General features: G+C 41.3%; 4 protein-coding genes across 4 annotated transcripts; all 4 read right to left on the bottom strand.

Moving 5' to 3' along the window:
• Positions 1 to 7,722: 7,722 nt before the first annotated feature.
• LOC134577444 (olfactory receptor 6N1-like) lies at positions 7,723 to 11,051 on the bottom strand. Its single transcript, XM_063436220.1, has 2 exons — positions 10,995 to 11,051; positions 7,723 to 8,676 (listed from the first exon to the last, which is right to left on the bottom strand). The coding sequence occupies exons 1-2, from the start codon at positions 11,049 to 11,051 to the stop codon at positions 7,723 to 7,725; spliced, it is 1,011 nt and encodes a 336-aa protein (XP_063292290.1).
• Positions 11,052 to 20,769: 9,718 nt separating this feature from the next.
• LOC134577521 (olfactory receptor 6N1-like) lies at positions 20,770 to 28,626 on the bottom strand. The gene is made up of 3 exons (XM_063436330.1): positions 28,485 to 28,626; positions 21,926 to 22,874; positions 20,770 to 21,104 (listed from the first exon to the last, which is right to left on the bottom strand). Exons 1-3 carry the CDS (start codon positions 28,503 to 28,505, stop codon positions 20,770 to 20,772), a joined length of 1,305 nt encoding a protein of 434 aa, XP_063292400.1. The 5' UTR covers positions 28,506 to 28,626.
• Positions 28,627 to 47,176: 18,550 nt separating this feature from the next.
• LOC134577585 (olfactory receptor 6N1-like) lies at positions 47,177 to 69,715 on the bottom strand. The gene is made up of 2 exons (XM_063436449.1): positions 69,257 to 69,715; positions 47,177 to 48,130 (listed from the first exon to the last, which is right to left on the bottom strand). Exons 1-2 carry the CDS (start codon positions 69,713 to 69,715, stop codon positions 47,177 to 47,179), a joined length of 1,413 nt encoding a protein of 470 aa, XP_063292519.1.
• Positions 69,716 to 71,820: 2,105 nt separating this feature from the next.
• LOC134577662 (olfactory receptor 6N1-like) lies at positions 71,821 to 74,092 on the bottom strand. The gene is made up of 2 exons (XM_063436549.1): positions 74,081 to 74,092; positions 71,821 to 72,774 (listed from the first exon to the last, which is right to left on the bottom strand). Exons 1-2 carry the CDS (start codon positions 74,090 to 74,092, stop codon positions 71,821 to 71,823), a joined length of 966 nt encoding a protein of 321 aa, XP_063292619.1.
• Between the last annotated feature and the right edge of the window lie 70,087 nt (positions 74,093 to 144,179).

The raw sequence follows: 144,179 nt of genomic DNA on the forward strand, positions 1-144,179 counted from the left end.
TGTTGTCTGTTGTTACTTTAATTAGCGTTTTGCCTGACATGCACATATCTACTATGTTTAAAGAAATAAAAAATGTGCGGTACTCTCGTTACTTCATGTTTCCCTATATGTCAATCATTCTGTCAGAGGCTAATACATGCCTCTATGTTTAACCCTGCACCACAAAAATAAAGAATTATAACATATAACATTTCGGCAAAAAATATTTCGGCTGAAACAGGAGCTTTTTTCAAGCTTGACAGAGGCTCCTGTGTGAGCCAAAATGTTGCTGCTTCTGTGCTTCCTACTAGCTACTGAATTAAACAACGCTACATAACGTGTGGAGAGTGTTGGGCCATACTTAGAATGGTTTGACTTATCTTTGGTCCACCAGGGTCCGTTCTCTGCCTTGTGTACTGCCTAGAGCTGGAACCTCTCTTCACTGAGCTAAACCTGGTAGTAGAGGTCTTAATTCATTGACTAAGAATGATCGACTGACACTCTCAGCCAATGCGCTAACCCTGTACTGCAGGCCTTAGCTCAGGAATGCTAACAGAAACTTATGAACTGGAGATTTCACCTCCTATTTAGCTGTGGTGGAGGAGGGGAATATTGCCTGGTGAACCCCACGAAAGACAAAGAGGTGCTAGTGCACTACTGGCACTATAGATACTACAGTGTGTTTTCTGAAAACTGTTTATCTTTTGTTTTTGCTTTTTAAACCTAATAATACCTGATAAATACAGGTTTATTCAGTAACTTGCCAATTGGTGATTCAAAATCCCTTTTTTTTTTTTTTTACCAATCACTTTTTTATTGAAACAGTAGAGTGTATGGGGTACAGAATTTAAAAAGGTAAACATTAGAATTTACACACATCAGGTGTGGCCTTGTGCGATATATCTCTTCATATAACTTCTGCTGGCCACCTTTTTTAGTGAACATAGGGAACTAATAATGAGTAACCAGGTATAACATGAAGTACATTGAAGCCCTTGTTTGAGAAGTCCTTTAGCTGTGAGTTGGCTTCCTAGTGGTCCGCTAACCTTGAGTCATGTCATCCTCAGGTTAAACATGTTCGTAGGCTGCGTGTATGGTTGTAGGATGTTTGGTCGGTGTAGTAGTGTATGTCAGGGGTTAGGTCAGTGTCGTAGAGAAGGTTATCTCTACTTCGTCGGGTCGGAGAGGTGTTTCCCAAGTTGTAGCATGCCTAGGGGTCATTGGTTGTTGTGGTCTTGGGGAGCTATCTAAGACATGTTGCTGTTGGGTGGAGCAACCCAGGGCCAGCCCCCCAGATCGGTCCCCGGTTGGGTGTGCGTACGTCCGGGCTGGCCAGGATACCTGGTCAGGTGCGTCCGTCCGTCCCATCTGTCAGTTATAGCTTTGTTCCCGACCCAGGGGTCCGACCCCAGAGGCCGCCCCCCCTGACCGTCCCTTCCTGGTGAGCTCCTCCTCCCCTATGTTCCCCATAGGTACGCCTAATTGGACCGTGGGTTCTCTTCTCCCTCTGTGTCCCTGTTCTGTCCCCGTAGGGCCTGTGACCTCCCGACTGAGGGGGGGAGGGGGAGGGGGTTGGAGAGGGGAGGGAGGGGGATGGGGGAATGGGGGAATGGGGATAGGGGAAGAAAGAGGGAAGAGGGATGGAGAGGAGAAGAAGAAGAGAAAGGAAAAAAAAGGGGGGGAGGGAGTGTGAGGGTGAGGGTGCCTTTTGTGGTCTCTGTGGGAGGGGGGGGGTCAAGTGCCTCCCTAGTTCTCCGCTGCTGGGTGGCGTCCGTCCCCGGCCGCTGCGGTTTGTCTCCGAGCTATATAGGTGCACCAGGGGAACCAGGTGATAGCGCATTTGTCTCCCATGCCGTGCAGCGACGCCGAGAGGGATTCCATGCTATATATGTCCTTCCATTGCTCCACGGTCAGTGGCTCCGCTGCGTGCCATTTGGTAGGGATGAGAGATTTTTCTGCATTAAGCAAGTGTTTTTTTAGAGAGCGTTTGTAGGTGGCTATGGGGCGTGTGGTGTGGTGGAGTAGCATCGGTAGAGGCTGGAACGGTAGGCGCCTTTTGGGCTTTGGCAATCTTGAGTGCTTGTTTGAGTTCCTCCAGGGAGATAGGTTCTTCCATTGCAGCCCTTTGTTCATCTGTGAGGGTCCGGGACACATGCTGTTCCAGGTAGGTCGCGATTTCGTTCTAGTGCCTCATCCGGGCAGCCGCTCCCCGTGGTATGTTATAGAGTTCCGTGTAGTAGTGGTGAAAGGCCTTCGCTATTCCGTCAGGCAGTTGAGTGAGCTTGCCGGTCTGATCGCGGACCTTAGTTATGTGTGAGAGTCTCTGTTCCCATTGCAAACGCCTGGCCAGGAGTCTCCCGCATTTATCTGAGTATTCGTATAAGTGTCTACGAGATTTACGGATGGTTCTGAGGAGGCCTTGTGAGAGTAGCTGTCTGAGGTTTCTTCGTGCTTCCAGGAGTTCCGTGTAGGTATCTTCCGAGAGTCTTATGGAGGGTTTCAAGTGTTACCACTTGTTGTGCCAGCCTCGTGACTTCTTGCCATTGGGTCTTCTTCCTATGGGTACAATAACGTATGAGATGGCCTCGGATCATGCATTTGTGTGCCTCCCATATCGTCTGAGGCTCCACTTCTGGGGTGGATTTCTCCTCGAAGTACTTCTGCAGTGCGTCTCTCATCTCTGTAGTCGCCTCCAGCTCTTCCAAGACTTGCTCATTGAGCCTCCACTGCCTTTCCCTTGGTTTGTATAGAGGGGAGGCAATGCTAGTCCAGACCGGTGCGTGGTCGGACCAGGTGGCCGCACTGATCCCACTGGATTGCAGGAGCGAGAGATACTCTATGGGGAGGAAGATATAGTCCAACCGACTGTAGCGGTTGTGAATCGTGGAGTAATAGGAATAGTCTCTGTCCATCGGGTGGGCCATCCGCCAAGAGTCTGCCAACCTTGAGTTCTTGAGGGCCAGGAGGGCTTTGCGTTGGTAGGAAGCCGAGAGGGAGCTAGTTCCCAGGGACGTGTCTAGGCGCGGGTCTAATGCTAGGTTGAGATCCCCCGCTAGGATTAACATGCCCTCCCTAAAGTGTTCCAGGGTGTGCAGTGTGTGTATCAGGAATTTATGTTTCCCTGTGTTGGGTGCATAAACACACGCTAATGTGTAGAGGTGTCCAGCGATCGTGCCCTTCACGAATATATAATGCCCCTCCGGGTCTGCTAACTCAGCGTGGCTCTGAAAGGGTACCCTGTGGGCTATGAGGACCACCACGCCAGCCTTTTTAGCATGCGGGTGATTAGCGAAGTATCCAGTAGGGAAGCTGGTGTCTCGCAGTGCCGGTGCATTACATTCCTGGAAATTAGTTTCCTGGATGAATGCGATCGACGTGCGTGCCGCCCACAGGGTGCGTTCCGGCACGTTCAGGCCTCTGACGTTGTTTGACCACAGGCAGTGGTCGGTTTAAAGTTACAGGACATTTTCTGCGAGTGTGAGATGCGGAGGGAAGGGGTAGGCGGATAGAGCGGGCAAGGGGGAATGAGCGAGAGAGAGAGAGAGGAGAGAGAGAGAGAAGAAGAGAGGAAAAAAAAGGGGGGGTCTGTAAAAGGGGGCCAGTCAGGGGTCAGACCCCAGTGGACACCAGGTCCCGCAGCCAGGTGTCATCCCACAGGTCCCGACCCCACCAACCCCCTGTCCTCACGCCTCCTCCGAGTTGTGAGGTGCCGGTAGTGACTCAACGCACCTGGTGTGCCCAGAGGAATAAGTCCAACTAACGTCGGTCGTCCCTAGGTCACACCTTGTGTACCTGTACAGGTGTGCGTCTGTCAGTAGAGCGTGACTGCTGTCTAGGATCCGTCACACTGTGTCCAGGTTAGTATCTGTCGTGTGTGGTATTGAAGTCCTACTGGAGTGTCGTCAGCATCCCATGGCCGTCACCGTCCTTCCAGAGAGTGTATTCCCCTCTAAGTTACACTATTGGAGTGTGGTCAGTGGGTAAGGATATGGATGTGGGAGCATTGGGGGCGGGCAAGGATCCCAGGTGGAATCCAGTCTCTGCATCTCAGGTGTACCCCACGTGTCCCCCGCTGCTATGCATTTCCGCTGTGGGTGCTCCATGCGTGCCAGGCCCCCCTCCCCCATGGCAAAGCTGTCAGTGTCTAGGCCCATGCCAGCACCCCTGAGTCAGGACGGAGAAGAGGGGGCCCAGTCCTGTTCCGCCCAAATCTACCCTCAGTGGTCCCCATGAGGGTTATGCATGCGTCTGTCTCAGAGATTCAGTGTTGGGGACCCCCCACCAACCCCACCCCCACCCCCGGGTACCGGGCATTTACTTCAGTGTTCAATTGTCCGCACATGGTGCCCCAGCCCCCAAGCAGGCCCCGGGTGTAAGTCCCACGGTCCGTCCCCTCTAGACCAACAACACCTCAGTTCAAGAATGCCTCTGGTCCAATATCTCCCACCGGGGGGGGGGGGGGGGAGAAAAAGGGGGGGAGAAAAAGGGGGGGGAAAGGGGAGGGTGACCAACCAGAAGCTGCAGTTCATGCAGAGGGGTCATAGGGTGTCCGCTCTGATGCAGTCAGCAAAGTCCCAGTTGACTCCTCCGCTCCCGCTGGTCCTCCCCAGCGGCATGGCGGTGACATCCGGCCCAGGTTAGTAGCGGAAGGCTGCAGGCCTGCATCTTCTCCTCTTCTCGGGCTCAGGGGTTCTTCTAACAGCCAGTTGCGGATTCGGGTGGGTGGAAGGTGGAGCGCTCTGAGGAATCTCGGGGCGTCATCTGGCATCTTGAGCATGTGCCAGGAGGTTCCCTGCCTTGCTTGCAGGCTGAAGGGGAACCCCCATTTGTAGGGGATCCCCTTATCGCGGAGGGCCATGGTGATTGGCCGCAGCGCCCTTCTGGCATCCAGCGTGAGGCCGGAGAGGTCTTGGAAGAGTGCCAGTTCTGCTCCCCGGAATTTGATGGTCGATAGGTTCCTGGCTGCCGTCATAATCTGCTATTTCTGCGGGAAGGAGTGGATACAGCATCCCTGGGTCTGCCGTCCGGTCTGGCCTGTCCCAGTGCACAGTGAGCCCGGTCTATGCGAATGTCGGGCGGTGCGTCGGGTCCCAGGAGCTGACAGAAGAGATGCTTCAGAGAGACCGCCAGGGGTTCCGTGTCTGGCTCCGGTAGGCCCCTGATCCGGATGTTGTGCCTCAGGCTACGGTTCTCCAGGTCCTCGACCTGGCATCTTAAAGTCAGCAGCATGTTTCCTTGTTGAGTGGCCGCAGTCTCTGCTGCTCTATGTTGCTGGCAGCAGATTCGCGCCTCTGCCTCCACTGCGTCCACTCTTTCTGTTAAGGCCGTGAGGTCTGTGCCGTGGCCTTGCAGGTCCTCCCGGACTGCCTCCCTTATTTCCCAGACCAGGGCTCCGGTGTCTGCTTTGGTGAGCATGTTGCTCCCAATCCTGGTGAGTTCAGCCCTGATGGAGTGGAGGGCATCGTCCGGGCTAAAGTCCGGTAGGGAGTCTCCGCCGCTGGTTGCGCTGGGGGAGACCGCCGCCATATTGTCGGATGGCGCGCTGCCTTGGAGCCCCGCCGGGGTGCTGATGAAGTCATCCAGGGTGCCTGTGCAGTGTCTCGGTAATCCCGTGATCGTGCCCCCGGCTCCGGTATGCTTCTTGGTCCGCACCATTGCTGTGGATATGGGGTAGTTTGCTGATTATGGCGGTTCAGGCCTTGGAGCTCGCCTAGTGTGCGACCGTCTCCATTAACTGCCAGGCCACGCCCCTTCAAAATCAATTTAAACACTTCCAGGGTTATTAAAAAAAAAGTAATTTGCTAATTCAAAGTGAATTTAACGTGTGTTTCAAATTTAAAAAATAGATGGAATAGGAAAACCATCTAAGTTAGCTATATTTTCAGTTTGCTATTTTAGTCTAAATTTTAATTTATTTAGAATTCACAGTTCTCAATTCAGTAAATAATAGGTAAAAAGGTATCTGCCCTAGACTGCAAATATCACATTACGCATGTACACTGATCAGCCACAACATTAAAACCACCTGCCTAATATCGTGTAGGTCCTCCTCGTACTGCCAAAACAGCTCTATTATGTCAAGGTGTGGACTCCACAAGTCCTTTGAATGTGTCCGGTAGTATCCGGTGCCAAGACATTCTTTAAGTCCTGCAAGGGGAGTGTCTCCATGGTCTTGGATTTGTTGTTCCAGTACATCTCACAGATGCTCAATCGGATTGATATGTACGGAATTTGGAGGGCAAGACGACATCTTGAATTCTATGTCATGTTCCTCAAACCATTCCTGAAAAATGTTTGCAATGTGGTAAGTTGCATAGTCTTGCTGAAAGAGGCCACTGCTGTCATGGAACACTATTGTCATGAAGAGGTGTACGTGTTCTGCAACAATTTCTAAGTAGGTGATATGTGTCAAAATAACATCTATATGAATGCCAAGACCCAAGGTTTCCCAGCAGAACATTGATTAAAGCATAACACTGCCTCTGTCAACCTGCCTTCTTCCTATAGTGCATCCTTGTGCCATCTCTTCCCCAGGTAAATGATGCACATCTACCTGGTCTAAAAATAAATGTGAGTCATCAGACCAAGCAACCTTCTTCCATTGCTCCATGGTTAAGATCTAGCACTCACATTCCTTTAAGGCACTTTCAGAGGTGGACAGGGGTCATCATGGGCACTCTGACAGGTCTGCATCCCCATATACAGCACGCTGCAATGTTCTGTGTTCTGACACCTTGTCATCATGGCCAGAATTACGTTTTTCAACCATTTGAGCTACAGTAGCTCTTCTGTATGACTGGACCAGACAGTCTAGGCTTCAATTCCAACGTACATTAATGAGCCTTGGACACCCATGACCCTGACACAGGTTGAACGGCTGTCCTTTCTTGCACCACTTTTGAAAGGTTTGAACATACCAGGATAGCTCCACAAGACTTGCTGTTTTGCAGATGCTCTGACCCAGTATTTTAGCCATCATTATTTGGCCCTTGTCAAACTCACTCAGATCATTTTGCATGCCCATTTTTTTTTGCACCCAACACATGAAATTGAAAAGAACTCACTGTTCACTTGCTGCCCAATATATCCCACCGTTTGACAGGTATTCACTTCACCTGTCAGTGCTTTTAATGTCATGGTTGATCAGTGTAAGATAAATGAAACATGGACAAGAATAAGTAAGAATTTAAATCCCAGCTTACACAGTCTGCAGGTGTTTCTTGGAGGACTCTAGCTGGTTAGCAGTGTTTAAAACACTAAAAGTGTTATAACCAAGAGCCAGTTCTATAGGTTCCTAAACATGTGAGTGGCATACTAGCAGTTTCAGTTTAAATTAATCATATTACAAGCTGCAATAGTAGTTTTTTTCATTTTATGTGAAGTATAACCTAACTTCCGAGATTACTATGTAAGTATGTAAAAATTTCAACCAAAATTATACATAATGAGCACAGTGATAAATATTTTCTGTAACCCTTTCTAACATTTAACCACATATAACAGATTTTACATTTATTTAAAATGTAAACAGTTAAAGTGAAGTGAGTGAGACAAAAAAAATAGACAATTAACTTGAATACAATAGACTTTAATATCACAATCGGCGTTTTGTGCCATTTATTTGCAATTATGCAGTTATTTATTTTAAAAAAACAGAATACCGGTTTGAAGCATTAAAATAAAAATAAAAAATATAAATAAAATGACAAAAGATTGGGGGACCTTATAATAATTTCTGTTTGATTAACATTTTATTGTCTTTCTGAATGCATCTTTTATATCCTTGTTTCTAAAACTGTATATTATTGGGTTCATCATGGGTGTTAACACTGTGTAAAACATGGCTACAAGCGAGTCCACATCTGAAGAATACGATGGAGTTGGACGTACGTACATGAAGATTAGAGGTAGGAAGAAGATGTTGACCACTGCAAAGTGGGACCCACATGTGGAAAAGGTCTTGAGGCGTCCACTGCTGGAGGATATTTTGAGGACAGCAATGATAATTTTAATGTATGACACAACAACTAGAGTGAAAGATACTGAAAGAACAAAAGCACTAATAGAGGATCCCACCATCACGTTTAAAGAAGTGTCTGTGCAAGCCAGTTGGAGTAAAGGTGGATGATCACAATAGTAGTGGTGGATAACATTTGGGCCACAAAAAGGCAACCTCAGAGCTAAGACTAATGAAGTCAGTGGAGATAAAAATCCACCAATCCATGCTACGAGAGTAAGAAAGATACATAATTGCCTGGTCATGGTAACATGATAATGAAGTGGATTGCAGATAGCTATATAACGATCATAGGCCATCACAGAAAGAAGTAGACATTCAACAGCAGCAAAAGAGATGAATAAATACATCTGTGTAAAGCAACCGGGGTAGGAAATAATTTCAAAACCGATCGAGAACTTAACTAACATCCTGGGTATGGTAACTGAGGTGTAACTCATGTCCAAGAAAGATAAATTTCTGACAAAAAAATACATAGGGGTCTGTAACTTTCGGTCCAAATTAATAAGGAAGAATATAAGGCCATTGCCAGTTATTGTGAAAAGATAAATAACTATAAATATGAAAAATAGCAAAAGCGAAAATTTTTGAAGTCTTGGAAATCCAGAGATGATAAACTCTTTCACACTATTGTCAGAATAATTTGTCAAATCCAGGATATCAAAGTATTCTTTATTTGCCTGCACATAAAGATAATGACATTGTGTGAAATTGTGTCTTTTATATCAGAACATTAACACAAGTTATATTTAGGAATAAAGGGAAATTTCCATTGATTAGCAAATTAAAACAAATTACACTTTCCTCAGTAGAACAATTGTACTTGAAATTTCCCTCTCAAGTACATTTTATCTACACTTTCTACATCTGCACTTTTATATACACACAAACACACACACACACACACTCTCTCTCACACACACACACACACACACACACACAAACTCTCACACACACACACACACACACACACACTCACACACATACTTACATTATACCCACATTAAGCTTTATCACAAAGCAAATCTCAATAACCCCTACACAACCTGATAGGTGGTGATATTCCATAACATACCCCTGCTCTCTATGTTATATCACCTCCTCTCTACCTATGAGCAGTGTGCTGCTTATGCTCTCACAATATCAATTAAATCATAGCTGGAAAGAAGCACATGCTGCACAGCAAGGTATTCAGTGTGATCTTGCCAGGCATCCTAACTAATAGAGGGGTGTGCAGCAAAGTTTTATTCCTCAGCTCTCTTCCGGACAGTCACCTTAGGAGCACCACCCCTCTGAGTAACCTTGACAAGCACTATAGTACTAGTGATCTTTAATTTAAAATCATGCAGCTTTGAGTAAAATTAAAAAGGGGTTCCTTCCCCCTCCACTTGCAGTAGGAATTTTTGGTCTGTAGTGTCCCACATCCGGGACTTCAGCATCCAATACACTCTACCCCCAGCAACACCGATGGTGACAAATCATACTCTCTGGGGAAGGGGTTAAAATGGATGGCATGCAAGGACAGCAACCGCAGTTTGGAAGCATCTTGGAGAGCCAAGGTGGAGGTAAATTTCCTCCTTTGATGAGAGTGGAAGTTGAAGTGATGTTTGCAAATATGAGTTATAAACCACTGTGTGCTGAGACAAAGTGACAGGGAACTCTATGCACTGCAGGCTATGAAATAAGCATACTTTGATAAAGTGCCGCGTAAGTTCTTCACTAAACTCACTGAACTGTAATGAATAAAATGTAAATGGCAACATTCACGCTAAAATAGGCATTACTGAATAATATCATTTTTCAAGGTTAGCTAGTTTGGCCCAATTAGGTATGTGATTAGGTATGCAAAACATTGATACATTTATTTCAGATTATTTCATGAGTGCATGGGATTGGTGCAGGCCACTCCTAAACAATCATCACGTGAAAGTGTGATCAATTCCATCATGTTAAAAGTAATATTAAACAATTTATTAAAATAACTATTACATAAAATGAATAGTAACAAAAAAACAAACTTATTAAGTCAGCTCCACTGTATCGTTCACTATATCACATTGACTAAAATGGTCAGTTTGTTTTGTAATAAAGTCCTCCCATGCTTTTCATAAAGAGGCAGATAATCAAAGGGAGGTGTAGTTCTCCAAACTTGTACCACTCACTTTTGTCTGCCCCGGCGAGGGGACCATAACAAATTATAACCATGAGCATTTCATTCATGAAGTGGGTGTGTTTTAAGTTAATGAGCAAATAAATAGGTTACTACCATATATATTATACAAATATAATCTTATTAATGTTTGCAGGTGTTAGTGCATGCATGTCATTCATGACATTTCCTGTTGCTTGTTAAACTTAGATTGTAAACTCGTTTGGGCAGGGCCTTCTTCATGCACTGTTTCTGTATGTCAAACATGTTTTGTCAGAATAAATTGTCTTTGTTTATCTATTGTGCAACACAGTGGTATATTTTAGCACTGTATACATAATTGTAATTGTAATACAAACTCCCAATGACCTTAAGGTACAAATCAATATTTAAAGGTGATGGGAAACTGAAACATGAAATATCTGGAAAGTTAATATAATACCATGTACATAACCGACTCAGCTAATTAGCATATCAATCTAACAGTGAACTAAGTCTTTCATAAGCAAGTTTATTTGCAGCATCTGTGAGATCTACTGATTGGGCAGAGTCCTCGGGGGTGGGTTCTAGGCAATGGTCTACAGTCTATTATCATTCAAGCAACGGACTGGATAGAAGTGGCTGTCTCAGAAGATATTATGATTCATGGACTGCAGTCAGTGGAAACCTGGCATAAAGTCTATAGCTGGTGTTAGTGGGCAAAGTCCTGAACACTGCTGACTAGTTGTGGTGCTGGTCCCAAAATTTGTTCTTTTTACCAGGTTCCTTTCTTTGAGAGGCTAGCTGGTATGAAAGTGCTGCCATTTCATATGTTTCTAATATTTGAAATGATCTTCTGAGTGAATTTACATGCCTCTTCTGCTCGCAAATCAGCTGGTCCAGATGTCTATTGGAGAAGGAGGTCATTACTGATGGTAAAGTGTCTTGATCTTGACTGTCTCTCCCACTGCCTCAACCCTATTACATTTTCTATGCTTCTATACTATTCTACAGTCATACTCACTCACTCACTCACTCACTCACTTTCAGGCACGAGCACTCCCACACACTCTCTCAACTCTGTGTCTCAGTCTGAGCACTAGCTTTCCCTAATAAAGCACAGAAAGATTATAGTGACAATGCTATGATTTATAGAGTGTTTTGTACTGAACTGGTCAAATGAATTGAACTTGATTGGTCATTTGATTTTTTTGACAATTATATTTTTCAGTTGATATTATAGGATGACCAAAACAACTTCACCTTATATTATATGCACTATTTTGTATGTTAAATTATTATGCCAATAGCAATGGACTATTGACATATTGGATCACGTAATAGGATCGTGGTATAATGTTTGGGGAATCTATACTTCAAGCAAGAAAATAATTTTTCTTGATTTTATTGCTTCTCATAGAACTGCATCCATAATTGAAACTAATTATAAGATCTCCTAACATTTCACTGAACTTTAAAAACGAAACCACCAGAGCTTCCCGTATTCATCATTAATTGATCCAAATAAATGTATAAAGCAATTTTGATTATTAATATCATCTATAAATGTATTTGGCTTCTTCAAATACATAGTGACATAGTTACATAGTTACTAGTGATGTCCCGAACAGTTCACTGGCGAATAGTTCCTGGCGAACTTCGCTTGTTCGCGTTCGCCACGGATGGCGAACATATGCGATGTTCGGTTCGCCCCCTATTCGTAATCATTGAGTAAACTTTGACCCTGTACCTCACAGTGAGCAGAAACATTCCAGCCAATCAGCAGCAGACCCTCCCTCCCAGACCCTCTCACCTCCTAGACAGCATACAATTTAGATTAATTCTGAAGCTGCATTCTTTTTTTTTGTATTATTTTTTTTTAGACAGAAGTGTGTTATATTTGAGCAGAAGTGTGTTATATTTGCTAGGCTGAACGTGCGTATATCATGGCTAGTTGCACTGAGGGCATGAGTATATAGCAGTACACTGTTGTGAAAGATGGCTGTCATGTTTAGGTTGTAGCTTGCACGTTATCAACTGTGTATTTATATCAGCAGTTCCACCACTAGTTATAAATCAAGTGTGAGTCGTCCCATGAGATGAGACTAGTGAATAACATAATACATGAACGGTTAAGGTAAAGGCATGTAAGGAACTACGAAAATAAACTCTTTAGGAGGTGAAATAATGACATGTTTAAACACTTGCTACTTTACGATTAGTTAATGTGCAGAGAGCAGTTCATGTGATCAAAGGCATGGTGTGGAGGATCGGCTATAGTGGGACATGCTTGGCAGGCTGCTGTTTACTGCTTGTGCTCATCCAATCCCTTCTGGGCACCAGGTGCAGACCCTGGGAGTCCCTGATACCTGGAACAACAAAGGCAAGTCTCTGGCTGAGTGCCGGGTTCGCGGCTTGAGGTGGTGGAAGCTTGTTTTGTCGGGTGGTCGGATCTGTCCCGGTGGTGCTTCACGTCCGGTGCAGGATTGTGGTGGCTTAAGGTGGAGGCGAGTGCTTGACGTGGGGCAGGCTCTGCATTTCTGTTTGTGCCTCCGGTCCCATCTTCGACGCCTTTTGCGTTGGTGGATTTTAATGGGGACTGCTTTGCTTAGCTGTGGTGGAGCTTGTTGGGGCTGTGGTGGATCTTGTTGGGGCTTCCTGCTTGTTATTTGCTTCCAAAATTGATTAAAGAGTCTGTCCTTCTTAGACTCAATATCCTGCCATGCTTTGCTGGTACCAGGAGGACACGCGGCTGCCGCCATATTGGGAGAGCCGCAGATGAGTATGTTAGCCTGGGCAGCTGTGCTCTGTGCGTCCATTAGCTCCAGACAACCTTTCAGGGGTGGACCGGGATAATCCCCACCGGTCCGAGGTGGGGGGTAACGGAGCTCCTGCCGGAAAGTAGCTGCTCCTCGGCATCCCAGGATCGGGAGATCGGCCTCTCCCGCCCGGTGAGCACCAGGCCACACTTGCCACGCGGAGGTAAGTAAGACTCTGTCGAGTTGCTGACCGCTATTAAGCATGTCGAGTCGGTCAGGTAGGAGCAACATTGCTGGGTCATCCCCTTCTGGGGTGAAATTTGCTTGTTGATAGCTGCTTAAAGTGAGATATTGAGGGAGCTCACACGAAGTGCGTCTTTCCTCCATGACAGCTAGGCCCCGCCCCCGGAAGCTGCATTCTTATTGAGAGGAGGGACAGTGTAGCTGCTGCTGGTTTAATAGGGAAATCGATAGCTAGGCTAGTGTATTCAGTGTCCACTACAGTCCTGAAGGACTTATCTGATCTCTGCTGTAAGGGCAGCACCCAAAAAAGCCCTTTTTAGGGCTAGAACATCAGTCTGCTTTTTTTTTTTTCCTGTGTAATCTAATTGCAGTTGCCTGCCTGACAGCATGTGTGTCAGGCTCACAGCGTATACTGTGCCCACTTGCCCAGTGCCACCACTCATATATGGTGTCACAATAGCTTGCATTTAAAAAAAATATAAAAAACTTTTTTGACTGTAATATAATAGCAGTCAGTTTCCTTCACACCTGTGCGTTTCAGGGCCTGCCAGGGCACAGTGTCACACCAGTGCAACTCATATCTGGTGTAACAGTAGTGTAAAAAAAAAAAAAAATACAGGGGGCTTGTTGTCACCTTTTGGTGACCCTAGGTGTTGTACATGGCTGGGTGGAGGAAGAGACCTTCAATGACATCAGTGAGGACAAGGAACGGGACATGGCTAGCTTGGTATCCAACCTTGTGCAAATGGGGAGTTTGCGGTTGTGCAAATGGACTGTTTTGGGGTTGTTTGGGGTGCGTTAAACGGGGAGTTTGGTCTGTCACTGTGAAGCGGGCGTAACCCTTACACTACCTGATCGATACAACATCATACCTGATGTTTTTAAGCACGTTATTGCAAACAATTTAGGAATGTTAGGTGATTTATGCCCTTTATGGATTAAAACCAGACTCTGCATCAACTATGTAATTTTCCATGGGAGTTTTGCCATGGATCCCCCTCCGGCATGCCACAGTCCAGGTGTTAGTCCCCTTGAAACAACTTTTCCATCACTATTGTGGCCAGAAAGAGTCCCTGTGGTTGTTAAAATTCGCCTGCCTATTGAAGTCTATGGCGGTTCGCCCGTTAGCGAACATTTGCGGAAGTTCGCGTTCGCCGTTTGTGAACGGAAAATTTTATGTTCGCGACTTCACTAATAGTTACATAGCTGAAAAGAGACCTGCGTCCATCAAGTTCAGCCTTCCTCACATTTGTTTTTTGCTGTTGATCCAAAAGAAGGCAAAAAAAAATGTTTGAAGCACAATTTTGCAACAAGCTAGGAAACAAATACAAAACGTTTCAGATGGCAAAAGTATGACAAAAGATATTCTTACTTAATAGTAGCATACATTTTTCACAGATTTACTCAGTAATTTCCAAACAAGGCCGGATGTTTATCTAGCAAATCAAACCACACATTCAATAAAAACAATTAAATCCAATTTAGGTTTTGTTAATCACAGAAAAAAAACAAAACATATTGTCTTTAGAGTTGAGAAGGATTCCCTTGATCTGACTAATTATCTCTTGAATTATGTCCCTGGAGCCTGTCTTCTATTTTTAATTACATGACTGATTGTTTCATGAAACAATGATTTTACACAACAAAGTTTTTCATCCCCTAACTTGAACATTACAATCAAATCTTCTTAAGATTTGTGAGTACACATATTACAAAAACTGTACCATGTGCTGCTCCCATTCCACAGATAATTATTGTGTTTTCTCGGTCCATCACCCATACTTCCAACTTTTAACTTCAGACCTACTTTATGGTAGCCATATCTGTAACAAATGTCCTTCCTCATACTATCATGCATTCCCCTAGTCCCCAGTTCATTAACACAATATGGGGCTAGTGAAACCAATCACTTAAGAATTTAAGTGCCTTTTGGGCCTTCTACACCCAACAGAGCGTTTTGCATTTCAGTCTTTTTTTGGTATTTGTTTTTGACCTTATTGTCCTCAGACTTCCCTTGACTGGGGTTTGTCTCTCGTTTATGTGGTATTCTATAACCACTGACCTCGGCCTGTTCTTTGACCATCCTCTTTCAAATTTTGCATATCTTTAGGCATAGTGTAAAGCCGGGTCACCCTAAAAGCTGGTCATGCACATCTATTCTGTATCTTGATTCAGGTACTACATGCTGGAATGCTTCTCCATCCTGATATTTTCATCTTGAATAATATTTAAGGATATCGTTGTCCTTTATTTCCGCCTGTCTAATGGAATTTGTCATAATTACATCGATGTATTAGATGCCTGCTGTATAACAATGCAATAAATGTTCCATGTCGATATCCGTTTTCAAAATTATTTTTGCCAAATGTTAAATTCTCCAAACTAGTATGCCTCAACGTAGTTATTTTGACCTTTATTTTGTTATTCAGTTGTGATGATGACATCTCTCTATTCAGTACATAACATTCACTTTCTTTAAGAGATTATAAGTAAGAAAACTACAATTACATTTATTTATAAAAGGCTAACATATTTTCAGCACTAACAAACTAAATATGACTGGCATAATAGACTAGCAGGTGAAGAGGGCCCTGTCCAAACAAGCTTACAATATAAAATAAAATAAAATAATAACATTAAACCACATATGCCCTTTGTCATAACTGTTCTAAAATATTAGTGATAAATATGGAACGATTTTGGGGATAATAGTAAAGATCAATTTGCGCTTCATCTCCCATTCCTTGCTTACCTTTTGGAAAAGAACTCCCATAGCCATAGACTTTGCACGTTAAAAAGGGAAACTGATTATTATTATTATTTAGATAGCAAGATTTATATAGCAAACAGACAGAAGCCAACTGCAGTTATTTTTTCTACATAGGAATGGGATTAAAAAATTAAATGCAACATGGTTGCTTTGTACAATCTACAAGAACGAAGATGTGACTCCATGTCCGAGCCTCTTTTATCTCTCTCTATTCTACTTTATTGCTTATAATGAATATCTTAGTTCCCAGGAGGCTGATTAAAACAAGTGTACACACTTTACGCACATCTGAGCCTTGTGTAAGTGTTTGTTGCATGTTTTACAAAAATAGTAAAAAAAAAATAACAAAATGGTCCTTTTGGGAAAAAGATATATATTTAGAGATGATTTGATCAAAATTAAATAATTATAAAAATTTCATATTAATTTACTAACCATTGTAGAGTGGTTCGTACCACTTATCATTTATCAAGAAATACAATATTAAAATCTTCTTAAATATTAAAAATACTCATATAAATACAGCTGTATCCAAAAGGCAAGTTAATAAGGTTTTTTCCATTCTCGGTGTGTCTCTTGTTTCATGTGGATGCGGATTCCTTGCCCACTGTGCCTAACAAGCCATCAGGTCTATTCATTGACTGCTCAATCAAGACCAAATGGTGTTCTGGTGTAATTCTATGTCTTAAGACCATGCTATTTTTTTTACACAAGTGCATGGGCCTAGACTGATATGCATATAGTAAGCATTCTCTCTGTAATGGCATTAGAAAGCAAAAATTAGTTTTCAACATCTGTGCATACTGATCATATGGCTTTTCTCTTTGTTATGATGATATGTACATGGTATAGATTCCCTCGGTAATGGCATAAGTAAGCTTAAACTCATGTGAGACCAAAGTGCAGAGTCACATTAACATTGTCCAAGCCCCTAGGCAGGATGCAGGATTGGGGCTCTCTCCTAGAGCTTTGTGCTCTGTTATTTGAATCTAGTGAATTAGTGTTTTATGTATGTGTGTGAGAGGCAGTTGCTGAGTGTTGTGTGTGTGATGCCTAAGGCTGAGTATTGTGTAATGACTCCTGGTAGTGATGGGGTAAAATTGTGCAATAAATAGTGGAGACAATCATAAAAGCCGTAGATTAAATTACTTTTCTTTACTCTTGTCATAGACTGTGACACTTGAGCCTATACACAATGGAGTTTACTTGCTTAGCCACAACGTAGAAAGTAAGAGAACAATAATGGCAGATAGATAGAGCATTTACAAGAGATTGCCTCCTTTAACAGATAGGCACAGAAGTGAAGAGTCTCCTTTTAGTAATTTATTATGGCTTGGTACAGATACATGTGTAGTTGAGGTGGCCAGGAGACCTATGTGGTGCAGAGAGAGATAGGAGGTCAAGTTCGGACAGACTTGACCTGCATGGAAGTTCCAGAGAGTAGTAATTATGGAAACAAGGCTATGGATGGTTTTAATATAGAGAAACAATTGAGGCAAAGTCCATGAGACAGAACAGAGACCTTGGATTGAGTTATTATAATAATAAGGCAACAATGGAGTTTACAGTGAGTTCAGAAAAAAAAGACAATGGTTGGACATATGATTTGAGATTGTGGTCGTGACTTGAGGTCTGATATCAGAGATGGAAAAAGTGACATTGGGGACACACCAGGAACATGCATTTCTTAGCAGTGCTGCTGCTGTAAAATGTATGCAAAATACATATTAAGAAACAGTGCTTGGGGGTGGAGCCAACTGAGGAACGGAGAAGTCGCACTCTTGTGAGTCCCGGGCCATAAGTTAATGAAACTGATGATTTTGGCATGGAAAATCTACCCACTGCTTACCTGCTCCACTCTCTGTTGCCCAGAGAATACTATGGATGCAAACACAAAAAGACAAAAGCCGATAAAGGCCCTACATCCCGAGATATCTGGGAACACTGCAGAAATCACAACTGGGACAAAATGGCAATGAGTGATGAGGGCTCTTCCTACTCTTCAGAGGATATCCCCTTTGATATGGGAATGGATGCTTCAACAGCACCACTGCCAGGCCCCAAGCCCATGCAACCCACTGCCGACGAACCAGTCACTGCCAACCAGCTCAAGACCCTGTTTGCTGAACAGAGGGCCAACATCGCGGCCCTTTTAACCCCTTCAGCCCAGCAGAAGGGCCATGAGGGTGGGGGGGGGACTCCATAGTGCCAGAAAAACTAGTTTGTTTTCCTAGCTCCTTTTCTTATATATATTGAATGCCCCGTTGGCAGGCAGGCATTCCCTCCAATGGCCATTGGAGCAACTAAATGACCTCCATTTGCCTAAATATACATAGGGATTAAGGAGAGAGCGCAGGTAACTTTTTTCTTTTCTTTGGTTTTTACTATATATTGGGGCTGACGTGTACTGTAGTCCTTGCTGCTGGCCCAGATGTGATGGGAGTGAGCGCAGGACTTCTCTTTTTGTATTTGTATTTACTTTGTATCACACAGCCTGGTTACAATGCTGCCGCCCATCCCATGTGTTCCCTATTAAGGGTTAATAAGTATATAGGGGTGTATATAAAAAATACCCCTCTCTGTCTCATTAGAGATATCTTTGCCAGAAGCTCAAGGAAGCAGGCTGAAGGGTCAGTGTTAGGACCCGCTTAGGGGGGTCTGCCTTGACGTTGGCAGGCGGGCATTCCCTCCAATGGCCATTGGAGCAACTAAATGACCTCCATTTGTCTAAATATACATAGGGATTAAGGAGAGAGGACAGGTAACGTTTTTCTTTTCTTTGGTTTTTACTGTATATATATATATATCTATGTATATATAAATAAATAAAAATAATCTGAAATATAGTTACATAGTTACATAGCTGAAAAGAGACTTGCGTCCATCAAGTTCAGCCTTCCTCACATATGTTGTTGCTGTTGATCCAAAAGAAGGCAAAAAACCTAGTCTGAAGCGCTTCCAAATTTGCCACAAACTAGGAAAAAACCCCTTCTTGACCCCAAAATAGCAGTCAGATGTCTCCTTGGATCAAGCAGCTATTACCCCACTAATTAGAAATGATATCCCGGTATATTATGTTTTTGTAAGTATTTATCTAATTGCAGTTTAAACATCTGTATGGACTCTGACAAAACCACCTCTTCAGGCAGAGAATTCCATATCCTTATTGCTCTTACTGTAAAAAAAACTTTTCTTTATCTTAGATTAAATCTCCTTTCTTCCAGCCTATATGTGTGACATCGTGTCCTATGTATAGCCCTGTTTATGAATAGATGTCCAGATGAAGGTTTGTACTGGCCCCGAATATATTTGTATAAAGTTATCATATCCCCTCTCAGGAGCCGTTTTTCCAGACTAAACAGATTTAATTTTTTTAACCTTTCTTCATAATCAAAATGCTCCATTCCTTTTATCAATTTTGTAGCTCGTCTCTGGACTTTTTCTAGTGCCATACCTTTCTTTAGAACAGGCGCCCAAAATTGCACAGCATATTCAAGGTGTGGCCTTACCAGTGATTTATAAAGAGGCAAAATTATATTTTCATCCCGAGAATTTATGCCCCTATTTATACATGACAAAACCTTACTGGCCTTAGCAACTGCAGATTGACATTGCATATTGCTGCCTATTTTATTATCTATAACAATTCCCAAATCCTTCTTGTGTGTGGTTATCCCTAATTCACTACCATTTAGTATGTAAGTTGCTTGTGCATTCTTAAGCCCGAAGTGCATAACTTTGCATTTCTCTATGTTAAATTTCATCTGCCATTTTAGTGCCCAGTCCCCCAATCTATCCAAATCCCTCTGCAGCAAAACAATATCCTGCTCACATTTTATTACTTTACAATGTTTTGTGTCATCTGCAAACACTGATACATGGCTTTCAATGCCTATTTCAAGATCATTTATAAATATGTTAAATAGAATTGGTCCCAAAACAGAACCCTGAGGGACACCACTTACCACTTTAGTCCAGCCTGAAAATTTACCATTAATTACAACTCGTTGTACTCTATCCTTAAGCCAATGCTCTACCCAAGGACAAGAATATTCATCTAGACCAATTTCTTCTAGTTTGAAGACTAACCTATTGTGAGGAACCGTATCAAATGCCTTGGCAAAATACAAGTAGATCACATCCACTGCAACGCCCTGATCTATACTTCTACTTATACGTCTACTTTTGCAAATAGCATGCTGTGATGGGGTAAGTTTTCCCCCAATTTTTTAAAATGTATGGGCTGCCAATCAGTGTCAAATGCAACATAGGCCCAGCAAACCAAAATGGCAAATTTAATGTGTAAAAACTCAAAGGGGGAAAGTCCTATATTTGACCCTGCAACTTTCCAAAACACCATAAAGGCTGGACATGGGCACAGTTGTACTTACGAGACATTGCTGAACACAAATATGTGTATTTTATTCCAATAAAAGCTAACAGTATTATGACATTCACTGTTAAAATGGCATGCAAACCTGTGAATTTTTACACTACATGGATTAAAGCTCAATCCTCAATGGAGAGGGATTTCCATCAATCCCCTTCACAGGTTTTTGGCAGAGCAGGTCAAAAGTTGGGCCGTGCCCCCAACATCTTCTGGCCTTCTTCCTGAGCTACTCTGCACATTTGTTTACATCCCAGAGGTCGTTTAGAAGTAGAGAAAGCCAGGTGAGAGCAAATGCTAGATTGCCCACAGGTGAGACTTATTTTTCTTTGCCCTTTAGTTCTGTTGCATACAGGCAGATTGTTTTATTTCCTCGACAGGTGTAGAAGTTTATCAACAAACAATTGGATTCTTCAGACAGTTCAGGGCTACATTCTTGAATTTAATTTATTCACAATTCAGGTGTTCCTGTCTCTGACCCAAGTATCAGCAGTGGGGCATCGGAAGCTCATCGACGGCATGGTAGAGGCCCTTATCGAGAAGGGTGAGGTGCAATTCATGCTGCATGACGGGGAAGATATCTAGGAGGTTTCGCTGGTCATAAACCTTTGCATCCTGAATGCCTTTGTGATGTAAAGGCACTTCAAAATGGAAGGCATCCATCTCCTTCGAGACCATCTTCGTCTCTGGCAATGGTTCGCCCATCTGGACCTGAAAGTTGCATATCTGTTGGTATCTGCATGGTTTCTGGATCTTCTGGAAATGTGTCAGGGCCCTCTTCTCCTCCACTAGTTCCGGAGTGCCTCTTGGATTTGTTCCCCCTGGTGGGGGAAAGACATCTGAAATTGGTGGCTTAGACTCTTTCCCGGGTACCTGGAACTTTGGCAGCCTATTACAGATGGCTACGGACCTTCTTTGGGATTGTTCGGCTCCTGGAACTTAGAGATGCTACTTGTTGGCATGGAATGCGTGGTGTAGTTGGTGCCTGGAAAAGGATTCTGAACTGGGGAGATCTTACCGATCCATTAAAGGGGCACCATAGTCACCAAAGCAACTTTAGCAATATGAAGCAGTCATGATGTACAGATCATGCTCCTGCAGTCTCACTGCTCAATTCTCTGCCATTTGTTGAATACAAATATGTGTATTTTATTGCAGTAAAAGCTAAAAGTATTATGACATTCACAATTAAAATGCAGAACTAAGAAAATAAAATAATTCTTAAATTCTCACACTTATTAGATTTTATGTTAAATAAATTGTTTCATATATATATATATATATATATATATATATATATATATATATATATATATATATTTAATGTGAAATAAAAGCCCTGTTTGACATATAGCCCAAATTCCAGGTATTGTTTTGATTAGAATTTGTACAATTGCATGTGTTTTTAAGGGGTTAAATAGTAAACAGTCATATTTTACAAGCAAATGGAAATAAAAGTGAAGTGAAATAAAATAAACTTTAATACAGTAGCCTTTAATATTACTATAAGTATTTTGTGGCATTTATTAGCAATAATGATCTTGTTTGTTCAAAAAACAGAACACCGGTTTGAAGCATTAAAATACAATTAATATAATAACAAATCGTTGGGGAACTGTATAATAATTTCTGCTTGATTAACATTTCATTGTGTTTTTGAAAGTATCTTTTATATCCTTGTTTCTAAAACTGTATATTATAGGATTCATCATAGGTGTTAACACTGTGTAAAACATGGCTATAAGTGAGTCCACATCGGAAGAATATGATGGAGTTGGACGCACATACATGAAGATTAGAGGTAGGTAAAAGATGTTGACCACTGCAAAGTGGGATCCACATGTGGAGAAGGTCTTGAAGCGTCCACTGGTGGAGGATATTTTGAGGACAGCAGTGATAATTTTAATGTATGATACAACAACTAGAGTGAAAGATATTAAAAGTACAAAAGCGCCAACAGAGGATCCCACCATCACGTTTAAGGAAGTGTCTGTGCAAGCCAGTTGGAGTAAAGGTGGATGATCACAATAGTAGTGGTGGATAACATTTGGGCCACAAAAAGGCAACCTCAGAGCTAAGATTAATGAAGCCAATGGAGATAAAAATCCACCAATCCATGATACGAGAGCAAGTAAGGTACATAATTGCCTGGTCATGGTAACATGATAATGAAGTGGATTGCAGATAGCTATATAACGATCATAGGCCATCACAGAAAGAAGTAGACATTCAACAGCAACAAAAGAAATGAAAAAATACATCTGTGTAAAGCAACCGGGGTAGGAAATAATTTCAAAGCCAATCGAGAACTTAACTAACATCCTTGGTATGGTAACTGAGGTGTAACTCATATCCAAGAAAGATAAATTGCTGACAAAAAAATACATAGGGGTCTGTAACTTTCGATCCAGATTAATAAAGAAGAATATAAGGCCATTGCCAGTTATTGTGAAAAGATAAATAACTATAAATATGAAAAAGAGTAAAAGCGAAAATCTTTGAAGCCTTGGGAATCCAGAGATGATAAACTCTTTCACACTGTTGTCAGAATAATTTGTCAAATCCAGGATATCAAAGTATTCTTTATTTACCTGCACATAAAGATAATGACATTGTGTGAAATTGTGTCTTTTATATTGAAACATTAACACAAATGCTATATAAGAATAAAGTGGAATTTCCAGCATTCTCAGTAGACCCATGAGCAGTGTGCTGCTTATGCTCTCAGGATATCAATTAAGTCATAGCTGGAAACAAGCACACGCTGCACAGCAAGGTTTCTAGTGTGGTCTTGCCGTACTGCCTAACTAATAGAGGGGCGTGCAGCAAAGTTGTATTCCTCAGCACCCCCTCCCTTGGTAGCCTAGCACTATGGCACTAGCTATAACTGCTTTGAGCAAAATTTAAAAATGGGTTCTTTGACACTCCCCTACCTGTAGAGATCTGAGGCTGTAGAGTCCCACATCCAGGGCCTCAGCCCTCAATACCCCCTAACTCCATGTCTATGGTCACTGTTCACGCTCTCTGGGGAGAGGATTGAAATGCATGGCATGCAAAGACTGCAAACATCTTGGAAGGCCAACGTGGAGGTACATTTCCCCCTTTGATGTGAGTAGGATTTGAAGTGATGTTTGCAAATATGAGTTATAAACTACTGCGCGCTGAGACAAAGTGTCAGGGAACTCTAAGCACTGCAGGCTATGGAATGAGTATACTTTGATAAAGTACTTACAGGGTTGTTCACTAAGCTCACTGAACTGTAGTGAATAAAATGTGGATGGCAACATTCAAGCTAACACAGCTGAGGTGTGACAATTACTGAATAATATAATTTTACCTAAGTTTATCTAATTTGGCCAAAATCTTGTGGCTCAGATTTTCACTCAGTACAATTTGAAGAAAAGTAGCTGATTCACAAAATTCCTATAAGTCAACCATAGTCATATAATTATTACCTACATTTTAGCATTTAATTGGCTATAGTTTATTGTTAAGTGAATAAACCCACAAGTTTACTTGACTGAATGTAACATAATATACTCTAAAGAATGTAACTAAATGTTATTTCCTACACTTAAATCCTTGTTGACATAAAATAATTATTTGTTAATCAATATTTCTTTTCATCCTAGCTATTGTATGCAGAAAAAGATGAAAAAAAATGTTGCCACTGAGATGTCTGCTATAAGGTATGCGGAAAATAAATGCATTTGGTCCAGATTATTACATAAGTGCATGGGATTGGTGCAGTCCATTCTTAAATAATCATCACGTGAAAATGTCATCAATTTCACCATGTTAAAAGTAATATTTAAAAAAAATTTATTAAAACACTCATTACATAAATTGCATAGTAACTTATTAAGTCAGCTTCACTGTATCGGTCACTATACCACATGGACTAAAGTGGTCAGCTCTTTTTTTTTGTCAAACGGGCCTTCCATTATGCTTTTCAAAGCATTTAGACAAGCAGAGAATCATGAGAGGTGTAGTTTTACAAAACATGGATCATTACCCTTTGCCTGCCCTAAGCCGTGGGCCCTAACAAATGAAACCCATGAGTATTTATTTCAGGAAATGGATGTGTGTAATATTAATGATGGAAAACCATGTGTTATTACCAAAATGGATAATAACATTATATCATAAAAAATATAATCTTATTAATGTCTGCATGCATGTTATTTATGACAACTACCTTTCCTGTTGCTTGTTACGCTCTTTTAGGCAGGGCTCTCTTCATCTACTGGTCCCGTATGTGAAACCTGTCAGAATGAATTGTCTTGGTTTATGTATTGAGCAGCACAGTGGAATTTTTTTGCGCTCTATAAACAATTGTAATACAAACTCCCACTGTCTACAAAAGCACAAAAAAGGTGCTCGCTATAATAATATAGTGACCTTAAGGATCACATCAATATTTGAGGGTTATGTGAGATTGAAGCAAGAAAAATCTAAAAAAGCAAATATAATACCATGTGCATAACTGATTAAGCTAATAAGTATATCAATCACACAGAGAATTAAGTCTTTAATAAACAATATTATTTGGAGCATCTGTGAGATATACTGCTTTGGCAGAGTCTTACGCAGAAGGGGAAGGGATAGGTTTTAGGCCATGGCCTACAGTCTATCGTCTTTCAAACTACAGACTGGATATTAGTGGCTGTCTCAGAATATGTTATGATTGATGGACTGCAGTAAGTGGAACCCTGTCATAAAGTCTGTAGCTTGTGTTAGTGGATGAAGTCCTGAACAGTGCTGGCTAGGTGTGTCAGTAAATATCATGCTGGTCACATCATTTATTCTTCTCACCAGGTTTCCTTATTGAGTAATTGAGGCCTGTGGCAGAACCAACCTCGCCACTGTCCACTGGAGAGGCCTGGTTGCTCGCCTGCTCCCTTTAGACTATGGTCCTGCATTTTAAACTTTTATTTTAACAGCAGAAAGGTTTATTTGTGCCTTTCTGCGGACTGTTAAAGCCATGCTACCCCAGATAGCTATGCCATGGAGCCCAGTCGTATACTGAAAGACTGTATGAAAGACTTTGGCTCCATGGCGATTGAACTGGATGTATGTGATCTGAGCACCATTTGGTAATAATGTGTGCTCAGATCTAAGCTATCTGGGGATATGTGGAATGTATATGTTTTATGTACTAAATGTACCAGTATGTATTTTTATGTCTTTTATTGTCCTTTGTCTGCCATGTGTGTAATGGAGTTTGCCTCTGTCCTTGGATATAATTGGATTCCTTCCCAATTATCTCCAGGCCAGAGGGGAGGGATTGTCTGTTTGTGCTGGGTGTGTTTTACGGTTCTCCTGTAAATGATTGGTTGTACTGTGCCCCACCCTGTGGGATGTCCCCTTGCATGTGGACTTGCATAAAAGCCAGTGTGTGGCCATTACAGGAGAGTTCCTGCTTAACCCTCAAAGTGAAGTGTTGTCTCATTCTTGGGGGGAATTTGACTGTATGCCAATTGCCAGGAGTGTAAGCTATTCGCATTGCTTTTCCTGTTCGGCTGCTTCCAGGGTTCGTGTGTCTCTTGTTCGGGAGTAGCTGCTGGTCTATCGGGAAAGGGGATTATCGCCTAAACGTTTTTTATCCTCTTGTGAGCGAAACGGTCCGCAACAAGGCCTGCTGGTGTATTTTCAAATATGCATTGACAATCATCCTCTGCTTCTGAACCAGTTGGTCCAGATGTCTGTTGGAGAAGGAGATAACCACTGGTGGTAAAGTGTCTTGAGTGTCTTGAGCTGGACTGTCTCTCCCACTCCCTCATTCCCACCTCCTCTCCCTATCAAATTTTCTGATCAACAGAGCATTGCAATTTAATCCTATATGAGAGTCCCATTTTTGAAGGTAGATTCACTGTAAAGGTTCCTAAATATTTTATGTCCTTTGAGCATCCTTATACTCTTGTGTTAATTCTACAAGTTATATTCCAGATAATGAAAAAACTGAGACAATAAAATATCCAAAAAAATAAAAATGAAAAATAAGAAAGCTGTGGTAACAAGCAATAGATATTGCCAGCTTGCAAAAACAAGTCACATGCTTCATAATAATTGCAGCATTATATGAAGTCACTAGCATTTAAGACGAATATGAATTTGTCCAAAAAAAAAGAGTTAAATACAAAATTAAATTAAATCTTATTTAGAGAATGTATCAAGAGAACTTCTTGAAAAGTTCTAAAGTCACAAATATAGTCCTTTAGTTATAAACAAAAACAACATAGAGAACTGTGATAGCATAGATCCCACCCCATATGTGGGAATCATGACTGTTTTAGAGTTGAGATGAATACGTTATCCTCCTAGATTCAGCAGATCTCTGAAATTGTTTTAAGACGTGCTTTTCTTCCAGAGGTTTCTTGTGAGGGTCCAGACCGAGGCTGGGTGCTCGGGATGTCTCTATCTTTTCAAAGGCCCTGGCATAATGGAGAGATGCATTCAAATTTATATCGTTCCTCCAGCGTAATCACGTACAAGCACGATGATGCAATCTTGATACAGTGGGTTAATGGCCTATGACAATATAGGAAGGAGCACCCACCCTGTTTCCATGTGGCATGCCCTCCAGCATCATCACGTCTTGCAAATGACGCACACAAGCTTGTAGTTTCTCACTCCATCCCCTAACTTACCTTCAGAACTACTTTATGGTAGCCATATCCATAACAAATGTCCTTTCTCACCCTATCATGAATTCCCCTTGTCTCTAGTTCATTAAGAGAATATAGGGTCATGAAAACTAAATTTTCTTCAGTGAAGCCAATCACTTAAGAATGTATTTCATTTATTTTGCACCTTGGGCAACTTGTCCTTCCACTATGTTTCCTAGTCATGTTTAACCTACTCAGTCATTTGCTTTTGAATGTCATGCATTTAATTAGTATTACACTATAATATTGGAATCCCTGAAATCATTCTCACCTCTGTACAGATTATATTCTCACTGTAACAGTATCCGTTTAGTTCTGTGCCATCCGTCTGACCCAGCATCATTGTTGAGTCAATTTTGATGCTGGTCGCTGCCATACACTATAAATACCTGTATTTTTCTGCAATGTCCATCAGACTCCGCATCATTCTTGGATCAGAAGCTGGGTGCTATACTGAAACACCCATGAGCTGAAGATCCATGCACCAAAAAGATTATGCATTTTTCGTGCCATCCTCCCAATATCAATGCGCATGTACGTTCTGGTATGTGCCTTTGGCTTTTCTCTCCTCAGACTGTATAACAATACAATAAACGTATTTTCTTTTTGGAATCCGTGGAAGGCTTATATGAAAAATGGGATAAGAGTGAAGGCATATATATATATAAGCCATGGTAAAATGTATTTACCTATTTATGTTGTGTTTATAATTATTATAAAAAAAAAATTCTGTCTGTGTGGTGTTTTATTTAAGGAAAATCTCGAGGACTGCTGGATGATAAAGCTCTCGGGTACTAGAGAATATGCATACATATGTCATTTTAATGTTTTTTTCATTCTTGAATGTATATTTTGTTGGTTCCTCAAAATAAATAAAGAATTGAAAAATAATGCTTTTCTATAAGTGATTATACACTACACACAACCCTCTTCGCCTTAAATCTGAGACCTCGGGACGGGGGCCCGGGACGGGGGGAAGGGAATGGGAGAGATGCACCTTCAACGGACATTCTGAGGCTGGATTCATCAATCCCTACAGATACAATGAGAAGCGGAGCCCCAATAGTAGCCCCGTAGTCTGCCAGCGAGTATCATACGGGATATGGTACGCTAGAACAGAAGGGGAGCCCCCCCAACAGTTCCCATAAGTTAACCCTTTAGCACACCAGACGCGGACATTAACAAAATATTGTTACTCTGAAGTATGTATGTTGGTTAAATTGTTTTCTACTGACAAAAACCTAAATAAAGAATGTCAAAAAAAAAGTGATTATAAATAAGAAAATTACAATTATTTATATAGCGCCAAACCAAGACAAACACTTAATTTTAACTAAACGTGACTGACATAATAGATTAGTAGATAGAGAGTACAAACAAGCTTACAATCTAAAAGAAAAAAAAGAACAATATTAACCCACATATTCCCTTTGCCGTGCCTCTACCAACATATCTAAAATAGATATGGAAAGAATTTAGTTATAATGGATAATTAAAGATTGATTTGCTCGTAATTTCCCATTCCTCACTTACCTTTTGGAAATGAACTCCCATAGTCGTAGACTTTGAAAATTAAAAAAGTGAAACTGAAACATGTAATATTTACATGCCAAGATTTATTTAGCACACTGACTGAAGCCAACTGCAGTTTTTGTTTCTATAATGGGATCAGATAAAAAAAAACTGAAATGCAACAGGCTTTTTTTTTTTTCAAGAATGGAGGTGTGATTGTTTGCCTGAACCTCTTTTATGTCTCTCTAATCTGCTTTAGGGCTTATAAATAATATCTTAGTTCCCAGGGGGCTGATTAAAACAAGTTTACACACTTTATGCACATCTGAGGCTTGTTTAAGTGTTTGTTGGATGTTTTACGAAAATAGTAGAAAAAAAATAAAGAAATGGTCCTTTCGTGAATAAGATACATAATTAGAGATGATTTGATCAAATTTGAATATTTATTAAAAAAGAAATACAATATTTTTTTATTTAAATAAGTTAATACTCCATAAATGCAGCTATATCCAAAAGGCAAGTTAATAAGGTTTTCTCCATTCACGGTGTGTCTCTTGTTTCATGAGGATGCGGATCCCTTGCTCACTATGCCTAAAGAGCCATTAGGCCTACTCACTGATGAGGCTCAATCAAGACCAAAATTATTTCCTGGTGTAATTCAATCGCTTAGAACCCAGGTGGCGTTTTGATTCTGGACTGCACAAGTGCCTAGACTGATATTCATATAGTATGCGACCTCTCTGCAATGGCACAAAAAAGCTAAAATTTGTTTACTCCTTTGTGCATACTGATCATATGGCTTTTCACTTTGTTATGATGATGTGTACATGGTATAGATTCCCTCGGAAATGGCACAAGTGAGCTTAAACTTATTTGAGACAAAAGTGCAGAGTCACATTAAAATAGCCCAAGCCCCTAGGCAGGATGCGGGATTGAGGCTCTCTCCTAGAGTTCTATACTCTGTTCTTTGAATCTATCACATTAGTGTTTTGTGTATGTGTGTGAGGTAGCAGCTGCTGAGTGTTTTGTGTCTGGGGTTCAGTATTGTGTGTCATCGATCCAGGTATTGATTAATATTGTAATATTGTGCAATAACTGGAGGGGACACTAGTTAAAACAGTCGATGAAATCACTTTTCTTTACTCTTGCCATAGACTGTGGCACTTGAGCCCATACACAATGGAGTTGACTTGGTTAGACAAAACTTAGAAAGTAAGAGAACAATAATGGCGGATATATACAGAATTTACAATATATCGCCTCCTTTAACAGATAGACACAGACGAGTAGGATCTCCTTGTAGTGGTTTAATATTATGTACAGATAAATGCATAGTTAAGGTGGCCAGGAGACCTATGTGGTGCAAAGATAGATAGGAGGTCAAGTGGGAGCAAATTTGAGCACCACGGAAGCTCCAGATTAGTAACTATGGCAATAAAGCAATGGAGGGCTTTAACATTGAGAAACAATTGAAGAAAAGTCCATATATATTGATAAACTATATATTGATAAAGCAATAGTTGAAAGGATGATCTGAGATTGTGGTTGTGAGTTGAGGTCTGACAGCAGAGATGGAACAAGGGAAATTGGGAGCACACCTGGAACATGCATTTATTAGCAGTGGTGCTGCTGTAAAGTCAATAATCTATACTGTGGCGAAACCAACCTTGCCACTGGGCATTGGAGAAGCCTGTTTGCCCGCCTCCTGCCTGCTGACTATGGCCCCTGGGAGATTTGGCCCTTTAAATACAGTATTTGGGAATATTATATTTTATTATGCTGCTGCTGGCCCTTTAAGAACCATCTGGGGACATACTGTGAGACTTTTGGGAACAATGCCCCTTTAAGACAGTGTCCCCAGTGTCCCCAGACCTATTTAGAACAATGCTCCTTTAAGACTTTGTCCCCAGACTGTTAATATACTGTGTTCCTGGCTTTCTTCCACTTGGTTCAGTAAATGGGGCTTACTGAACCAGGTACCACACAGGCGGACCACCCAGAAGTGGAAGTGTGCAGGCAATTTACCTCCCAGGCTGGAAAGCCTGCTGTAGGTATATTGCCGACCACTGAGGGGCCGCCGTTCGCGCAAACGAACACGTGGTGGCGGGCATTTTAATTTAGCTGAAGTTTTACCTTCTCCAGACTTCAATGCATTTGACAGTTCGAACGCCGTTCGACAGTTCATTCGACAGTTCATTCGACAGTTCATTCGACAGTTCATTCAACAGTTCGACAATTCAAATGGTTGTCGTTCGTATGTTTGAACTGACTTTAACATGGGAAATAGACCGACCGCACAGCCTGATTCTCTGGAACTGTTTTGGGCATGAAAATGTGCTTGCGGTCGGTCAAAAAGGGACCCCCAGCTAACGTTTTAACCCCTGGATGGAATTGGCTGAATTTTGACTATGTTTATAACTAAAGTGTGCTGAGTTCGAATATGTGATTTTATGTTTGTGGCATGTATATTTTGGAAGTTATTAATATTTTTTAAAAACTGAATTTCTCTGCCTGTGATAATTATATTACCCATTGTGTTCAGTAATCATATCACAGGCAGAGGGGAGGATTTTGGGTGGGAGTGTCTGTGTGTATTGTACGGATTGAACTGGTTGTATTTCAAAACCCTGTGGGCAGTACTATATTTGTGGATTGTGAATAAAAGAGGCTGTATGCGCCAGTACAGTCAGTTCTGTTTGACCTCAAAACAAAGTGTTGTCTCGTTATTGGGGGAGTTGGATTGTATGCTGATTGCCAGGAGTGTAAGCTGATTGTATGCTTTAGATAAGATAAGAGGAGTGTGTCAGACACCTCATACACATATGAGGGTGAGTGACAAACAATGGTCAGTTCGGTGGTTCCAGTTCCACCATATAGGGCTTGTACCCAGGTTAGAGTATTAAACAAAAAGTAAATAGATAATGTAGAGACTCACCGAAGTGAGGCTCATGAGCTGGTTTTAATACAATAGATACTGAATAGTTTAACATATATATAAATGACTTAACCAGACGCACTGTATATTATCTATATTATCCTGATGTGTAACTCCAAATAAAGGGCATAGATTCTAATAAAAATACTTTATAATGTTCTTTGACAGAACAGAAATCCATAAGAACACATAATGCCACTGGGGAGTACCAACAGGGAAAGATACGATATACTTAGAAATGGAATGCACAGGCTATGAAAATAGTGGTAGATTCTTTAAACAATGAACATAATAGAGAATCGCCCAAAGTCAGATTGGTATACTGCACATGATGCCAACGGAAGCATAGTCCTAGATTCCTAGATAATGCGCCTCCAAAGTATATGAGGCTAATCACTGTTAAATCTGAGAAGTTCTAGAGGTAGAAATCCAACTAAAAAGTGGTCAAAAGAGCAGTTATCCATGCAACTCCTAAAAAACACCTTCAAGGGTGTTCTATACTTTCCCTGAAAGCGGAAAGAAGGAGAGATAGCACCTCCGATTAGCATCAAACAGTACCAACTATAACAGGGGAGTAAAAGCAAAGGAGCAATAATATGTATCCCTATAACTCCTAAGGAAACACCTTCAAGGGTGTTCTATGCTGACCCTAGGAGCTCCAAGAAGGCAGGGACATAGCTACTCCAAATGCTTGTGGCGTTCCAATTCTTAATATAAGCGGTGCTGTCTGGACAGAAAACTTAGGTGACCCAAATAAAGTTAATTAAACACCTAGTGTTCCCATAGTGCTAAGTGAACAAAATAATAAATAAAATAAAAGGACCCGACGCGCGTTTCGGTGCGTTCTAATGCACCTTCGTCAGGGGATAACCATTATCCCCTGACGAAGGTGCATTAGAACGCACCGAAACGCGCGTCGGGTCCTTTTATTTTATTTATTATTTTGTTCACTTAGCACTATGGGAACACTAGGTGTTTAATTAACTTTATTTGGGTCACCTAAGTTTTCTGTCCAGACAGCACCGCTTATATTAAGAATTGGAACGCCACAAGCATTTGGAGTAGCTATGTCCCTGCCTTCTTGGAGCTCCTAGGGTCAGCATAGAACACCCTTGAAGGTGTTTCCTTAGGAGTTATAGGGATACATATTATTGCTCCTTTGCTTTTACTCCCCTGTTATAGTTGGTACTGTTTGATGCTAATCGGAGGTGCTATCTCTCCTTCTTTCCGCTTTCAGGGAAAGTATAGAACACCCTTGAAGGTGTTTTTTAGGAGTTGCATGGATAACTGCTCTTTTGACCACTTTTTAGTTGGATTTCTACCTCTAGAACTTCTCAGATTTACCAGTGATTAGCCTCATATACTTTGGAGGCGCATTATCTAGGAATCTAGGACTATGCTTCCGTTGGCATCATGTGCAGTATACCAATCTGACTTTGGGCGATTCTCTATTATGTTCATTGTTTAAAGAATCTACCACTATTTTCATAGCCTGTGCATTCCATTTCTAAGTATATCGTATCTTTCCCTGTTGGTACTCCCCAGTGGCATTATGTGTTCTTATGGATTTCTGTTCTGTCAAAGAACATTATAAAGTATTTTTATTAGAATCTATGCCCTTTATTTGGAGTTACACATCAGGATAATATAGATAATATACAGTGCGTCTGGTTAAGTCATTTATATATATGTTAAACTATTCAGTATCTATTGTATTAAAACCAGCTCATGAGCCTCACTTCGGTGAGTCTCTACATTATCTATTTACTTTTTGATTGTATGCTTTTCCTGCTCAGCTGTTTACAGCATTCATATGCTTGAGAGCATTCGTATGCTTCTCCGGTTCGGTGGTTGTGGTGTCTGCTGCAGTGCTTGGAGTCCTCAGGAAGCGCTAGGAGCATCCTTCAACAGAGGTACCCAGTCGGGGTGCCCATCGATCCGTTACATATACAAAATACATATTAAGGAACAGTGCTTACACTAAAATACAGATTTACATTTTACAAGGCTATTTAAAATTACCTATCTCAGCAAACAAATATGGGGATTTGGTTCCACCATATGGCCATATTGTGTTAAGTCCACAGCTATATCAAAGTACCCCAATATTGGTAGACCCTACACTAATACTAACATAGGAGACAAACACGATTACTACCATACTTACGATGCAAATAGTGCCAATGCTAAATTAATATAACTTAAACTGAAGTGCATTCAATTAATCCATTGTAAGTGCACTGCAAATACATAAAATTTTAAAGAAATTTGAGCAAAAACAATTTAAAAAATATAATGCCATAAATAGATAATGAAAGTGAAAGTGCTTCTATGTAAATAATAACAATGCATATGATAAATCTGTTCTATATCAAATACATTTTGTTAAGGTGATATAAACCTACTCAAATTTAGACTTTCCTGTGGTCACTTCCAAATGGAAATCTGAAATAGAGGCACGGGGCAGGGTGCTCAACCCAAAAGGAATCTTTTCTGCACTACAAACATACATAGAAATAGAGGAATTGGGAGCACACCCAGAACATGCAATTTTTAGAGTGATTCCAGAGTTGGAACCAGGGTCACCTAAGGGCTAAGTAGTTGAGTAGTCAAGAATGAGAGACAGGAGCCAACTTCAGAGAACAATGAGTGATGCAATCTGAGTCATCGAGAAGTGCCAGGACCAGTGGTTTACCTAGGGTAAGGCATGTAGAGCGCATGTCCTGGCCGCCAGATAAGGAGGTGCTACAGAGAATTAGTTTTTTTTCAAATATTTTTTATTGTAATTTTACAGAAAATTAAGCATATATGTTCAACAGCATTTTTACATTATTTCATACAATACGGTAAATTGAATTATTCCATTGCGTAATCATTCAGGTCCATTCTTAAATGGATAGTCATTAGATTTGAGTATCTAAAAGTTAATATTGTCTAGGAATAAATTACTTATCCAAAATACTGCCTTCAACGAGGTATATCTTACACAACATATAATATAAATATCACATACAACATACAGCGTAAGGACACCTGTGGAGAGTAAAGAGGATGGGGGGCTCCAATATAGCTTCTTTAATAATATTGAATCAATCAAGAACCATTTTAGGGATAATATTGATAGTAATTTTCTAAGTGAATATATATAATTATATTCTTACCAGGGTTTTATTTATTTAGAGAATCTATTCTTTATAATAATCAAACCAGTTTTTCCATTTTTGGTTATAGGTATCAGTATTGTTATCTTTAAAATAGACATCCTTTTCCATTACACCATGATATTGTATTTGGGCTTTGATCTCTATTAAAGATGGAGATTCAGTATGTCTCCAATTTCTAGTCATACACAGTTTAACTGCCATTAAAACGTGGATAATTAGATATAAAGATAGTTTAGCCATTTTTGGCATATCTAGATGAAATAAAACATTTTCTGGGGACAAAGTGATATCTACTTTAAAGTCGGAGATTGTCCAGGCCAGTGCAGTCTCACCAAATATGTTTAAGTGAACCTAGTTCACTATTACATCTCCAACATACGTTGGAGGAATTTGTTTGAAATTTGCATAATTTAGTGGGGACCATATACCATCTGTGGATGATTTTAAGGAACATTTCTTGTATATTTATACAATGAATCGTTTTCCTTATTAATTCAAATTAGTTTAACCAATCTTGCCAGGAAAAAGATTTATCTAGGTCAAGTTTCCACTTGATAACTGTGTTCAGTTTAACTTCTTGATTAAGTGTATCCAAGGCCCTTCTAGTTCTTGAAGGTTTATTATTGAACTCCCCATAGAGGATCTTATCGAGGGGCAAATCTCTGATTATAGAAGTTTTATGAAGGAAATCGAATATTCTTAGGTAAGTAAAATATTCGTTATTCGATAAGCCTAGTCTTCCTTGTAGGTTCAGAAAACTAAAAATCCCTGAAATACCATATAAATCTTGGATTTTTTACCAAGTTTCCAAGTGTCCAACCAGACAGATTAAGGTCTTGGATAAAAAAAATTTAAGATTTCCAAAGGAGCATTTATGGAAATTTCTTTATCGGCTCAATAGATTGAAAAATATGGGAGATAAGTCAATTATCTATATGTAGATTTTTAAACAATTTCTTACCTACCCAGAAAAGACCAAAGGGTTCAAAAGTACCACACATTTTATTTTCATATATATATACCATGCTTTTGTTGTTGAATTTCTGTTTCCCCATTCTAAAAAACGGGAGAACATTACAGTGTCATGAGTATAAAATAAAATATATTCAGAAAGGATAATCCTCCTTCAGCTAATCTGGTTGACATAACTTTAATCGCGATCCATGGTTTCTTATTACCCCAGACATAAGATACAAGTGTCATCTTTGGGACTCTAAGGGCAATTGTGCGAAAAAGATATTCCAATTTTGGAAGTAAGTATGCTCTAATAATATTAATTCTTCCAAGCCCTGATGCTACAGCGAAATTTTAGAGATGGTGAATATGTATAAACTGACACCTGGGACATGTTGTTTCGGGCACCAGGCAGTTTTTTTGGGGGGGGCTTTTAACCCTGGCACGGGCAAGTGACAGGTCTGCTCTAATGGCAGACTATAGCTGTCAGCTTTGTAAGAAATAATATGGAGATATGACTATATGTCATATTTCCCCACTGCTATCTGCTGCAATCCTGGGAGCCAAAGTGGCTGAGGAGTTGGAAAGATAATATAGAAGACAGCTTCTGTAGGTTTCCATTCCCACCTTGCACCTTTTTCCCTCCTCTGGCCAATGGATGACTATTAAATAAGCATGGCTGTAAGATGGAACTTATGATGATATGGGTCATGCTTGGGAGGGTAAAGGGTGGTAAAGGGAATGGTTGGTGAAGAAAGGGAAAATAGTGATATTGGAGCACATGGCTGTATTTGGGAAGGGAGGATGGAGGGGATTTTTAATGGGCATTTGATTATCTTTTAAACATGGCAGGAAAGACAGATGTTGAAGTAATATGCGATTGGTCAGGAAAATACATCTGGTAAAGGACATGGTAAGAAGGGCAGAGGTTAAAATTGGACATAACATTGAGGGCAGAGTCTGGTATGGGACATGAGAGAGAGGGCAGTGCAGTGGCGGATCCAGAGCCTGATCTCGGGAGGGGCACTTGTAGATTATTTAAAGAAATAATCCAGACACAATAACCACTACAGCTCAGTGTAGTGGTTATGGTGTCTATAGTGCCGGGACCCCCTCCCAGAGTAAGTAGTCAAACCGTTTAAGAACAGTTTGACAACTTACCTGAAGTCTGCTGGGAAATGGGGCTGTAGTAGTGCATTGGAGCAGTAGTGTGTGTGAGTGGTGCAATGTGTAAGGGGTGCAGTGTGTGTGTGAGGGGGACAGTGTGTGAGCGTGTGTGAGAGCGGCAGTGTATGTCAGGGATGCAGTGTATGTGTGGGACAGTATGTGTGTGTAACAGTTGCAGTGTGTGTGTGTGAGTATTGCAGTGTATGTGTGAGTGTGGGCAATGTGTGTATATGGGGCGGCAGTGTGTGTGTATGAGGGGGCAGTATGGGGGGCAGTACAGGTCTATGGGGGTCAGTGTGTGTGTATGAGGGGGCAGTATGGGGGCAGTACAGGTCTATGGGGGTCAGTGTGTGTGTATGGGGGCCAGTGTGTGTGTATGGGGGCAGTATGGGGGGCAGTGTGTGTGTATGGGGGGCAGTATGGGTGTATGGGGGGCAGTGTGGGTGTATGGGGGGCAGTGTGGGTGTATGGGGGGCAGTGTGGGTGTATGGGGGGCAGTGTGGGTGTATGGGGGCAGTGTGGGTGTATGGGGGCAGTGTGGGTGTATGGGGGCAGTGTGGGGGGCAGTGTGTGTGTGTATGGGGGGCAGTATGGGTGTATGGGGGGCAGTGTGGGTGTATGGGGGCAGTGTGGGTGTATGGGGGCAGTGTGGGTGTATGGGGGGCAGTGTGGGTGTATGGGGGGCAGTGTGGGTGTATGGGGGGCAGTGTGTGTGTATGGGGGCAGTATGGGGGGCAGTGTGTGTATGGGGGGCAGTATGGGTGTATGGGGGGCAGTATGGGTGTATGGGGCAGTGTGGGTGTATGGGGGGCAGTATGGGTGTATGGGGCAGTGTGGGTGTATGGGGCAGTGTGGGTGTATGGGGCAGTGTGGGTGTATGGGGCAGTGTGGGTGTATGGGGGGCAGTGTGGGTGTATGGGGCAGTATGGGTGTATGGGGCAGTATGGGTGTATGGGGCAATATGGGTGTATGGGGCAATATGGGTTATGGGGGGCAGTATGGGTGTATGGGGGCAGTGTGGGTGTATGGGGGGCAGTGTGGGTGTATGGGGGGCAGTGTGGGTGTATGGGGGGCAGTGTGGGTGTATGGGGGGCAGTGTGGGTGTATGGGGGGCAGTGTGGGTGTATGGGGCAGTATGGGTGTATGGGGCAGTATGGGTGTATGGGGGGCAGTATGGGTGTATGGGGGCAGTGTGGGTGTATGGGGGCAGTGTGGGTGTATGGGGGGCAGTGTGGGTGTATGGGGGGCAGTGTGGGTGTATGGGGGGCAGTATGTGTGTAATGGGGGGCAGTGTGTGTGATATAAGGGTATGGGGTCTTTTTTTTTATATTTTTTTTTTATTTTATTTAAATAAATATTCTATGTCCCCCCTCCCTTCTTACCTTTACTGGGGGAGGGGGGACATTTCCCTGGTGGTCCGGTGGGCGATTCATTGATGGTCCCAGTGGGGAGAGTTCACTCTCGCGAGATTTGGAGCGTTTCCGTGGTAACCGCGGCAACGCTCCAAATCTCGCGAGAGGAGGACCCGGAGGAGCTGCAGCCTGACCTCCGGGTCCTCCCTCTAACTCCCTCCCTCCCCCGCCGGCCGCCAGCACAGTGCCTGCGGACCGGGGAGGGAGATCTGTGATCTCCGGTCCGCACGCACATTTAAGGGCTGGCAGGGGAGGGAGAGGGAGAGGGAGACCGTCGGTATTCTCGGGGGGGGCAATTGCCCCGTTGCCCCCCCCCTGGATCCGCCACTGGGGCAGTGGCTTGTATAGGATAATGCACATTACATACAGCCAGCACACACATTACACACAGTTTGTATTTTTTAACTGATTTTATGGTGAAAGTATCTAAAAGATGGCTGTCAGATGCAATTTCAGTGCTTGCCAAAGGTTGCTATTTTCAGTAGATAAGCCTCTGATAAGAACCACAAGGAAGGTCTTAATTTTAAACTGCACCTGATTGAGATACATATCATGATGCTCCATCAATTTAATGATATGTGCAGGGAGGGCCTCCCTCACAGTCAGTGCTGGCAATCCAGACAGAGGATATCTGAGCCAAGGTCCTAGGCAGCTGCGTATGTTTCCTAATCTTCCTAATGGGTGATCCGGCTCTGCTGGAGGGAGAACAAAACTACAGACAAACTATTAAAAGCCCATTTTCAATCTTAGTCTGATGAATATACCGGTAATTCATGTTATGGATACAAAAAAATAATATATCAGATTATTGTAATATCAGGAAGAAGAAGAATGCCCTTTTTCTTTTTGTAACTTTGACATACCAGTGCAATAAAAGTGGCCAGTGGTTCCAAATCTTATGAATAGAGTAGAGCGAACCCGAACTGAAAAGTTCGGGTTCGTACCGAACATTACGTATTTGGACCCCGAACACGAACACGGACATATCACTGTATGTTCAGGTTTGAGTTCGGTGTTCGGCGATTTAATGACACGTTTTAAAAGGCTGCAGGGCAGTCAATCAACAAGCGTTTGACTTATGTGCCCTTAGAAGCCATCACAGCCATTCCTACTAATGGTATTGCTGTGATTGGCCAGTGCAGCATGTGACCCAGCTAGTAGGGGCATGTCTATTAAACAGTGAGCAGTCCCTCTTGAGCCCCCACCCGCGACGCGCGAGTGGGGGCTTTTAAACTAAAGGGGGGACCTATTGCCCCCCCCGGCCCCCACCCCTGAGCGGCTGGTGGGGGCCCTAAATACCAATAAGGGGGGGACCTATTGGGGTGGGGGCCGGGTGGAGGACATTAGGTCCCCCCCTTATTGTTATTCAGGGCCCCCACCCGCCGCGCAGGGGTGGGGGCCGGGGGGAGGACATTTGGTCCCCCCCTTATTGTTATTCAGGGCCCCCACCCACCGTGCAGGGGTGGGGGCTGGGGGGAAGGACAATAGGTCCCCCCCCAAATTCATATTTATGGCCCCCACCCACCGCTCAGGGGTGGGGGCCGGGGGGGAGGATAGTAGGCCACCCCTTATTGTTATTTAGGGCCCGCACCCGCCGCACAGGGGTGGGGGTGGGGGGAGGACAGTAGGTCTCCCCCCTTATTGTTATTTAGGGACGCCCACCCACCGCTCAGGGTTGGGGGCCGGGGGGGGGAGGACAGTAGGTCTCCCCCCTTATTGTTATTTAGGGATGCCACCAGCCGCTATGGGGTGGGGGCTGGGGGGAGGACAGTAGGACCCCCCCTCCACATTCTTATTTAGGGCCCCCACCCGTCGCACAGGGGTGGGGGCAATAGGTTTTTTTTTTTTTTTACAGTGAGCCACTGGCTGCTCACTGTTTACTAGACACGCCCCTACTCGCGGTATTGCGAGTAGGGGCTAAATTTACTAATACTAAGTAATCTTTACTTAGTATTAGTAAATGTGGCTGAAAGACCAATTTAGGTGACCAGTTTAGGTCTTTCAGCCTTTTGGTAGATAGCTCCCTAATACCGTGTGAATTCAGGAGTTATCTACTAAGCGGCTGCTGTTATTTTTAAGTGATTTCCCTATCCACATTTGTTTGCAGGGCACTTGTCCTACTCTTACCCCCATTTTACTTCCTTTTGCAGCCCTCTAGCCCTTTCCAGGAGTTTTTTTAGAGCCATTTTTGTGGTCAAAAGTTCGGGTCCCCATTGACTTCAATGGGGTTCGGGTTCAGGGTCAAGTTCGGGGTCAAGTTCGAGCCCGAACCCGGACTTTTTTTCAAAGTTCGGCCGAACCCGCCGGACCGGAACATCCAGGTGTCCGCTCAACTCTTATATTGATCCTATCTTACACAGTGAAAGATTCCAGCTGGTTAGTGTTGATTAAAACACTGAAAGCGTTAAAACTAAGAGCCAGTCCTTAAGTGAATCATATTTCAAGCTGCATGATATATTTTTCTTTTTTATGTGAAGTATGATCTAATAGGAGGAAGAAAGGGAGGGTACTATCCTTTTAAATTCTTTATTTTTCCATTGACAAAGACTGCAGCACATCAATAATATGAAACTTGTGAATAAGCCGCTGCGTCAAACATATAGTGTTGCATAAATGATTCGTAAGTAAGGCAAAAATCTTTAACAACATGTAATGCCTCAAACATAAGTGACTGGCTTGTTCAGTCTGTCAATGATTTTCAATGGCATTATAATTAATACCTATTATCGTGGTCGTGTTATGCATTATAACTTTTATTAGTGACTTCTCGTAATGAGAGAAAAATGATCTGGCTTTTGTTAATACCCTCTTTTTGGGACCCTAGGGTCTCCAAAGTCAGAGGAGTCTCGGTTGGTCCTAATTCCGTGGTGAGACATTAATACAGGCTGCATTCGAAGCATGTGGACCATTATTGGTGAATGCTTCACCTGAGTAGTAGGTACCTGTCCCTTGCATGGGTTATTGTTTGGCTTGTAGGTAAGCTATGTATAGGAAGGTCCTATACAAGAGATAGGACAGGAAGAGTAGATGAAGAAAGAATAGAGAGCAAAAAAGAGAGAGAGGGTCGCTCCTGGAAGGGAATGAAGAGGGAGGAGATCAAAGAGGAGGGAAACGGTGAGAACCGGGGGATGGGGGGAGAGGTGGGAGCGGCCGGAGCTCCAAATTCTTTGTACGGGGGCACAAGCATCTCCCTGACCCCCGCTTATCCTAATCCGCAAGTCGGCTGTCCCCCCACAGACCCTGTATTTTTTCAAATTTCCTAGAGGAACCCCGTACCCTGGCAGTCAGTTCATCCATTAAGTGATTGTCTTTTATCTTTACAATCACCGCTGGCATGAGTGGGGGGGGGCATTTTTAGCCAGTTTTGTGCCACCGTTCTCAGTGCCGCCAGCGTGATATTATGTAATAGCTTTAGTTAATTTTTGGGCCATCCATCAATTGATCTATTTAGTAAGTGTATCCATGGGTCAAGATCTGGTGCTCTATGAAGTACCTGCCTCACTCTGCCTTACCTCCTCCCAGAAAGCCCTAATTTTGGGGCAGTACCACCACATATGGAGGAAGGTACCTCTGAAGCCACAGTTCCTCCAGCACAAGTCAGTCGGCATTTTGTTCGTGCGTGCGGTGCAGCTTAACTGGGGTGGTGTTTTTAACTGGGGTGGTATTCCACCTAAATAATGTTTTGAAGGACTGTTCTTGCATGTGCACACATACAGAGGAGGATCCGCTGGCCTCCCATATCTCCTGCCACTCTATGCCTTCCAGTACTTCGCCCCAGTCTCTTTCCCATTGATCTGCGTGCGTCAGCTTGCCCCAGTCTTTTGTCTCTGAACAATATTGGGTGTATAATAAGGTGATCAGTCCCTTAGGTGACTGTTCTTTAACCCCTTAAGGACCAAACTTCTGGAATAAAAGGGAATCATGACATGTCACACATGTCATGTGTCCTTAAGGGGTTAAGGCACATTTTCTCAAATAAGATCATGGTCGTAGGTGCTGCTTTCCTAATGGTAGTTTAGCAAAATCTGTGATCTTTAGGTACCTAAAGAAGTCAGCAGGGGTGAGGTGTCTACTTTGTTTAAGGGCATCGAAGGGGATGATAGTCCCGTCTATGAACAGATGGCAGATTCTCTGTAACCCTGCCTGTTCAATATGTTTGAAGTCTTGCGCTATCAGTCCCAGTGTAAAAGCTTTGTTCCTTAGGCAGGGCATTAGGGGCGATGGGGAAGACGACAGACCATATTTCTGAGCAGATGTGTCCCAAAGGCACAGGGAGTTAAGGATTGCCAGGCATCCAGTCCATGTCAAGGGCCTGAACGCATTTGGTACCCACATGGCATATTGTGGGAGGTCTGCGTCCATAAGGAGCGGCTCAAGGTCGACCCATTTTCTCACCTCCAGTGGGACTTGCTACATGGCTACTTGGGCAAGTTGCGCTGCCAAATAATAGTGGTAAAGGTTGGGTAAGCTCAAGCGTCCCAGTCATTTTGGATGGTATTATATCTTTCGCAGCACTCTGTGTCTTTTATTTTGCCATATGAACATGTCAATCGCCTTTTGAAGGTGTGCTAGGCTGGCTTTTGTTACTGATAGTGGTAGGGCTTGGAAGAGGAAGAGTATTCTCGGGAGAATGTTCATTTTGATGGAATGGATTCTTTCTATCCAAGAGATAGGCTTATCCATCCAATGCTCCATGTCCCTGATGAGTGATTTAGTTAAAGGGGGGTAATTACATTCATGCAATTTAGAGGGGTCTGTCGTCATTTGTATTCCTAAATACGCGATCGAACACCCCGCTATCCGGAATCCAAAGTCCCTATGTATGAGTGCCATGTCCTCCATGGACAGTCCTATCGGGAGAGCGCTAGATTTGTTCATATTTGTTTTGTAGCCCGAGATGTGGTCAGATTGCTTGAGTATCTCCTTTACCACCCCCATAGAGGCGACGGGTGTCGTTAGGGTCAACAGAACATCATCTGCATATGCCGAGACTAGGAATTCACGGCCCGGTACAAAACCAACTTGGTCTGCATCTATTAATGTATCTAATATGGGGTTCAACCTGTCTGCTAGGATCTTCGCGAATATTTTAGTATCATGGTTGATGAGCGATATGGGTCTATAACTTTCAGGAAGTAATGGGTCCTTGTAGAGCTTTGGCAGCAACACTATGTTAGCCAATGACATGTCCCTGTCTGGGAAGCGTCCTGTCCGAAAGTAATTGAAAAGGGTCATTAACTGTGGTGCGAGTTCTTCCTGGAAGATTTTATAATAGCTGCTGTCCGTCCGGACCTGGGGCTTTATTCCCCTTAAGGCTCAAAATTGCTCTGTTCACTTCAGTTATGTGCGAGTTCAGTAGTCCCGTCGCCTCAAGAGACAGCCTGTGCCATCGCCAGTTCTCTAGGATGGCTTCTTCTCTCTGTAGGGTTGCGTCCGTAGTGGAGTGGCTATATAAGGACTTGTAAAAGTTTGTGAAAAGCAAGGCTATGTCTACTGGGTTAATTTTCAAGAAACCATCCGGGTGTCTCAGTGATGTAATGTGTTGTCATGTTTGTCTGGGTAGTAATGTGTGGGCCAGTTGTGTCCATTCTATTTGCTTTTTCGTAGAAGGTCCGTTTTGACCATAAGATGTTGCAAGCGGCATCATCAAGGAGCATTTCCTTTACTGATCATCCCACTGCCTCCAACTGTGCATGGTTGTATCGTCTGGGGCTGTTTTATGTTTTTGTTCTAGGGACCTTAGGGAGTCCAGACGATGGGTCAACTTCTGGGTCTTCTGCTTCTTGGTATGGGATGATAGTATGATGAGTGTGCCTCTGATCACAGCCTTATGAGCTGACCAGATTGTGCTCGGAGATAGGTCCGGGGTGTCATTAGTGGAGAAGTAAGAAGTGATGTCCCTTTTAACAGTGTCAGTCACCACTGGGTCCCTGAGAAGGGAGGCTTTCAGTCTCCATGTCCATGGAGATGCCACCCCCAGGTTTCCAAGAGTCAAATGAATGTCTGTGTGCTTGGACCATGTGATAGATCCAGTGATAGAACTTAGGATTTTGGTTGCACTGACATGGTTTACCAGGAAAAGGTCTATTTGTGCGTATGTGCGATGAGGTGCCGAATAAAACATGTAGTCCGTGTCTCCTGGGTGTTGTGCTCTCCATATGTCTATGAGGTCTGTTGAATTTATGAATTTACACAGAACCTTTTCTTGGACCCCCTTCCCTGGGACCTCACCTGTCCCTTATAAGCGCTCCTATCTACGGCAGGACACAGCACAGTGTTAAAATCCACCCATGATCAACATTGTGTGCGGGAGTGTGTAAATTTTTTTTCCATGCTACTCCAGAAGATGACCTTCAGGGTATTTGGTGCGTACACATTAATTAAGTTCACGAGATGTGTGTGCAGTGTGCCCGAGAGGATCACGTACCGTTTGTCCGGGTCAACGATATATGAAGGGGACAGCTATGGTGTATTAATGTAGCCACTCCGTTCCGTTTGTTGTGAGCCCTGGTCTCGACAGTAGTGCTATAGGTATGACCCCCTTTTGGTGAATTTAACGTGTTTGGGTATATGTGTCTCTTGTAGGAAGACGACATTGGGGAGTAGGCGCTTTAGCTCCCGAAACATGAAACGTCGCTTTTTGGGGTTCAGGCCCTCGACATTCAAGGAGGTAATTTTGAGTGCCATGGTCTTATTGTCATTGCGTCGCTATCTTCATCATCAGTCCCCAACCCAGGTGCGATGCCCCCCCGCCCCCTCCCCCGCCCCCACAGCCCAACCCATAGAAGAAGATAGAAAGGAAAGGAATCTACTAGAAAAGTGTGAGGAATGTGATGAAGGATAGTGAAAAAGGAAATGTATTTATCTGGTCTTACCAGTTGCCAGACTCTTGTGGGGGTCGTGCACCAGCTCCTCCAGCCTCGAACTTGAGTGCAGGGCGATACTCATCCACTGACCTACTACCACTCCCACCACCTTCACATGTCTATATACATAAACCCTTCTATAACATTACAATAAAACATGGTGTAACCTTAATTCATGCTCATCCCATACCGCATGTGGTGAGTGGGTGTCCAACTGGTCAGGCCCTGCATGTGTGAGGGGGGGTCTGTGTCCCATGCCCTATGAAACTCCGGATCCATGACTCTTTGCCTGGGTAGGTGTCGACCTCTCCCAGCCCCCAACCCGGGGCAGTGGATGTGCCACTAGTTGGGGTATTTGTGCCTAATACCCAGGGCGACCAGTGTGGTGCGTAGCCCTCCGAATTTGTAGGTGTGTCTAAACCTGTGTGTCAATAGCCATTCAGGGGTCGGGGACCATTCACTAAGCTAAAAGCACGTATGTCAAGTGTTCCTATGCTTCGTCAGTTTCGCCAGTCTCTGCCCTGTTATTAGGCTAGTTTCACATCAATCCCTCTCAGGGTACCATAGTGTTGGGCAAGGAGTCAAATGCAAGTGTGTTCAACCTTGTGCTTTTGTCCCAGAGGCCCGCTTAAAATACTGTGTGGGGTGTTGTCTTCTCAGGAGCCTTAATATATAGCAATAGTCCCCTCCAGGTCCCCAGTGGACCCTAGCTATTGTCATGCCGAACTTACCTTTCCCCAATGACTTCCACTTCTCTCCCTCTTTCAGGATCTGTTCTTCTTTTCTTCCTGTCTGCTCTAGTTATCTTTAAAAAATAAGACAAAGTAGGAGGTTCCCTACGCTTGACCAGCTTTGACCCACTTCTCGCAGTCAAAGGAATTTTCCTGCAATTCTCACCTGATCTCGCGATGCCTCCTTTCACTATTCCCCAGCGTCCTGTCATGTAGATAGGACGCCGGCAAAACTACCGAATGTACAGTTTGTTAATTCATGTTAGAATGGCATTCGGTAGTTTCTGTTTGGATCAGAATTTCATTCCATTCCATTTGAATAAATGAAATTGCGATCCTATTCGTGCTGCAGCAAATTTTTATTATTAGGGAGCTATCTACTACAAGGCTGAAAAAACAAAATTTTCCCACGCAGTGTAATTTGACTTATAACAACACTCTGATTGGTTGGCTTGGAATCCAACCAATCAGAGTGTTCTGAGTCCTTTTACGTAGCGTGGGAAAATTCCAAAGAACTTTCCCACGTTGTGTAAAATTACTCAGTGCACTCTGAGTTTTATGGTTTTTAATTTGGCCTTTTTTAGGGCTGAAAAAAGATGATTTTAGAAATTAGATATTAGATTTGGTAGGGGAATAGAAATAAAACGGATGCGACTATGAGAACTCTACACTATGGATCTGTTATTTTTTTCTCCTACATGTATTTGAGTTATCTGTAGGAATGTATCTATTTTATTATAAATGATACACCTTCAATTAAAATAAGTTTGTGAGTGTAATCATTCACATATATAGTCATGTGTGTGTGAGGGTGCTGTGTGTGTGTGGGGGGGCATTGTGTGTGTGTGAAGGCACTGTGTGTGTGTGTAGGCGCTGTGTGTTTGTGAAGGCGCTGTGTGTGTGTAGGCGCTGTGTGTGGGTGAAGGTGCTGTGTGTGTGTAGGCACTGTGTGTGTGTGCCACGGCAATGCTCAGATCTCGCGAGAGGAACCCGGGTCCTCTACTGCCTCCCTCCTGCCTTTGATCTCCCTCACCGGTCCACGGAGGGAGGTACATAGTGCAGGCAGCGGGGATTAGGGTGTGCCCAGGCACACCCGGCACACCCCGTGCGCACGCCTATGGTTTACGCTGTTCACTATTTATTGTTGTTTGTATAGCAAAAAAACCTACCTAGATTATTATGTAACTATGTAACAATAACCAGTCAGGAACATTACTGCCAAAATTTCATATAAAATGCACATAGCAATAAATATTATCTGTTTTGTTAATAACTCTTTCTAACATTTAACAACTTCTAACAGAATCTGTTTAAATTATTATTGAGATAAAAAAAATAAAAAAATTATACAATAGACTTTAATATTACAAAAAAAACATTTTGTGGCATTTATTAGCATTTATGGTATGTGTTCAAAAAACAGAATAGTGTTTTGAAGCATTAAAATGCAATTAATAAAATTACATAATTTGGAGACTGTTTGATTAACATTTCATTGTGTTTCTGAAAGCATATTTTATATCCTTGTTTCTCAAACTGTATATTACAGGGTTCATCATGGGTGTTAATACTGTGTAAAACATGGCTACAAGTGAGTCCACATCAGAAGAATACGATGGAGTTGGACGTACGTACATGAAGATTAGAGGTAGGAAAAAGATGTTGACCACTGCAAAGTGGGATCCACATGTGGAAAAGGCCTTGAAACGTCCACTACTAGAGGATATTTTGAGGACAGCAGTGATAATTTTAATGTATGACACAACAACTAGAGTGAAACATATTGAAAGTACTAAAGCACTAAGTGAGGAACCCACCATCACGTTTAAGGAAGTGTCTGCGCAAGCCAGTTGGAGTATTGGTGGATGATCACAATAGTAGTGGTGGATAACATTTGGGCCACAAAAAGGCAACCTCAGAGCTAAGACTAACATAGTCACAGGACATGCAAATCCTCCAATCCATGCTACAAGAGCAAGTAAGATACATAATTGTCTGGTCATGGTAATATGATAATGAAGTGGGTTACAGATAGCTATATAACGATCATAGGCCATCACAGAAAGAAGTAGGCATTCAACAGCCCCAAGAGAAACAGATAAATACATCTGTGTGAAACAAGTGGTGAAGGAAATAATTTCAAAGCCGATCGAGAATTTAACTAACATCTTGGGTATGGTAACTGAGGTGTAACTCATGTCCAAGAAAGATAAATTGCTGACAAAAAAATACATAGGGGTCTGTAACTTTCGGTCCAGATTAATAAGGAAGAATATGACGCCATTGCCAGTTATTGTGAAAAGATAAATAACCATAAATATGAAAAAGAGTAAAAGTGAAAATCTTTGAAGCCTTGGAAATCCAGAAATGATAAACTCTGTCACACTGTTGTCAGAATAATTTGTCAAATCTAAAATCTTAAAGTAGTCTTTATTCACCTGCACATAAAAATAACAACATTGTGTGAAATTGTGTCTTTTATATCAAAACATTGACACAAATGTTATTTAAAATAAAGAAAGAAAGAAAGTCGAATTTCCAAGAATAGCAAATTAAAGCAGATTACATTTACTTTAGTTAAACAATTGTGCTCGATGCTTCCATCTTATATGCATTTTATCTGCAGTCTTCATGTGAGTTATAAAATAAATTACATATTTACTGTGTGTGTATTTATACCTACCACCTCCAACATAAAAAAAAATATATAACATTCACATACACATTCACAAACACACACAAATACACATTCTCACACACTCTTTCTGTTTTCACAAACAAATGATTTTTTTAATATTTTTGTGAGTTCCACCCAGCATCTCTACCGTTCCCAAGGAGAATTGGAGTGGATCCTTTCATTGGTGACTATTGTGGCCTGCTAGGATCACTATGCTCTGCTTGCACAGCTCCCAAGTGCGCCTTGTACTGAAATTATATAAAATCCTGGTACTACAGGGTGTAAGAGGGAGCTGAGCAGGCAGAGCACAGCATGATCACAGCTCCCTGGCTCCATGTTATCTGCTGCCAAATAGATCTAATATATTCACATTGCCACCAGATGTGCTCCATATTCCACAGTTCTGTTTCATATCTCCAGCATCACCAATAGCTGGCTAGTATTTATGTAGTTGGGCTGGGGTTCTATACCATCTAGTAAGTCTTTTAAAAAAAAAAAAAAAAAATGATTCCTTTCTTGAGATACTCACTGGGGTATTCATACCGATTTTAGCTATATATGACAAATCTCCCTCAGTCAGATGGATATGAAGTCCCTGCATCCACTTCCATGGAAAAGAAGGCACTTGCCCCTCCGTAACACCTCTCTGAATTATACCATATATATTAGACAAATAACGTTTGTGTGTTCGCCCTTGGCCACACAACAACTCAAATTGTGTTATAGCCCTCCAGTGCTAATGTGGTATTACTAAGTGATTTTAAAAAAAATTAGTTTGGAAATTCCCATTATATCTATGTGTCACCTTACTATCTGGTTGGGAAAATTATTTAATCTTAAAAGGAACTTCCTCCGTCAGTACCATCGCTATATTCGGGTCTGGTGTCCCCAATATTCTTCTTAGTAAGTTACTACCCTGTCTGTTCTGGAACTCTGGATTGAACGCTATGGGATACAATACCCAGGAGTCTTTGAGGCGTCTCTAGTAAGAAAATGTTTTTTCTCTGTTGGTTCCCTTTTTAATCTGGAGCCCCACTTAATTAATATACCCTGGATAACTCCCTTAGGACAGGGGTGGGAAACTTTCGGCCCTCCAGATGTTTTGTACTACATCTCCCTTGATGCTTTGCCAGCATTATGGCTGTAAGAGCATTATGGGAGATGTAGTCCAAAACATCTGGAGGGCCGAAGGTTCCCCACCCCTGCCTTAGGAGATTCCCATATCCATGAATCATTTATATCAGATGTACAATTCACCTCAAAATAATGAGATAGAGTCTTATTTAAATCCTCAATCACCCGTGAGTCATCAAGGAGAGTTTCATTTAAGCACCAATTAGGGCTTTCCTAGAGACAACTTGTAGTTCTAAATTTAAAAAAAAAGGGGCATGATCTGACCATGTGATATTTTTAAATGGAGGCTCCTTTGACCAAATGCAGATGTCTGTGATGTATTAAAAACATATCTATCCTTGAGTAGCTATTGGCTGCTGGAGAATAGAAATTGTAATCTCAATCTTTTGGATAGGTAATACGCCAGTAGTGATGCACCGAACTGTTCGCTGGCGAATAGTTCCCGGCGAACATAGCGTGTTCGCGTTCGCCACGGTGGGCGAACACATGCGCAGTTCGATCCGCCCCCTATTCGTCATCATTGACTAAACTTTGACCCTGTGCCTCACAGTCAGCAGAAACATTCCAGCCAATCAGCAGCAGACCCTCCCTTCCAGACCCTGCCACCTCCTGTACAGCATCCATTTTAGATTCATTCTGAAGCTGCATTCTTAGAAAGAGGAGGGAAAGTGTAGCTGCTGCTCATTTGATAGGGAAATTGATAGCTAGGCTAGTGTATTCAGTGTCCACTACAGTCCTAAAGGACTCATCTGATCTCTGCTGTAAGGACAGCACCCCAAAAAGCCCTTTTTAGGGCTAGAACATCAGTCTGCTTTTTTGTGTGTAATCTAATTGCAGTTGCCTGCCTGCCTGACAGCTTCTGTGTCAGGCTCACAGTGGATACTGTGCCCACTTGCCCAGTGCCACCATTCATATCTGGTGTCACAATAGCTTGCATTTAAAAACAAAAAATGTTTTTTTCACTGTACTAGATTAATTAGCAGTTAGTTGTCTGCAAGCATCTGTGTGTCAGGCCAACAGCGTGTACTCTGCCAGTGTGCACAGTGCCACTCATATCTGGTGGCACAATAGCGCGCATTTAAAAACCCACAAACTTTTTTTTCACTGTAATAGATTGAATAGCAGTTAGTTCTCTGCAAGCATCTGTGTGTCAGGCTCACAGTGGATACTGTGCCCACTTGCCCAGTGCCACCACTCATATCTGGTGTCACAATAGCTTGCATTTAAAAACAAAATTTTTTTTTCACTGTAATAGATTAATTAGCAGTTAGTTGTCTGCAAGCGTCTGTGTGTCAGGCCAACAGCGTGTTCTCTGCCAGTGTGCACAGTGCCACTCATACCTGGTGGCACAATAGCGCGCATTTAAAAACCCACAAACTTTTTTTCACTGTAATAGATTGAATAGCAGTTAGTTGTCTGCAAGTGTCTGTGTGTCAGGCTTACAGTGGATACTGTGCCCACTTGCCCAGTGCCACCACTCATATCTGGTGTCACAATAGCTTGCATTTAAAAACCCCAAAATAATTTTCACTGTAATAGATTAATTAGCAGTTAGTTGTCTGCAAGCGTCTGTGTGTCAGGCCAACAGCGTGTACTCTGCCAGTGTGCACAGTGCCACTCATATCTGGTGGCACAATAGCGTGCATTTAAAAACCCACAAACTTTTTTTCACTGTAATAGATTGAATAGCAGTTAGTTGTCTGCAAGCGTCTGTGTGTCAGGGTCACAGTGGATACTGTGCCCACTTGCCCAGTGCCACCACTCATATCTGGTGTCACAATAGCATGTATTTAAAAACAGAAAACTTTTTCACTGTTATAGATTGAATAGCAGTTAGTTGTCTGCAAGCGTCTGTGTGTCAGTGTAACGAGTATATACCCCTACACGCAGGATCCAGCCAAACAGAAGACAGCACAGAGGAGAGATACGTCTACCGGACCTTAGAGTGGCCGGACTCGACGTAATAGGAGAAGACAGAGTCAGGAACGATCCGAGGTCAAGGGCACAGAGAGACAGCGTAAACGAAAACTACCCGGGGTCTGGTACACAGGAATCAGCAAGCCGGCAAACAGTACAGACAAGGATAAAGCGAAGACGAAGTCAGAATACAAAGCCAAGGTCAAATACGGAGAAACACAACTGAACACAACAAGCACTAAAGGGAACTGTAGCAGAAACCACGATAGGGCAAGGAACTAAGGGAAAAGGGTAAGTATAAGTAGCCTTCAAACTAATGTGATTGGCTCCTGTCACTTCCACACCCCCAACAGGTAAGTGTATGGGGTGATTGGCATGACAGGAGCCAATGGGAGCCTTTTTGCAATTTAGGCTCCCACTGTCTCTTTAAGAGCACGCCCGAGACTCGCGGCGCGCTCTTAGCTGCAGGCGGGACACGTGACCGCATCTCGCGGTCACTGCCCGTCCTCCTGTTAGGAGAGTCGGATGAGCCGCGCGCGGCTCGTGCAGCCGCAGGACCGCGCGCGGCTTGAAGAGAGGACCGCGGCCGGCCCCCGGATAAGGTAAGTACCGCTACAGTCAGGCCAACAGCGTGTACTCTGCCAGTGTGTACAGTGCCACTTATTTCCGGTGTCACAATAGCGTGCATTTAAAAACCCACAAACCTTTTTTTCACTGTAATAGATTGAATAGCAGTTAGTTGTCTGCAAGCGTCTGTGTGTCAGGCTCACAGTGGATACTGTGCCCACTTGCCCAGTGCCACCACTCATATCTGGTGTCACAATAGCGTGCATTTAAAAAAAAACTTTTTTCACTGTTATAGATTAATTAGCAGTTAGTTGTCTGCAAGCGTCTGTGTGTCAGGCCAACAGCGTGTACTCTGCCAGTGCACAGTGCCACTCATATCTGGTGGCACAATAGCGTGCATTTAAAAACCCACAAACCTTTTTTTCACTGTAATAGATTGAATACCAGTTAGTTGTCTGCAAGCGTCTGTGTGTCAGGCTCACAGTGGATACTGTGCCCACTTGCCCAGTGCCACCACTCATATCTGGTGTCACAATAGCGTGCATTTAAAAAAAAACTTTTTTCACTGTTATAGATTAATTAGCAGTTAGTTGTCTGCAAGCGTCTGTGTGTCAGGCCAACAGCGTGTACTCTGCCAACCTCTGCCAGTGCACATTGCCACTCATATCTGGTGTCACAATAGCGTCCATTTAAAAACAAAAAACTTTTTTCACTGTTATAGATTGAATAGCAGTTAGTTGTCTGCAAGCGTCTGTGTGTCAGGCCAACAGCGTGTACTCTGCCAACCTCTGCCACTGCACAGTGCCACTCATATCTGGTCTCACAGTAGCTTGCACGCATAGTACCACTAATCCAAAAAAAATGACAGGTAGAGGCAGGCAACCCCGCAGGGGCCATCGTGGTGCTGTGATTCCCTTTTGCCCTAGAATAATGCCCAGTTTTCAGAGGCCACGTACTCTGAACTTGAAAAGTTCTGAGGACATAGTTGACTGGCTAACACAGGACAACCAATCTTCTACAGCTTCCGCTCGGAACCTTGACGCACCATCCTCCTCCAGCTTAGCTTCGGGCACCTCTCAAGATACCATTCACCCGCCTGCCGCCACCACCAACACTAGCACCACAGCCGCTTCACTTTATCTGTCAGAGGAGTTATTTACACATCCGTTTGAAGAAATGAGTGATGCGCAACCATTATAAGTGATGCGCAACCATCATAAAACAAAACATGGCAACGAAGAAAAAAAATAAATAGCCCTGCATAACCTTAGTTTTTAATACTAAGGCTAATGCCCCCTTTAGCATCAATGACAGCGTGAAGTCTTTTGTAATAGTTTTCTATAAGGCCCATAATTCTTGCAGGTGGTATAGCTGCCCATTCGTCTTGGCAAAATGCCTGCGGTCATGTTTGAGATCTCCCTAGAGTGGCTCAATGATATTAAGGTCAGGAGACTGTGATGGCTACTCCAAAACCTTCACCCTTTTTATGTTAGAGGGTCAGTTTGGCCTTGTGCTTAGAGTCATTGTCATGCTGGAAAGTCCAAGAGCATCCCATGCGCAGCCTTCGCTCAGAAGAATGCAAATTGTCTGCCAGTGTTTTCTGATAACATGCTGCATTCATCTTGCCATTAATTTTTCACAAGATTCCCTGTGCCTTTAGAGCTCACCCCCCCCCCCCCCCCCCCCCCCAAAAAAAAAACATCAGTGAGCCAACACCATGGTTCAAATTGGGGATGGCATACTTTTCAATATAGGCCTTGTTGACCCCTCTCCAAACATAGCGCTTATAGTTGTGATCATAAAGCTCTCTTTTGGTCTCGTCACTCCAAATTATAGTGTGCCAGAAGCTGTGAGGCGTGTTAAGGTGTTGTTGGGCATATTCTAACGAGGCTTTTTTTGTGGTATTGGGGCAGTAAATGCTTCTTTCTGGCAACTCGACCATGCAGCTAATTTTTGCTCAAGTATTGTCATGTTGTGCTCCTTGAAACAACCACACCATCTTTTTCCAGAGCAGCCTGTATTTCTCCTGAAGTTACCTGTGGGTTTTTCTTTGTATCCCGAACAATTCTTCTTGAAGTTGTAACTGAAATCTTTCTTGGTCTACCTAACCATGGCTTGGTATCAAGAGATCCCAGAATTTTCCACTTCTTAATACGTGCCTTAATAGTACTGACTAGCATTTTCAAGGCTTTGGATACCTTTTTATATCCTCTCCCATCTTTATAAATCCATTACCTTGTTCCGCAGGTCTTTTGACAGTTCTTTTTTGCTCTCCGTGGCTCTAACCTGCTCAGTGCATCCATGTGAGAGCTAACAAGCTCATTGACTATTTTTACACAGACACTAATTGCAATTTAAAAAGCCACAGGTCTGGGAAATTAACCTTTAATTGCCATTTTAACCTGTGTGTGTAACCTTGTTTGTAACAAGGCCAAACATTCAAGGGTATGTAAACTTTTTATCAGGGCCATTTGCAAGATTTCTGTTATCACTATGATTTCAAATGGAGCCAAACAACTATGTGATAATAAATGGCTTCATATGATCACTATCCTTCAATATATATATAGTGCCTTGCAAAAGTATTCACTCCCCTTGGCATTTTTAATGTGTTGTTGCCTCACAACCTGGAATTAACATGGATTGTTTGAGGATTTGCATAATTTAATTTACATAACATGTCCACAACTTTGAAGATGTTATTTTTTTTTTTATTGTGAAGCAAACAACAAATAGGACAAAATAACAGAAAAAGTCAATGTGCATAACTATTCACCCCCCTTAAGTCAATACTGTAGAGCCACCTTTTGCGGCAATCAAAGCTCCAAGTCGCTTTGGCTAAGTCTCTATGAGCTTGCCACATCTTACCACTGGGATTTGTGCCCATTCCTCCTTGCAAAACTGCTCCAGCTACTTCAATTTGGATGGTTGCGCTTGTGAACAGCAATCTTTAAGTCTGACCACAGATTTTCTATTGGATTGAGGTCTGGGCTTTGACTAGGCCATTCCAACACATTACATGTTTCCCCTTAAACCACTCAAGTGTTGCTTTAGCATTGTGTTTGGGGTCATTGTCCTGCTGGAAGGTGAACCTCCCTGCTAGCCTCAAATGACGCACAGAGTGGTACAGGTTTTGCTCAAGAATATCCCTGTATTTAGCATCATCCATCTTTCCCTCAACTCTGACCAGTTTCCCAGTCCCGGCTGCTGAAAAACATCCCCAGAGTATGATGCTGCCACCACCATGCTTCACTGTGGGGATTGTGTTCTTTGGGTGATGTGATGTGTTGGGTTTGCACCAGACATAGTTTTCTTTGATGGCTAAAAAAAAGTTTAATTTTAATCTCATCAGACCAGAGCACCTTCCTCCATACATTTTGGGAGTCTCCCACATGCCTTTTCACAAGATCAAAACTTGCCATTTAGTTTTTTTGCTGAAAGTAATGGCTTTCTTCTGTCCATAAAGCCCAACTCTATGGAGCGTACGACTTATTGTTGTCCTATGTACAGATACTCCAGTCTCTGCTGTGGAACTCTGCAGCTCTTCCAGGGTTACCTTAGGTCTCTGTGCTGCCTCTCTGATTAATGCCCTCCTTGCCCAGTCTGTGAGTTTTGGTGGGCGGGTTGCTGTTGTGCCAGGTTCTTTCCATTTGGTTATGATAGATTTAATGGTGCTCCTGGGAATCATCAAAGATTTGGATATTTTTTTATAAGCTAACCCTGACTTGTACTTCTCAACAACATTGTCCCTTACTTGTTTGGAGAGATCCTTGGTCTACATGGCAGTGTTTGGTTAGTGGTGCATCTTGCTTAGGTGTTGCAGCCTCAGGGGCCTTTCAAAAAAGGTGTGCATATGTAATGACAGATCATGTGACAGATTGCACACAGGTGGACATCATTTCACTAATTATGTGACTTCTGAAGGTAATTGGTTGCACCAGAGGTTTTTATGGGCTTCATAACAAAGGGAGTGAATACATACGGGTTTCCAGGCAGGTCCTTCATATTGTAATTTCAAAATTACTTAATTAGGTAATTACATAAATATACATGTTGAATAATAATACCCACAATGTACAGGTTTAATGGTGTTTTCAAAAGTTACAGGGTGAAACATAAGTCTTGCTCATTTTAGTATTTCACATTAAAATTATCCAGATTGGTTATGTTGCCTTTGAGAATGTATGGTAGCCCAGGGATTACCCACATGATGGCATACCATTTTCAAAAGTAGACAACCCAAGGTATTGGGATATATGGGATATATCCAGCTTCTTTTTTTCTTCTTTTTAGTAGGGTACTGTTGTACTCGTGAGACATCACTGAATACAAATATGTGTATTTTGTTGCAGTAAAAGCTAACAGTATCATAACATTCGCAGTTAAAATGCCATGCATAACTAATAAAAATTTTAAAAAATCTTAATTTCTCACACTTTTTTAGATTTTTTTTCATATTAAACTATGTTTCATATTTTATGTGAAATGAAAGCCCTGTTTTCTCTGAAAAAAAGATATATAATAGAAAGAAACAGGGGAATTATGGTTGAACAGACATATAGTTAAATTCCAGGTTTTGTTTTGATCAGAACGTTTACAATTGCCTCCGTCCTTAAGGAGGTAAAGTTGTGTGTGCTGCACAAAACAAATACAGTGCCTTTTTTTCAAACTCCTCAGTGTGGCTCTGTGCATGGTTTGCCCTGGAAGAGCATTGAATCAACATGCTCAAGCTGTCTTGGCGTCATACTTGACTCTGGTCTCACCTTTGAGTCTCACATCCAGTTTGTTGCCAAGTCCTGTAGGTTCCAACTCAAAAACATAGCCCGCATCCGCCCCTTTCTTACGCAAGATGCTACCAAGGAGCTTGTCCATGCTCTAGTAATTTCCCGCATGGATTACTGTAACCCTCTCCTGATTGGTCTCCCCAAAAGCCGTATTGCCCCGCTACAGTCTGTAATGAATGCTGCAGCTAGACTGATTTTCCTCTCCAGTCGGTCCTCTCACACCTCACCCCTCTGCCAGTCCTTACATTGTCTCCCTGTATCCTATAGGAGTCAATTCAAAGTGCTAACCCATACATTCAAAGCACTGAACAATTGCAGCCCCTCTTATATCTCTTCACTGATCCAGAAGTATGCCCCTCCTCGTACCCTCCGCTCTGCCCGCAACCACCTCCTGACCGCTGCTTGCACCCGTACGGCCAACTCGCGCTTGCAGGACCTCTCACGGGCGGCTCCTCTCCTATGGAATAACTTGCCTACTGCCATCAGACTCTCCCCTAGTCTTCAATCATTTAAGAAGGGCATTAAAACCCATCTCTTCAGGAAAGAGTATGGCCTCCCAGAGTAATCTCTCCCTTACATACCTGTCTCTTGCTCTCTCCTATGGGACAGTGCTTTGCTCTCTCCTCCAGCTCTGCTTCACTCCTACTTGATATTTCCTATCCTAATGTTTCTAATACCCCACCTCCTATAGACTGTAAGCTCATTTGAGCAGGGTCCTCTTTAACCTATTGTTCCTGTAAATTTTCTTGTAATTGTCCTATTTATTGTTACATCCCCCCCTCAAAATATTGTAAAGGGCTACGGAATCTGTTGGCGCTATATAAATGGCAATAATAATAATAATAATAATAATATGAGAGGGGGGCATGCTTGTCATTGGTGATGACAAAACACCCCCTCTTTTGCCCAGTCTGGCCCTGAACATGTAGTACAACAATCAGCCACAGTTCTATTCATCAGAACAGATAAGTCGACCTACTCAATAAGCGTGTTTATATACAGTTGGTGCCCAGTGTTGTGAATGGGGATTTTACACAGAATACCTGAGCCACCAACACACATGCTTATAGTCCCAGCTCAGGCACTCTGGGGAGGGGATTAAAATGCATGTCATTCAAACATTGCACATATAGCTTGGGCATATGCTGGAGGGCCAAGTTGGAGATAAATGTCCTCCTTTGGCGTGAGTGGGAGTTGCAGTGGTGTTTGCAAATTCCAGTTATAATTCACTGTGTTCTCTTATACAGTGACAGGGGAACTTAATGAGCATACTTTGATACAGTGCTTAGAATGTCTCTTTAACCTCATAAAAATGTTCACACAGGGTTGTTAATTCAATTAAGAACTGTAGTAAATAGAATGTAAACAGCAGCAATCTAAAATAGCCAAGTTGTATCAGTTACTGAACTGGATAATTAGGTAACTAGATTAACTAGTTTAGCATACATTTTGCTGCTTGGATTTTCATTCACTATGATAAGAAGAAAGCTTCTAGCTAGCTGATTAGCAAAAATCCTATTATTCAGCTATAATCATAGCATTGCTACTATTCTCTAAATTTCACTATGCAGAGAGAGAGAGTCCCTGTGTATGTAGGGGGCATAGTGTGTACAGTGGATGTAGTGAGTGTGTGCATAGGGGCTATAGTTTATGTGTGTATAGGGGCATAGTGTGCATAGGGGGTGTAGCGAGTGTGTGCTTAAGGGGCTATAGTTTATGTGTGTATAGGTGATCTAGTGTGTGTAGGGGTTGCAGTTTCTGTGCGGGGGGCAGTGTTTCTGTGTGTGTGTGTGTGTGTAGTGTGCAGTGTGTGAATGTGTTTGGAGGTATTGTGTGTGGGTGGAGGGCAGATTAAGACAATATATGTTTTGGGGTTTTTATATTAAAAAAGTAAACTTTATATCACCTCCCTTCTTACCTTCGCTCAGGGAGGGGGGCATAGCCTTGGTTGTCCTAGTGGTGAGTGAACTCTACTCTGCAGCCCCTGGAGCTAGAGTTCACCCTTGCAAGATTGGAGATGGCAGTGCTCCAACCTCGTTGAGAGGAAGAATCCGGCGGAGCTGCTGGCTAGAGCCCCTGAGTCCTCTAACTTCTCCCTTTTCCCCCGGTTGCTGCAGTGAAGTGCCAGTGGGCCAGTGAGGAAGATCTTTGGTCAAACCACCGGCCTGTCATGGCACACAGCACAGCATTAGGATAGCACTGGCTCTGCATGGGCCAGCAGGGGAGATTCTGTAATCTCCCCTGTCGACCTCGGCCCATGGCCATTGCGGTGCACTGGGCATTTGCCCAGTTTGCTCGTTGACCAAATCAGTGCCTGCCTGCGCGTCAAAAACACATGCCCGTAATCTCACTGACTCTATAAACGCTACTTATGCTTGACTCCAGTGTTCTGTTTTGGTTTCTTCTAAATCATATAGCAGGTTTAGTGATTTTTTTTTTTTTATCTTTAGTTTCAACTTTTCTGTTCTTGTTTACGTGGCATTCTATAATCCTTCATCTTGGTATGTTCTTTGACCATTTTTTTGTGCTATTTTGCCTATCTTCAGGTAGTGCTCAGCCTATCTAGGGACTGGGTAATATGCATCTCTATTATCTTAGGACAGATATTGATTCAGGTACTGCGTGCTGGGTTGCTTCTGCATCCTGATAATCACCCCTTGAATAATATTTAAGTAAGCCTATCATTGCCCTTTATTTCTGCTTGTCTAACTGATTTTGTCATAATTATATGCATGTATCAGTTCCCTGCTATTTTGAAATTCAGTTTTAGGTGAGTACCGCTCCATGTTCAGTGCATAAAAGAATAATATTAGGCCACATATTGTTTTTATTGTACCTCTCCTAAAATATCAGTGATAGATAGATATGGAAAGAATTTGGTGATAATGAATATTAAAGATCGATTTGATCTTCATCTCCCATTTCTCACTTACCTTTTGGAAAAGAACTCCCATAGCTGTAGACTCTCCACGTTATAAAAAGTGAAATTGATTATACTATTATATTTTTTATAGCAAGCTGACTTATGCCAGCTGCAGTTATATTTTTATAAGGGGATGGTATTAAAAAAAGAAAAGCAACATGGCTACTTTATTTAATTTTCAAGACTGGAGGTGTGATCGCTGGACTGAACCTCTTTTATATATTTCTAATCTTCTTTGGGGCCTATAATGAATAATAAAGTAATATTGAAAGTTCCCAGAAGGCTGATTAAAACAATCAGTGATTCCCACTTAACGCACCTGATCCATGTTTAATTGTTTGTTGTATGTTTACAAAAATAGTACAATAACAAAAAAAAAAAAACCTTTTGGGAACAGCGAAATAAATAATTATGCAATGATATTATTTGAACCAAATTAAATATTTACTAAAATTGTATTGTAGGTAATGTAAATGATCCATAATGTATATAAAAAAATATTTTATTAAATGTGTTAATATTCTAAAAATACAGCTATATCCAAAAAGTAAGTTATTACAGTTTTCTGCATTTGTCTCTTGTGCAGTTTTGTCTTATTTGCATATTGTTATAGTCTCCTAAAATGTAAATAGTAAGCCACATATGGATTCCTTGCTCACTATGTCTAGGGAGGCATTAGGTCTACTCATTGATGAGGCTTAAAGGGACGTTCAAATGCAAGGAAAACATATCTGTTTTCCTGGCACTGCAGGACCCTGCAGTGCCCCTCTCCCATGCGACTTACCTGAATCTGCCCATACTCGTCCCCTGTCGATGTCAGCCGGCAGGGGAGACCTAATGCGCTTGCGCAGCAATGGCTTTTGGCGCGCATTAGACCTCCCCATAGGAAAGCATTATTTAATGAGAGACAGCCACTAGAGGAGGACTTAACCCTGCACGGTAATTATTGCAGTTTATAAAAGGGTTATAGGGTGTTGGCACCCAGACCACTCCAATGGGCAGAAGTAGTCTGGGTGCCTGGAGTGTCCCTTTAATAAAGGCCAAAATAGTTTCCTGGGGTCACTTTATCTAGTTATTATGTGAAATAAAGTATTGCACTCAAGGTAATGGCCAAAAGGCAGCTTTATTTGAGCAAAATCAGCTACGTTTCGACACTATGGGTCTTTGTCAAGCTATACGGTTGAAACATTGCAGAATTTTCTCCAATAAAGCTGCCTTTTGACTATTACCTTGAATGCCTGGACCAATACTTTATTTCATATATCTACTTGGGATCTGGCCGACTTTGGATCCGGTCGATCTTGGTTGCCTGGTGAGTGCGGTTTCCTCCATTTATCTACTCTATCTGTTGGGACCCTCCTGGCACTTTGATTCTAGACTAAACAAGTGCATAGGACTATGAGACTGATATGCATATAATATGGGTTCTCTCTGCAAAAGAGATAAGATTTATTTGATATGATGATGTGTACATGGTATAGATTCCCTCCATAATGGCACAAGTGAGCTTAAAGTGCAGAGCCCTATTAAAATTGTCAGGGCCCTAAACAGGATGTCATTTTAGAGCTCTCTCCTAGAGCGGAAGGCCAAGTGTGCCTGTTTATGGTGGTTTCATTTGTTGTAGGTAATTGTGGCTCCTCTCCTTTTCACCATGATAGACCTGCAGTGTACAGCAGTCAATGCCTATTTTATTGTGTTGTATGCAGTGGTGTATCTTGGTTTTGTGCTGCCCTAGGCAGGACAAAACTCAGACACCCCCCCCCCCGCGCGCGCGTGCGCCACCCCCACCCAACCCTTCCCCCCTGCCCCGCTTTCTAAATACACACACATTCACTGACAGATACGCATACACTAGCTAACAGACACACACAGTCGGACACACACACACACTAACAAACACACACAGTCGGACACACACACACACTAACAGACACACACAGTGAGACACAAACACTAACAAACACAAACAGTCGGACACACACACTAACAAACACACACAGTCGGACACACACACACTAACAAACACACACAGTCAGACACACACACTAACAAACACACACAGTCGGACACACACACACTAACAGACACACACAGTGAGACACACACACTAACAAACACACAGTCGGACACCCACACTAACAAACACACACAGTCGGACACACACACTAACAAACACACACAGTCAGACACACACACTAACAAACACACACAGTCGGACACACGCACACTAACAGACACACACAGTGAGACACACACACTAACAAACACACACAGTCTGACACACACACTAACAAACACACACAGTCGGACACACACACTAACAAACACACACAGTCGGACACACACACACACTAACAGACACACACAGTGAGACACACACACTAATAAACACACAGTCGGACACACACACACTAACAGACACACACTGTCGGACACACAGTCAGACACACACACACTAACAGACACACACACACACACACTAACAGACACACACACACACACACTAACACACACAGTCACAGACACACACTAACAGACACACACACACACTAACAGACACACACACACACACACACACACACACACACACACTAACAGAAACACACACACACTATCAGACACACACAGTCAGACACACACACACACTCACATTAACACATTTTTTTTTTATTATTTACTCCCCCCCCCCTCCCTACCTTTGGGAATGGTGGTCCAGTGGCTGCAGGACGGCACTGGCGGGCAGGCTGGGCGGCCGGCGAGGGAGCTCTTCCCCTGAGCTCTCTGCTCAGCCCGCAGAGTGAGGCTGGGAGGCGGAGCCGGAATATGACGTCATATTCCGGCTCCCAGTCTCACTCTGCGGGCGGCGCGCGAGGGAGCTGAGCAGAGAGCTCAGGGGAAGAGCTCCCTCGCCGGCCGCCCAGCAACCAGCAACCCGCCCAGCATGTCTGTTAGCCGCAAGGCTAACAAGACATTTGCCTTGGGCATTTGGGGGCGGCGTTTTTTGCCGCCCCCTGGAAAATGCCGCCCAAGGCAAATGCCTTGTTTGCCTCGCGGCTAATACGCCCCTGGTTGTATGTAAACTTAATTTTTTTGAGGAATTTGCAACAGGTTATCACACACTGTGTCCCCAAGTCTCCCAGTCCTTTTCACCATGATAGACCTGCAGTGTACAGCAGTCAAGGCCTATTTTATTGTGTTGTATGTAAACTTAATTTTTTTGAGGAATTTGCAACAGGTTATCACACACTGTGTCCCCAAGTCTCCCAGTGTTCCTAAGTGTCTCTGTGTCCCCAAGTGTCTGTGTAATAATGTCTCCCAATGTCCCTTAGTGTCTCAATGTCCCCATATCTCCCAGTGCCCCCATGTCTCCTTGCAGCCTTCCCCCCCATCCCTCACTTCCCTGAGCTGTAGGCTGTCTCTGCAAGCTCGGAATTGCTGTCTGGATTCTCTGTAGCTACTCCCCTGCAGATCAGTGAGTAGAGATAGGCAGGGAGGGATATGCTGGAACTTCCTATCCCTGCCTCTCTCCACACACACCCCTACTGGCCAGTGCTGTTATTGCATCATAATCTCTGTTTATACTGAGAAAAATACCAGCATTTGTATTGCAAGTATGACTGCAATATCGGCAACGGCCAGGCAGCCTCAAATACTGGCTGTGCCAATAAAATACCACCCAGGTAGAAACCCTAAGAGTAGTGTGTTAAAAAAAAGAAAAAGAAAAAGAAAAGTAAAACTGTGGTCCTTCTTCCCTCCATCAACCCTTACAGATTATTCTGTTCAGTTAAAATCACTACACCTGCTCACTTTCAGCTGCGAACTCTACACCATCTGCTTTGACCCACCTGCCATGGATGATGACAAGAGAGTGCTCTGGTGCTTCTCTGCCTCGCTGATAAAAGTCTGGCCAAGATTAGTCTTTTGGTTTTCTCAGAATACCTGTGAGCAATGAGTTACATGCCTTTAATTGTTTTCTACATTGGTTGATGGTCTCATTACATTCACACACTAACCAATCCATGCCCAAGAGGGTGACCTTATCTGTTAAGAGTGTTCTGTTATTATTAGTATCACAATTTTATTAAATATTACTACTATTTTATTAGTATCACAATAATTGTTTCCATGCCTGTTGGACTAGCACTCATTTCTTTTGTTTGCAAAAAAAAAAGAGTAAAATGCACACTAAAAAGGGGGGAATGCCTTCTGCATGGAGCTCCAGAAACGGAGGCCCAATCCCTGACAACATCAAATGGAAAAAAATAAATATCCAGGCACACTTGAGGTTTCTTCTAAAAGGCAGTCTTTATTTAAAACAGGGAAGTGTAGATGTTTCCGCTCCTCTCTGTTATATTATCAAGTTTTGATAAAGGCTCAGAGAGGAGCCAAAACGTTGTCTCCACTCACCTGTTTTTTTGTGTTTTTTTTTTAATTCTTCTTCCACAACAGCAAAGGCAGGATCAGTAAAACACATATGAAAATAGTATGGCAGTCGAAATATTAGCACAATTTTGGGTATTTAGACAAAAGGTAACACAATAATGCATATGTCAGTGAACTTCATAACTGTATCAGGTTAAGCTTTAAGTACTTAAGCTGACATCTTGAGATTTATCAGTGGTGTAAACATGCTAGATTAATTTGCTTGAGATAAGACTAGTAAATCAAAGGAAAATAAAGCAGTGACTTGTAGCTGATAAAGCCACTGGGCCTGTTTAGTGTATTAGCATGTTATATATTTACAAATGGCTCTCAGACATTGTAGTAAAACAGAACTTCTCTTTACTTCAGTACACACACATAATAACATAACACCAAAGAGACTAAACACAACAGAACAAGTGCATAACTTCACTATGCTGCCATCTACTGGAAGGTGGACTGCATAAACCTCAATACATAACACTCCTCCCCCCTAGACCTCAAAGTCTTTGAGATAACTGGGAGGTTTAATATTTCGTCTTGGGCGCCCCAAAACCATGTTTGGAACTGCTTCACCTGAACCTTCAGTTGTGCCCATCCCTTCTTCCTGTGCTCTGTCAGATGGACCACACAGAACTGGTTCTTCAATAACAACTCCTGGAGAACTGAGACCTGTATCATCCAGTGGTTCCACATCATCTGGTATCACAGAAAACCCAGTATGACTGGGACCGGCAGCAGGCACAATCTCATCACTCCGTTCCCGAATCTGATCGACATGCCTTCGTAATATTCTACCATCAGGAATTTGTACTTTGTATGACAAAGGTCCTGTGGCCATAAGTACTTTTGCAGGTATCCATTTAGGCCCAGAAACATAGTTCCTGACATATACATCACTGTCAGGTGCAAATACTCTGACAGTAGAAGCATTATAGTTCTTATTGAATTGCAATTCTTGCTTCTCTTGTAACTCTGTTGTCAAATCAGGATGTAAACGATCCAAACAAGTTTTAAGACGCCGGTTCATAAGGAGCTCTGCTGGACTACTACCGGTGCTTGAGCAAGGTGTCACATGTTGTTGCAGAAGGAAATTTGCAAGTCTACGATTCCAATCTCCTTCAATAATTCTCTTTAATGAGTCTTTGGTAGTCTGAACCATACGCTCAGCTTGACCATTTGATGATGGGTGAAATGGTGCAATAGTAACATGTCGAATAAGATTACTTGCCATGAACATTTTGAATTCTGATGAGGTAAATTGTGTTCCATTATCAGACACAATTGTATCTGGCAACCCATGTGTAGCAAACAGCCTCCTTAGAATCTTTATGACTGTGACTGAGGTAGCAGATGTAACTGGAACAACTTCTAACCATTTTGAAAAGGAGTCAACAACTAAAAAAAACATCTGTCCGTGAAAAGGGCCAGCAAAATCTATATGTAAACGGGACCAAGGTGACCTAGTCACTTCCCAAGGATGTACTGAGGCTTTAGGTGGAGCATGACGAGTAGATTGGCATGGTACACAGTTCTTCACCCACTTTTCAATAACTTCATCCATTTTAGGCCACCAAACATAACTTCTGGCTAAAGCTTTCATGCGAACTATTCCAGGATGTCCTTCATGAAGAGCATGCAATACTCGAGCTTGTCCTGCATTTGGAATTACCACTCTGTTTCCCCATAATAGGCACCCTTTATAGGCAGATAGTTCATGTTGGCGCACTACAAATGGTTTGAACTTGTCTTCCACTTTTGATTTTGGCCACCCCCTCCAAACCCAGTTGAGCACACGGGACAGCAAAGGATCCTTGGCAGACATACAAGCAATGTCACTTGCATGTAACGGAGGGTTTGGAATGGATTCCAACATGAGGACCTCAGACATAGGAGGAACAAGGAAGTCAGGAGAAGGCAAAGGTAATCGGCTTAATCCATCAGCATGTGTGATATCCTTGCCAGGACGATACTTGAACTCACAATCATAGGCATTCAGCAGAAGGGACCACCTGAGCATGCGTGGTGAAATTATTTGAGGAGTGGGAGTATTGCTGGTGAACAGACCCAGTAAAGGTTTATGATCTGTTATAATAGTAAACCTCCGCCCATACAAATAGTCATGAAACTTTTTTACACCGGACACAATAGCTAAAGCCTCCTTGTCAATTTGGGCGTAATTCCTCTCTGTAGTAGATAAAGTCCGTGAATAAAACGCAATAGGAGCCTCAACCCCATTTCTCAAAGTGTGGCTTAATACAGCCCCTATGCCATACGGAGAAGCATTGCAGGTGAGGTTGAGCGGTTTCTCCAAATCATAGTGTACAAGCAAACTGTCAGAAGACAACAGTTTTTTAGCAGCGCTGAAAGCAGTAGTATGAACGTCAGTCCACTTCCATGGAGCATCTTTATCTAGTAGACGATGCAGAGGTTCAGCAACAGTGGCTTTATCAGGCAGAAAAGAATGGTAAAAATTAAGCAACCCTAGGAAAGCGTGCAGTTCTTGTTTGTTTGTTGGAACCGGAGCTCTATGGATAGCTTCAACCTTAGAATCAGTTGGATGAATGCCCTGTGCGTCAACTCGGTAACCAAGGAAATCTACGCTGCTTACACCAAAAACACACTTTTCTTTTTTAAGTTTTAGACCAGCATCAAGAAAACGTTGTAAAACAAGTTGCAGCTGTGCAGCCAATGACTGTATAGAATCTGCTCCAATAAGAACGTCATCAAAATAAGGCACTACACCTGGAAGTCCAGATAAGAGGTCCTCCATTAAATTCTGGAATATGCCAGGAGCAATGGAAACTCCAAACTGCAAACGTCTTGCTCGGAAAGCTCCTTTGTGTGTTATTATCGTTTGTGCATCAGCAGCCTCATCATCCACAGGTAACTGCTGGTAGGCTTGAGCCATATCCAACTTGGCAAATACTTTTCCTTTTGCCAAAGTAGTAAGAATTTGATTAACAGCTGGAATTTGATAGGGATGCTCTTGCAACGCTTTATTTATTGTACATTTGTAGTCAGCACAGATTCTGACATCCCCATTTGGTTTCATGACCGGAACTATGGGTGTACACCACTTTGGGTGTGTTATGGATTCAAGTATGCCTTGTTCCACAAGACGTGTAATCTCAGCATCTATTTTTGGTCTGAGAGCTAATGCAATTTTGCGAGGCTTCATACGAATTGGGGGTACTTTTGAATCTAATACAAAATAAACAGGAGGGCCTTTAAACATGCCAAGACCTTCTTCAAAAACTGCACTAAATTTATCAATCACATTCTGTAGAATATCTGTGGATACATTATTAACTCCAGTTAATGAAATTCCTAAGGGTTCAAACCACTCTCTACCTAGCAAACTTGCTCTTTGTCCCTTAGTAATTATTAAACGTAAATGTCCTCTGAATTTACCATATTTTACTGGTATAAAACAAGCCCCTTTAACATCCACAGCCTGTTTGTTGTAGTCCACGAGATGAATATCACAAGGTACTATTGAAGGAGAATTATGAGGCCATAACAATGTAAATGTCTCTTCTGAAATCAAAGAATATGCGCACCCAGAATCTACTTCCATTTTGCACGGAACATCTTGAAGCACAATTTCAGTGTAAACCTTCAGTCCTGATGGTGAATTTTCCACTTTATTCACATAGTCATTTGAGTAAACACCTGTAGTCATTTCACTATCTGAAACGGTTTGTGGAGTATTAAAAGAGTGCGCTGTGGTTTGTATTTTATTCACATTCTTATATTTGGTCTGAATTCCACTGGCTTGACTTTGGCAAACTGTCTGTATGTGACCTGTACGTTTACATGTGTGGCAAACTGCATTTCGAAAACGACATGTATTACGCCTGTGTTTTCCACCGCAACTATAACAAGTTCCTTTAAATGGAGCTGTGACATCAGTGTGTGGTGAACAGTGTATTGATTTAACATCAGTCTTCTTCACTAGATTTACTTCAGGTGAGTTATCTTTGCTGGAGGATTGTATCTCTTTTGAATGGACATATGCAGCCTCATTTGCAGGCGCTTCCTCTTGTGCAATAATAAAAGTTAAATTCTGTCTTGCAAGCAGTCTCCTCTGCAGTGCTTCATCTTGCACCCCACACACAAGCCTGTCCCTTAACAAGGATTCTAAGCTGGTACCAAAATTGCAATTTTCAGACAGCCTGCGCAGTTCTGCAATGTATGCTGCAATGCTTTCACCTGGTTTCTGATTTCTTCTATTGAAATGGAAACGCCTCACTGTTTCAGATGGGGTGGGTGCTAAATGATTTTTTAACAGTGCCAGTATTTCTTCAAATGAGTAGTCTTGTGGTTTAGCAGGAGATATCAGTGAGCGGACAATATCAAATGTTTTGGACCCAATAACACTCAGTAACACAGCTCTCTTCTGAATAGCATCCACCACCTTATTAGCTTCCAGGAAAAACACTAACCTGTCAGCATATGAGTCCCATGAGGCTGGATTAGCCAGATCAAATTCCTCCATGTGTCCCAGAGAAGCCATGCTGGAAATATTTGTAGATAAAAGAATTCCCAAAAAAAGTTTTTCTTCCTCACTCAGGCTGATTTCATTTCCTTTATATATATTCTGCAGTGTCCATTTATTATAATCCCATCCTCGTCGCCAGTTTAGTGTATTAGCATGTTATATATTTACAAATGGCTCTCAGACATTGTAGTAAAACAGAACTTCTCTTTACTTCAGTACACACACATAATAACATAACACCAAAGAGACTAAACACAACAGAACAAGTGCATAACTTCACTATGCTGCCATCTACTGGAAGGTGGACTGCATAAACCTCAATACATAACAGCCTGGCAATGCTGCCAGATCGCTGCATCACACTACCTGTGCATATAAAGTGGAAAGAGTAGAGAAAAAAAATGATCAACAAACAATAGCATAGGTGACAGCAACTATATACAAATCATAGAGAGCTAGTATGTGGTGTCTGCTGATGTTAGGTGAGGGCCAGATGGGGCAAGAGGCCAGAAAGCAGTGTCAGCCAACTCCCCGAAGTAGCAGGGTTGATGTGCAGCTACGGAAGTCACTATGCCAGCGTGGGACCCCCCTCCAGGTCTGGGCTTGTACAGGGGCCGGCATTTCATTTCTATTTACCTTTATGCTCCATAATACCATGACTATCCCCTTCCTTGGGTGGTCGGAAAGCCGAGGTGATGGTCGCCGCTTGGTGCGGGTACGCTTCCGTCTGAGCGGTCGATGTGTGGGAGCCAGGCCTTGAGTTGCCCTCAGCCCAAATAGGCTGGCAAGAGACTGAATTGGAACAGTCATATGTAGAGTGCGTTGTTTGGGCTGCTCCACCTCCAGTGACTTGCTTCTCTCATCTCTGTCTTGTGCTACTGGCAGTTTGGTGTGCTCACGCTCCTGGAGTGTCGGCCAGAAGCGCCTGAAAATGTAATTGAGCCGCAGCATGAGTTGTTCCGTGGAGCCACAGTGTGCCCTCTGAGATGGGCTTACACCATGTGGTTCAGAGCAGGGGACATCCACTATCTTGGTGTGACTGCAACCAGAAAAGCTGCAACTCAGTGTATAAGGCGAGTACAGCAGTGACAGCATGTGGCAGCCCAATGGGGAATGGGAGCTTCTGATCCCCGTCTGTGGATATATTGGTGCAGCACAATGTTTCCAGGAAGTATGTCAGTATCCAGATAAACTGTGTGGGAATCCCAGCGTGGGTAGTAGCAGTTCACCAATGGAGGTGTGGCATAAAAGAAATATAAAAATAGCCAATAGTGCTCACTGATAAAAACAGTATTAAAATAAAGTAAAAGAGAGAGTTACTCACTAAAGGAGAGCAACATTTTTTTTTCTCAATCCAGATAGCGTAGGTGGTATAATCCCCACCAAGGATATTTCTAGAGTCCTCTTGAATAACATCTTCTAAAAGCAATTAGGAGGGTCAAAAGTAGATAAAAAGTATATCACTGGCTTTCTTAAAGTGTTTACAGACAAAGGGACCATCCTGTTTATATACCATTTCAAATAAAAAAAACCCGGTTGTGTGATGTCACAATGATGTGACCAATAAAATTAACTAACTAAAAATCCAAATTAGGATAGCAGCATATAGAAACAGTACATGGTTAACCATACAAATAATATGTAAAACATTTAAAAAAAAAAAATTTTGTAATTAAAAAATATGAAAGAATTAATATGGTATAGGTCCCATTAAGAGACATCATTGGATCGGTGAAATGAACATATGAGACTGTGTAAAAGATGACTGCTAACTGTGTGTATGTCTGTATGTCTGTGTGGTTGTCTGTATGTGTATCTCTTTGTCTGTGTATTTGTTTGTTTGCATTGTTTTGTATTGGTCTGTATGTGTATCCCTTTGTCTGCATGTGTGTCTGTATGTGTATCTCTTTGTCTGTGTATTTGTTTGTTTGCATTGTTTTGTATCTGTTTGTCTGTATGTGTATTTGAATGTTTGTCATTAAGTGTGTCTGTGTATCGGCATGCATGTCTATATGTGTACCTCTCTGTATGTGTCTGTATGTGTATCTGTTTGTCTGCATATGTTTCTGTATATGTATCCGTATGTCTCTATGTGTATCTGTGTCTGCATGTGTGTCTGTATGTGTATCTGTTTGTCTGCATGTGTATCTGCATGTGTGTCAGTGTGTACTCCTATGTATCTGTGTGCCACTGTTTATATGTGTATGAGTGCCATTCTGTGTATGTGCATCTTCATGTGTGTCTATATGCAAGTCTGTCTGTATGTGTGTTTGTGTAACTGCATGTATGTCAGTGTGTGTCTGTGTATCTGTATGTGTGTCAATGTTTGTATCTGTAGAAGTGTCATTCTGTGTATCTGAATGTGTGTCATTTTGTGTGTCTGTGTATTAGCATGTGTGTCCGTGTATGTATCTGTATGTGTTATACAAATGGAGGGGTGGGAGGTAGGAGGGAAATGCATGGGGAGGAGGGGGGCCAGGGCACTTTTCGCAACAGGGCCCTGTGGTTTCTAGTTACGCCTCTATTACAAGCTGCATTAAATATTTTGATTCTCTCTATGTGAACTATTATCACATATGAAGACAAGAAGGGTAATATCCCTTTACATACACCAGTGCTATATGAACTAGAAGTAGGACAAATAGACCCAGTTCTAGTTCATATGAGCAGAACACATTACTACCTCACTAAAAAGCCACCATCACTAACATATTTCCATAATCTCTTCCTTGATATGATTTATATGTATGGTTAAAGGTTGTTGTTACAAGGATAAATCTGACATTTTGCCATTGCATCAAATTGGGATTATCACCTTCTTTTGTATCAATAGCATTAAAAAAAATATACCTAGATAATTATGTAACTATGTAACAATTACTGACTAATTATATATAAATTGAGCACAACAATAAATGTTTCCAGTTTTGTTAATAAGCCATTCCAACATTTAACCAATTATAATAAAATCTGTTTAAATAGTAGATTGTTTTTTATTTATACCAGTAGACATAAACAAAAGTGAAGTGAGATACAATAAACTTAATTATAATACAATTTAATATTACAATAAACATTTTGTGGTATTTATTAGCAATGATGCTGTTGTTTGTTCAAAAAACAGAATGCCAGTTTGAAGCATTAAAAAGCAATTAATAAAATGATGAATCATTAGAGGCTGCATAATGATTTCTTTTTGATTAACATTTCATTGTCTTTCTGAAAGCATATTTTATATCCTTGTTTATAAAACTGTATATTATAGGGTTCATCATGGGTGTTAACACTGTGTAAAACATGGCTACAAGCGAGTCCACATCAGAAGAATATGATGGAGTTGGACGGACGTACATGAATATTAGAGGTAGGTAAAAGATGTTGACCACTGCAAAGTGAGATCCACATGTGGAAAAGGTCTTGAGGCGTCCACTGCTGGAGGATATTTTGAAGACAGTAATGATGATTTTAATGTATGATAGAACAACTAAAGTGAAACATATTAAAAGTACAAAAGCACTAAGTGAGGAACCGATCATCACATTTAAGGAAGTGTCTGCACAAGCCAGTTGGAGTATTGGTGGATGATCACAATAGTAGTGGTGGATAACATTTGGGCCACAAAAAGGCAACCTCAGAGCTAAGACTAACATAGTCACGGGACATGCAAATCCTCCAATCCATGCTACGAGAGCAAGTAAGATACATAATTGTCTGGTCATGGTAATATGATAATGAAGTGGGTTACAGATAGCTATATAACGATCAAAGGCCATCACAGAAAGAAGTAGGCATTCAACAGCAACAAAAGAGACAAATAGGTACATCTGTGCAAAGCAACCGGCATAGGAAATAATTTCAAAGCCAATTGAGAACTTAACTAACATCCTGGGTATGGTAACTGAGGTGTAACTCATGTCCAAGAAAGATAAATTGCTGACAAAAAAATACATTGGGGTCTGTAACTTTCGGTCCAGATTAATAAGGAAGAATATGAGGCCATTGCCAGTTATTGTAAAAAGATAAATAATCATAAATATGAAAAAGAGCAAAAGTGAAAATCTTTGAAGCCTTGGGAATCCAGAAATTATAAATTCTGTAACAATGTTGCCAGAAAAATTTGTAAAATCAAAGACATTGAAGTATTCTTTATTCACCTGAACATAAACATAATGATATTGTGTGAAATTGTGTCTTTTATAATACCATAAAATGTATTTTAGAAAAAAAGAGGAATTTCCATTGAATAGCAAATTAAACAGGATTACACTTTCTCCAGTAGAACAACTGTACTCAGAGTTTACCTATCTAATACATTTCATCTGCACTTATACACTAACTTATGAAGTGCCCCCTAGCTTGTTAAACAATATTTAGATATACAGACACCGATACATTCTCACAAACACTATCCCCACAATATGGAATATGTAGTTTAGCCATCAGCCACAGTCCCACCCATTGGAACAGATAAATAGAGCTTGGTTCTCAATGTAGTGAATAGGGCAATTTTATAACATGACAGGAGGCTTCGTATTTGCTTAAGACTTTCTTTACTTAAGCTTCACAGCAGCACTTTTTACTTAGTAACAGGGTAACCAATCAGAAAAAAGATAACATGGCATAAAAGTCCCTCCCTGTGACGTCACTTCCTCTTTCTTTGCTGCTTCACACCAGTACAGGTCAGAGTGCCACTGTCTCCTACTTTCTGTGGGTTTTTCTGTGGTTCACTTACTAATTTTCTGTCATCTGTTTTACATCATTCATTATTATTATATACTGTTATATTTGTTCTAATTTTTCTTATCCTTGGTCTTTTATTTATCCACCTTATTTATCCTTTGCCTATACTTTCCTAAAACACTATTGAGATTTTTATGTTTTCACTACATCTAAATTCTATCTTTTGTATTCCGATTCTTTATAACTGTTTTTTTCCGTTTTCTAATATCTGTTTGCTACCTCTTTTAGTCCGGTTTACGAGCGGCATTCTGTGCCCCGTTTTTCCCGGGCTTTTGGGCTGTGGAGAACGCCTCCATCAGCTCTCAGTGCGCACGGCGGCCATCTTGGATCTCGCACTCATCCGCGAGATCCAAGCGGCCTCCTCGTTCGCTTGTGCGCATGCGCGAGATCGCGGCGGCCATTTTCTTGGTTCCGCGATCTGCAATCTCTCCGGCCGTGCGGCGGCCATTTTTTGCCGCATTTCGCGGCGTTTTCATATTTAACTTACCTATATGATTAAACGCAAACATTCAAGTATACCTGCTCAGTACTATATATAACTTAAAATTACAGGTTTAAGTGTTCTCTACTTCCCTCTACTCACCATAGGAGGGATTTTAAAATACCATTAGAACAACCACAATCTATTTCAGACTATCACCCCCTGGTGAAAATTTGTTTATACTACATTAACCTATACTCTCATTGAATAAAACAATCCTTGTTTATATTACTGAATACCTTGGAATACATATAGGGTAAATTCCCTGTCTATACCTTTGACTAAATACAACCCATACTTATACTGTGGATGGGTATAGGGAAAAATCCCTACACAAGATTTATGATTGCTGTTTACTTATACAGCCCATGATTGGCCCGCTTTGTCTGTGCCTCCATACCTCTATACGGGTCTGTATAATTATTCCCAGAGGTTATTTATGCTGGGTGACCCCCAGTTTCAGCTTGCACTGCGGATTTATAACATATTGTGATATATGGTGACGGCCTTAAGATACATTCTAATGCTGGCCTATTCTGCCCCATAGGTCTCAACACTGTTGCTATGGAGGCTTCAAATCAAGATCAAAACCTGCAAGCAATTATTAATGCGGCTGTAGCCGTTTCACTAGAAAAGGCCCTGGCTCGGGTGCTGCCCATTGAGCCAAAGGATCCACAAATATCTGAACCCCCGCTTTCTGACGAAGAAGCGGTGGAGTCCGATTCCACAAAAATAAACCCTTCCAAACCCAATAAGAGATATTGGAAAGGGAATGGGCCAGAACCTCTCAAACGCAAGGGGAAAGAACCGGCGAAACGCCCCAAACAGTCAGACACTAAAGAGAAGCACTCAGTCCAACCCACTCTATCGGAAGAGGAGGAAGATTCTTTCGACCTACACCCCTTAGCCATCCTAGATGAATGGCAAGCCGACCACTCCTCTGAAGATGAGGAAGACTGGCCCGAGACATCGTTTAAAGGAGCACCTCTCCTTCAAACTGCTATGGGAGATCTCACAACTGAAGATATGGTACCCAGTTCCAATCCTTCTGGGGACGCTGAATCCTTTCTGGATTCGTTTGGTCAACCTCTTTTCGACCCAAGACAGATCAGATACCCTCGATCATCTGAATGGTCACTCCCAGACCATCTTTCCAAGTATATACATTTTTGGATCAGGAGACCCCTAGATCGGGAAGTCCGCAAGCGCCTAAGAGCCGAATGTCCCAGACCTTCTCTACCGGACAAGGTCGCTGTCACCCCAGAGTTTGACACACTGCTCTACACATATATGGCCAGATCCGGCCGTGACCCTAAAAAGGGCATTGAGCGCAGCTTGCGCCTCACGCAAGACAAAATGCTAGATATCCTGGGTCCCCTGGCCAAAATTCTTCTACTGGCTGATGAAGCCCTTTCTAATGAAGATCCTTTAGACCCATCCGTGATAAGAGAATGGGCACTACGCTCAATTTGCCTGCTGGGCAATGCAAATACATCTCTCTGTACCGAGCGTAGAAAAGCAGTGCTGCTGCGCATGGATGCCAAGTTAGCTGACTTGGGAACAAAAGAATTGGGTCCCAAGGCCAAAGGCTTGTTGTTTGGAGAACCCTACATTAAAGAATTACATAAACATGTAAACTTATACGCCACACTAAACAAGGCGCAGTCATCCATGAAAAGGGTATTCCATCATCAACCCTCACGGGTTTTTGGCAGGGCTGGCCGTACAAGGGGTCGTACAGTCAGCCGCTTCTGGTCCACAAATCAACGCCAGAGAACCCCCACTTCACCATTCTTCCCCAACTATCAATCAAGGGGCTCCTACACCCAAAAGGCGGATAGGGGAAGAGGATACAGAGCCCGCGGACGCAACAGATACCCAACAGGTGAGATTCCCTATCTTTCACCTTTCTACTGTTTATCATGCGGGCAGGTTGTCACTTTGTGTAGACATGTGGAAGACGCTGTCTTCAGATACCTGGGTTCTAAACACAGTTCAAGGTTATTCCATAGAGTTTCATTCTCTCCCTTCTCAAACAGGTTATCCTCTCTATCCAACGATGTCAAAATCTCAGAATCGTCTTCTCGATTCAGAACTACGTTCTCTTCTAACAAAAGGAGCGATTCAACCTGCTCCCCTCGACGAAGGCTTCCTCAGCTCCGTCTTCTTGGTCAAAAAGAAATCTGGGGAATACCGCCCAGTAATCAACCTTCGCCAACTGAATACTTTCGTGGTTTACAGACACTTCAAAATGGAAGGAATACATCTCCTCAGAGACATTCTCCGACCAGGCGATTGGTTCACCCGACTCGATCTCAAGGATGCTTACCTCTCTGTATCAGTACATCCATCCAGTCGGCGTTTTCTCCGCTTTCCTTGGCACCACCGGATTTTTCAATTCACCTGCCTTCCATTCGGCCTGAGTTCCGCCCCGTGGTGCTTCACCAAACTACTCAAACCAGTCACCGCACATCTTCGAGAAAGGGGCATTCGTTGCCTAATCTACCTCGACGACCTCTTGCTACTCTGCGAAGACGTATCCAGGCTGCGTTCACAGACGAACTATACATCTTTATTGATCGAATCTTTGGGATTCGTCATCAACCAAGAGAAATCATCACTGGCCCCATCCAGAGTCATTCAATTTCTCGGCTTCGAGATCGACTCTTCAACCTGTGTTCTTCGCCTGCCTCAATCCAAGTTAACTGCGATCAGGAAAGAACTACGCAAAACGCTTCGTCAAGCAGATCTACCCCTCCGAGGCTTGGCTCGGATCGTAGGCCTACTTTCAGCCTCCATTCAGGCAATCTACCCGGGTCCACTACACTATCGGGCCATGCAACGCTTGAAAGCTCAATTCCTCCGGACCCACCCATCATACGATCAGAGGGTCCCGATCACCACCGAAGTGAGGGAGGAACTTTACTGGTGGCTCCGCCACATGTCTGCCTGGAACGGCAAGGCAATTTTCGGTCCCACTCCGGACTTCGTGGTGGAATCAGACGCGAGCCTTCTAGGCTGGGGCGCAACCTGCCATACATCATCCACCGGAGGACCATGGACCAACACAGAACATTCTCTCCACATCAATTGCCTGGAATTAATAGCCGGCTCTTTCGCAATTCGCAGTTTGACCAATCATCTCTCAAACTGCTGTATTCTCCTTCGGATGGACAATATCTCAGCCGTCCAATACATCAACAAATTAGGCGGAGCCAGATCTCACATCCTCTCCGAAGTGACAAAGGACATCTACGAATTTTGCTTCCAACGCAACATCACACTTCAAGCAGAATATCTGCCAGGGGAGACGAACGTTACCGCGGATTGGTTCTCCCGACATTGGAGAGACGCCAGCGACTGGCGCCTACACAGGACAATCTTCCTTCGCATCTCCAAACTCAGGGGCCCGTTTGTTCTAGATCTATTCGCCTCCCGGACGAATTTTCAAGTCCCTCGTTTCTTCAGCTGGCTCCCAGACCCAGAATGCTCGGCAGTGGATGCCTTCCTTCAGAGGTGGCCGACAACGGGAGCCTATGCCTTCCCTCCATTTGCGATGATCTCCAGAATCCTTCTTCAGGTTCGCAGACAACAGGTCATGCTGGTTCTACTCACCCCACTCTGGCGGGGCCAAGCCTGGTTTCCAGATCTCCTGGACCTCTCCTGTCGACATCCCCTACTGCTACCTCCATGGCCCAATCTCCTAGAGGACCCTCAAGGGAATCCTCATCCAATGATACTGCAAGACCACCTCCACCTAGTAGCTTGGACTCTTTCAGGGGAACCTGGCATTTCGGAGAACTATCGCAGAGAACTAAGGAACTCCTCTGGGATTCATGGGCCCCTGGCACCAGAAGATGCTACCTTTCCTCCTGGAACACTTGGTGCAATTGGTGCCTGGAACGGCATACCGATCCCCTTACTGCCCCTAGACAGTTCATATTGAATTTCCTCTCTCATCTATTCGACCTGGGCCGATCCTACCGATCCATCAACGTTGCCCGGTCAGCCATCTCGGCAGCCCACGTTCCCCTAGGAGGAACTCCAGTGGGCCAGGACCCGCTGGTTTGTAGGCTTTTGCGGGGCATTAAACTGGCTCGCCCTCCAACACCGAAATACTCCCATCTCTGGGACGTCAATGTCATGATTCACTTCCTGGAAACTTGGCCAAACAACGAAGATCTATCCCTCCGTCAACTCTCTGCAAAATTCACCCTGTTACTTTGCCTAGTGTCCTTCCGACGGGTATCGGATGTTCGAGCATTTGACCATGACGCTGTCAATTTTTCTCCAGAAGGTGTCACCTTTTTAATATCCAGACGGACAAAATCAAACTCTTCTTCAGTGTTTTACCCGTACTTCCCTAACCATCCGAAATTATGTGTGGTTTCACTTCTCTCCCGTTATTTACTACTCACCTCCTCTCTCCGTTCAAACTCCTCCAGCCAACTATTGGTCTCGTATGTTCGACCTCACCATCCGGTATCAACCACAACCCTTGCCCGATGGGTTAGATGGTTACTCTCCCTGGCCGGGATTGAAGCATCCTTCGGAGCCCACTCCATCAGGGGAGCGGCGGCATCGGGAGCATTCAACGCGGGAGCCTCTCTTCGAGACATTCTTCAATCGGCAGACTGGTCACGGGAGCAGACGTTCCGCAACTTCTATTTTCGTCCGGCTGTGCACGCTTCTTTACCCCTTCTCGGGGAGCGTTAAAACAGCAAATACGAAGCCTCCTGTCATGTTATAAAATTGTAGATTATGCTAGCTTTAGTGTACCTATAATCTTAATTTTATTAATGACAGGAGGCGAGTATTTCCCACCCATTCACTATCGTTTTCCCCCCCTTTAGAGTCGCCTCATTAGGTAAGTTCATCTAAGATAAGAGTAATACACGATGTATCTTCTCCCAGGGGGGGGGCTAAGGGTTACACTCTATGGTAAATAGTTTAACACTTTGTTGGAGGTGGGCTATGATATATAATTTCTAATTACTGGATGTCATAATTTTAGAAATCCAATTCACGGATTAATCCTTGGTTTCGACTCTGCTCTCTCGTTTCAGCGTAAAGCTCCCTCAAGAGGACAAGCCTAGGTGCCGTATCATCAAGCATTATCTCAGCTCTCCAAGAAGACTTCTTTGTTTACGTTCCTGTTCCCTCTCAAGCATCAACTTTCTCACCTGGCATTCTGGATTTCGCATCTGGACTTCTTTATCAGTTTCCTGTTCCTATTTGTTCGCAGCCAGAAAGAGGAAGTGACGTCACAGGGAGGGACTTTTATGCCATGTTATCTTTTTTCTGATTGGTTACCCTGTTACTAAGTAAAAAGTGCTGCTGTGAAGCTTAAGTAAAGAAAGTCTTAAGCAAATACTCGCCTCCTGTCATTAATAAAATTAAGATTATAGGTACACTAAAGCTAGCATAATCTACAATTTTCAGAGATCATCTGAGCTTCCAACCACAGCTCAGACTCTCTGGGGAGGGGATTGAAATGCAAGGCACGCAAACACATAGCTGGAACACATAGTGGAGGGCCAAGGTAGAGGTAAATTCCTCCTTTGATGTGAGTGGGAGTTGAAGGGATGTTTGCAAATCTTAGTTTTAAAGCAGTGTGTGCTGAGACAAAGTCATAAGTAAAAAGCTCTATGCGAGGCAAGCTATGTAATAAGCATACTTTGATTTGGTGCTTACAGGTTTGTTCACTAAACACTTAACTGTAGTGAATGAAATGGGAATGGCAACAGGCTAAAATAGTCATTCTGGGACAATTACTGAATTGGAGAATATTTCAAGAATAGCTGGTGTGGCCAACATAGAATGTGACGGCAGATAAGAACCATTCGGCCCATCTAGTCTGCCCAATTTTCTAAATACTTTCATTAGTCCCTGGCCTTATCTTATAGTTAGGATAGCCCTATGCCTATCCCACGCATGCTTAAACTCCTTTACTGTGTTAACCTCTACCACTTCAGCTGGAAGGCTATTCCATGCATCCACTACCCTCTCAGTAAAGTAATACTTCCTGATATTATTTTTAAACCTTTGTCCCTCTAATTTAAGACTATGTCCTCTTGTTGTGGTAGTTTTTCTTCTTTTAAATATAGTCTCCTCCTTTACTGTGTTGATTCCCTTTATGTATTTAAATGTTTCTATCGTATCCCCCTTGTCTCATCTTTCCAACAAGCTATACATGTTAAGATCCTTTAACCTTTCCTGGTAAGTTTTATCCTGCAATCCATGAACCAGTTTAGTAGCCTATATTTTCTTGTTTAGTAAATAAAACCCATTAGTTGCATAATAATTTCAACTAATTTCAACTAAAGAATATAATATGAATATTGTGACTGCAACACGAAGAGGGACAAGAGTCTCGCCGCCAAGGATGCTCTTTCCCCTTCTCTGAATCTCCGTCAGCACCGCCTTCAGTGATTATAGCTGTGTAGTGTGATATAGCTTTTCCCCCCAGACATTAGCCGAGACTTAATGCTGAGAGTAGACTGGTTTATTCAGAGCAAGGTACACTTAGTTTATACACAGACCCCCAGCATGGGGTCTCCATACATTTTCAATACAAACTCCTCCCCGGCGTCCCTGTGTCTGGGAGATAATTGAGTCAAGGAGATGTAACTCAATTATCTCTCAGTTACAGTGACCCACACAGAAAATACCTCAAAACACATTACATTTCTACAGGAAGTCTCAAATCCCTAGATAGCTTGGATCCGAGCGCCCAAGTTGTCCAAATAGTGCTCGGATCCATATGGTAGAACAGAATCACCATCCAGGTAAAGTTTTGACTGACCGGCCACAAGGTTGTAGCCCAAAATAGTTCCAGGATGACATAGGCTGTGGCCGGTCTGCGTTTTGGAGTTCCTGCGTGCATAAAAACAAATGTTCCTTCCTGGCTCTAGGCAGAAAATGTTCTGTTTGTGTGAACCTTTTGCCCGAAAAGCGCTCTCCTGGCTTACTTGGAACAGAAGCAGGAGGCGGTACAAATTCAGCAGAGTTCCCGGGATAGCATGTCTGATTTTAGTTCCATGTATTTTAAGTCTGAGTACCGCTGCCTGCATTCGCAAGACAAAATTGCCATCCCATATACCACGTGTGATCGCTCACACAAATGTCGGCCACCCAGGGGAACACTTGAGTCAATAAGATCAAAAAGGTTAACGAGCCAGGTGGTGGTCTGGATACTAGGGGTATAAAAAGGGAAAACAGGACTTTGTTCTTTAACTAAACGACAGGGGGAAAAATGAATGGAAAGAATATAACTAGTGACAGGGTTATCGGTCACAAATATGTACTTCCCTTTTCTATTCCAATGGAGATGCTGACAAAACCTCAACTGCTGGGCCCTGAGCACTGGTTTGGGAACCACTGGTCTACCTTCCCTCATCCTTGAAGCAAGCTACTGGACAGTATTGACTGCCACAGCAGATGGTATGATTTATGGCGGATCCAGTCAATGGAACCCTTTGACAAAATATCTGCACCTGTTTAGTGGGTGATGTACACAAAGTGGCTGACTAAATGTGTCATTAAATCTCATGCTGGTCACATGCTCATATGTCTCATATGTTTCCAATATCTGAGACAATCTTCTGAGTGCATTGATGCTCCATCTCTGGACCAGCTGGTCCAGATGCCTGTTGAAGCCTGGGAACTGGTGTTCTAGTGATCCTTCCACACTAGGCAGAAAAATCATAGTCCGGTGAGAGTCCCATAGTACTAAGATCCCCCCGGAGATGTGGATGGCAGGTTGGATATAACTCCATTTGGGTTCCTGTTCCAGAATAAGAATCTTGGGTTGAGACAGCACTTGATGCTGTGCAATGTCGGTGACTGTAAGGGTGTGAGTATGGCTGTGTATAAGATTCCAAAGGTTTTGGCAAATGGCTTCACATTTTGTTTGGAAAGTTAACTTTTTACCACTGGCCTTCTAGGTCTGGGAGATGAAGAGGCAGCCATCTTGTTCAAACCATGCTGTCTCAATGCGCCTGTACTTTTGAACGGGTGGAGCAGTTTTGTAGGCTTCCCCAGTAGGGGATTGGGATAGCCCCCACCAATCCAAAGGAATGGGGGTTTTGGGAATGCCTCACTCAGTGTACAGCTCACCTTGAGCCAGGAGATTGGTTACTGCCGGTTGCACTAGACTGCAAAAACATAGTAGGTAAGTACCCTTCAGGGCAGAGAAAACTGGGCTATTTTAAAGTTTGTCTGTCACTGTCTGAAGATTGTTTGTGAGGAGATTTTGGGCTGAAATCGTCGAGGTAGATCTGGGATGGAGGAGCCATAGAACAATGCATCCAACCATCTTGATTGTCAGTCCCTGTCCCCTATCCAGGGCCGGACTGGCCCACCGGGATACCGGGAAATTTCCCGGTGGGCCGTCGGCACCTGGGGCCGGGGAGACATGTGGATGTCCTGCGGCCGCATGGAGAGCTTGGATGGTGGCCGCAGGGGAAGCTCTTCTGGCGGCCGCTGGGGGAGCAGGCTGTTCTGTCTCTGCTCCCCCTCCCTCGCGCGCTAGAAAGAGACCGGCGACGGAATATGACGTCATATTCCGGCCCCGGTCTCATTAAGCTGCGCGCGAGGGAGGGGGAGCAGAGACAGAACAGCCTGCTCCCCCAGCGGCCGCCAGAAGAGCTTCCCCTGCGGCCGCGAGAAGAGCTTCAGGAAGGCTGGCTGGGCTGGAAGGTGAGCACAGGAGGGGAGGGGGGGGAGGGGGGGGAGGGGGAAGTAACAAAGGTCACAGGAAGGGGAGGGTGGGGGGTAACAAAGGGCACAGGAAGGGGAGGGTGGGGGGTAACAAAGAGCACAGGAGGGGAGGGGGGGTAACAAAGGGCACAGGAAGGGGAGGGTGGGGGGTAACAAAGAGCACAGGAGGGGAGGGGGGGTAACAAAGAGCACAGGAGGGGAGGGGGGGGTAACAAATGGAACAGGAGGGGAGGGGGCTAAGAGGTCACAGGAAGGGGAGGGTGGGGGGTAACAAAGGGCACAGGAGGGGAGGGGGTAACAAATGGCACAGGAGGGGAGGGGGGGTAACAAATGGCACAGGAGGGGAGGGGGCTAAGAGGTCACAGGAAGGGGAGGGTGGGGGGTAACAAAGGGCACAGGAGGGAAGGGGGGGTAACAAAGGGCACAGGAGGGAAGGGGGGGTAACAAAGGGCACAGGAGGGGAGGGGGCTAAGAGGTCACAGGAAGGGGAGGGTGGGGGGTAACAAAGGGCACAGGAGGGGAGGGGGGTAACAAAGGGCACAGGAGGGGAGGGGGCTAAGAGGTCACAGGAAGGGGAGGGGGGGTAACAAATGGCACAGGAGGGGAGGGGGCTAAGAGGTCACAGGAAGGGGAGGGGGGTAACAAAGGGCACAGGAGGGGAGGGGGCTAAGAGGTCACAGGAAGGGGAGGGGGGTAACAAAGGGCACAGGAGGGGAGGGGGGGTAACAAAGGGCACAGGAGGGGAGGGGGCTAAGAGGTCACAGGAAGGGGAGAGGGGCCAAAAGATGAGCACAAAAGGGGCTGAAGAGGGTACAAGTCGGAAGGGGGGGCTAAAGAGGGCACAGGAAGGAAGGTGGCTAAAGAGGGCACGGGAGGGGGCTAAAGAGGGCACAGGAAGGGAGGGTGCTACATAAGGGCACAGGAGGGGAAGGGGCTAAAAAGCACACAGGGGGCAAAAGAGGGCACAGAAGGGGAGGGGCACCTATCAGTCTGCCCACCCACCCACACAGATAGCAACAAGTATGTATGTCAGTGGGAGTGTGTCTGTCTGTGTCATGCTGTGTGTGTGTCTGTCTGTGTCACGCTGTGTGTGTTTCTGTGTCATGCTGTGTGTGTGTGTCATGCTGTGTCTGTGTCATGCTGTGTGTGTGTCTGTGTCATGCTGTGTGTGTCATGCTGTGTGTGTGTGTGTGTCTCTGTGTCACTGTGTGTCTGTATCATGGTGTGTGTGTGTGTGTGTCTGTCTGTGTCATGGTGTGTGTATGTCTGTCATGGTGTGTGTGTGTCAGTCGTAGTGTCTGTGTGTGTTTGTAAAAATAGTGTTTTACTCACTTTTTTTTTTCCAACGTCATGCTGGTCTCTGCCTCTATGACTGAGATCATCAAGCTTGATGATCTCAGCCAATCCGCACTGACACAGGAAGCGCCTCTAGTGACCGTCTGAGTGTCTGTCACTAGAGGTGTCACTAGGAAGCAATGTAAACACTGCCTTTTCTCTGAAAAGTCAGTGTTTACATTCAAAAGCCTGCAGGGACAGGCTATAGACACAAGAACCACTACATTAAGCTGTGTGTGTGTGTGCGCCTGCTAGTGAGTTTGCTTGCTTGCATGTGTGTGTGTGTCTGCTAGTGAGTGAGCTTGTATTTTTATGTCAATGAGCTTATGTATATTAGTGAAATTGTTTGTCTATGAGGCTGTGTATCAATGAGCTTGTGTGTGTCAGTGAGATTGTCTGTGTCTGCATGTGAGTATGCTTACTGTATAATTAAATGTTTTACTCTGAAAGGATCAATATATTATATTAGAAAAAGCTATATATATATATATATATATATATATATATAATTACTCAATCATCTGGGGTGGCAAGACATAGCCTTACATATTACATGCGACAATATATGGCGCAATGACTTATGGGGCTGGCATAGATTTTTTTTCCCAGGGCTGCTTTGTATCCCCAGTCCGGCCCTGCCCCTATCCACAACTGGAAAAGACCTGTTAACCTCTCCTATCCTATTTCTCCCTCATCATCTCTAGCCCCTACCAAATTCTCTACTGTCCTTCAACTCTATCCCACATCACACTCACTCAGTCTCTCACTTTCAGGCTGACAAACTCCATTATACTCTGTCAGTCACACTGTCAAATTATAGTAATTGTGGTCAAGAAATATAAAAATCCCAAACTCCAATACCGCTTCCTCCATGCGGGGACGGATCTACATGTCAGGTACCTGGAGGCACAGAATTCTAAAGTGCACCCTGCCCTACCTCCACCCCCTCCCCCCCCCCCCCCCCAACAAAAAAAGGAAAATACAGATTACGTGAGTTTCAAAAATCTAGTAACTGGACATTGCCAGCATAGTTGACATTGACATTGCTATATATATGATCATTAGTGCCTGAATCTGTGAATATAATGAATGTATGCAACTGTGTTAATGCATGCAGGGACAAAGCTAATATTAGATGCGGTGAAAGTAAAGGGACGTTTAAGCTTAGAGAGGGGTTAATTTCAGAGTTAGATTACATAGGATATTCAGAGAGTTAAATTCTTGAGAGGGGCTACAGTTGTGGTGTAAGGGGTATTTAGGATGAATGGATTTCTGGTTAAAGTGGGGTTAAACTAAATTATTGGGGTCACGGGATGAGTTTAGTTTTTAAGAGGGGATAAACCTATGATTAACGTAAAGAGAGGTTAAATGTTTGGTTGGGGAAAGGATGTTTAGGGCATGTGGAGTTTGAATGGCTACTTGCAAATGAATCACCCTCTTTTGCCTTCTGCAGTGAAGTCACACTCCTTTGATTGATAGTAGATGTTCAGTAGCTGTTACGCAGTGTGCATCACTCAGAGGTGCCCTTGCTCCTCAGGAAAGGCATTTCCTGTGTGAGGGTTTCAAGTGGGCAGGTAGGAAATGATCCCTTCCACTTGTACAAAACAAAACTTATTAATAATACAGTAATATATATATATATATATATATATATATATATATTAAAATTGAGATTAATTTTATTAAAAATTAAGTAAAACGATAAGTTAAACCCTGTCAGTGGTCACTTTATAATATAGGTAAGGGGGAACGCTATAAAGTACACAAGTACAGAAAATCAAATAAACATTACTGCACAGTCAAAGCACAATTAAGGCAAGTATGAAACTAAGTTACTACTAGAGCCAATTGGATAGCTGGTAATTAAAACAGGTGTGTGTAACAGGTAGGAAGCAGCTGGAGGATGATTGGTGTCCTGATACAGTCTGCATTGTGCTCCTTTTAGAATTGTACAGTGTCTGTAATATCCACCCTATACATTTAGTGCGGCTCTTTGAATCCTGCTATGCCACCTTAGGTAAACAATGTTCTATCAAAGTGCTCTCACCCACGTGACAACAATTTCAGAGTATTCTTTCCACCTTGTGGAATCTGCAGCAAGGAAATGTAATAAATGCCAGCTGTAAATCAGGAAGCGTGCCTCTAAATGGAAACTGTGCTAGGTAGCATAAAATTTAAGTGTTTCACCCTGAAGCATAGTAATAGGTAAAATCATAGGCGTGCGCACGGGGTGTGCCAGGTGTGCCTGGGCACACCCTAATCCCCGTGCGCCGCGCATGGATCAAGGCCGGCAGGGAAGATCAAAATATCTCCCCTGCCGGCTCAAGCACAACAGATTAGCCCGGAGAGAGGCTCTGAAGTGCTCCGTTCCGTTTTGGATACGGAGCAAAGCGCCTCCAGGCTGCACGCAGGGCAGCCCTCTCGCGATCTCCGATATTTTCAGAGCTCTGAAAATATCGGAGATCGCGAGAGGAAGGCATGGTCTGTACCCTGCGGAGGTACAGACCACATCACTAGCCCACTGGATCACCAGGGATGATCAGCAGCTTGCTCCCTCTTCCCCCCTGCAAAGTAAGGTAATAAGGGGAAAGGGGAGTAAATGTGTCGTTTTTTTTTTATTTAAATTCTGAAACAATCAAAATTTATTATATAATTAAGTATATAATCTATACCCCACCACTTACTCACTACACCCTATATACACACTGCACTTACACACAGTGTATACACCTTGTATACACCCCCTGCACCTACACACTATACCCACTATACCCCCTGCACCTACAAAATATACTCCCTATACATCCACACCACACCCCCTGCACCTACACACTACACCCCCTGCACCTACACACTATACCCCCTATACATCCACACTACACCCCCTGCACCTACAAACTATACCCCCATACATACACACTACACCCCCTGCACCTACAAACTATACCCCCTATACATCCACACTACACCCCCTGCACCTACAAACTATACCCCCTGCACCTACACACTACACCCCCTATACATCCACACTACACCGCCTGCACCTACAAACTATACCCCCTATACATCCACACTACACCCCCTGCACCTACAAACTATACCCCCTGCACCTACACACTACACCCCCTGCACCTGCACACTATACCCCCTATACATCCACACTACACCCCCTGCACCTACAAACTATACCCCCTATACATCCACACTACACCCCCTGCACCTACAAACTATACCCCCTATACATCCACACTACACCCCCTGCATCTACAAACTATACCCCCTATACATCCACACTACACCCCCTGCACCTACACACTACACCCCCTGCACCTACACACTATACCCCCTATACATACACACTACACCCCCTGCACCTACACACTACACCCCCTGCACCTACACACTATACCCCCTATACATACACACTACAACCCCTGCACCTACACACTACACCCCCTATACATACACAGTACACCCCCTACACCTACACACTATAACCCTATACATACACACTACACCCCCTGCACCTACACACTATACCCCCTATGCATACACACTACACCCCCTGCACCTACACACTATACCCCCTATACATACACACTACACCCCCTGCACCTACACACTATACCCCCTCTACATACACACTAAACCCCCTGCACCTACACACTATACCCCCTATGCATACACACTACACCCCCTGCACCTACACACTATACCCCCTATACATACGCACTACACCCCCTGCACCTATACACACTACACACTATACCCCCTATATACACACTACACCCTCTGCACTCACACACACTCTATACCCCCTATACACTGCACTCAATCACTATACACACTCTAAACTCCCTATAAACACACGTATTACACTGCATACACACACAAAAGCACTACACACTCTATACCCCTCTATACACCTCCTGTGCACCCACTGTGCCCCTATGCACACACAACTCCCCTAAACACACACTACACCCCCTATTATTACCACACCAATACACACATGTGCACAACACCTATACGCATACACACAATGGCACCCCCTGCAATTCCTAGATACAAGAAATACAGTCCTTACATGCAAACGCAACACACCGCTAGGCACAAACACTCTCTAAAGGCCCTATAAACACACACACACACACATATAATATACAGCCCAAAAACACACCTATACACTACAGGCCCCAGCTACATATTATACACCACAAACAGACCCCTTTACACTCTACAGCATAACCGGTCTCTTCTACACACATGCAATCACATAAAAAACATCCAAACACATATAACACAGCAGGGAGCATTCCCACACGTGCAAAACACACTTTAACAATACTTTTCCACTTGTGTTCTCCAGTACCCACTACTGGGGACATCAGAGACAAGTCACTTGGACTTTTTTCCATCAGACAGCACTGAATGCTCTGGTGGGGTATCACACTAACATAACAATTGAGAGGGCAGGGGGTGCTTGTCTTGGTGGCTGATATAACGCGCCACATTTCTGGCCCACCTTTCCTAGTGGGCTGCTCTGTCTGGGCTGACTTTTTGTCCCAGTCCAGCCATGCTCACCGGCCCACAGGCAGGAAAGGACCAGGGGAGCTCTAGCCAGCAGTTCCGCTGGGTTCCTCTCGCGAGGTCACACTAGGACCACCAGGGATCAGGCATGGCAGCACACACACACACACTAACAGCACCCTAACACACACACATACAGCAGTGTATGTGTGTATATATATATATATATATATATATATATATATATATACATACATACATATATACGTGGCGTGTGTGTTTGTGCTTTAGGGTGCACACCCTAATGCAATAGGCTGCGCACGCCTATGGGTAAAATATGTACAGTTATCTATTCTACACATTTTGTTTGTAATAAGACTTTATCACGATCTAATCAAATCACCAAAATAGCTGATATGGAAAAATTCCCCAAGCTATAGTGACAGGTTAACTATTTTAGAGTAAATTTGCAATTCAGATTTTCTTTTGTAAAAATTCTTTATTTAGTGAATAATCCTGTGTGTCTCCCAGTCTTTCCCTCGTGTCAGACTAAAGCCCCATAATATAGCCAATGAAGAATTTGCTCATAGTATTAAAGAATAAATAAAAGGCTGGTATAAATGTATTTCCAGAACTGTTTTTTTATTCCCAGTCTGGCCCTGGTTTTCAGTCTGCACCTCGGACGGGTGCAGATCACTGTGTGTGCTCCCTCATGATCCTAGACCGGCAATTACTTTTTCAGTAATCTCTACCCAATGGAGGTGCAGACCACTAGCTCTGTCCACTGGAGCTACAACACAGAACACCAGGTCCACTATGAAAAAGGGCCATGATCACAGGCCCACTGGGCCACCAGCAAGCAGGATCATGATTACAGCCCCACTGAGCCACCAAAGAGCAGGGCCATGATATTTAGGTAGTCAAAATCATAGACCTATCCAGGCCAAAAGTAAGAAGTGGCAAAAAAAATGCATTTAAAAAAAAACAGTTTTAATATGCAAAAGGCAACCTGCAACACACTTAGCTACCCACACAAAGCAACACACTTCACTCACAGTTACCTACAGATCACCACACACATCACTCACAGTTACATACAAATCACCACACATGTCATTCATAACTACCTACACACTGCCACATCAGTCAAAGCCACACATATCACTCACAGCTACCCACATATTCTCTCACACACATCATACATTGCCACATAAATCATTCACAGGTATCCTTTTCACACGGAGTGCCACCAAAATCAACCTCACACAGTCAAAACATATACATCATACACAGTTGCCACACTTATAGCTACCACATTCATACACAATGTACAGTCATTCCCTACACACACAATCTTTGGGTTTGTTAGAAAGACACTTTTGTGATTGAGCAATTAACACACTAAGCACCACAAATTCTACATCCCACTGTAATGGTTATGATGCCAGGAGTACTACATTTTTGAATGATTTGTTAATTTCCATGGGTCCCCCAGGCACCCATGCTGCACTTGGTCTTCTCTTGCAGAAGACAGCAGATGTTTTCATCTTCATAGAGCTAACTCACGGCCTGCAAGGAAAAAACAGAAGCGGGGGATGCAGCCACAGGTGCCTGCTAGGACCTAAAGCAGTATGACAAATTACATTTATCATACAGCAACGTCTCAACCTCAGTAGACGTCTTTGTTAAAGACTTATGTTGAGGTCCAAATGTTGTTGTTTTTCTCCAATAAATGTGCTTGCTATTCAACCTTATGTGCCTGGACCATCCATTACTTGTACCTATTCTCTAACTCATTTTGTCATGTTTACATGCATATATTAGTTGCTAGCTGTATAATAAATTAAAAAATAAAATTACATATAAACAGAAAATAATCGCAATTATTTATATCAATTGCAAAATTATTCCCATCAAATATTAAATTCTCACTGTTTCCAGTTGAGTTATTTCGATTTTTATTTTGTAATTCAGTTGTGAGTACAGCATCCTGTTCAGTGCATAAAACAATAATATTAACCCACAAATTCCTTTTGTCATAAATCTACTAAAATATCAGTGATAGATATGAAAAAGATTTGGCAATAATGAATATTAAAGATCGATTTCATCTTCCTCTCCCATTCCTTACTTACCTTTTGGAAAAGAACTCCCATAGCTGTAGAGTCATTAAAAAGGTGAATTTGATTATTTAGTAATATTTATATAGCCAGCTGACTGAAGCCAACCGCAGTTATTTTTCTATAATGGTATGGTTTAAAAAAAAGAAATGCAACATGGCTACTTTATTTAATTTACAAGAATGGAGTTATGATTGCTCGCCTGAACCTCTTTTATGTCTCTCTAATCTGCGTAGGGTTTGTAATAAATACTTTAGTTCCCAGGACGCTGATTAAAACACGCTATCACACTTTACACACATCTGAGCTCTGTTTAATTGTTTGTTGTATGTTTATGAAATAGTAGAACAGGTATAACGACATGGACCTTCTGGGAACAACAAGATTATTATTCAATGAAATTATTTCATCAAAATTAAATATTTCTTAAAATTTCATATACATGTATTAATCATTGAAGGAAAGATAAGTGATTTGTATAAAGAAAAGTGATATTGTATTTTTCTTAAATATGTTAACACTCTAAAAATACAGCTATATCCATAAGGCAAGATATTAAGGTTTTCTCCATTCTTAGTGTATCTCTTGTTTTGTCGTAGTTACATAGTTTTAGGGTCTCCCTAAGTTTAAATGGAAATCCACATGTGAATCCCTTGCTCACTATGCTTAAAAGGCCACAAGTCCACTCACTAATGAAGGTGAGTCAAGACCAAAATAGTTTCCTGGTGTTATTCTGTCTCTTGGGACCTTCCTGGCATTTTTAAAAAACTCTTTATTTTTGGTTTAAGGAAGCCACTACATCCAAAATGGCACCTAGCGGTGCGAGAATAAAAAACAGTGCAAGTATTCATTATCAATTTACAACAATGTAGAAGTTACATAAACATGATAAAAAAACAAACATTTTATTTATGAGCTTGTCCATTTAAGATGTAAGCATTGTTATTGTGAAGTGTTGCTTTCAATTACTTTTGCCTTGAGTCACGAGTCCCCTGACCTGCCTATAAGGTGAACTGTATAACTTGGCCATAACTGATTAGCAGACTAACAGAGGATGTAGTGGGTTCGAAAGTCACAAGCTTTTGACGCAAGCTGTTGAGAGGATTAAACCTAATCGTGTATGCTGATTGGGTTAATGGTTTTGATAGTTTTCCTGTCCTATTTTTTATGTTGTTATTTAATAACAACTGCTTAAGCTATATCATCCATATAAGATGGAGTAGGTAAAACAAACTATTCACCTCATGTAGAGGTAGGGAGAAGGTAAGAGGGTGGTAAAATAGGTAGGTTGTTATAGTAAAGGATGGGGGTATAGAGGATTAGGAGATAAACAGTGGAAGAGAAAAGGGTGGGCTAAGAATGAGGATTTCATAGCAAGACTATTTGCCTTATGTTTCATATAATTGAGAAGTCAGTCTGTCCATGTTGGCTCTTATAAAACCATCTCGTGGTTTGCACAGCAAGAGTAATCAAGGGTCTAATGGCAATGGCTTTCCCAATACTCAGGAAATAAAGGACTCTACCCCTATCTAGAATGGCTTTAGTTTATCATTTAGTCACAACCACCAGCAATGGAAACAAGAGCCAGTCGCCCCGCAAAGTTTCCAGCACTTGTTCATAGTAAGTTTTCATAATATTGTAAAGCTCTGCGGAATTAGTTGGAGCTATATAAATACCAATAATAATATTAATAATAATAATAATAATAATAATAATAACAATAATGTTTATTCATCTTCAGAAGTCAGACAGGGGTCAAGTACAATTTATTGAGCATTTTGAGATGTGTCATAAAATAACCAATGGTCCCTTCATATTACTCCATTTTATGGAAACTATGAGTCAATTAAATCTGTTAGCTCTTTTGTATGCTAATTTTATCAGTCTGTGCAGCCTTTTGCATCTGTAATCCAAAAAAGTGGAAATCCCCCCCACCCCAAATAGATGCTAAAATCTGGTATTTAGTTAGGATGGAAAAACTTACGTCAGTTCTCCTTGACATTACTATGACACTTTTCATTTCTTAAAATTTGGTCTCCTTGGGATAAACCACTTAATGCTTTTGGGTGTCTAGCTTGGCCTGTGATATGCTGATTTATTTATTAATTAATTCATGTATGTATTCTTCTCTCTTCTATTGTTTATTGCTATGATACGTTAAAACGTTAAAAAGTTAAAAAAGTTTTTTTAAAAAGCTTTAAAAAGTTTAAAAAAGTAAAACAAGTTTTAATAACATTTAAAAAAAGTAAAAAAAAAATCCCACCCCCTTTACCCAGTCCGAATAAAAATGAACCCCTTCCCTGCCAGTTGATCACTGCCTACAGTGATCAAAATACAGATCACAGTATTATACTGTGATCTAATTTTTTTAAACCCTTGAGGATTAACTTTTATTTATTTTTTAACCCTCAGGGGTTCAATTTATTTCATTAATTAATTTAAATATTTTAAAATTATATATTTTGCTAGCTGGGGTGGTGGGAGTTATGGGAAATTAGGAAATTTACTGTCAGTGTTGTTTACTGGTAGTTAGGGGTTAACTGTAAAAAAAAGTTAAGAAAGTTTAAAAAAGTAAAAAAAATAAATGTAATAATGCTCATTACGACTACACATAGAACAAAGTAGAAAAAAAATGCTCCCATGCTAAGGTTCAAAATATGCCTTTTGAATTACCCTGGGGTGTATTCTTTAATAAATAGTATGTGTTTGGTAGGAAGTTTGAATAACCAACCAGCTAAACTACTCCAAAATGGAACATGGACACAGCGTAAAACTTCAAAGTTAGAAAAAAACTGAATGGCTGCGCCTCAAATGTGCCCCTTTAATGTCCACACATACCTGGCAAAGGTACATACGAGGTTATTGCTGTACTCACCCAACATAGTTGAGCAACATATGAAGTATTGTACAGTCGTAGTACACATAAGGTTTGCAAAATATACTGTGCAAACTCACTTTGTGTGTCAAAAAGGCAGAAAAAATGCTTATTACCACTACACTTGGTACAAGCTAGCAGAAAACTTATCCCACGCTAAGGTTCAAAATATGGGTATTTTGATATACCCATGGGATGTCTTCTTTAAGAAATGGTATGCCTTTATGGTGTAGTTGGAATATGTAGCCTGCTCAAGTGATCCAAAGTGGGACACGGACGAATCAAAAACCCTCCATGAAAATTCACACTTAAAAACCTGAACTTGTCACGTCTCTTTTACAGAAATATAACTTCACAAAATAATGTCTAGGTCATGCATTGGGCATATTGTTTTACTCAGAAGATGTAACTGAGCATAATTTGGGGATTTTTATGACAGTGGTACATATCAAGTGTCAGAAATACTCAGCAAAAATGCAACATATATGTAAAAATGCCATTTATTTCCCCCTCACAACAAACATTGACATAAATTGGGGAAAAAATTGTGACAAGTTAAGGCACAATATACACCATATAAGATACTCTGGGGTGTCTGCTTTATCAAATTAAAGCCCTTTGTGGGGTTATTTGAACAGTCACACTGCTTTAATACCCTAAAATGAGACATAGGCCCGTCAAATCCATGTACGAAAATTCTAACTATAGAAACTGAAATAGCCTTGTCTTTTATATGGCATTGTAGCTTCACAGAATAGCGCCAAAGGTGTACAATGGAGGTATTGCTATACTCAGCAGATGTAGCTGAACACAATATGGGGTTCTGTGCAGGAATAGCACACACCAGCGAAATACACATTACAAAAACCTTGTGTATATGCCAAAAATAGAGAAAAAAACACAATTTTACTCCAATATTTAGCAGAGATTGGCGATGAAATGGCTACGTTAAAAAGTGTCAAACTAACCTTAGGTAAAAAAGCCTGTGGTGTCTACATTATATTAATATATACGTTGTGTGGCAATTTTGTTTCTGTGATGGCTACTAATCCTACAAGACAAACATACCAACTTCTAAAATTGTTTCACATTAAAATTTTATTTTAGTCCTTGTATTTTGTGACCTGTAACTTTCAAAATAAGGTGAAATCCTATACATATTATGTACTCTATACATCAAGACACATAAATTAATGTATTTTGAATTACTTTTTCTAAGCTGGACATTTTATGCACACACTATTATTGCCAAAACTGTGAAAAATAAATATTATTTCCCCCCCCCCATTTTTTGGTCTTTTTTTTTATTTTATTTTTTATAATTAATGAAAACTTATCTATGTATATGTGACATAAAATTAAAGCCATGTTTGCCCTCTAAAAACAGTATATAATATATGTTGGTGCAATAAATGACAGAGATACAAATTGTGTTTGAACACAAACAGCAAAAAATGCAAAAATGTCTTGTGTCCTTAAGGGCAAGACAAGCTTTTGAAGCTGTGTCCTTAAGGGGTTATTGTATTGATAGCACTGCAAAATAATAAAAACTAGACCTGCAAAAAATGTGCATCATCTCTAACCAGCTAGACAACTGAGCCTACAGAGCATGGGCCTCTCCTAGCTTACAACATTTGAGCATCCAGTCCAGAGGGGACTTTATATCTTTACTGTCTTGGCAGTGGTTGTCCTCTGGAGGCGAGTGTTATATTTTTCTACCATTAATTGTTTTCTCTGATTACAGATTTAGTTTATTGTTCTAAAGTGAGCTTTCACCCAGCATTTAACTTATTTTTTCCCATAAACTAGATTTGCTGCAACTTAGATAATCCTCTAATTGAACTACAACAGCAATTTCAACTTGTTTTGTACCTAGGATACTGGACTGAATTGGTTGTGAGCTGCTGAAATCAGAACTTCTTTCTTTAGCAGAGGGCACCAGTGACTTTTCTGGAAAAATATGACACAAACAGAAAATATTATTTCTTCTTTTCTTACTGATGAGGTAAAATTTGTAGACTTGTCTTCCATTGTCAGACTTTATAAAGTCCCAAAGTGATCTCAAAAAACTTCATCCGAGAACTTGTGAACTGGCAATCCGCACTAGAGTAGAGCAGCCCACAGCAGCTATTGCAACTCCTGCCCTTGAACTGTACCTGGCCTGCCCGGTCCCCACTGGACCCCAAGAAAGCCACCCACACTTCTAGACATATGCAGAGCTGAAGAATCAGCCTTTACCTTATGCAAAAAATACAAACAACTCACTGTCCCCACAAACACAACACTACTGACAATCCACATACACAACCTCACAAACAGCCCCTCACAGGCATACACCAAACACACTATGTGACATATCATCCACACACACGCCCACACAATTCCACAAGAAGCCACCATACAAGCCTACATTCACAGATACAATACACAATACTATAAACTACTTATGGATATATACAATATAGTAGCTCACTTACGCAACACTACAAAGTAACTACAGCACTCATAAATAACACAAGCAGAATATTTAAACAAACACACCTCAATTAAAAAAAATATAGAGGGGATCGGCACACCAAGACTTCAAGATCTTATTTTGGCACAGTGCTACTAAAAGGTTGCCTACTAACTGGCTTTGGTATAGAAGGCTTTGCAGAGAGAGGGGTTAATATCCAACACAACTCTTTGTGGGAGGCTATAGTGTTACACTGTTTAAATGTTTTTTTAAAAAAATATGATTAAAAAGCCTGTATAAAAAGCGAGAAGAAACAATAATAGTGGTCTGTCTATGAAGGAGATAAAGTCATATTTGGAGAACACAGACGTAGGACTGTTGTCAGATGAAGCTCACATGACTGGGCAAGATGCTTCACAGTGGACATTATTAGAGGCAACAAAGTGCTGGTTGCAGTGATCCCAACCAAGATCGTATTCTTTGTATCTGAAATATATCCTGTTTGTCTTCTTCTCTGCAATGCACCAAAATGAATGGTGAGGAATTCACACATATTTTAAGTATCAAATGAACCACCACATAAAATCTAAGGAACATATAACATGTACAAATCCATAAAAGTTATTGGTGGCATTCCACAGAAGTGAGTTCTAGGGAACAGACATGTTATACAGACATGTACAGCTATTGCCAATGTATGGACATTTGAGATGGTTTTCAAATGTTTTAGTTATTTATTATATTTTTAGTATTTTTGTTATGTTAATGTAGACTAGAACAAATAATAAAACCCATTATTGCATGTCTCACACTGGTCTTCTAACAGGTGGAAATGGTGAAAGTGTAGCCTAGTTACTGATACCATCTAAAACTAATATCAGAACTAATTGCATCTCCAAATTAATTGTTTTGTATCTTAGGGTCAAAAACACAATGAACTTGATGCAGGTCTTTGTAGTTAACTTTGTATTAGTTATGTACTGCATAGTAACATATTGAAATAAATATTTTGTTCCACCTCTATATCAATATATATTATGTGCAGTAGAGAGAAGTTGATAAATGAAAAGGATACCATATGGCATTTTTGAGTTTCTTATTTAATGCTAAATATTATATTTTCTCCATGAAAATGTCATGAGAAAAAGATTAGCAAGTGTTACCAGGCTGCACTACCCTTTTCAAAGACATTCCATCTAACACATGAGCAGTTTATTTCTCTTGAAACCATGGGCTTGTCAGAACGGAAGGAGATATCTCTGGGACATAATGTGGTCATCAGATGACCCATACATAGTTAGTTCAGCTGTTACTCTCAATAACAGTGACCATTGTTAAATAGGGAGTTTTACTTTACATTGCCATGGAAACCATGGTATGTGTTGTTTTAACCATTCTAACCAGGAGTCCTATGGTCAACTTTCTGTGCGCATCCTGCCATAAAGTATGGAATTCATTACCATTGAATTCAGAAGAATTTTCACCCTTAGTTATTTACCTATTCCCATGTATTCAATATACAGATTGTATTGTTTAATTCAACATAAATCTAATGGCAGTTATGTACATGATTATCATAAATCATTTTTTTTACCACATTTAAATGTACTCCATTAGTCACATAAATAACACATACAGTTATGGCAATAGCAAAATTCACAATGTTTAATGAAAGCGTATTTATACTGTATTATTGAATAAACCCTTAAGCATAGAAGCTAAGTAAACCTCAAAGTTGTCAAAAATAAGCTCACAAGTCTAATTAATTTTATAATCGCAGCTTAGCAATTGTTTTTCTAAAATTTGGTAATTTCATTTTCAATTTCATTATACTTGAATATTTTGTGAATAGAAAACTACTTTTGTGTTTTCCAAACCATCACGTTAGTTTAATAGTCAAATGCGAGATGACTGTCAAAGAAATATTGATGGCATATTTTTAAGGTTTAAGGTAAAAGAAAGATGATAAAATGACTGTATGTGTTAATTACATTGTATAAGAATAAGTGGTAAACATCATAAGTGATTATTAGACTTGCGCACAAATGCATTTGGTACCAGCAAATCAAATTACTTTTAATCTATGCCAGAACAAATCCATCCACCAGCAATTTACCTGTGGATTTGTTCAGGCACAGATTAAAAACATTTGAGCACAAATCTAGTAATTCCTACATAATGTAATGTCTCATAATCTGTCTCACTAAAACAATATGTTCCCCACCATTTCTGGACCAAGTTACAGTTTAATGACAAAACATTTGCAAGGAACACCTGCTTTTCATTTAATATAAATATCCCATTTATATTAGGCTTAACAGAAAGTTTTGCATACTTCTAGCCATACTGGCTTATTAGTTGCTGACCATGATATCTCTGAGAGGTCTTGTTATGAGTATGCAAGTATGGGAGAAGTCTACCTTGAAACCCCTAATAAACCCCTGCTTCCTCCATAGCCTGTTAGTTTTAGGATACAAGGATGTTAGTGGCCATTATTTGATGGAGCATTGTAGATGCAGGTTAACGCAGTGGAGTGGTGTGCATTTACCTATTCAATACAAAGTCTAGTAAATGTGGGAAGAAACGAGCAGTTATTGACAAGGTTATTGCTTGGTGAATCACTTGCATATGCAGGTGGTAAAGATAGGGGAGCAATTGGGCATTTATTTTTCTCCTTTTATTTAAGATCTCCTTTTATTTACATGTCCAATTTATTAGTACTTTCCTCTGTTGGAGTGAAATGTGTGAATGGTCCATACATTTTTATCATGGCACCCGCTGGTACTAGCATGACCTGCACAAAAAGTAATTGCGTTACTACTTTACCCAACTTTGCTAATTGTTTTGTATTTGTGCCACTTAAGACTCCATCAATTATTTTCCTTTACAAACTGTACTTAAATTATAGTACTTACCCGAGGTAAGGAATCAGAGAACCATGCCTTTCTTATTAAAGCATTGTTCTATTTAGAAAAAAAGTGAATTTGTTGCTGAAATATTCAGAAAAAAAAACAACCAGAGACAACCCACCATTATCAGCCACATGTACACCACTTATATCTTGTTAAAGAAATATATTTTCCCCTGTATGTTCCCATATTTTGTATTTGTTGAGACTTGTAATATTATAAAGTGCTCATTGCTTAATGTGGGATAAATAATATGGATTTTTTTGTAGAACGATAGATAACACTTCACGTTTATCTTTGTCTTCCATACTCACTAAAGTGTAGATAAACTATGTGGTTTGTGACATTTGTTCTGCTTCATGTGTTTAAAGCTTAACAGTGGCAGTAAACCTAATCCTCTGAGTAGTCAGGGTTTGTATGCAATCTGTAAACACACCTGCCTGCTAGTCACTTGTGCTTTGCAATGAATAGTCCATTGCATTGCAGGCAAAAAAAAGTTTTGTCTTTAACACTACATATTTGTATATGTTTATTTGGTCACACTGGCATGGCATATACTTGGGCACACGTTCCCCATTTCACATTTGTAAACAATCTAAGAATCTTAGTTCAATAAGTCGCTGACCTTAACCTTTTATATTAGTCCTACACCAGATTGAAAAATGTCTCAAGACATCACTGTGTTAGACACAAACCTTGCTTGGGTGCGTACTTTGAGAGTGACACAATCACAGTCATTAAGCTGTGGTGAGGACATCAACAGTTTGTCACCAATGGTACAAGGATGTTTATGAGTCCTCAAAGAACGATTTAAACAAACACTGTTGTTTTTTCAGATTTTGTTTTTTATTACTCTTTCAGTTCTTGAGGTCACAAAAGCTATCACAGAACCACTTTACATTTTAGTCAAGAAAGCTGAGGGAAGCCATGTTAATTCTCCATGCCATTAACTCTAACACACAAGGTGACATCATCTCAAACCGTAAAAGGTTTGTTCCCTAAAAAGTGAACTGTAAGGAGTTGAAAATGACTTACAAAATATAGTTTGTAAACGTTAACATGTAAAAAATATAATTGTCACACATTGCATTATATACACTGACTTTTAAAATATTATAAACCCTAACACCGTCTCCTCCTCTTTGTTTTGCCAACACTATTTTGTTTGCCAATGTCCTGCACTTTTATTTCCCCTTTACTAAATTGTAAAATGCCACGCAATATGTTAATGTTACATAAATAATAGTAGATAGTAGATTGTAGGTGCAAAATAACTGTTAGTGTAGCAGGGGCCTGCGAGGTGCCTCGTGACAGTACAACATTCTCCATATTGCCACCAGATGGCTGCATCACTGAGCGCTAACTGCTTTGTATTGCAGTTCTTCTTCAAGTTTCCTCATTCTTAAAGGGACACTATGGACACTATAACCATTCCATCTCATTGAATTGATTAAAGTGCGGGAAGTTCCTTAATTCGGTGTTAAATCATTTTTCAAGCAAAACGGGACAAGGTTCACTTGAGGTATAGCTAAGGCAGGCATAATACACATCCTTAACTATAAATATTCAGGCAATCAGTTGGCAGCTGTGAAAGGCTTAAAGGTACACTATAGGCACCCAGACCACTTCACCTCATTGAAGTGGTCTGGATGCAGTGCCCCTGTTAGTTTAACCGTGCAATTATAATTATTGCAGTTTATTGATAAACTGCAATAATTACATTGCAGGGTTAGCTCTACTTCTACCTGACAGCCATTAGTGGTGCTTCCAGGTAGTTAGGCGGCTTTTGGTCGCCTAACTGATGCTGGATGTCCTCATGCTCTGCATGAGAACATACAGTGTCAGCTTAAACCCCATAGTAAAGTATTGATTTAATGCTTACCTACGGTGCAGTCCTAATGCAAGAGCGGTGCTCGCCACACATGCACATTAGGTATCCGATGTCGTCAGACGTCAGGGGAGTGGAAGCGAAAGTGGAACCTGACCCAGCAACAAGAGACATTGGTGCTGGATTCAGGTAAGTGACAGAAGGGTTTTTAATAGTGTATTATAGTGCTAGGAATACATGTTTGTATTCCTAGCACCATAGTTTCCCTTCAATGCAATTAGCTTACATTCTCAGCCAATCATCGCTACCCATTGCTGCTCATGCCAATGCTTTCTTGATAGCCCGAGCAGCTTAAAAGGGATGGATGGGCTACTGGAGACTCTAATTCAACATTAAACTATTAAAAATTATTTAACACTGTGCATCAATTGAATTGTAATATCAACAAAAACTTTTCAAAAATGTATACACGTGATAGAAAAGCGAATAAATACTGAATGGAAGGACAGTGCCAGGGCACTTTAGACACTATTATCACTTTGTTGGGAAGAAGCAGTAGCAGTGCCTACAGTGTCCTTCTAAGCTAAGTTAGAGTATTCAGAATGTTAGTTTATCTTCATGCCTCAGTTGTTTGTCTGGACTAAGCATTGATAAACCCTACCTGAATTATACCATACGGCAACCCTGACTTTCACTAACTATCCCTATGAAGTCACAGTTAACCAACATTTTCCAGGATGGTTGTTTTAATATCTGTAGTATTTATTTTCCCAAAATTACTTTATATTGTAACTGTTTTATTTTTGAGAATGCCAATACGAATTGTTAACAAAGAATGATGTATATTAAAATGGCAGTACACCTTCCGTGTGGCGTACAGGGGCTAAAGCACATGAGGGCTATGTTTTCTATGCAAACAAACTGAAACAGGTTCCGAATTCATTCCTTGGTTTATTTCAAGAGACTGCTGGAACCACACTGTGAAGTACATCGGATGGGGGAAGGAAGGCTTATTTCAATCACGCAAGTGACAGGGCAAACAGAAAAATAACACTGCAAGCCAGCTTAGCTTTGGGCAATTCAATACAGCTTTCTCTACAGAATGTTTTCCAAGTCTCAATGTTCGACAATGTAAATTCTAATTTCAATATATGATTATTATTATATTATTCGTAATTTGCAAAAAGTACCAGCAGCAGACTAAAGTTACTTCTAGCTGACATGTTAGATGATAACATTGTTAGATTTTCAAGAAATAATAGTTGATTCACTATATTTGTATTGATTACAGAATACAATATAGCTGCAATTACTTGAGTTGATATCAATACTCAGAATGTTTCATTTGGTATGCTAACATATCCTCTATGGATACTGTTGTCATGCTAACTGAAATATCTGGTGTCTACCTTCTAGATTTAAAAAAAAATATCCCTTTTCCTTTCTGGGAAACGATATGCTGAATACGTTTCAAGTTATGGTCTGTCAGTTTTTTATTTTAGGGTGTAAGCTTAAGCCAATCCGCATCCGCTCATAGAGATGCATTGAATCAATGCATCTTTATGAGGAAAGTTCAGTATCTGCATAAGAGGGTGGAGACACTGAATGGCAGTGCTGCACACTGTGCAGTCCTGTCCCAGTAAGCACCTCTAGTAGCCATCTGAGGAGAAGCCAGTGGAGGTATACCTAGGCTGTAATGTAAACACTGCATTTTCTCTGAAAAGACAGTGTTTACTGCAAAAAGCCTGAAGGTAATGATTCTACTTACCAGAACAAATACAATAAGCTGTAGTTGTTCTGGTGACTATAGTGTCCCTTTAAATACCTTACCTATAGATGGCCCACATGCTATCAAGCCAAAATTCACTCAAAATTATACATACCTTTTCTCCACTACCTGTTTCTCATTCCTCGTTACTGTTCATGCATCCTGACTCTTATCAGCCATGGTTAACTGAGGCCTAGCTATTGTGCTGCACATCATCTGTAATAACATACATTCACTAGTTTATCCTCATTCTTTATCTCACATATCTTAATGCATTTTTTTCCATGCTTTTTCGATCTAGTGCAACTGATGGCCCAACAGAATCTGCTGTCTTTCTATACCCCTAACCACCATATTCCCCACGCATACAAACTTGTACCTAATGTTTTAATAGACTTCACGTTCTCAGACTTCATATTCAGCTCCCTTCTCGCTCATGCCTGTCTCCCCCCTCCCGTGACTTAATTCCTTCTGTGTAACATTTTTCTTTCCCCACCCTTTTCATGCTCTGATACATTCCTATCCTCTCTTCTCTTCCTTACATATAAAAGTCTTCATCTGTACATGCCCAGTGACCTCAAAGCACTATTGTTTTCTGTTCTGTCAGTCTTCTTTCATGGTTTTTCTCCTTGTTGCTTTTATTCCCCACCTTCTATCTCTACCCTACAATGTTTCCTTTAAATAAGAGTCATACAAATGTCAATGACAGACAGCTAAGTTCACTCATGGGTCTGTACTCTTTCCTCATCATCGTCCTTTTCTGGATTGCAATAACTTCAGTAATGATCAAGTTTGTGGGACGTTTGATAAGTAAATGAAGAAAGTTTTATCCATACATAACTGCTTTCCCTATTGTCATCTATAGCATACCCATGCTTTAGGTTCTTTTTCTAGTAAATAAAGTGGAAGTGTAGTCTTGCTGCATAAGAGTACGTCAGCATTGGGTAATTTTTACTCTGAGTATCGTATATAACACTTTCCACAAGATGGAAAGTGTCCGTACGGACCTGGCATCCTAGAATTGCAATGTTTAGATACTATTTTTATAAGATTGGTGGAAAATTACATCCATGCTCCTTGGAAAACAACGTGACAACAATTATGCTTGAGTGTGAAGCCAAATAGTAAAATAAAAGTACAACTATCCATTGATTTAAATAAGTAGTTAAAGTCTGCTCAGTTTCCTAAAATTGTAAGGCGATTTTGTTCCCAATACCATACATTTTCTCAATGCATGCTTTCTGCCGCATAACTGGCAGATTCCAGTGAGAGCAGGCACCGAGCCAGGAAAATACATTTGCCGATCAACCAGTCTATGTCAGCTCTGTGCATTGGCTCAGAAGGGCACTGCTTCACATGATCCAACAGGTGGCACCACAGGATTCTGATAAGAGATAAACTCGTGAAAGATCCAGAACATCTCCTCACCCCACCATGCAGTGATTGTGTGACTGAATATGTGCGTCTACATAAGGTCAATAGGGCTCTGATTCTTCACAATTAACTGTGCTTTGCTAATTCAGTTTACATCCATAAAGACCTTAAAAAGTGTTCCTCTTCATTTTCCTTTCTTTAAACAGACAATCGAATATCTATCTTTATTTGTATTGCATTTAATAACCTAGAACAAGCAGATACTTGTGTGCAATTTATCTATTATACCAAAAGTATCGCTTTCAATGTAGTTTATGAGCATTGTTCTAAAATCTATTCATTTGAAATATTATTCAAAGCTAATGCCAAGAGTTGCTTTGATTCAAGGTTTTTGTAGTTTGAAACATTTGGTCAGCAGAAAGTTATTGAGAGAAACAATACATATTTTAATATGTTTTCATATTTAATTAGTAATAGGATAACAATTGTTCTTCTCCCTACTCAGAGCTGCTCACAATACTTCAAAAAGAGCTCCATCACTCACAATGTAGGCCTGAGTCAGGGTTGTCCCTTAAAGGGTTTCTTCAAACACCATGACCACTTCCTTGATTTGAAGAGGTCATGGTGCCTGGAGTCTGCATGTGCAGTATTTCATTTTTAAAATGCTGCACATACAAAGATGCCAGAGCTGTAACACCACCATTGGCAGCATCATTATCCAGCCCAGAACAAAGTTCCAGGCTGGCTAATGGAAGTTTTGAGAAAAATTTGGTGTCAGCTAGCGCCATGCATTCAATGGCAGTCTTGCCACCTCCATGCCACCCTTGCTCTCCCCTCGGTCCATCTTCTATACCCTCCTTCCTTGCAAGGGAGCATGACATCAAGCAATAAACTTGCAACGGAGGTGAGATTTAGGGTGTTTTTTTTTTTGGGCAGATCACTTTAGAAAGGGTTACTCCAACCAAAACCACTATTTTATGAAGACTCTGATTTTTGGTTGGATCAACCCTTTTATGACGTTCGTAACATGTACATTTAGATAAAATCATGAAAGGGATAATATAGGCACCCAGACCACTTCAGCTCATTGAAGTGGTCTGGGTACAGTGTCACTGTCTCACCTAGTCCTGCAATGTAAATAATTGCAGTTTTTAAGAAACTGCGAAGATTACATCACAGCGCTAAAATTGCCTCTAGTAGCTGTCTGATTCTGGTGGTTAATCGACTTTTGGTCACCTAACTGACTCTGGACGTCCTCACGCACTGCATGAAGACATTCAGTGTCAGTTAAATCAATCCCCACAGGAAAGCATTGAAGCATTGCATGCAAAGAGGGAACTTTGTATTCCGTACACTATAGAATCCACTTAAGCTGTTCAAATAGGTGATTTGTTTTTTCAAAGAACAATTCACATTTAAACATGTATTCCTGACACTATAGTGCTGGAATGCAGCATTAGGTCCCTGATCCCCCTCTCTCCGGAGTTTAAAGGTGATTTTACTCACCTTTTCTCCAATGATGTGCTAGTCTTGCCTCAACAGGTCCCTCCTGGTCAATTTTGATGATCTCAGCCAATCAAGAGCTTTCAAGCACTGGGAGGCTTTAGTGCGTGCGTGGCAAAACGTCACGCTGCACAAATCAGTATCTCTTGATCGAGATGCATTGAATCAATGCATCTCTATGGGGTACGTTCATGCAGAGAATGTAGCGTGGAGACACTGAACACCAGAGCTACACACTGTGCAGTACTGACACAGTAAGCACCTGTAGTGGCCATCTAAGTGACTGCCATTAGATTTGTATCAAGTCATCAATGTTAACACAGAAATGACATGCTATAGACACCAGAACCACTACATTTAGCTGGAGCAGTTCTGGTGACTATTCTGTCCTTTTAAGTGATGTAATTGAAAACAAACAGTTTCTGAAGATTTCGTAGCCATATTTCCAAATGTATTTCTTGCCATCTTTCACTAAGAGTACACAAGAATTTAATTAGACAAGCAGATATGCATTTTAAGGTAATGAAATAGTGTTTGCTACAGAACATAAGCTGAAATATGGTTAAAAGAAAACATGAGCTTCCAACTGAATATGGTTGTTGGCAAGAAGTTTACCTCCTTCATTGTTCTGATTTTTGTATTTTAATGAGGTTTGGCTTCAGCTCATACTGTTCGGCATTTATTATTATTATTATTATTTTTTTTCCATTGCCTGATTTCCTCCAGTGACTGTTTAACAAGAATAGGGAAGGTTAGATAATAAAACACATTTAGAATTTGTATGATGATCTAAGATGTCTTGGCGATCAGTTAATAATAAGCAATGATTTAGGGAAAATCTCTAAAAATTAAGTTTTATCCTATTAAAGAAATATGTAGCAAAGACAATTTACTTGGAAATAGAAATAGGATTAGTCATGTGACAACTACCACATTTACAATGATAGGGATTTGTTAATAAATTATTTAAGCACAATGTTGCTGTCTTAAGAATATATTAGAAGCAATATAGACCCCGGTACAAAATTGCTGTTCAAGCTGGAGCATGCATTGTCAGTGTTCCTTCTTACTGGATGTTAGAAATCTATAAAAACACACTTGTTTAGGTATATCACGTATGGAAATTGCTGGTCTCTCAGAGGGATTGAGAGGAGCTGAGTCCCTGTATAAGAGTGAGAACATTTGTGAAGTACTGTTCTAGGTTATACTTTAAATATAAGGTGACCTATTGGTCTAAGTGTCCTATGCTTGAGGAATTTCAAACAAAACTCCTTAGCATTTTAAAAATGACCTATCTTTGTGAAAGGGAGATACAGGGATTTTCACAACGTCTTGGAAACTGCAAGGTAGCAAGATTGCTATGTATTTTGCTGGAATTATAATTATTTAATTATTATCAGAATAATGGAAAACTTCAAGGTTGTGACGAGAGACATCAAGGCACCAATGCTAAACAGCTTTAATGCACTTTTTTGCATGCTCAAATCTTTATAGTTTTCGCGCCAAAAAAAGATAGATATATATATAATTTGTTTAATTTATTTATTGTTTTTCTTTTTACTTTGGAAAGACTTCCTTATGAAATGTATGCACAGTCTCAATGAGCTGTTTTTAATTCACAACCAGACAGCCATATACACTACAAACAGGTATTGATGCCGCTACTATATGTCTCCTTGTGTGTCCTCTGCTTCTAATGCAGGTTGCAATGCAGCTCAGACCATTCGGTACTGTCAGTGGCTAATCTTTCTCTGAAATGGGGAGGTGTGGCTAAAGAGGCAGGCATATGTCAATTGCACCTATCTACTTAAAAAAAAAAAAGAATGATGACTACTCTTGTTTCTGTTTCTTTATATATATTTATTAAGTTTTATTTATAATATTTATTTTTTTGTTTGTTAGTTTTTTTGCAAATTATCTAGTTTTTTCTTTCTAAAAAACTTTCAAACTCAGTAATGTATTCTCACAATTTTTCACATTGCGGAGGAAGTCGGTGGGGTAAATTGGCCATTATTTAGTTTAGGGTAGAAGGATGCTTTCTTAACTCATCACTGTTGCAATCATACTCTGTGAGTGACTGGTTAGGGCAGGGGTCCTCAAACTCCGCCCCCCCAGATTTTGCTGAACTACAACTCCCATGATTCTCTGGCTATCTATGTAATTAAAAAATCATGAGAGTTGTAGTTCAGCAACATCTGGGGAACCGGAGTTTGAGGACCCCTGGGTTCTAACATCCCTTCTCTAGACCCAAAAAACCCAAGTTTGAATCCTGGGCAAACCACCTCACCATTAGGTGTCCTACCTACCTAAAATCCTCATAGACTGTACGTTTGCTTGAACAGGGCCTTTTTAGAGATTCATTTTATAAAAATTGTAATGTTCAGTAGAATATGTTGGTGCTGTATAAAGGCTAATAAAATAAACAAAGCTACTGTGTAATCTGCACGATACCTGTTATAGAGTGTTTTACAAGAGAGCGTAGAGTTCTGCGAAATTAATTAGCATGATAAAAGCTAGTTTATTGTGCTTCAAAATTTAACATAATAAAGAAAGGCTTTTCAATTCCTGTTCAAAATGCTTTTTCATACAGAAGCATAAAACTCTTTGCACTTTACAAAGGTCATTTATCATTGTCTTAAATTACCTTAGTTCGTTGACACTTTCCCTTTATCTAATTTACTTATGCCAAGTCACTTATTGGTTTGCTTTCAAACCCATTTCTACTGTTGCCTTGGCTAATGCTGCTTGTGACGGTTCTCTCTTTAAAAGTTCAATACTTCAGATTCTGTTGCAATATCTTCCATAAATTACTTATGTGTTTACATTTTATTTCAAGAGTATCTTCTGCTTTAGAACAGATACCAAACCACATGTACATTCAAGGGCCTAAGTCCACCTTCTCCTTTCCTTGTATGCATTGAATAATTCCATTGGATTGATCCATGTTTTTAGTTACATATTTTCTCATGTCTATGTGATAACATATTTTGAAGTAATGACACAGAATTTCACTGACATTAATTCATGGAACACTCAAAAATACTTTAAAAGCATTTCACCCATTGGCATGCCACAAGGTACGTATTCATTTTTAAGACCCTTAGTGCAGACATATCTACCTAAACACCTTGATTCCTGCAAAAATTGGATTACTTTTTCCTCTATAGTTACATTCAGACACAAGGAAGTTTCAGGGAAGAAGTAAAGCATCTAAATAAGGGTTGGGATTATTATTGGGTTTTAAAGAACCTGTGTGTAACATTTAAAAAACTATAATTAGATATGATTAGGGACTTTACTGTAGAAAGGAGAGTGCTCCTCACATGAAACCAGGAAATCAACCAGAGCTCAGAGTGTGTTAGTTATTTCAGAAAAAACCACAATGCAGCAACAGTAACGCTACTGTTCATGATTCGCTTTTCAATTCATAAAAGAGTTTTTTCAGCATTTGGCAGCAAAATGAGTCATTTACTGTAGCTTCATTTTTTGACATCATTTTTTTTGGCAACGTTGAAAGGCTTCATTTTCTCCAAAGCAGAAGAAAATCAGGTCCTCTTCTCAGACAGTGATACAGTATTTAATGCCGCCAATGCTTAAAAGAAATGAGAATCTCATTAGAAAGGATTCACTTCAAGTCTAGTTTTTTTTTTCTTGTATAAAACGTTTTTCTGGAAATAGGTTTTTGTTTATGTCTCTAACAGGAAATATTTGTCAAGGCTCAATATACATTTCTTATTGTGTGCAGCTCTCATAGCCAGATTCACTGATCATCTCATGCATAGCAAACCCTGAACCTTATAAGTAGAAATTCACTTATTAAGACCTATTGACTGACTAAATAATTATATTTATGTATTGCATATAGTGACGTCTATTAAGGTTACCGTTAACTTTCAGTAGTGTATAACTTTACAATGAGGTCAGGAGAAAGTGAAAGAGCTACAATGAGAAACGTATTATAATAAATTACTCTTATGCTTAAAGCAGCACTGTCACTTTGCAGGTTTTGCTTTTAAAGGACTACCGATACTAAAGTCACCCAGATCACTTCATTTTAATGAAGTGGTGTGAGTACAAAGGTCCTGCCATTTTAAACATGTAATGGTAAACAGTGAAGTTTTGTAGCAAGTGCAATATTTACATTTTGTGGTTAACCCCTTAAGGACACATGACATGTGTGACATGTCATGATTCCCTTTTATTCCAGAAGTTTGGTTCTTAAGGGGTTAAAGGGACACTATAGGCACCTAGAGCACTTCAACTCATTGCAGTGTCCCAGGTCCCTTAACCATGAACAGATAATTATTGCAGTTTTTAAGAAACTGCAATAATTACCTGCTGGGGCTACTCTAGCTCTACCAGACAGCCACAAGAGGTACTTCAAGGTCGGGGGCACTATGCATGGGGACTTCCAGTGTCACCCAAAACCCCATGGGAAAGCATAGAAGAATGTGAGCGTGGCCATTACCACGCATGTGCATTAGGTCTCCCCCGCTGGGGAGGAGAGAAGGTGGACCCGAGCCAGTGGCAGGGGACATCGGCGCTGTAAGAGAGAGAAGAAGTTTTAACCCCTTCTGCTCTATGGGGAGGGCCTTGACAGAGGGGGAAGCTATAGTGCAAGGAAAACGGGTTTGTTTTCCCGGAACTATAGTTTCCCTTTAAATATACCTCTAGTGGTGGTCTTCCTGAAAGCAAATCATTGGCTATTGGCCAATATTTTTTTTTACATGTATTTGAATTAAATAATCTATTTTCTTTCAAAACCTGGGAAAATAGGTTGTTATATTAAAACATATTTTTGAGGTGACAGCTGTCCTTTAAGCAAAGTGTACCGCTGCTAGGCTAATTTACCAATATTCCATCAGTTAAAAGAATCCCACAGACATCATGGACTTTATGGACAAAATGAAGGATCCCAGGTATTGAGATCCTGCAAAAGGAAGAAAAGATAAATATAAAAATGAAGGCAAGTGGAACGGTGAAAGAATACTTATCAAAATAACAGGAGAACAAGAAAAGGAAAAACTGAAAGAAAAATAAAACATGCCATTAAAAAGTCTCGTTACTAGAAGCTACAACTTCATGAGTTTGTAAGCACTTATAATTAAGATTTGTTGGATACTTTTCAATTTAGTTCATTGACTGCAGAGCTTTTGATCTGCAAACATACTTTGTAGAGACTGAAGCAAATATTGCTGTTTAGTGGTGCAAGATGGCTTGCAGTCTGCCTTGAATATAACTTTGGATATAGCTTGTTTACAGCAGCTGATAGAGGTAATATAAGTTTACCTAGGGGTTATTTTTCAGATCTATCATTTCTCCAGAAAAGTGTACCCAAAACATTAATTTAAGCACTCAACCGCCACTTTGACTGTGACATTCAGTGCTTGAACTGCTCTGATTTAAGGTATAATTTTCTGATGTTACCAGCCCTTTGAGTTACATGCTGTTTCAGATATTAACACATTGCACATTACACTTTCCAGTTTTGGTTTTAGGTAATTGAACCTCAGTACACCTTTGCCCTCTACTTTTCTATTCACTTATACTTACTGTAAAGTTCTAGCTTTCTAGCATTCGCATATTCTACTTGTTTCATCAAGCTATCTAGTCAAATTAGGTTTTCTTTGTTTTCGCATTCACGTTTTCAGGTCACTACGCAAGGGACTTTCTTTTCCAATTCTTCCTCCTTCCCCAAGGCAGCCACATGGTTGCCCTAACAGGACTTTACCTTTAGTTTGATTTGGCTGTTAAGGTACCTTAGTCAGCCCTAGGTCGTATTTTGACTTCATGTGCCACTAGTTAGCTGTCCCATGAGGCCAACTTCCATCCTACACTATGGAGGTGTTTCACCCCTTAGCCCATTTCATAGTTAGTGGCATGCAACTCTGCCCTATTGGCAAAGAATTTAGGGCCTCTCCAGTTCCAGACCAATCTATCTTAAATCTCTTTATGGTCACCGAGAGGCCAATATCCCACCACAATGCTTGGTGGCATACCTATCCAATGGCCCAACTCATAGGTAGTGCCTCTCATCGCCACTTGGCCTCCCAAGTAAGCCCTCCCAAGTCACCAATCCTAGCTTAATTGTTTTGTCACTTGGCATAAGATAGGTCAACCAAGTATCTGTGTGTTCTGTAGGTTGTTCAACTAACCCATAGTAGAGATCATTACAAAACCTTTCAGTATAACAATTTTCTTCTGTTTCGAGTATAGTTACAATCAGGGCCGGCGCCACCTGTAAGGCGACCTAGGCAGCCGCCTTGGGCGCAACTTACCAGGGGGCGCCGGATCCCTGTCCCCGCTGCGCCTCCTCATGCTGCGCCGCCTGAGCGCTTTAGCAAGCCCCAGGCGGCGCAGCACTGCTTCCTGGAGGGCGGCCGGGTTTATGACCGGCAGGAGGGAAGCGCAGAGCGCTCCCTCCTGCCGGTCTCTCCATGTAGCGTGGCCGGGCGGCGCGGAACGCGAGACAGGAACCTTTGTTTCCTGTACCCGGCCGCCGGCGGAATGACAGGAAGTGCTCACTCAGTGAGCATTTCCTGTCATTCCGCCGGTGGCCGGGTACAGGAAACAAAGGTTCCTGTCTTGCGTTCCGCGCCGCCCGGCCACGCTACATGGGCAGGAGGGAAGGGTAAGGACCACTAAGGGGGGGGTTAAGGACCAATAAGGGAGGGGGGGGGTTAAGGACCAATAAGGGAGGGGGGGTTAAGGACCACTAAGGGAGAGGGGGGGGGGGGGTTAAGGACCACTAAGGGAGAGGGGGGGGGGGTTAAGGACCACTAAGGGAGAGGAGGGGGGGTTAAGGACCACTAAGGGGGGGGGGTTAAGGACCACTAAGGGGGGGGGGTTAAGGACCACTAAGGGAGAGGGGGGGGTATAAGGACCACTAAGGGAGGGGGGGTTAAGGACCACTAAGGGAGAGGGGGGTTTAAGGACCACTAAGGGGGGGGTTAAGGACCACTAAGGGAGAGGAGGGGGGGGGGTATAAGGACCACTAAGGGAGAGGAGGGGGGGGTATAAGGACCACTAAGGGAGAGGGGGGGGTATAAGGACCACTAAGGGAGGGAGGGGTATAAGGACCACTAAGGGAGGGGGGGGTATAAGGACCACTAAGGGGGGGTATAAGGACCACTAAGGGAGGGGGGTATAAGGACCACTAAGGGAGGGGGGTATAAGGACCACTAAGGGAGGGGGGTATAAGGACCACTAAGGGAGGGGGGTATAAGGACCACTAAGGGAGGGGGGGGGGTATAAGGACCACTAAGGGAGGGGGGGTATAAGGACCACTAAGGGAGGGGGGGTATAAGGACCACTAAGGAAGGGGGGGTATAAGGACCACTAAGGGAGGGGGGGTATAAGGACCACTAAGGGAGGGGGGGGTATAAGGACCACTAAGGGAGGGGGGGTATAAGGACCACTAAGGGAGGGGGGGGGCTATAAGGACCACTAAGGGAGGGGGGTATAAGGACCACTAAGGGAGGGGGGGGCTATAAGAACCACTAAGGGAGGGGGGGTATAAGGACCACTAAGGGAGGGGGGGGTATAAGGACCACTAAGGGGGGGGGGTATAAGGACCACTAAGGGGGGGTATAAGGACCACTAAGGGAGGGGGGGTATAAGGACCACTATGGGAGGGAGGGGGGGATAAGGACCACTATGGGAGGGAGGGGGGGATAAGGACCACTATGGGAGGGAGGGGGGGATAAGGACCACTATGGGAGGGAGGGGGGGATAAGGAGCACTATGGGAGGGAGGGGGATAAGGACCACTATGGGAGGGGGGGTAAGGACCACTATGGGAGGTTGGGGGGGATAAGGACCACTAGGGGAGGGGGGGATAAGGACCACTAGGGGAGGGGGGATAAGGACCACTAGGGGAGGGAGGGAGGGGGGATAAGAACCACTATGGGAGGTTGGGGGGGATAAGGACCACTAGGGGAGGGGGGATAAGGACCACTAAGGAGGGGAAGGACCACCAAAGGGGGGGAAGGAGGGAGGACTACTAAGGAGAGGGGAGGAGGGTGATTACCACTAAGGGGGTGGGGGGAGTAGGGGAATGTCTACTAAGGGGTTTGGGAGAGGGAGGACCACTAAGGGGTTTGGGAGAGGGAGGACCACTAAGGGGGGAGGGGGGAGTGAGAAGACCACCAAGGGGGACTGCAGAGGGACAGGGGGCCAAGGGAGAGCACTAAGTGACAGAAGGGGAGAACACGGAGGGACAGAAGGGAAGGGGAAATCAATAATTGAGGGGAGAGCACTATGAATTTTAAAAAAAAAAAAGAAAGCTGTTCCCATCTCAGTCCCTATCCTACCCCACAAACCCTCTCTTTTACACTACACACATACACAATGCATCCCCCCACACACACACAGAAACATACAATGCATTCCTACTCACACACAGACACACCCGAAACACACAATTCATCCCTTACGTTCTCTTACATAATTAATGCACCCCTTACAGACACACACTGCATTCAATTACATACACAGAAACAAACCTTGCACCCCTTACACACACACACACACACAGAAACATACAATGCATTCCTTACACGCAAACACACACTACATCCCCTATAAACACACTACATCCCTTACACAAATTGCACACATAAAACATCCCCAACTCATGGATGGGCCATGTAGGTGGATTTATGGGTGGGCATTGTAGGCGTATGCCCCCTGGGGGCCCAGACCTTGAGCTGTGTAAGGGGCCCTAAAAAATGGAGCTGCTTCCTGTTCGTTAATTGTTGTGAGCACTGTTAAAAAGAGTCTCCAGAGAGCCTCTTCTACACCAGACCTGTGGAGCCAGACTGAGCCCATCATCAGCCTCTTGTCCTCATCTGGTGGTAAGTAGGAAATCCAATATATTATTAGTGGCACTAATCTCTAATTTACCTCACATTAAATGGATACTATAGTCACCAGAAGCACTACAGCATAATGTAGTGGTTCTGGTGTCTATAGCCTGTGCCTGTAGGCTTTTTAATGTAAACACACTGTCTTTTCAGATAAGACACTTTGTGAAGACTGGCGTTGGCCCATATGGCAGAGCATATGGGCGGGGCATTGTGATGTCACATGGTGGGCTGGACATATGGGGGGGGCGGCAAAATTTTTTTTGCCTAGGGCGGCAAAAATCCTTGCACCGGCCCTGGTTACAATAGGCACTACAGCACATGGAATACATGAGAGGAATGACAGAGTGGAGGGGAAGAAGAAGAGGGGATTAGGGATCGATAGGTATCTGATGATATGTTTTCAGGTCCAGTTTGGATGATGCACCAAGACATGGACCGGTGTGAAGAGCCAGTATTTTTATTTACAGCAGCTAGTCATGAGCAGTTATTACATCCAATACATTCCAGCATAGTTTCACATTTTCCAACATTCCTTACTGGGTTACGGTATAATTTTGCCCATTTCCTTTATGTTTATCTTACTATCAACCTTGGAAGATTTCGGCTGTGTGTAACAGTTTCTGAATCAGTCAAGGTACAACTCAGGCCACATAAAAGGGGGGCTTTGGCAATTATTCTTGTTCATAAACTAGGTAGTATTAATATATTTGCCCTCTAAAGACAGGCCTACCTATTCATCAGTTTTTGGCACATCACAACTGACTGTCAAAATTCGGGAACCTAACACGCTAACAGGTCACAGAAAGTAAAGGGTGCAATACCGGTCCTTAGAATGGCCGGGTTAAGCACACTAAGAATAGTCAGGAGACAAGCCAAGTAAAGGGAGCCAGAAAACAGGAGAACGAGAAACAAGCCGAGGTCAAAGGAATGGAGAATACAGGAAAATCGGAATAACAAGCCAAATAATCGGTAACCAGAGAGAAACACAAGCAGACTGCAATACAGGTATCACAAGACCACAACAGGGCACTGAGAGACAGAAAAGGTAAGTATATAAATCCTGTGGTTAATTCTGATTGGATAACTTCCAATCAGAATTAACAATCACACGTGGGAGATATTTACACCTCCCACTGTGATTATGGTACTGTGGCTTTAACACCGGGTCACGTGACTGACCCCGGCGTTCGTTTAACTGTGCGGGCTCCCAGCGTGCAGCGTTATCCATGCTGCCGCTGGGAGGCGAGGAGGACGCGAGCGGCTGTGAGGATGCCGCTTGCCGACAGGTAGGGGAAGGGGAGACCTTGGCGAAGGACTGAGGGTGAGTGCTGCAAGTGGATTGCAGCCTCCCCTTCCAGCCGCCCGCGGAGCCCTGACACTGACGTTCTTACTGGCATCGCTCAAACCTCATTGAATACCTTCGGCCTTTGTCCTCAACCAAGAGAGAGAGAGACAGACAGTTGTCATCCATTCTGCTTAATATTGCACAGTAAATAAAATTCAAACTACATATTGTTCAATAGGTCAAGCAAATAAAGTGCTTCATTTGTTATGAAGTAGAATAGGTTTCACATGTGTTTCCAACTTATTACAAGCTTCTGTCTTGATTATTTTTCCAGATTAGGTTCCCCTCTTTCACCAGCTGGCACAATGTACTGTATCTGTTACTAGAGAGTCCCCGTAGGCCTCCCAATTCTTTTCTTACTGTTCTGTTTTAACTGTTGCCAAATTCTTTGTTTACAGAAATGATTTAGAGGTAAACATACACTATTTAGATTAGATTTATTTTCCTAGTATCTAAAAAAAATTCTAAGGATTAAAGATGTGGGGGAAAAGGGGGCTGAATATTTTTTTTAAAGATCTGCAGCTTAGAAATGAGTTAACTAATAAAACTAGTGAAGGTCTTAATTTTTTCATTTCTGTTGCTCTCATGAATATATTACTTAACTATGTTTTACATAAAATATTCTTGCAAGTATAGCATACAGTAAAATAATTGGAATTACTTAAAATCAACCCCCGGCATGTATCAGTTGGCTGGTCCAAGAAATGGCTGGCTGGGCTTCCTTGAGTGAACGTTTTCATTAATAGCTTACTAGCTTACTATATCGAGTTTGGATAAACTAAATAAGTTTTGTTTGATTAGCATCACCAGCAAATTATTTAGTGCTAGATAAAGTAACTAATGCGCCATGGTTTTGAATTCTGCTCAGGGCACCAAAACATTAGATGATTAATGGTAAAAAAAGAGATTTGATGTAAGGGGACAGCAGTTAATGTTTATTCATAGATCAAGTGAGTAGTGACTAACAGAGGAAAGAAGGGAGGACCAGTAACAAGAATTCTATATTTATATATTGCATATATTTAATACATATACCGTTTTACCCTCTAATAAATATTATTTTTTCCCCTCTATTGATTATTTGTTCTCACTTGATCTGTGAACCAAATTGTGGGAAAATGCTCCACTAAGTGTATACAATACACAATAATTATATTTATATTTTACAGTGCACTGATTGGCCCATTTGAGTACCCTTTTGGTTTGTCTATTTAGTTTCCCGGAAAAGGTTCGACCAAGCCAAATTTTCTCACCCTGCACAAGTATAATGCATAGCTATGAACTAAACACATCAAAACAATGTTATATATAGATGGCTTTGCAAACTACTAAAAAACTATGTAAATGTACACATTTTTTTAATTTTCAATTATTTACTTAGGCTTTGTAAAAACATTTGGAAAATAAAAAGCTTTACAAAGTATACAGTGTTCTTTAGCTTGCAATATTTTACTCAGCATCTGAAATGTTAGTATGAAAGCAAAGATGCAATTCATCTCACATACTGCAGGTGTGACAAAAATAAATAAATAAAAACAAAATATTTTACCTATAGATATTTGTAAGAACTCTAAAGGCATTACTAGCAGTACAGCTTATTAAAAGTGGCAAGTGAATGAAATAAAAAAAGCCTGCATTTGAGCATAACGTATTTAAAACTGCTACAGCAATCTTTATCAATCTCTGGAATACCAGTCTAATGCAAATAGTGAAATGGTAGAATCAATTCACTCAAACCCACTCCCTGACTATAGGAATGATATGACCCATTGAAACTTCCTTTACTTTTTGGAAGGAGGTGGTAGCTGACATTTTCAGCAAACTTGCAGGCATTTGGCTTCTGACAAAGATATTTTTTCCTCAGCAGGCTGGTAATAATTTCTTGAGTATAAATGAGGGTGAGTGAGGTTTTATGGACTAAACGTCTTTCTGCAAAATTCATGAAAGTAAAAACATTTATACGCATATCTGGTAGTGAAGTGGTTAAAAGCATTTGAGAAGAAACATTTGAGAAGTGAGCAGATGAGAAACAAAGTACGGGGAATAACTCTTTTTTTTTTAACTGCTATTTTTGCCCTGTGTATACATATACTTACATCCAATTTCTGCATGGTCTTTGGGACTCAACCTTAAAGGGACAGTTTAGGCCAGGGCAGCTCAATAGGTAGATCCCCAGATGTTGTAGAACATCACATGATGCTTCGCATGCCTTTAGAATGCAGTTAGTATAACAAAGCATCATGGGAGTTGCAGTTCTAAAACATCTAGGGACCTACCTATGGGGCAGCCCTGGTTTAGGCACCATAACAACTTTATCTAAATTAATTTGTTATGGTGCCAGGAGGCCCAGTGAGCACTATTTACCTTCATGGGTTAAACCATTCTCGAATAGTTTAACCCTAAAGTTGCACCGATCTTTACTCTCCCCAGGCGCCATCCTGTTAATGAAATTTCAGTGTCAGGAAGCGCGGACTACCGCCAGGCAGGGGTGTTGCTGTTTGGCTTAGAGAGGTCAGCTGACGCTCTCAGCCAATGAGTGACTCCTTATTAACAAAACTAGCTTGACATAGGTATGTTTCTTTTCAAGCCAATCACCACCTCCCATTGCTGCCCGGCAAATACTCCATCATTAGCCTGATGTGGGGGGGGGGCTTTTGGTAACTCTTGTTTAGTATTAAACCATTAAAAAGGCTGTAATACTGAACAGAAGGTCGGCACAACTCCAGACACTATAAATTTTTTATCGTGCCTGTAGTATCCCTTTAATTAATTTGATTCATAATGCTGCATAATGTGATTAAATATTGAAAGTTAGTTCTTGGGTTCTAGTGTAGTGGGGTTTTATGGGTTCCCTTACTATATTTGCAGGGGAAACTGAGTTCCTAAACATTTTACTGTAAATGGGGGGGACTACTTAAAGTACATCCTTATTCATACAGGGCACTGTGGATTTTCAAAATTGTGAAGAAGCAAATAAAGAAGTGCCTTACCCTTCATTCTTGTATACAGCTTTTACAACCCAAGTGAGTTCTAAATAATCCACCGAAACTGACACAATGCTAAAGGTGGACTGGCCTATTGATTGCCAAAATGAGCCTGTTATAAAAACCATCAGGAAAGAAGAAGGCTGACAAACCATAGAGCAACATAAATAAACAGTGGTCAAATAAAAGAAATGAGGGAATTAAGAAATGCTAGGCCTGATAGAAAAAGAATGTGATACAAGACACAAGATCAAGACTAAAAATCATCTAAACCAACCGTGCATTTAAAAATGATAGCACCAAGTGATAACAACAAATTGAAGAGCTATATGTATGTAATGGGTCGTATCCTAGTGATCTGCCACTATTATTACTAAGACTATGTAATGATATAGACTTTCCCTGCAGTTTGTCTTCAGCTAAACGATCTGGAATGTGTGATTATATACAATATTATACGTTATAGCTCGGTGCTCACTTCTAAGGATTGTGGAATTCTTTGGATTCCTTAGTGACTGAACGATTGCTGTTGATTCTACTATCGCAAGGCACTATAGTAGCAGCATTCATAAGTGATGTGAGTGTTTATTTTTCTTCTTGAAAGACAGTGTAAGGTGAGGAAAGGAAAGTAGCCCTTTATTGCTTAGTTAAGTACATGAAAAAAAATTGGTATGCTTTTTTTAGAAGAAAAGACCTACTGTTTTCTATTTTATTAGGGGTTTCGTTTAAATCGCATGGACATCATTTGTTAAAATTTTGTCTAGGGCTTTGGAAGTTTCTGGGAAAAATGTAGTTTTCTATTTGACCTGAAATGTAATCCTTTGGTGACCTTTTAATATAGCTAACATCCATATGTATACATAGCCCCCAACAGAGAAAGGTATGGAATTGGAATAGGAGGGGCAAGTTCAGCATGGGGGTATGCTGGATTATGCTAATTGAATCACTGTACACCGGGCTATTGCACAGAATGCTGTTGAAATACTCTTGCATGGCGAAAATACCTTGGAGTACCATAGCATGGCACAAGCATCATTAAACACCCTAATGCTGCATTTTCTGAAAACATGGTTTTTGATATTCCCAGGTGTGAGATGAGAGAGAACCAAGGCCAGATATTGGGAGGAACCCCAAAATCAGGACTGTTCTGCCAAATATGGGGAATTTGGAAAGTCTGTATATGATGTAGCAAAAGGAACAAGTGGGGGCCTTGTGGGCATCTTGAAAGTCTACGGTTGGGATTTTCATTTCAATATGTGTACATGTATATTTTCTTTATATACATTCTTTTTAAGGTAAAATGGACGAGTCATCTGCAAAAGGTGTAGACGGAAAAGTGCACTTCAGGTAGGTTTGTTGATGTAATCTATACACTAAATGACATTAGGTAATGATAGAACTTCTTCATTAATTGGTATAATTGAGTTCCAGGAAATTATGGCAGGCTGACTATCACACAGGTAATTGCCTGGATGACAACTTCTGTGCCATCTTGAGAGAGAAAAAGAGAAAAATATAGGGATTATACTATTTTCTCACATTTTAATATAAGCTCTCATTGTCAAGAGTCTGTAATATCCATTTAGAAAGTTATGGATGTCATGATAAGCTCATGAGGTTGGTTGTATTAGGAATATCAAGGAGAGTATTGCGCCAAAAAATAATGGGCATTTATATACACAATAAAAAAGGATGGGCCGTTAAGGTTGTGTTGATAGCTTGCCGTTATGATGGACCTAATTACAGAATATTATCGACAGAAAATACAAAAACAATCATACCTCCCACATGTCATGTATCCGGTGGAGGTTGTGCTGGAAGGAAACTCACAGTACGCTGCTATAAGAAAACTTACACCATAGGCTAATCTCTTGCTTTCATCTCTCAAGCAAATCCATAAAAGGGTAAATAACTAATGCAAATCACAAAACTTGCACCACCCAAAGGAGTGGACCTGCTTTCAAAGGGGAATGGCTCTGCCCGAAGAATTGGAAGGTCAGCCTGGTGTGAATTCATATCAGGCTCCCGGCCAATCACGCAGGCTGGCAAATTAAAGGCATACTGTGCAGACTAAGCTTTCAGCACCCTGTGCTTGACACAAATGCTCTACACTTTCTATGGCTGTCTTAATGCACCGTCTTGTCCACTCCTCTCCTTACCATCTAACTAGCATGCAAAACCTCTTGCATGCAATCTAGGACAGAGGAGAGGTGGATGTAGTGAGTGTAGAAGAAAGGGGACATGCCACAGTGTTACAGAGTCCAAAGCAGCAGGAACATTTGCACAGTGTGCAAAGTCAGCTTTACCTTTACTAATGTCATAGACAGCCAGTCCACACAAGTTTTGTTCCCCTACATCCCTCTTAAGTTTTAATAGTTAATTCCCTCTGCACAAAGCAAGAGCATGATATGAAGATAAGTAAATATATATATATATATATATATATATATATCATTATCAATTTTTAAATCAATGGTCCTATTCAAAGGACATGGGCCTGGAGCTTCAGCCCCTATGTTAATCTGGCCCTGTGACTGTCACCTCATTGGCCTCCACGATCTCCTCTGCTGTAACAGCTGCCAGGCTGCTCTGCTCTCCCTGCTAGCCCAAGAAGTTTACTAGTTGGGCAGAATCTTGATTCATATGCAGCAAGAAGTACGTGTCATGCAACACAGCAGAGAGAGAGCAGGCTGAGACCTCTGACCCTACTCAGCATAAATTCCACTAATCAGACTGGCAACATTGACAGTACAAGCTGCAGCCAGCTACCTCACTAAAAAGCAGATTCTTGACTCACATCTCTCCTCTCCTAGGTTGCCCCAGATAAAGCTCCAAATATATATTTTTTTTAACAATTTAGTACATAGCAAACATGCATGTATTTTTGCATGTTTTCTCAGGGGGTATATGAAAAAAACAACTTGTCAAACTTGCAGACCTGCTGTCAGCAACCTTTGAAAGCCCTTCATCCTTTCCCCAGCAGTCTGTGCCAGGGAATATACCTTTTATTGGCTTCTCATTGAGAAGCCTATGCGCTGCAGCCGTGAGAATGCACATGCATGCGATTTCAGCTTTCCTATGCTTCTCAATGAGCTTACTTACCAGGTTCTGTCCATAAGAGCGTGACTCAGCCCGTCAAGCTGCCCAATAGATAAACAAATGTCCCAGTATCTATACAAAGGAGCCAACCCTGGAACAAAGAATCACAACAAATGAGGACGAACATACATCTGATACCTCCTGGACGTCCATCTACCCAAACGCTGAACCGACGATGCAGAAAAACCCAAGATGCTGGCTTGTGTACAAATGAGGAGAGTAACCAGTCGGGTCCCAACCACAAGCCACCAGCGCCTTTTGAAGAACCAATGCAAACTGAAAATGGGCAAGAGTGGACGCATCTGCATGCACCAACAGGGAAACAGCTGATGGCTGAGATGACATAACCAACGAACAACCACACTGGACAAAATTTGCCCCCATACTCCTAACATGAATACAGATACGTCTACCGAGCTGATCCATTTTGGACTTACGAATATGTATGTCCACAAAACGCTCAGACCACCGCACATCCAATAATAAACAGAATGGGGATTCAGGGTAACTATCTCCCGTGCCCGAACAGCTAAAAAAAAATGAGCACTACGTGGAATAAAGGACTGGTAACCCACCATTAACTGCCACAGCAATTCAAAGGAAATTGGACGAAGTCGGTCCTGAAACCTCTGACTCCACCAGCTACAAAGCACCCACTGAAGGCTAAACTCTTTAGTAATGTCTCGCCATCCAAGAAAACAAAAAAGAAAAGACAGCACCGGCTGTGCAAGACTACCCAGATTGAGCAAGCTATCTAAATACTTCAATATCACCTTAAAATGATCTGTCTCTGATGACAGCTGTACAGTCCCATCCATGAAAACCAGCCAACCGGTCCAGACCGACCTGTATGCCTTCCACGTAGACGCAGACAAGGAGTCAAACACCAAGGACATCAAGACTCCAAAACTAGGTCCATAAGTAGGAAGGGCAGCAAAGACCGGTCCCACTGAAACCGAGAAAGACAATTAGCAACCATGTACGACACCCCCGGGACATGCCGGCCTGCATCTACCCATTAAACCTTAAACTTTCCCCCCATAAAGCCAAAGTCACCACTATTTAAAAAATTTCCCAAAATTTTAGGTTGAGCATAATTTGCAACTCACGTCACTTAGTTGGCCAAGTAGCCGCACACCATTTTCCCAGAAAGAAGGCACCAAAAATGGCAGACCCCGGCGCATCCGTATTACCATCCAGGTCAGAATTCAACACTCCTTCCAGCAACCCACAAGAATGGCCATTGTACTTACCCAGAAAGGAACTCAACACCTGCAAGTCAGCCCACAGCTTAGCAGTCATCCATGTAAAATGATGTTACTCCCTAATCTCGACAGTCGCCGAAGACAAATGTTGGCAGAAGGCCCTGGGCTGGACCCTGCAATCAAAAGCCAGATGACTCAACAACACCTGCATTTTCCACTGAACCTTCCTGGCAACCTTAACTAATGCATTAGCTTGTATTTGATAGGGATGTACATGTGAAAAAATTTTGTTTGGTTCGATTCGCAAATTCAAGTAAAAAATGTGTCTGCTTCAGCAATTCGGACCAATGGCATTCAGTTTGATTCGGCACTTTGGCAATTCGAAACTTCGGTAATTCAGGCCCTAATCCTAACCCCTAACCATAACCCTAACCCCTAATTCTAACCACTTGTTTGGCCACTCTTCAGAAACCTAAAGCACTTCGGAACTTCGGCACTTTGGAGCTTCTGCAATTCAGAACTTCGGCAATTCGGAACTTTGGAAATTCAGTTGGCACTTGGGAAATTCGACACTTGTGTAAGTTGGAAATTCAGCAATTCAGCAATTCCAACTTCAGACATTCGTAAGCATCTTGTCACGTATTCATCCGCACATAAAAATGTGGTTAATGGCATTTACTGTCCTGACAGGAAAAGTTTGCCAAGCAACATTACTGTCCTGACAGAAAAAGTTGTGCCAAGCAACATTACTGACCTGACAGGAAAGGTTGTGCTGATCAACATTACTGTCCTGACATGAAAAGTTGTGCCAAGCAACATTACTGTCCTGACAGGAAAAGTTGTGCCGAGTAGCAATCAAATCCACAGGAGCGTTTGTGCTGAGCAGCAATCATGCAAATGGTAACCTGGTAATTGCCTTTAGGGTTAAAGGATGGTTACAGCCAATCAGATATTAAGGCCCAGTTCTCCTCTTGCTCAGTGCCCTGTCATGGTTTCATGCCTATGGTTATCTGAGAGTGCGTTCCTGATCTTGATTTTCTGCTATTTGACTTTGGCTTTGTTTTGACTTCCCTGATATCTGGTATCCTTGACTTTTGGCTTTCCCTCATCTTTGTGTCTGATTCTGTGTCCCTGACCTCGGCAAGTATTTTGACTATTTTTGGAGACTTTAAATCCGGCCATTCTAAGGTCCGGTTATACGTTATCCTTAGTCCTAGGTGTGACACAGTACTGCGTGCTGGATCAACTTGTAATCCTGACACATCTGAATGTCTGAAATGCACGAAATTTGTCTGAATGCACATTCAGAACGAAACGAATTGGACATGTCTAGTATTTTGTTGAGGGACAGCTTGATTTTCTGCCAGACTATATTAAGGGACATTAAGTCATATCATCAAAAGTGAGATAAACTTGCTATTCCTGTTTGTAGTGATATTGCCTAGTTGTTAAATATATACGTGACATGCATGAAATGTTAATATAAATTTCTTTAGAGAAAGTATGATAAGAAATAAACGATCTACCTACTATATTAATTTTGTTTATATATGTAAGTAAATGCTGTCTTGATAAAATATATATTTAAACTCTATTAATCCCTTCCTTCCAACTACATATATAGAGAGGCTAACTTTTGCTTTGCATTACATTTTTATGTTTATGCAGAGAAATACTATTCTCTATCTATTGCCTATTCCTGTTCCTCTGCATCTCTGCAGTGGGACTATAAATGGTACACATACTCCCACATTGTCCAGCTGATCGTTGATCAAACCTGAGTGGTCCTCTAAGCTCACATGGATTATTTTTTGCAGGGTACAAAATCAGTGCCCTTGGTTTAACTGCACATGCTGTATTGTGGACAATCACACATTCAATCTTTTTAAAAGTAATTGGTTGTTTTGGATTGTACATGTATTTCATCCATGTGTGGTATTTGCTGATTTGCTCTTAGCAAGTTCATCCCAGATGTGAATGAATATCACCAGCACTTCCCTAAATTTTATTTTTGTTTTCTTTTGTGAATACACTCAAAGGTCACATTATTCCAACTATTGATTCACACTCTGGACTCAAATAATACACTTTTTAAAAAAAATACCCTTTGGCACAGATAATCAATTACTGAAAAATAAATATTGACCTTGCCTAACCTGTGTATCACACAGAAAGCAAGTCTTATGATAACTACCACATTTTGTCCAGGAGAATATTATTCTTAAATTGCATTTTCCCAGGTTACATGAGATAAAACATTTGCAAGAAATTTCCTTAATTCCCAAACGTTATTTCCAAACATGTGTAGATAACCCCCCTAAGTGAAATTTACAAGAATGTCTTTAGTTACATTTACTTAAACTAGACCCCTGATGTGAAGACTATATATTCTTTTTTTAATTTTACAAAAAGTGCAGATTTGAAAAGAAATTGGCACTTTTATAGATAAACCTTATTATTCTGCCCCTGCCCGTCTATCAGAAAACCGGTCCAGTTATTTTAAAATTGTTTAGCTCAAGGAGTTAAAGGACCACTGTAGGCACCCAGACCACTTCAGCTTAATGAAGTGGTCTGGGTGCCAGGTCCAGCTAGAGTTAACCCATTTTTTTATAAACATAGCAGTTTCAGAGAAACTGCTATGTTTATAAATGGGTTAATCCAGCCTTCAAATCCTCTAGTGGTTGTCTCACTGACAGCTGCTAGAGGCACTTGCGTGATTCTCACTGTGAAAATCACAGTGAGAGCACGCAAGCGTTCATAGGAAAGCATTGATAATGCTTTCCTATGAGACCGGCTGAATGCGCGCGCAGCTCTTGCCGCGCGTGCGCATTCAGCCGAATGGGAGGAGAGGAGGAGGAGAGGAGGAGGAGAACTCCCCGCCCGGCGCTGGAGAAAGGTAAGTTTTAACCCCATTCCTCTACCCAGAGCCCGGCGGGAGGGGGACCCTGAGGGTGGGGGCACCCTCAGGGCACTATAGTGCCAGTAAAATGAGTATGTTTTACTGGCACTATAGTGGTCCTTTAAACTCAAGAGGTACACAATTACCCAGAGCAAAAACTAATTGAGCTGCATTGGAAGGTCTGTAATTGGGCACCCACAAAAAAGTCTGGACTGGGTTAGAAGTGGAGGGTTTGCAAAGGCTCTGGACAAGAGATCTGCAGCTTTTGTAAGATGTATTTTGATAAACCCTAAATAAAAAAAATGCATAATTAAATTAATGCATGTTATCATTGGGGCTATATCTACTAAACACCCCCTTATTATTAATTTGTTTGTATTTGGGCAGTGGAATATCCCTTTAATGTGGCTTTTCCTACACCGAATTTCAATATGATGTAATTTAACATATATTTAATATAAGCTTAAAGTAAAATGGAGCATCACAAGAAAATGTTTAACATAAGTTATAAAAGATTTTTTACGTTTTACCCATTGATTTGGTTTCCAGAGAAGAGACCGTTACCTTTTAAGAGACATGTTTTAAGGGAAAACATGTAATAATTTGGAAGTGCCTTATAAAGACATTGTGGCAAAAACAAAACCAGTTTGTAATGTTTAAATTATGCTAAATCTTTGATGTTTTAAAGATTAAAAATGCGATAAATGAGTTTCTTAGTTATTTATGAAATTGTTGCATTTCCTCAATAGGAACTCTAGGTAATTTTTTGGGCAATGCAGCATGAAAACTCATTCAACGTACAGGAGACTTCTCCACTCTCTGTATGTAAAATTATCTAAAATCCATACTCTTCAGGATCGTTGTATAAATATTATGAAAACTATCAGAGGTCACCTCGATTGTATAAATTTCATTAGAGCAGACAGAAATCACATTTTTGTCTGTGTATCTTTGTTAAATAATTGCAAATGTAAAATAGTCTGTGCATATACTTGTATGTGTCTTAAATGACACACAGTGAGCACCATAGCCCCTTCATCTTTTTGAAGTGGTTATGTTGACTGGTGTCCCCTGGTGCTGTCCCATTCTTAAGTATTAAACCATTTTGATCAGCTTGACACTAAATGTGATTCCCTTGCATCCTTGATCCCCTGATGCTTTGTTAACTATCATTTTTAAACAGCTAACGTCATAAAATGTATATTTCAGCTTAATAGTTAACAAACATATATGTTTAAAACTAAAATCTAACATGAAAATATTTTAATATAGTCTAAACAGTGAATTATGGTAAATTTAAATGGAATTCACAAAAACAATACAGCATTCTGGTTTTTCCAACATGACTATTTTGGCATAAATTGGTTCAGTTAATGGGTCATGTACGAAAATACAAATTGCTGGGAAATGATCAGGGAATTCCTAATTTAAGGTCAAAGCTGGCCTCCAAGGGTTTTGGTTTTTTTTACTAAACAGTGAATTCTGATGAAAATTGTAGGCTAAAATAATTGATTTGGAAAATCATCTGACTTTACAATTCATAGAAACATAGAATGTGACGGCAGATAAGAACCATAAAAACCTTTGACTCAATTATTTTGACCCACTATTTGCAATTTTTAGATGAATTACCACCGACAATATACATTTTACTAAATAACCTCAGTGAATCGTTTTTTTGTTTTGTTTTTGTTTTATTGAATTAATGGTCTTATGAACAGTTTTTTGGGTTCCTAAATAGTTTGTTATCTGGACTTGTGATAATTAGGTTAAAAAAAATCACTTAAAGCAAACTTGGAAAATGACGCTAGAGGGCATAATGAGAAAATAGTTTAAAGCTTACATGTCATTTGGAAATGACATTTCCAAATTGTTGGAATGAAATGTTGAATGAACATTATATGGTGAGGGGAAAAAGATTTAGCAAAAAAATTTAGATTTAGCTCTAAAAGTTGTTTAACCCCTTAAGGACCAAACTTCTGGAAAAAAAGGGAATCATGACATGTCACACACGTCATGTGTCCTTAAGGGGTTAATGGTGAAGAATACGTTTTCAGTGCATGCAGATAAATACATATTTCTGTTGTAGTATATAGCAAAATAAATAAAATAGCAAATGAAAGAGGAGAGCTTCAGATTTTAAAATAAGTTATAACTATGATTATTATTTATAAAGCTCCAATAAATTGCTCAGTGCTTTACAATCATAGAATGAGGATAATTAACTAATAAGTAACTGATATACTATTGTATCAATGCAATGTTTTGTGGACCCAGGACATACTTGGGAAAAAAAAGGAAATCTCAATGTATCCTTCCTGGTAAAATATGTTATAAATAAATAAATAATATACAAACTAATAATAATCTGTTATAAATAATTTGCTATACAATTTCCGTGTTGCACAGTATTGGGAATATGGACCATAGACTGTAACTTGTTTGAGTAGGACCCTTGCCCTTGTGTTAACCCATGTAGTGCTAGAGTGAGCAAAGGCCCTGCATAATTCCTGCTTATTGCCCGACTCCTTTGGTACTTTGCACACAGATATCACTAAGCACCTTAAAGGACCACTATAGTGCCAGGAAAACATACTTGTATTCCTGGCACTATAGTGCCCTGAGGGTGCCCCCACCCTCAGGGTCCCCCTCCCGCCAGGCTGAATGCAGAGGAAGGGGTTAAACTTACCTCTTTCTCCAGCGCCGGGCGGTGAGCTCTCCTCCTCCTCTCCACCTCTTCGGCTGAATGCGCATGCACGGCAAGAGCCGCACGCGCATTCAGTCAGTCTCATAGGAAAGCATTTACATTTACATTTACAATGCTTTCCTATGGATGCTGGCGTCTTCTCACTGTGATTTTCACAGTGAGAAGCACGCAAGCCCTCTAGCGGCTGTCAATGAGACAGCCACTAGAGGCTGGAGTAACCCAAATATAAACATAGCAGTTTCTCTGAAACTGCTATGTTTATAGAAAAAAGGGTTAACCCTAGATGGACCAAGCACCCAGACCACTTCATTAAGCTGAAGTGGTCTGAGTGCCTATAGTTGTCCTTTAACCTATTTTAATCCACATAAAAATTGTCTGCAGCCCACAACCCCTGCATGCTAGTAGCTTAGATGGCCATTGGTCTCAAGCCCCCTTGCTTGCCTTCCTTTGCTAATGTTAATATTGGTTATGAAGTATGTGTTAGGTAACTCACAGTTTTAAGTTGTTTTCATTTTGTATTGCAGTTTAAAGGGACACTGTAGGCATTATATCCAGTTTATGTCATTGAATAGTGATATCCCCTGGCACTGTCCATTCATTCGGTTTTAAACCATTTTCAAGCAGTTTAACACAGGGTCCCTGGCCACCCTGATGCCCTAGATTACATTCTTCCTTAGCCATACTAATTCAATAGGGCACTTCCGGGTTTATAGCACACATTTCGTCTCCTATAGCGTCGCTGGACGTCCTCACGCTATGTGAGGACCTCCAGTGTCGCTGAAATCCCCATAGGAAAGCATTGAAAGCATTTTTCAATGCTTTGTTATTCGGAGGTCTAATGCGCGTGCGCCGGCGGTCGTGCGTGGGTGGACCCTGAACCAGCGCAGAGGGACATCAGCGTTGGGTACAGGTAAGTCACTGAAAGGGTTTTAACCCCTTCAGCAACTTGGGATAGGGGGGTGGGAGGGAGAGGGGACCTGCAGTGCCAGGAAAACGGTTTGTTTTCCTGGCACTGGAGAGTCCCTTTAATGCTTGCATGATGCTCACCACGCATAAGGAATAGGTTCCTCCTCGCAATGAAATCCGGGGAGGCGGAGATGATGCCATCGTCGAGAGAAAAAATTTAAGTGAAAAATGTTTTCTTTTTGCCAATTGATAGACATGGGGGGAGGGAGAGGCATGAGGGAAGAGGAGGCAGAGGGGAACTATAGTATTACTTTGTATTGTTCCTATAAAAATATAGTCCCGCCTCATGCTTCCACGTTGTCCTGTGTCCCCAGAGTACTTCATGCCCCATGGTTGGTTTAGATAAATATATATCAGTGTTTTTCTCTTTCTCTCACATTCTTAATCCCTCAAAACCGTAGTCTCAATTCCATTATTGGAGAATTAATGTGCACCTTTGATATATCTTTGAACTGGCTGGGCACAAACAATAACCACTACCAAAGACAATCACTAAGAGCAAGGAACAGTCACGGCAATATAACCACAACTAGTAATGCAGAAGGGACAATCACAGATCCCCTTGTGGCTAAGGGCCTTCCTCTCCTTTCAGTCACTACTCATCATAATGGTGCAGTGGTATCGAAGCAGCAACGGTGTAAGTGAGCTTTACAATGTCATGCAATCTGTAGCCAACAGCCTGTTGTTAGCTCTGCAAGGAAAAACAGGTCCTTCAACCTTTGTATGTTTAATGAGTATTTTAACTGAAAAGTACACGTTTACGCTAGTAAAATGAATAAATGTTTCAATAAATGACATTATAAACATGCACAATATAAAGAAACATCTGGCTAATAACACACTAATAGCAACACTACCCACTAAATTGTATTCCCATGTAAATATAACATACATATATGAAAGTGGCACAGTGGTTTGTGAATGCTCACTGCTAAAGATTGCAATTTTAAGTGATTGAATTTATTATAGGTCTTTTCTATTGTTGTTTAAAAACAGTTATTTTAGGTACCTTAAAATAGATCCTTTAGGTTTCCTAATACCCAATTCAGTGGCAGTCATTGTATTGACCTTAGAAGACTGTTTGGCTAAATTGACCATTTTGGGAATAAAACCTGTGACCCTAAAGTCAGTGTATTAGCGCAATAAGCTACCTTACTTGCATTAGTTGTTTAATTGCATAAACATCCTACTTTGTACCATCCTGCTTAATTTGCTTGAGTATTACATTTAGTTTTAAGAAAAATATGCACAAAACAATATTCTTGCACTGTTTTCTCTCATATCTACATAAGGCTAAACTTTGTGTGATATTTGAATTAAATACTACCTGAACATTCATTAGACGTATTTCTGGTTTTGTGTTTTACCAAGAATTTCCAGCATATTTAAATTCTACTCAATCTATGCTATCTTCAGAATAAAATAAAAAAAGCCACTGCTAAATTCTGTTGAAGAGAAGTTTCTATTGATTTTCCAAGTAGGAATGAGTAGCAAAAAAACTGCAGTGAGCGGTAAGCTAAAAAAAACTGAGGAATGTCCTATGCCTGTTCATAAAAAGTACCTCTGTTTCATCCCTCATCTCTAACTGCAGGACCATCACTGACTGAAAGACTTACAGTTAGTTTCTATAAAAGGGTCATTGTACTTAAAAGGAATAGTGTTGGAAGCTGAGGCTGTATCAGCCACATGCAAAATGTGTTCAGCCACAAATAAGATAACATTATCTCCAAGAAATACTCAGCTCAATTTAGGCCTAACAGGAGGTCCTTGAAAATCCTTGATTAACCCTTTCTTAGCTTACACAATGAGAAAATTCAATACATAGAAGTATGGTTTATTCCCTAATCAGTGAAATGTGGTCAATTGAAGCCCGAATTGAAAAAATATGTTACGATAGTCACGTTAGAAAAGGAGCTAAATTGTTTTATGTTTGTTTAAGATGTGTTTTATGTTTTGTTTGTTTGCTATGTTTGTATTAAAGTTTGGAGGTCAGTAATACATAATAGGACCGTTGCAGCTGTACAGTTATGAATAGGCTAGGGAATGGGGCGGTGTGTGCTAGTGATGGTGTATGAATATAGACATACTTCCGTACAAGATCCCACTTAGAATTTACTTAGCTTTAACATATCATGTATCACTTGTCTTATCTAATTAACTCAAAATTCAATGGTGCATTCATTTGTCTGCTGGAAGACCTGATTGGCCTCTTCCATATTACTACGATTTTTCTTTCTTTTAGTTTTTTATATATATATTTTCATTCAAACTGCTTTGCTTTTTTCCTGCATTCCTTGATTTCTGCATTCCAATGATTTTTTTAGCTCCACCTCCAGAAAACAAGCCAATGGTAATTTTTTTTAGCAATGTCTATGTATAACCACTAGGTGGCATTAGGAAAAGGCATATTTTGCTTTATTATAGTGAGAAGAGAAAGTGGACTCATTAGGATTTTATTCTTAATATGATTGTTGTTATACAACATAGACAGGGTTATATACTAAAGTGATAATTGAAGGTGAATGTCAAATTTAAGGCCAGAGTAGCGAAATTAAAAGCATTTCTGACTTGTAAATGTTTCAATGGTGGCTATTTTGACTATAAATTTGAAATTTACTTTGAATTATCACTTCAGTGAGCCCTGTTAGTTTAAGTAATTATACACCTAATTAATCGTGAAAATTGATCACACAACCTGAGCATAAAATGTACTTAAGCAGCCAAGACGGATACAGTGTTCTGGTGAAATTTAGTGCATATAATAAAAAAAAATAAAAAAAATTATTATGATTATATTCAATCAAAAAGTCCACTGTTTTGACTTTCATACTGAAGTATGGAGTAAAACAAACAAATCAGGTTGTTGTTTTTTATGTATTGTTTTTCTATTACCCTATTTTAGTATATCCCCGAATATTGAAAGTGACATGTTATGGCTGTATTTCTGTATGCACTGGAATTGGAATTCTAGAGCACTCTGTTTCCTGAAATGTGATCCAAGCAATACGTATTGCACAAAGAAATACTTTGTAAAGAAATAATGAGAAAGATTTGCTTATTCATTGCGCTCTAAAAAAAATGTGCATTTTCAATACTATCTGTCTATATGCTGGTTTTGTATGAGACTGCACTACAATGTTCATCAATATATAAACAGAGCAGCTAATGCCAATGCTTAATGAGACTGACAATGCCAGCTAAATATCATATTAGCAAGAGTTTAAACTGGTGATTATAGTCATATTTCATCCTCTTTCCTCATTTGACTATAGTGATTACCTATGTTTAGTGCTCTTTAAGAATGGACCAAATCCGCTGATCATTTAAATGTCAGTAATCATCAAATTTGACTTCTTGTTTAATGAAACGTAATGATTTTTTTAGAATATGGTTATTGAGTTTTCGAGAACATTTCTATCTGGACTCCCAATCATGTTGTATCAGATTCTACTGTTATTTAAAGAACTGCTCAACCAAACGCCTGCAAAAGGCGTTTGCACAAGGTCTAAAATATTCAAATAAAGAAAAAAGTAATTTCTCCTATACATTAGATTTAATTCTCAAATAACTTGCTTATAGATATTTTAAGGACCTTGATGGCATTAAAAATGACAAAAAAATTTAAAAAGAATGTCTGCATTTGAGCACAATGTCCACATACAGTAAATACATACTGCATACGTTAAATCAAATATATAAAAAATAGAGGTATTTAAAACTGCTATAGCAAACTCCAACAATTTCTGGAAAACTGATGTAATGCTAACAGTAAAATAGCAGAGTTCTTTTACTCCTTCCTACTTTCTGACTAGAGGAATGTTAAAACCAACTGAAACTGCCTTTACTGTTTGAAAGCAGACGGTTAGCTTACATGTCCCACAATTTTACAGGCCTTATGTCAGTTCCTCAGCAGGCTGGTTATCATAACTAGAGTATAACTGAGGGTGAATGATGCTTTATGGACTAGATTTCTTTTTGAAATATACATTATAATAATATGTACTGTATACTCAATTTGGCTAGTAAAATGGTAAGACAAATCATTAAGTTTCATTAAATATTATAAACTTAAAAAAAAATAAAAAATTATGATGACACTTGTCCCATAAGAGAGCAGAGGGGTGATACCCTTGTACAGCGCATGCAGAATTTATTAGCACTTTATACATAATAATAATAATAAGGACACATCTGATGAAGCTTAATTAAATAGCAAACTGTGGAGTTTGATGTATCCATGCTTATGGTGAAGCTATGAAGTTTGTGAAAGACTTTGATAGGATAAACTAACAGGCTTATTTACATGTACACTAACAGGGTTATTAACACAAGTGAGAATTCAAAGTGAATTTCACATTTAAGATCAAAATAGCCAAGATGGACAGATTCTCTGAGTAACCGATGCGTTTAGTTTAGCTACTCTTGCTTTCTCTAGAATAGCATCCTGCTAGTATTGTTTTGTAATGTATTCATTTTAGTTCATAGATTATATATTGGGTGTGAAATTGTGTGTAAACCAGCGTCCATTAATCCATTAACTCTTTTGTCTCCCTTTACATATGCCGTGGAAAGAACTAGATGTTTTGAGACAAGGAGAATTGGGGTCACAATAAGCCTATTACCCAGAGCTGGTCCAATTTTTTGAGATTATCATTACAGTGCAATGCCCTAATAAACATGAAATGAACACCCTGTAGGATACATTATAATTGCATTTTTGCAGAGAACAACCAGGTTTGTCTTTAAGCTTCACCAAGACATTGAACGAATTTCCTATATATCCGAATGGTTTTTTTTCTCATTTACTTAAATGTTTATATAATTTTGAAACTCCCACCAACAAATACATGTAATCAACAAAATTGGATTTCCATTGTGATGTAAGTTAAACATGTGCACAAATCATGTTGTTGTGCTAAACAAATCAAATGCCTATTAATGGCTGGACAAACTACGTAATTCATTCGTGATTTGCCGAACAAAGTGATTAACATACATTTGATTTGTTCAGCACAGCTGAATGGAATTTGTGCACAAGTCTAATGTAAGGAAGCTCATGAACATATGAGTGCCTTAATACCAAAGAGTTTTGAAGCTGGAACAAACCTGTGTATTTAGGTAAAAGGTTTACAACAGACTATATGAAGAGGCACACTAACTCCACAAAATAAACCAAATATTTCTACAAGGGTACAATCCCCACTATTCCCTTAAGTGCTAACATCAAATATATCAGTAAATTACATGCTTTTTCTTTGAGAAAGTCATTGGTTAATCCTGAAACATATTCACTGTTTTGTATGTCTGATTGATATCTTGTTTTTATATGCTGTAGAATAATGTCAAGTGTTTTATTACATATTGTAACCCCGATTCTGAAAAAGCCCAACCTTGATCCCAACTCCCCATCCAACTACCGCCCTATCTCGCTACTGCCATTTGCCTTCAAGATCCTCGAGAGAGTTGTGTACGCCAGATTGACAGACTTTCTCGAATCCAACTCTCTGCTTGACCGCCTACAGTCTGGATTCCGCGCTGGTCACTCTGTCGAAACTGCTATGACCAAAGTATCCAACAACTTAATTGCTGCTAAATCTCGCGGCCAATACTCTATCCTAATCCACCTTGACCTTTCTGCCGCCTTTGACACTGTTGATCATCAACAGCTTCTTCACATTCTCCGTAACTTTGGTCTACGGGATACTGCTTTATCCTGGTGCTCCTCCTACCTCTCCCAGCGCTCTTTCAGTGTTTCTTTCTCTGACACTGCCTCTTCTCCCCAACCCCTCTCTGTCGGCGCCCCCAAGGTTCTGTCCTCGGCCCCCTACTGTTCTCTATCTATACTGCCTCCCTTGGTAAACTCATCAGCTCCTTTGGCTTCCAATATCATTTATATACAGATGACACACAAATCTACCTGTCCTCCCCTGATCTCTCTCCACCCACCTTGACTCGTGTTTCTGACTGCCTCTCTTTGCTATTTCCTAGTATGGTTATGGGTAGGGTTAGGGGTAAGTTAGGGTAAGGGTTAGGGTAGGGGTTAGGGGTAGAGGTAGGGGTAGGATTAGGGTTAGGGGTAGGGTTAGTGGTAGGGTTAGGGGTAAGGTTAGGGGGTAGGCTTAGGGTTAGGAATAGGGTAAGGGTTAGGGGTAGAGGTAGGGGTAGGGTTAGGGAATTCCTGAAGTGCCAAAGTGCCAAATTGCCGAAGTGCCGAATTGCCGAAGTCCCGAATTTCGGAAGTGGCGAACCGTATCGAAGTGCAGAATTGCAGAAGTCCCGAATTGCTGAAGTCCTGAATTTCGGAAATGCCAAACCGAACCGAAGTGCAGAATTGCAGAAGTCCCGAATTGCCGAAGTCCCGAATTTCGGAAGTGCCAAACCGAACCAAATTTTTTGCCCATGCACATCCCTAGTTTCCAATTCCAATCCTGCCCTTTGATTAACAATATACCTATCTTGCTTGCTAGAAAGAAACACCCAGGTTTCAATGCAGACTATCTTGAAACAGAAACTCATGCCTACACCTATTAATGTAGCAAAACAATTCTTACTTCTTCCATTCTAAATGGAATCTGACCAATGGGTTTTTACTCCAGTGTAGGCACTATTAACATCAAAGTGGATTACTGGATGCATGGTAATGAAACCCTTTGGAACATACTCCATTATTTATACTGAGCCAACTCAAAAAGATAAACAACCTTTTTTTCCAAACAGTGTTTATTATGTCTCGTGGAAGTTCTTTAATTACATTTTTACCTTTCTGCTAATGTGATTCATGTTAATGTATACTTAACAAACATAAATAACCTATAATTGAGTTAGGAAAGCTGTAAACTGTGGCTCTCGATTAAAAATAAAATGTAATAATTCTGTAATTTTTCATCTGAGCTGCAAAACAATGAGCAGAGGTTAGTTTACTTGTAACAAAAGGTAGACTAGGACTTATCCTATATTAGACTATGTTAGGAATAGGTTAATTAAGCAATTTTACCAATGTTGCTGGCTCTCTTCCATCTTTTGCTGCTTCCTTTTGCACATCTAAATAACCCGGTGAGTTCAAGGCATAATGAATGCTTATGTCAGGATTTGTTAAAGGCTTAGGAAGAACTCTTTTATAAATTGTAGCTGAACATGTATTACAATAAACTGTAGAAGGTATGAGTTATTTCTTTTATGTATGAGTAACTTTGTTTTCCGGTAGAGATTATAAACAATATTTCCAAATTTCTTTGCAAAAGCTTTGCAATAGTTTTTATGCATAAGGATTTGACTTGACTTTACTTTATCATTTCTAAAAACAAACATTAATAAGCTCTCGAGTCAATGCACTAAATAGTGAGATGTGTAGACAAACATCTGGAAAAAGGTAGCTAATGGGGGGGGGGAGGGTGTGAGGCTTCTAGCTTACATTAGGTGCAATTTGACTTATCCTGAATTCTTCTAAAAGTAAATGTATTTATTTAATTATTGAAATGTCAAAATGTTTGCTTTTGTTTTTTAATGTTTGATGATTGCTAGTCCGCACGTGTCCATCTTTTCTCTGTTCTGTTATAATTGTGTGATAGTCCAGCAGTCAAACTGGGAGAGTAGCTGCAACTAAAGGAGCTGAATGATATGGTTGGATAAAGGAGGTATAGCCAACAGCCAATCAGCATGGACGAATACAGCTAATGGGCAGCCAGGCTCAGGTCACTCTTCAGGATTGTTTGGGGGAAAAGTTAACTTCATTAGAGATTGGTAAACTGATTGGCTTCCTGTCGATGCCACACATTTTTTTCTACCTAGTTTACAGCTGTATCTTGAACACTACACAATAAATAATCCACAAGAAATGGCAGCAGGTGAAAATGAATCCGTTCTATCTATAATATTTATATTATATTTATATTTTTCATATCCACCATGTTTTAAGGGACACATATCACATACACATAATGATTGGCTGCACATGAAAAGGGAAGCCCATAGTATGTAGAATTCAGAAGAATGTGTATAAGATTAAGTAAATTAGGCAAAAAAAGAATCCTGCAGAATATGCATTATACATATTCATATACATATTATGCAGGGTAAACCTTTTCATGCATTTTCATAAATATGACAAAATTATATGTGACACTCAAAACATGGTGGATATGGTAACCATATCTAATGTTCCTCTATGAGGAACATTGGTTTGGCCATCACTGGAGGAGGCCATGCCTCCTTGCCTTGATTGTGTTGAAAATTTTGGTGCTGTTAGTAAGATAGACCTAAATATTGCAGTGCTCCCAGCTCATGACTATCTGCCATTTTCTTCTGCAAATGCTTGCTAGCTACATGAGATGTCCAGATGTTCAGAAATGGGTTCCGGTGAGTCTATACACGGTTACCTATGTCATATAGTATAAAGCTAAATGGTTACACCAATACTTTTTTTTAGACATACTCACATTTCATTTGTGGATCTGTTTTTTTTCCTTTCTGAAAATCATAAGAACATCATAGAAATCTTTGATAATTATTCTATACTTTTTGTAAAAAGGCTGAATGTTCTATACTAATTGGATAAACTTAGGGACTCCCAGGTTCAGTTTATCAGCTAACATTCCACGTTCCTAGCTGCTGACGTTTCATGCTCACAGTTAACTTTTCTTATTTTGTCTTCAAAATTGTGACGCAAGACTGTAGTGGTGTTGGAAACCTGCCATTGGATTAGCAGCTAAATTTAACAATAAAATGATAGTAATTTCTTAACATATTAATGTAAATAAACGTGCTACAAAATCTCAGCAAAATATTTGTTAATAATTGATTTTAATGCTGTTACACTGAATTCCCAGTAGAGGCAAAAGTCTTAACCAAATTAAAATTCCCTGAAAGAAAACCAAATGTCTCTACATTCTCATGACATATAGTATCAACCAATAATTTGCATTATTCCAACAAGATTTTAAATCAGTGAAATTATATACAGGAAACCAACCGTAACCCTCTTGTCAAATATTATAAAGGTCACAGATAATGTAAATTATGTTTTTAGAACAGCTCAGAAAGAACAAAAAGCAATTCTTTCTCTTAGCGGTAATGACCTGAGTATAAAGTAGACTGGATGAATGCAGACATTATCTTGGGAATGGAACAATTTATAAGAGGGATATTAAGAAATGCAATCATTCAACTCTTTATTGAATAATAAATACAAGGTTTTAACATATTAAAAACAGTTCTGAAAAGGACAGCTGCAGAAACTTAACTTTAACTGCTATTCCCCAATAGACTACATTTATCTATGTTTATGCAGGTCTGTTCCTACGTACACAATATATTTAAGGCCTTTCAGGATTGGGGTGAGGGAATACCATTGGCATAGTGAATGTCCAGGTGGAATAAAGGCAGTTCTGCTTGGGCCAGTGCTGGTAGTTTGTTAAATTTCTAAGAAGAGGACTTCGCATAATGGTATGCTACTTCTAATACTTTTATTTCACAAAATGAGATGTCTTTGTATATGCTAGTTCTGCTTATGACAATTATTGTGATTCATATTATTATGCTGATGCATGCTGGTACTAATTGTTATTTTATCATTTGTACTCTCATCTCGATAAACCATATAAATTGAAAAAAAAGAGGAGTGAGAAATTGGATTGTTTCTGTAACATGCGCGCTACCTGCTGCTGCTCAGCAATCAATAAAGATTTATTTATTTTTGTTTTTATTCTCTGCTACTATTTACAATTGAAAGATATTTATACAATATCTAACAAGATGTACTGAACTATTGAACACCAATAAAAATGTGAGCACTTTGGGCAAACGTCCATTGGAAAGATGAAAACTATTTAATGAATTTACTAATTACTTGCCATAAAGTATTCCTGACTTAAGTCACATTGACTTCAAAGCAAGTCCCTCCTGCAGGAAAAAGGTAATCTAACAGGAAGGTGACTCCAAATACCAGTGTATGAATATGTGTGTGTGTATCTGAGTGTGTGTGTGTGTGAATCTATGTGTCACTGTATGTATCTGAGATTGTGTATCTGTGTGTCAAAATGTGTTTGTGTCACTGTCTGTATTGGTTTCAGTGTGTGTATCTGTGTGACAATGTTTATATCTGGCAGTGTGTGTATGTGCCATTGTGTGTATCTGTGTGTGTGTGTGTGCCAGTGCTTATATTTGTGTTTCAGTGTGTATGTGCCAGTGTGTTTATCTGTCAGTGTGTTTGTGTGCCAGTGTGTGTGTGTGTTTCAGTGTTTCTGTCAGTGTGTGTATCAGTGCCAGTCAGGGCCGGACTGACCCACCGGGATACCGGGAAATTTCCCGGTGGGCTGCGGCATCTGGGGGCTGCGCAGGTATGTGCCACCGGGTGGCCGGTCTGGTGGCACTCTGGAGCCGCCGGGCCGGGTGGCAGCCTTGCCGGTCCGGTGGCACTCCTAATGCTGAGGACTGAAGGAGGAGGGAGCATGTCTCTATCATGCTCCCTCACGGTTCCTACAATTCACAGCAGCATCCATGCTGTGAATTGTGGGAACCACGAGGGAGCATGGTAGAGAGACATGCTCCCTCCTCCTTCAGCCCTCAGCATTAGGAGTGCCGCCGGACCAGCGAGGCTGGAGCGTGGAAGGCCGGCCCCCCTGACTCCTCTCAGGTGGGTGGGGGGTATGGGGGGTGAATAGAGAGAGAGACAGAGGGGGAGGGAGAGTGCCACAGGGAAAGGGGGGAGAAAGAGACAGTGGGAGGAGAGTGAGACACAAGGGGAGAAAAAGGGGTGAATAGAGAGAGACAGAGGCGGAGGGAGAGTGCCACAGGGAAAGGGGGGAGAAAGAGACAGAGGGGGGAGCTGTAAGCCATAATCATCGCACTTATGACAAATCACGGCTTGAACTATCTTGCTTTGCATGTAATGCGTCTATCTCATATATTAGTTTCCCCTTTTACGTTGCATTACTGAAATAAATAAACTATCGCACGATATTCAAATTTTTCGAGTATCACCTGTATGTGTCAGTGTGTGTTTATTTGTGTGTGCCAGTGTGTGTAGCTGTGTATGTGCCAGTTTGTATCTGTGTGTCAGTGTATCTGTTAGTGTTTGTATGTGCCAGTGTGTGTATCAGTGTGCCTGTGTGTGTATATTTGTGCCAGTGTATATGTATCTGCGTGTATGTGCCAGTGTGTATCTGTGCTTCAGTGTATCTGTCAGTGTGTGTATCTGAGTGTGTGTATGTACCAGTGTGTTTCTGTGTGTCTGTGCATATCTGTCAGTGTGTGTCAGTGTGTATCTGCCAGTGTGTGCATATATGTGAGTCTATGTGCCAGTGTGTGCATCTGTGTGTATTTGAGTGTGTATGTAGATCTTTGTGCCAAAGTGTGTGTGTGCACATGTGTCAGTGTGTGTATCTGAGTTTGTGTATCTGTGCATCAGTGCGTGTCTATGTGTACCTGCTAGTGTGTATCTGTAGTCAGTGTGTGCATATGACTGTGTGTGTGTGTCATTGTGTTTCTATGTGTGTTTCTGTTTGTTAATATATATAAATATCTGTGTAAGTGTGTATTTGCAGACATCCAAGCAATCAAACACCAACACAACATGCAAACACACCCCTGTAAACACAAACACGACATACAAGACACTCCTGAACTCAAACTCTAAGATTATTATTATTATTGTACCTACTCAAACACACCCTTCACACAAACCCCAATGATACACACACATGTACATCTGCATTTAAAATCCAACACTATATCCAAATACATCATTGCACTTAAATCCAAGCATAACATACAAACACACCCCTGTATCAAAATGCTAAAAATTATATACAAACCCCAACTCTTCACACAGAAGCACACCTGCAACTAAGTTGTACAATCTGTTTACTATCTGTAGAAATTTGCCAAAAAAGAAAAACTTACGCTCTGTTAACTGAAAGGTTTGTACTACGGTTCCAAAAACTTCCAGGGGTTCCACGGTGTTGGTACACTATGTCAAAGGTTTCCACAGTAAAAATTAATTGGGAACCCCTGCTGTAACAATATTTTCAGATCTGAGTTTTGGGGAATTTTCTCTATTTAAGCAACCAAATGAAGCTTCTCAATATATTTTTCTTGGATGTGGTGAGTGCGCAGTTGTAAAGGAATGACACACTCTTGTGTATAGTTGAAACTTGGCCATTTACATAGTATTTGTATACATTAATATCTTTGCTTGTTCCTATGATCCTGTTGTTGCCTGTACTAACCATAGACTTGGTTCTGATTTATTCTGGTGCCAAGTTAACTGCATTCCCTTGTCTGCTTCTTTTCAATTTTCTTTCATTGGACAATTCCAAGGCCCAATAAAAACATATGTTCTATTTTTATTATTTTTATTATTATTTTATTATTTATATAGCGCCAACAAATTCTGCAGTGCTGTACAATGGGACTTTTCTTGTATTATACAGTTACATGATTTCCTAGAGTGTCACATATTCTGTTAACATTTGCATTCTAGACTTATCCAGACACTATACTGTAAAGTTTTATTACGCAATCCATGTCTGTCTCCTAAAAAGAATTATAGTTTCTACCAAAACTATAGTATTCTGCGGAGTTCCTCAATGAATAATATTTAATCTACTTGTTCAATACATCTGGTGTAATAGAACAACCTCATTCTTTCATATAGGTCACATGGAAAACAGTATTTTTTGAATAAAAGGTCTCTTGACATAGCATAGATTATGGAGCAGACAATATGGGAAGTCTTAAAACCGATGGGATTCAGCAATTTCTCTCTTTAAACAGCATCAGTTACTTTATTAGTTTCCTGGATAAACAGTTTCAAAGTATGAGTTCCATTATTTGGTCATGTCAAACTTCTCAAGTATAGGTTGGCCACGTCAAACTATCTGCAACTTCCTTACTCAAAAACAGTGCCATCATGAGTTGAACAACCTGAGAGCTAAATATATGAATTAAATCAACTAAAAATCAGATATGCTAAAATATACATAGAACATGTAAATAAACACAGTTCACAGTTTTAATGTTTGGAGTGTTCCTTTAAAGATAGATTGCCCAACCTGAGTTACATCTCCCCTAGCTCTGTTTAATCTGCTGATCGTCATTTGACACATTATCTGGCTGATCAGTCACCTAGCGCAGTCTTAAATGGGCACCCAGTGGTAATGCTTACATGTCATCACCTGTTCCATTCTTGGTTTACTATAACTCAGACATGTTTGCATTATTCTGTGTCCTGCTTCGAACCGTAACTACCCTATGCTACTATTCCTTAACCACTTCATAAAATATAAAATTGGACATGAATTCCTGAATACCTCAATGTTACAAGTGATAATAAAAATAAATGGGGCACCTCACGCGCATTTGTTATCTGCATATGCACTGCAAAAAATTTTCAAAAATAAAAATAACAAAATAACAAAAAATATAGATTGCCATTTTTGTTCCTTACCCCAATATTATAAAAATAATACACACCTTGTTTTTGCATCCAGCGGCACATTCCCTCCTCCATTGCTTTTTCACTCTACCAGTGACAATAGTCTCCTCTTCATGTGAGATGAAAGTTGGCATATGTGCAGCTGTTGTCACAAATGAGCTAATCAGATGGGCATTCACAGTGATCTCCCAATAAAATGCATTATCATTTGAGGCACTTGTGTGAATGGGCATTAGGACCATGCAGAGAGTGCTTCAGCAGTGCTCTCTGTATGGTCCTGTATGTTGGGGCTCAGCCATACAGCATGCCAACCAGCCTGTCATGCTTGATGCCAAGCTGTCACACCATTTCAATGGATGGGACTGCCCCTTCCAGAGCCCATCTATCCTGATCTCATACCTCCTAAAGTTGGGTTGGTATGGTATTGACTAATGTTTCCCTATGGAAACTCCTTTATTTCTGCTTGAATGATTGCTTACGTGGAATAAACCAGGGAACTAACCAAGGAACTTGTTGCTAATTAATCCTATGAATGGGGTAAAGGGGGCCATGCAGTTAGCAAGTTGAACTGCTTTGGGGCTTTGGAGGAACTTTTTAAAGACTTGGTAGTGTCTGATTATCAATGGTATTGATATGATAAGCACACTGAGAAACACTCAAATTTGTATGTTAGCCGTTGATACATTTTACTGACATAGCAAGTGCTGCAGTTTTAATAAAGCAGGGAAATGTTCAAATGAGAGATAGAAATACAATAATCAAATATTTTACTAATTTGAAACAAATGCATTAGAGCTGTATACACATTTGATTGCATTATATACAATCACTGCCATAAAGTTTTGAAGTTTGGGCAAATTGAGAGGATGCTTCATCGGGATAGATTGGCTTTTTTAATCATACTAATCAGAATAATGCATAAACGGAGAATAAAAATGATGACCATGGATGAAATAATAATGTATCATCTAAGTACATATTTACAATTTTTTTGCATTGGCTCTTAGGTGAAAAGGTTTTTAGATGAAGGATTCCTTAACAATTCCCTCTTGTGGCTGCTTGCATTTGGGATATGCAGATTCCACACTTGAAAATACCATCAGGGTGCCACAAACTTATTATAAACACAACACAGGAAAAATTCCCCTTTCTTACCAGCGATTTCCTTCTATGAATGTAGAGCAGATGTTAAATCACTTTGAAAACCAAAAGGTGACATGTGCAAGATTACATTTGATAGAGCATAAAAAATAATCTCTAATCAATAAACCTCCCAGAAGCTCTTTTTACTAAAGTGAATAAGAAGTTTGTGTTTTTATAACAAAATTGAAAAAAGGTTCTGATTAGGGCCTCCATTCACGTACATAAACAGCCTACATTTTGTGACGAGTATGATTTTTATTAACTTGCAACAAAC

The sequence above is a fragment of the Pelobates fuscus genome, chromosome 1, assembly GCF_036172605.1.
Source record: "Pelobates fuscus isolate aPelFus1 chromosome 1, aPelFus1.pri, whole genome shotgun sequence".
Classification (NCBI taxonomy): domain Eukaryota; kingdom Metazoa; phylum Chordata; class Amphibia; order Anura; family Pelobatidae; genus Pelobates; species Pelobates fuscus.

Coding starts and splice junctions, on each gene's coding strand:
- LOC134577444 (XM_063436220.1), bottom strand. CDS start 11,051: ATGACCTCCTTCTCCAATAGACATCTGGACCAGCTGATTTGCGAGCAG. Junction 8,677..10,994: donor TTTGCGAGCAGAAGAGGCAT/GTAAATTCACTC, acceptor CTTTATGTGCAG/GCAAATAAAGAATACTTTGA.
- LOC134577521 (XM_063436330.1), bottom strand. CDS start 28,505: ATGGGAGTTCATTTCCAAAAG. Junction 22,875..28,484: donor TGGGAGTTCATTTCCAAAAG/GTAAGTGAGGAA, acceptor CTTTATGTGCAG/GTAAATAAAGAATACTTTGA. Junction 21,105..21,925: donor TTTCAAAAACACAATGAAAT/GTTAATCAAGCA, acceptor TTCCCCCACCAG/GGGGAACAAATCCAAGAGGC.
- LOC134577585 (XM_063436449.1), bottom strand. CDS start 69,715: ATGCTGTCACTGCTGTACTCGCCTTATACACTGAGTTGCAGCTTTTCT. Junction 48,131..69,256: donor TGGTATTATGGAGCATAAAG/GTAAATAGAAAT, acceptor TTTTATGTGCAG/GTGAATAAAGACTACTTTAA.